The following is a 144,179-nucleotide window of genomic DNA, read 5'->3' on the forward strand; positions in this document are numbered from 1 at the left end:
CACACATGATATGGTCTCTAAATTCTACCAGGCTAAGCAAACAGCATTTTCTTTTCACCAAGGTCTGTCCTCTTGTCCCAGTCACAAGAGCCCTTTGTATCATTACTCTCTCCCCTTGGATTCCAGTTCTGACTAGGAGTCCTGGAAAAGCACAAAGTAACCTTGCAATTACATCATGATCTAGAAATGAAAATTTAAAAAAAGACTCTGCTATCTAAAAATAATAAAAGGCTCCATTTAAATTAATGCTTATTTTTCATCAAGGGTTCATTTTATTTTGTAATAATGTAGTCCAAACAGAGTTCTTCACACCTTAAAAAAAAAGATCTCCAGAGATTATATAGAGAGTAGTAATTTCATTCTTGTATTTTTACTTCTGGCAATGGTGCTTAGGGCTCGGTGTGACAGGAGATTTTTAGTGCTGTTGCTGACATCTTATGGAAACTTTTATTTGGAAATTCTGATTCGATTTTTCAAACTGTTCAGCTCTTGTTTGCAAGATGGGTATTACAAAAATGGATTTTTTTTGTTCCTTTAGGATATTCATTCCCTTGTTATTTATTTCACTTGATTTCATAATCCTGTTTGGGTCAGTATGATTAGTTGCTATGGAAATTACCTCCTATGGAAATGATCCTAAGGTATTATTATAAGAATATAACTTTTAATGAATTATATCTATAGCAGACATCAACCTTCACTAGAAAAAGATAATTAAACATTTAAAGGGATTAAATGTGAAAATGATTACCATAACCAATTTTTCTGATATTTCTGAATCTTCCATCTGTTTTTTTAAGCAAGTAGTAAATACATTTTAAAGCGTTAATCAGCTATATTCACTTCCTCAAATTCCAAAGGCACAATGGAAATTAACACCACACAGAAAAGTGCATGTAAAGATCTCATCTACCATTTCTCTAAACTAATGTTATGCTTCACTTAAGTGAGTTAATGTCAACAGGATTTCAGGGCTCATCAAAGAAACTAGTGAGAATAGTGTTTTACAAATTCTCTTTAAAGACAAAGAATCTAATATTCCAAAATTTATCCCAGGAATTTAAAAGGTCAAGCCTATAAATGAGAGTTAAACAATAGATGTGAGCCAGTGAAGCATTAGATGAGAATTCCAGAATGCTAACAAGAACATTTTCTTGGGTGGATTCTATAATTTGTGGTTTGAATAAAACCTTTGAAACATTCCATTAGTATTAAAATTCTCACAATGAGAATATGGCTCATATTTAACACATTTTAAATTACTAGACAGTCTCTCCCCCAAAGAAATGTTAATGCTTTCTTCTGCCTAGTGCTCATTCACTGCCTGGTACTAATTTTGGCATAAATTAACCCTTCCAACAATTAGGATATTGTCTAGAAACCGCCTCTTAAGCTCTATGGGGAAAATCACTTATATTCTGAAAACCAGAAGTAAAAGCAAAATGTATTCCTTCATTATAAGATAGTTTTCTATATCTAGTAGTTTATTAATTATTTATGTAGATTGATATCATATTTACCTATACAATTATGTAACTTTACTACATTTATAATGCTCCTGAATTAAGCCTTCCAGTTATAGATTTTTGTTAAATGTTTTATACAGTAAAGTTTTCTATACTTGTGCCTGCAACCATGATCGAGGGTCCAAAATGTCTTTGATGGATTTCTGCCTTGGAGCTGGCACTGGCTTAGTTTCAAAATTGTTTTTAGTGTCTGTGTGCTCACCATCAGTTAAACTACTTTTCCTGGCAGGAGGAAGTTTTCGAGGAGAAGCGACTGGTTTCTGTAAGTGGTGCATTAGGTTTGAAAGTCTGGTGTCCAAAGGCGAGGCTCGAGATACACTTGTTTTTCCCCAGTTGTCCTTCACAGATTGATCTGTGTTGCTCTGTGTTTTGAAGCTGAACGGAGGTTTATCAGATGGAGGAAGAGGAGCTCGTCTCTTTTTCCTTTTACCATCTTGTGCTGGCTCACTTTCAGGGGACAACACCTTTTTGTGGATGACCATTTCATGATTGCCATCAAAGATTGTAGCCCATGGAGGTGGCGAGGGTTCTTTACCTTGATCAATAAGGAACTGTCCATTTGTCTCTTCAATTTTCTTTTGTATTATGTCAGTTAAATTTTCAAGTTTCACAGGTGAATCAATACCTGTAATAATTTTAAGAAAAAATGCATAGAAAAAAAATCCAGCCAGGTATATGCACTTTACTTTCAGTAAGTTTGTTCTGCAAATAACTACGCTATCTACAACAACCATCAAAAAGTTAGTAGTGGGATAAACAATAAAATGTTTAATTATAAAAATAATCATATCAATAAAACAAAAATTAAGGATCTTATAAACTGCACTACACAAATTATATAGCATATACACAATACATACGTAAAATACATAATATGTCCATCTATAATAAACAACATAAAAAAGTTCCTGAAATGGAGATATATGAGTATGTTTTCATTCTTGGAATTTTTTTTATCTTATTTTGAAAACTAAGGAAGTTTAGTATAGAAACTGGGATGAGTATGACTGGATTAATACTTTGCTTTCCTACAGACCAGTAGTATCTGTTGAAAGGAAAAAAAAATCCTCAAACCCCAAACCCAGGGAAGGAATGTGAAGCCCTCATACCATTTGGTGATAAGGTACTGGGTGAAAGGTTCTTTGGGAAAAACAAAAATCAGAGATACCCAACAAATGGAAGCATTACTGGTATTTTTAAGTGTGTAAATACAAACATATAATTTTAATCTACAATTTCTAGTATGTGGAAGTTCAGGTATATTAGTGGCAGATTAGACTAAAGTTTATTGTTGACCTGTGCTTCAATCAATGTTTCACTATGGCAATCCCCTAAAGGCAGCATAAATAAATACCTTCCAAAGCATATGGAAATGAAATACAAATAAGTTAGGAAAATTTAAATTTTCTAGAGTATTAGACTTAACTGATTATTGTTGGCTAGAGATGAAAGCTTCTAATCCTTAATATTCACCCATCAACACTTAAAAACAAACAACAAAATACAGGAAAAGAATCACTGAATATAATTTCATTTTAAAATCTGCAAGTTTACATTTTCTGAAATGTTCATCAGCAGCTCAGCTAATATTTATTCTCTGTGCACTTTTATTCATTTTAAGTCTTAAAATCTGTTTGATCTTGAGCAAACTATGAAAAATGTGTATTCATTAATTTTGTATTAATTCATCTATTAAACATGAGTTCCTTAGTCTATAATCATATTCTTTTTTCATTCATTTTGATTGTGCCCTGAAAATTTCAGCATTTTAATTTCAATAGAATAAGCTGCTTGAGTAGGGACAATGTTGTTTTTGTTACCCTGCAGCTTAGAAAAGACAAACCCCACTTACTCATATCATGGTAGACTGAGGTCGCCTCTTTTGTCAAGAACAAAGGTGGTTTCCGTGGTGACATAATCTCAATTTTCATAAGTTCCTCACAACAATGCTTCCATTGGCCTAAGAAAGAAAGAAAGACAGAAAAATAGCAGGCTAGTTTAAGATATAAATGTGAAGACATAGAATTCATTTTGAACAGATATCAACATATATCTTTGCCTGGAAAGTAAACACTGAATTTATAAATACAACATTGCCTTAAGGAAACTTGTGCAAAAGCTAGTCCTACACATAATTTCAAAATCTAATTTTGTGCATAAAACTAGTTTATTTAAAAAGTAAAGTTATATGCAGAGATAGTAGGACCTCTAGGCTATATTATTTCACAAAATAACCAACAATTACTTCTAAATTTCTATTCATAGTAGAAGCTCATCAGGCTGTTATTTTAAATATCAAAACATGAAGTACTCACAAAGACAGGTAAAGTAACTATAAACTCAAATGCAGTTGTCTTGAAGGAACTAGAAAAAAGGAATTAGGCAGCCCTCAAAAATTTTATATAAGAAAATAAAATTTATGTAACCATTATCTCTTTAAGATTACCATGCTTTACCAAGATTACCATGATTACTAAAATCATATCGCTCTAAAAAATGTGTTTTCATTTAAATAAAAGCCTAACTATGTAGAAATATTTATCAACAAAATTCTGAGACTACACTATTATAGAGAAATGGGCATTGAAAAAAAGATAAAATAATAAACTTGAACAACTATTTCATCTATCAAGGTAAAATTTAAGTGTGGATATTATTATTTTCAGATTTCTCTTGAGTAAATGTCATAAAGTTTAATTTTCTAAATTTAATGTACATCTGCATGCTCATTAGAAACTATCCTAGATATTGCGTGTCTATTAATATTATTTTAAAAAGTTACAGAGGCTCTCTATTCTTATACCTATACCGATAGAAAAATAATATAATACACTTATGCCTTTTTTTTTTTTTTTTGGCCAGTCCTGGGGCTTGGACTCAGGGCCTGAGCACTGTCCCTGGCTTCTTTTTTCTCAAGGCTAGCACTCTGCCACTTGAGCCACAGTGCCACTTCTGGCCATTTTCTGTATATGTGGTGCTGGGGAATTGAACCCAGGGCCTCATGTATACAAGGCAAGCACTCTTGCCACTAGGCCATATCCCCAGCCCCACACCTATGCCTTTTTAAAGACTGGTTTATGCTCCACATTTCTTCTCTTATATTCTCAATATACACATTCAATATCCAACTTGGATGTTTTCCATGGCTAAAAAAGGCATTTCATGCTTAAATTATGTATTCATTTTGTTGTTTCTAGTAGATATACTGTCATGACAAAATGGTGTTATATGCATAAATTTTAAATACACTACCTTAACTAGTTAAGAAGTATATAAAAGCCTTTTGGTATGTTTTTTAATCACAAAGCTAAGTAGAGAATATTGTAAAGTTTAGAAAACACTTTCACTAAAACTTAAAGAAGAAATAAATTCCCAAACACAAGGCTTTAAAGCTTGCTCTCTAAATGTAAATCCAGTAGAATAGAGATTTGACATTTTTCTCTCAATTTCCTTTTTTAGACAAATATATAAAAGCCATTTTTTCTTCTTTGTAGTAGGAAAAAAATTCTTTATCTAATGGAAAATAATGATTCACTTAAAACTGGCAAATATTTTCCTGTCATATTCTTGGACAAATTCTTTTGAATTCTTTGAAATTCTTGGTATTTTTTTTGTGCACTCATAGATAAAAGCAGTCATTGTTAAACTAGAGGCAGAATACTAATCATGTTGCAAATTAGAATTTCATATTATTCTACATGTTACTGATATGTCAGAAGTAGAAATATGATCTGTTCTTTGGTCAAAATTTTATAACTGAAATGCTGTCTTTTCCAGTGTATAACTTTGTATGCGTAGATATACATGATAGCTAGTATGAAACCAAAGGCCCAATATAAAATAAATATTAAATGTTTTGTCTGAATAACAATCTCTATATTTAAAAGTGATTTTCCGAATACTGTTATAATGCCCCCAGTCAAAACTGCTGGACTCAATATTTATATTATGAAATATTTGAAAAATATTTCTATTATTAAATATCTGAAAAATATTTAATGTGAAGACTGTCTTAACTTTCTATCTTTGACCCACCATTCCTAGCTGTAACCTACTGACAATCCAGAACAAGGATTATTTCTCTTTTACATGGCTATTAGGTTTCAAATATTAAACATAGTGATTATATCTTCCTTGCTTCTAACCTTCATACCTTAGCTATTCTAGAGGCTCAACAGACCCACTTCCATCACTGTTTCCTTGTATATTCTACCTGGAAGTTGGGACAAAGAATTGACATTTATTCCAAATATTGAAATATTCTCATATAACTCTCTTTTTCTATCACTCTTTTTTCTGTGCTACACATCATTCCTTCAACCAAGATCACAAGAAACTATGCTTGTCAATAAAAATGGAAAACTTTCAAGTATAATTTAAAATTTAGGATATTATAAATATTTTCATACATAGCAATTTCAAAGTAAATGTAAGAGAACTTTAAAATTAGTCTGGTAAATTTTTATCAAAAAAAAATAAAAGAGAAATTAAGTACCAAAGAAGCCAGAGTTGAGTACCACATTATTATCATTCATTATTTCCTTGTTCCTGGTACACATTCTCAAATTTTCATCCCTCTAGCTTCCCACTTCAAGATGAAAAAGTATTTTAGCTAATCTAGAAAACAAGACTATCCACTGGTATTAGTTTACACCCAGACTACTACTTCTACTATTTGACACTATTTCTTCCACATAGCCATCTTTTTGGTTTTAGGCCCATTAAAGAATAATTAGAATAATTTCTAAATACAGTATGGAATTTTACAAAACAGACTCTAAGAGCATTTAGGAAAGCAGTTAAAATTTCAGCTAAGATTAGCAAAAGAAGGGAAGTTGTTGGCATGATACGGTTGTACATGCCTGTAATCTCAGCACTGAGAAGTCAAAGGCACGCGCTGATAAAGATAGAACAAATAAATACTTCAACATTAATTAAGAACCTAGGGATGCTATTTAAGGAAGACATATTGTAAGGAATTTAATAATGACAAATGCAGTCTTAATATTCTATACATATATGAAAATGGAACTTGGAAAATTGAGAAGATGCATGGGGTTAGGAGAAATAAGGAATTATTAGGAAAGGGGTGACTTTGAACAAGATGCATTGTACTCACAAACTGACATGATGAATTGAAAAATCCACGTAGAAATACTTAAGGATAATTTTTCTTTTTTTCTTTTTTGCCAGTCCTGGGCCTTAGACTTGGAGCTTGAGCACTGTCCCTGGCTTCTTTTTGCTCAAGGCTAGCACTCTGCCACTTGAACCACAGTGCCACTTCTAGCCATTTTCTATATATGTGGTGCTGGGGTATCGAACCCAGGGCTTCATGTATACGAGGCAAGCACCCTTGCTACTGCTACTAGGCCACATTCCCAGCCCCAAGGATAATTTTTCTTAACAGTCATACAAGGAATTCTCTATCTCACTACCATGAACTAGAGCCTTTTAAGATCTAAGTTTTCTCATTTTTACAGTGGAGTGAAATATCTTCTACATCACAGGAATGTTATTGGAAATACAGACATTTGGAACATAGGAGGTAGTCAATAAATTAAATTATTTTCTTTCTTTCTTCCCAAACCTTACTCTAAAACCCAATGAAGGCATGAATCAGAGGAGACCTAAAAAATTAACCAGACAACTGTAGGTATTAGCTCCTTATAATGTTCCAGAAGACATAATTCCTAAAATTTCTTGAGGATTGTTTCTGTAAGTCGCAAAAATAGCTTTAAATTGTGTGAAAGTGATAACCTTGTAGCTTTGTAAGAGAAGATTGTATACAATAAATGCTAATTGAATCTAGTAAGTTAATTTAATCAGAAATAGCCATCATGAATACTCTCTGTTTTCAACATAAAATTCTAGATAACAAATAGGCTGTTAAATAAATTGCTGCAAAAGACAAAAAATGCTACAATTTCATTATTTTCCTGTTAGTAAGTCTTCTTTAAACTGACAATCAAAGATTAGAATCTCAAATATTTTTCACACTAGAACCAGACTGAAACACTATCACATTATTTTCTTTATAATCCTTGGCACTAGACTGTTACTGAAAAACCACATAAGATTAAAAAAATTCTCTGAGTGATATCCAAGATGATACAGTAACAAATGTACAGTTAACAGAAGCTTACATAAAACTAAGGCTCTGTCTGAACATTTCAATATTTTAGGATGATTACTACCCTGAAAAAGCATTTTGCTCTTCAAATGGCTTCTTATCTCTTGGATCAAATATATTGCCTTAAGTAGATAAAGTCTTAATATTTTAAGAAAATGTTGCTTTAGGGATCAAAGGAAGCAGAAAAAGGAGTGCTAGGAACTAAGACAAACTTCTATAACCATAGTTGGTGAGACACTGGAAAGAGATGGAGAGAGAGAAAAAAGCATCAGTGTAATGACAATATATTAACATTTTATTCAAGAGCATACAACATCCTTGCTATATAAGCTCTAGGAGGAAAATTTTTAATATTTAGATTTCTATGTGCAAACATTCAGGCAATGCGAATATATTGCTAGAAAATCCCAATATCTACTTACTAAGATCAAAGAAATGCTGCCAGAAGGCTTCCATCCACTTCTGAAGATCTTCTTTGCTATCAACTGAAAAAATATGAGTTATAGATTGCCCAGCAACAGGGTTGATGACAGAGAAACTATGGATTCTTTTCTTGGTATCTTTATCCATTGCCCGAATTCTGGTGTCCTAAAAATTAGGATAAAATTGGTATTTTACAAGAGAACATTAATGTAATGCTCAAACAAATGTTTTATTACTTAGTTACCATACTTATATAACTATAATTATAATCTTATTGGGGTTCATTTGAAATTTAAAATAGATTGAGAATTTCCAACATTCAAGCTCAAATCTAAGAGATCTTTAAAAAGAATATTTTATATTAAAAACCAAGTAATGTTTCAAGTATGCTACACATATAGCACTTATAGGAAATTACATGAGATTAAAACATAAACTGTTTTGATCTATCTCAGTCTGAGTGGGAGTGTGCTGTCTTTTACATACATCTTAAAATATTCAGTAAAACAAGTACAGTATGTCATAACTTTAATGTGGATTGTAAGTCAACTATATTTTCAGCAGTAATAAAATTAAATCAGTAAAGTATGTTTCTTATTCTAATATTTATACATATACATTTATACATATTACAGTAAGTAGTAGTATAATCATAACTTAGTGCTTAATGTAGCGAAAACAGTTGGGTACTGCTCATTAACACTTATTTTATCTGTAACATTCATTTACAAACCTCATAGTTAAAGATCCAAAAGGTAATATAACCCTTATCAAGTTACTTCTATAATGAATGCTGAATACAACACCCTACCACAAAGGCAATGATTTCATTCATGATGACAGTCTAAACCTTATTCTTACTGTGTCTCCCATAGAAGAGAAAGGTCTACCCAAGTTGCACAGAAGGGCTGGTAAGCCACATGGCAAGCTAGCCATAGCAACCCCATATAGTTCAGACCACGGGACTGGGGAGGAATTAATGCCTGAAACAAAACTGTCTATTATACAATGACAGAGATTTGAATGCCTATATAATAATTAGCTTCACATTTTTCTAGGACACTCCTATCTAGTAGAAATACAATGTGAACCACATATGTAATTTAAAATTTTCCAAAAAACCAACATATTTAAAAGAAAAAGAAATGGGTGAAATAAATTTTAACAGTATAGTTTGTGCAAGACAACATAGCCAAATATTATCATTTTAACATGTGGTTGGTATAAAAAGTTACTCTGATAGCTAAAAGTTTCTCTTTTTTTACACTAATAATTCACATCTCCATTCAGATCAACCATATTTGAAATAGCCAACAGCTACTGGAAGTAGTGGCCCCTGGGTTCTACACAGCAGGTCTAGAGGAACATGACTAAGCCTCCTAGAATGTATGCAGAATATGTAAGGTAGCAGTTACAAAAGCAGATTTTGTGTGGGAAGCAATTCTTGACTCCATTGAGTAGAAAGGTGAAGAGACTGTGTCGCAACAATCAAAACTTACATAAACATTCCAGGATGCTTATGTGAGTATGTGAGAAGTAGCAAAGAATCAGGAAGAAAACCTAATCACTCCAAGGAAGAACACAGGAAGTTAAAACCACATATTTTACAAATGGAGTTCTTTTCTGGAGGAATTGGTATTCAAAAATCACATGGGGAAATATATGTTGTATAAAGTAGCAACATTACTTGGAACCTGTAGATCACATGATAAAAGGATTGGTAAACATTGGAAAGTTGGCCTATTCTGTCATTATAACGAGACTTAGGATCAGAATAATAATTTTATCACGATAAAGTCTTTGTTTCTATCTTGACAATAAACTTTGTGAATTATTTCTATTAAGTATTTGTTTATATAGAATAAAAATACTAGAGCCATGAGCTAGTTGCTCACATAATCCTCTTTACTCAGGAGGCTGAGATCTGAGCATTACGGTTCAAAGCCACCCCAGGCTGGAAAGTCTGAGAGACTCTTATCTCCAATTAACCACCAAAAAGTCAGAAGTGGAGCTGTGGCTCAATTAGTAGATCCCTAGCCTTGAACAAAAAAGCTCAAGGATAATACCTAGGCCCTGAGTTAAAAAATACCACAAATATTGTACTAAATAGAAACTTGCAAGCTGAAAGATTAATCAGTTTAACAACAACAACAAAAAAAAGGTTTTATTTTAATCTGCCAGGTGCCTATGGCTCACCCTGTAATCCTAGATACTCAGGAGTCTCAGATCCAAGGAGGAAGTTTGGGTTTGTGAAATTATTATCTCCCATTAACTACCACCACCAACAAAAAGCCAGTGGAAAGCTGTGGCTCAAGTGGTAGAGCATTAGCTTTGAGCAAAAATGCTCAAGACAGTGTCCAGGCTCTGAGTTCAAGCCCTAGAACCAACACATATAAAAAAAAATGTTTATTATCATTATCAGAGAATGACTTAAGCTCTAGGAAGAATCTGTAATGATACTCTATCTAACTAAATAAAGTCTGAATCATTGTGGAGAATCTTCCACTACTGTCTCTAATAGCACCATCATCACCACCAACTAAACTGTGATAACAGTTCTGTTGATAACAGACTGTGCTTTCTTGCACTCAATTTCATTTTAATACATTTCTGACTACTTTTTGCTATATGATTAAAATAGATTCAACTTTTAAATAAAGAAAATCTGATTTTTATAGCTGAATATTTAGAATTTTTTGAACAAGGTATCATTTAAAAAGAAACTGATACATAGAAAATATGATGAAGTAGATAACTTACAGCCTGCTAGGAAAATATAACAAAAAAGATAAATATGAACACTCCATTAATTCTGGTAACCATAAATAACACTACATTTTTTTAATGTGAGAGGCTTTTCAAGGTGCAAATAAAATTCAGAATCTAAATTAACTTCATGCAAAATAATTTAAGTAATGGAAAACATTTTCCCCAAGTTACACATGAAAGAAAAGGTGATTAGAACAAGTAGTTCCTCAGAAACTACCAATGTCCATGCAAGTCTTTTTAGTGTCAACAATTGTGCTCAGGTCTCCACTTCTCAGAAAAGGACAGCTTGTGGTTAAAAAACACCAAGGTAAATTTTAGTTAGGACTGTTATCATTGTTGACTCATGTAAATGATGAACAAGGAAAGCATCTTCTTAACAGAGAGGGTATAAAAACAAACAACTTGGGAATTCTCTCCACTCTATTTCTACACTCTAATGTATTGCCTACCACCAAGTTAGTGGCTGTCAAAATATTCAAAATTAAGACAGGAATGAAACAAATAATGTAACAATAAAGTTTTGAATTAACAGACATGGATCCTGTGAAATTTCTAATCTAACTCAATTAATGAATGAGGAAATGTCTTCTCAGAGAGAAACACTCTACATGAGACCAACTCTGTTCTTGTTTTCTTTTGCTAGTCCTAACCCTTTCAGTTAATTTGAGAGGCTTTGTAACTCATTTTTTTTATTGATTTATGGATGGAGATTCACTATTGTTGGTAGCTGGTTTTTTTTTTTCAGTCAGCATACACTAAACTTCTGCAGCATAACATGGAGGAGTACCCAGAGAAGGCCACATGAACTTTATAGAACATAATATGAGAAGTTAATTGTGCAATGAAAATATAAGCTCTCAGTGAATGGAAAGCTTCCTGTAGATTTTTCACTATTTTGAATAAGACTTTTCTTTCTGTATAAATGGAAAATTACTAGATCACAGATAAATTTATAAATTGTTTCTTATTTTACTTTTGACTACCTGATCTTAAAAAAAAAAAAAAGTCTGTTACTACCACTAGATTATGGTCCGTAAATACTTTTGCCTATAAAAAGGACTGAGTGCTCTTTAGAGAAATGGCTGATCATCAGCCTTGTCCACAAATATAGAAAATGATTCTGGAAGAACCTGTTCTATCAGATTCGGAGATTACTAAGGTGTGTCAAAAAGCCTCAAGGCAGATTTGAGGATGCTTCCAGTCAAACCTGGGACAATTATACAGCACCAATAAAAATAACAGTAGTAAAGGACTAATACATGATCTGCTTTTGAATCCACAAATTCATAATGATATTTAAAGGTTAAGTCCCTTCAATGACGCTAGGTAAACACTTAATAGTTTTTAAATCTTTATCTTGTTTATCTTGGAAGAACTGTACCTCAGGGTAACTAAAGAATTGATGTCACAAAGGTATTTCCCTTAAGTGGAGAGAGAATGCTAAAAACTGCATTTGCAATCCCTAATAAAGGGTCTAAGTAATGTTGATTAATGTGTGCTTATCGTGAGTGGAAAACTCAGATTATTTTATACTTCTTAGCAGAAGTATAAAACACTTTCTAAAGCATATTTTACTAGCTAACCAACAAACCTTGAATTTGACTTAAGAGAAAAAAGACAACAAAAAGATACAATAAATAAAATTGATTACAGAAAACTTTAGGATAAATGACCTAATTTATTTAACAAGGTGTGTGTATGTGTGTGTGTGCAAGATTATTATGTGCAATGGCAGGGGGGTGAGGGAAGAGAAACAATGGAAGGAGAAGGAAGAAAGAGGGTAAGAAGAAGGAAGAGAGAAAAGAAGAGCCAATAAACTAGGAGCCTTAAAAATCCTAATTAGTCAACTGAAACGTATGGTTCTTTTTTTTTTTCAAATTTTTATTATCAAACTGATGTACAGAGAGGTTACAGTTTCATACGTTAGGTATTGGATACATTACTTGTACTGTTTGTTACCTCGTACCTCATTCCCTCCTCCCTCCTCCCCCTATCCCTTTCCCCCCATGAGGTGTTCAGTTCATTTACACCAAACAGTTTTGCAAATATTGCTTTTGTAGTTGTTTGTCCTTTTTTACCCTGTGTCTCTCGATTTTGGTATTCCCTTTCAATTTCCTAGTTCTAATACCAGTATAGACGGTTTCCAATATACTCAGATAAGATTACAGAGATAGTGTAGATACAACCACAGGAAGGTGATACAAGAACATCATCAATAGTAGAAGCTACAGATACACATGGGATGTTGAAAGTAGTTACAACTGTGATATAACAATCGTTTCCCTAACATGTATGGTTCTTATTTGGACCCTGATTCAAAAACCTATGATAAGAATTATACGACTGGGATATTTTGAGCACTGCCTGGATTTTTAATGATTTAATGATAATGATTTTTAATATTTGACTATACGTGTGACTACATATATATATGTTTACATATATATTCTTGTCACACAACAAGAATATTTACAAGTAAAATGCTATCGTTTCTAGGCTATGCTTCAAAGTAATTCTGGTTGCACACATGGGTTCATTCGCTACATAAAAGACCTTGAACTCATTTCCACAAAATTATTTTAAATAAAATATAAATAAAAGCAGGTCTGTTAGTCTCCACTTTCTTATCTGTAATGCAAATATTTCATCCCTTTCTCACAAACATGTTGTAAAGACAAACGAGTTCCCTTTGAAAAATGCTTGCTCTAACGTCTTACAGATAGGCAATGGAAATAAATTAATAAAAAATAAATAAATGTAGCTGCTTTAAACAAGCCTTAAAGTTTATCTACACTCTAGTGATGAAGAAAGCACACATTTACACAATAAAAATGCTATAGTGTGCAAATCACAGCTATAAATAGTATCAAGCACTAAGTATTGTCAGTACCAATTTAATTACTTCCATTTCATGACAGTGAAATCGAAATGTAAACTCCTTTGAACAAAAGGCTCTTAAAAAACTTTTTCTATATTTAATAAAAGGCAATCTGCATACTTGGCATGGTTCAAATATTAAGAAGATTAATATAAATGGAAAATAATCCCAGGTGTTTCATAATAACTTTGCTTTCTAGGATCCATGATAAATACAACAATTAAAAGTAACTTCAATACAATTTAATAAAGGTCTACACCACATCAATTCATGTTATTGATTTGTTCAGTACAGTTATATTACTGAAATGAATAGTGCTTAATATAGTATTTAAATCAAGCATAGACTATGGATCTCAAAGACTCATACTTATTTTACATCTCACTCCACCCTACTGGCAATGGACAAAGCTTTGGTTAATAAAAATGCTTTTTACAATGTATAGGAGATTCAGTTAAGTACTCCTTATTGAAAGTGTCTTGCTCAACAACAATCATAGTGAAGTTTTTTGAAGTTGAAGCAATCACTTTGAAGTAAATCACCCTTTCAAATTTGGATTGAAAAGGGGAGGGGAATAGCTTTTAGGCTTTTCTTCCCTTAATGTGACTATTTCCACAGCTGGCTCCCTATGAAAATTAATGAAGAGACTTAGCTTTTACAGGAAATGCCATTTAGAAGAACAAGAATTATAGCTGTGATCAAAATAACAAAACCATTATTTATATACCTTAGTAACCGCAAAGTTTGTTTTCACATAATTTTTAAACTAAAACAAAAGTATTGTTTGTTAAATCACAAAAGAAAAAGAAGAAACTGAAAGACTTCTGATTTGTATTCAGCACTTAACATTATTAGGTTTAAAAAGATTTTAGGGACTTGACTTAAGGAAATATATTAAAAACTAAGACAAAAATCACTATTCCTGTAAATTTCATTTGGTCCTTCCTAAGCCAGAAAATATCAAACTGGCATGTATGAAAAGTCTTTATTTAAGAATATAGTAAATCATGTTTCCTTAGAAATTTCCAAAGAAAGCAAAATAATTAAACCGTCTATCCTGAATTTAAAACCATTCAAATATTGACTGAATTGGAAATCTATGTGTTTATTATTACAGGAGAATATGTGTGGAAATGAGACAGAGTATACTCATTTGTTACTCATAGAAGGGACAAATACCAAGCCCAACATGTATCACTAATATCATACAACCAGTATATGACATCAATTCTTTAAAATTTCATAAAGTATTACATGTCCTGTCTTTTCAGGAAAAGCTGTTAATTCAACCCCAGTTGATAAGAAAAAGGTTCTTTACAGAAGATTGTCAGCTAAACTATGGAGAAAGGCCAATATCACAAGGAATCTCCAATGTAATGACCTCAATTGTTAGACTGCACAGTGCCAGGGTTATTGTCCTCATCGATTACTTGCTAACTGTAAACAGGAAGATTACTTTTAGGCTAGAATGATAATATTACCTCTGGTGAGACCACCTGACATCCTGTGCCTAAGAAGATCAAGTTTCCAGATCTCAATCATAAATTAGAATGACTGTAGAAGATGCATAGTCCTTGAACAGTCCCAAATTGAACACATAAGCTAAAATAGTACTTTTGGGGATAGTGGGGACATTTGAATGTGGACTAGATACTGGATGAAATAAATAAATAAATATTAATTTTCTGCTTTATTCTACTACTGTAATTATTTATAACATAAAATGTGATTCCTGTTTTTAAATTTTGCAGGCTAAAGTATTCAGTATATAGAATGTATGTTATATGAGGCATCACAATGTGGAGGCCATGTTTAAACGACTTGGCAGAAAGTATGAATGTAAAGAGGTCAAGCAAACATGGCTGTTCAGTTCAATCTAGGTACTGGGTACACTGTGTGATCACATAGTATTTCAGCTGTTTGGTACATTTGAGTATTATTTAGGATGAAAAAAATCAGTGTAATTGAAGAAACAATTACATGATTTTCATGTTTTCAAAAAAAGTAACAAATATAATTTTTGTCTGGACAATGTTGGACTATCTGAATACTGAGATCCCTGATGTTTTCCGTAAGTGGGAAGTTTGCAAGTGATTGACTACAAGTTTTCTAAAGGAAGCTGGAAATACAAGTAGGAAGTGCAAGGAAATTTTGTACAGGGAAAGGGCAAGGATCAGTGAGAATAAAAACTAAAGTAGCAATATTAAAAGATTAGAAAATGGAAGATTGTTATCAGTTTCAAATTTGAGATGAAAATGATAATAATTAAACTGAGATAATTAAATTTTACTGATCTTTCTAACTGTAGTTTCTATTGCTACTTCAGGTTTAATTTTTAAAAATCATCTTTATACTTCAGACACAAGTCATGTACAGAAAAAAGGAAAGAGATATTTAAGTCATTAGTGTTCAGAGTTAACTATGGCCCAGATTGCCCTCAAATTTAAGGCCAAATCTATACAGTATTAGATCAATAATTTTCCTATGTACATGTAATGACCAAGTGTGGACTAAACACAGGAATTTCTAAGTATGACAATTTCAGGTATCTTGGCAATGAGTGATTGACTACTGAATCCGGTCAGTTACCTGGCCATCACCCTTTATTACCACCAGGAAAAAAAATAAAAACCCAACCAAGCAAAAAAATCCCACATCAATTCAGTCAGGACATGTAAACATGGCTACTACTCTTCTAAAATTACATATTCATCATTAGGCAGGAAATACAGCTGTATCACAAGAGTTTAAACATAAACGTTTTTATAAAATTAAATGGGAAAGATTTAACATATCTTTTTGGAAAATTAAATGGGAAAGATTTAAGCCGTTCATTGTAGGTTGACTGTCACTTCAAACTCAGTCTCATTTAGGGGTATTTTTACTTTCATGAAGAAAGATAAAAGACTAATTTTGTCTTCAAAATCCAACCTGTCAGTATGTCTATAAGGAAACAAAAAAAAACCAGTGTACAATTTTACAAGGGACAAGGTAACAAAGGGTCCTAAATCAAAGAAGCAAAAATAAGAAAAAAAAAGTCCAGGGACAACTGGAACATTTTTCTCTGTATATTAGATAATATTGTATCAATAATAAATATTATGAGTATAATAATATTACAATTGTTAGAAAATGTCCTTTGTTATAGATTAAGCATGGAAATATTCAGAGAAGAGACATTAGGACGTTTGCAACAGAAGACTCCTTTTCAGATGAGTCAGAAAAAAATTAGAGAGAAACCATATGATAAAAAATGGCAATAGCAACCAGACTCTGATGGCTCATGCCTATAATCCTACTCAGGAGGCTGATCTGAGGATGTTGGTTCAAAGACAACTGGGGTAGTGAAGTCCAGAAGATTCTTATCTCCAACAAAACACCAAAAAGCCAGAATTAGAGCTGTGGCTCAAACAGTTGAACATTAGCCCTGAGTAAAAAGATCAGAGACAGTGCCTACATCCTGAGTTCAAACCCCTGACATTTTCTCTCTCTCTCTGTGTCTCTCTCTCACAACCCCACCCCACACCCAAATTAATGGTTACAGAATTCAAATGAAGAGCACACAGATGTTAATTATTTTGTTTCAATTTTTTGTACATTTGAAAGGGAACACAATAGGAACAAAATAAAACAAACTTGGAAAGTAATGAAAAATTTCTACCACTTGTTCATTAATATATATATCCCACAATCTAATTTTCTAAAATAAATTCATTGTTATTATATGGAGGCATTAATTTCTATTATTAAAGAACAATACTAGTTTTTCCAGTAAATAAGACAGTTAAACTAGGTGGACTTAGCTATATGATAAAAGATCTCGCTAAAATATTTCTTTTGGTTAAAAAGCAGCATAATTTGTAAAAGTAGGATAGGATCAATATGTATTATCAGAAACAATCACAGAATTAAACTCAAGTCTATACACATCATAAGACTAGCTGTAACCACATGTTTTCTGCCATACAAGTATTAAAGAACCTATGACTTTACATTATCCTTTAAAATTTTTTTGGTTAGCAATGTGGCTTACACCTATAATCTCCATTACTAAGAGATGGAGATCCATCTCAACAAATAAAGGTGAATGTGGTGCCATACACCTGTCATCCCAGCTACTCAAAAGATGTAAATAGGAGGATCAAAGTTCAAGGCAGCACAGAGAAAAACTCAAGTCCCTATTAGAGAAATAGCTACAGCAAAGAGAGCTGGATCCCTGGGTCAAGACATAGAGTGATTGCCTAGCAAAGACTCTAGGTTCAACTCCTACCTAAAGAATATTTCAAACAAAGTAGAAGATATTCAGTTAATAGATGTTATAACCTGTATTTTATAATAAAATCACTTCAGTTAAGTTACATCAAAGGCAAGTAATGTAAAACAAGTAAAAACAATAAGCACAATTTATTTGGTAGAAAATACAGCATATTTTGTATAAAAATACCATTAAAAGTAACAATAAATTATGACTAGCAAACCTCCTCTATAGCAAACCAGCATATATATATTTATATGCTTTGTATATGTTTTATGTAGGTGTGTATATGTTATTATGTATGTATATATACACACACAACATAAAACACATATAGACAAACATATACAAAAATATCTATGAATAACAGATTCTGTAGGTGGCAAGTACAACTTTGTGTGTATGTGCTGATCCTGAGGCCTGAACTCAGGACCTGGGCACTGTCCAAGAGCTTCTTTTGCTCAAGACTAGTGCTTTACCACTGGAGTCCCACAGACTTTCCTACCTAGGCTAGTTTCAAACTGAGATCCTCAGATCTCAGCCTCCTGAGTAGTTAGGATAACAGGTGTGAGCCATTGGTGCCAAGCCAAGTACAACTTTTTGGGTTCAGTATACAAGCCTATCTGTCTCAACAGAAGTTTGGACAATTACCCATGAATCCCATAAGAATTCAGAAAGTATATTCAGTAATGTCCTTCCTTCCTTCCTGTTTTTTTTATTTTTTGGCCAATCTTTGGGCTTGAATTCAGGGCCTCTTTGTTCTCAAGGCTAACACTCTACCACTTAAGCCACAGCACTGCTTCTGGCTTTTTCTAATTAGTTTACTGGAGATAAGAGTCTCACAGACTTTTCTGCCCGGGCAGGAAATTTTTTATGCACTTTTTTGAATATTAATTAGAAAAAGTACTAATGTATCATAAACTAACAATTTATGTTTATAAAATCTCAATAAATTAATGAAACATGTAAATTCCTTGTCGATGTTACATTCTCACTTTGCAAGCTATTTACTAGTATTAGTAAAAAAGTTCAAATATTACTATGTGTTCTGAGGAAATATATAGCATTTCCTTTAATAGACAGTTCTATAATGCAACAGAAGGATACATAATATCTTTATGAACGAATGTTTTTATCAGTCCTCTCCTTTTCTTTTTACAAGATGCCATTACTATGAAGTACATAGAGATGAACAAGCTTCATAAAACATTGTGTCTTTATTTTCAAAATAAAAACTTAATTTACCTTATGAATGGGAACTACCAAAGTTGGCTCCACTTTGGCTTCAATTTCTTCTGGACCATAATAACAAAAGAGTTTACCCCCTCTCAAAACACAATACAGCCTCCTCCAAGCAGTCAGATCATCTACTATTTGCTGGAAAAAAAATCAAGAAATTATTAACTCTAAATCTGTACCTCCTTAGCTTTAAATTCAATATAATACTTAAGTTATCAAAGTTAAATTAGCTTTTTATGACTTTAAAATGTGAAACAATAACCCATTAATTTGCTATACAGTAAGCCTAATTGCCCCAAATTCAAGAATAAGTTAATATCAGAGAAGAAATGTTTGGAATTCTCAAAAGCATTAAGCAAAATGAAGGTAATGATTACCACATAAGTTTTACACACAAAACCATAAATCAATGCAGTTTTAGAAAAGTGAACCTATTAAAAATCACTGCTTAGAATTCCATAGCAATTCATCAAATGACTCAGGAAAATTATAAAAATAACTGTCAATGTTGAAAATATAATTTCCCCTTACCGTTTTTAGAACATTACAAAATGTTGACTACCTGGTAAGAATGCAAATTTCTCTTCCTGCTAATGGAATCTTTTAGGAAAAGCTATTGATTCATTGAAGCTCACAATTAATTATTTACTGCATATAAATAACTGTGGTTATAAATAAATCAGGAGTAGGTGGCACAGAGGCAGCTTTGGAAGCTCAGCGCCCTATACCATGCCAAAGGCTGTCTGCCAGGAGGCCCTCTATGTGAAAGGTGTCGGGCAGGCCAGTCAGTTTCCACAAGGGAACTCTGCTGCCAAATATCCCTGGACTGCAGGACAGTAAAGAAGTGTGGCTCTACAACACTGTACCAGACCCTTCCCTCTGCACTCCTTCGTAGCCCATACCTCCCACTGCTTATGTCCAATCATATTTTAAAAATGACATTGCAAAAGTCTTCCCAATATTAAGTCAAACCACTGCTTGAGTATTAGGCTTTCAGTTGAATGCTTGTAGGATATTTAAAGTCCTCTGACCTGTTGGTTAAGATATCCTGCAAATGCGTCCTTAGTCATACAAGCTGGCTGGGCAACCAATCGGCAGCACATGTTGCCATATAAGGGAAGCCAATAGGAAGACTCCTCTATTTAAAAGAAAGAAAACAAATCAGGTTACAAATACATGTTTAATTAGGGTGGCTTCCCTTTTTGGTACTTTTCTTTACATGTATGTATTTTATTTCTTCATACGAAAGCATTAAAAATATTTTCATTTAAAGGTTTACTTAGTCAAATAGCATTATCGTATTTAGTGACAAAATCAAATGTGAGAAATTAAGAATGATATGAAACGTGTAATTTACTGTATGCTATCATTTAGAATAATCACAGACCTTTTAGTATCTTGATCTAACTTAGTTTTAAAACTAATTATTTAATGAGGATTGTTCAGAGAATGTGATCTCATTTAATATAAAAATATTCTAATAAAGTGATTTGTTAAATTTTACTTTTTGCTCTCATTCTCATTATAATAATTAGCAAGAAGACCTTCTGAATGAAACATTATTTCAGTCTACAGCTTAATATAATCTAATCAACTCCTCTGGCCTTTCCTCTTCCCCTTGCTTTCCTAAGCAAACATGTCTTAAGCCATCAGATGTAGTCAAAGCAGAGCATGTGCAAGGGTTGAAAGGGAGCTGTAAAGTACTTTACTAAGTGCTAAAGCCAGGCCAGCTGAGAAGGGAGAGAACATTCATACCAAAGTACAATCTGGATTGGGGACTCTGTCTGAAGCAAGTTAAGACTGAGGGGAGGGCATCCATAAGTGGTCATTGAGGCCATTAGGAGATGTCCTCATGTGAGACTCTGGGCCCCAGTGGAGTAAGGAGTTCTTGGAGAGCCTCAGTATAGAGGGTTACTCTGAGGGGTAGTGCCAGATTCTTGGAGAACATAAAACAACTCTGTTTGGTGGGCAACTCAAGCATGAGAGTCAGCCACTGAGAAACTAAGGAAGCCATCCACACAGGATGATCAACTCAGTGTCATAAAAGTCAAGTGAGAAGGGCAAGCAAAGTCCTTGTCAGAAATGGCTGATTCCAGTGAGAAAGCAGAGAAAGTTAATGATGAGATAAACTCTTGAGAGTGACTTATGATTAAAAACAAAACAACAAAAACAATACAAAGAACCCATCTTGAATGTTTCCACTGGCAAAATCTTGGACAGTTTGAATTTTAAAATAAACTATGACATCAACAAATTATGATGCACTGCATAAAACAGGAAAATTGAGTCCATAAATATTCTGAGTCTTAAGAAAAAAAATCAAACCCAAAATCAAACAAAATAACTGACTATAATATTTAAAAATATTAAGGTCATAAAAGTCAGATTAAAGGAAACTAGAGTAGCATATGTAAAGGCAATAGGTAGATTCCTTTACCACAAAGAATATTACTGTAGTCTAGATTAAACAGATGGTGGTAATGTATACTGTTCATTTCATGAGCTGATGTAGTAGGATGACTTGATTCTACTTAAGATGTACCAACATTTTGAAAGGAGTTCTTGAGTGTCATGAATGCAACTTGGGTATCATGTAATTTTTTAGAAAAAGACATTGACATTCAACTTGTAAGTTTTTTTAAGTTCATTTTAAAAATCAATAAAGTGTGACAGTAGGTATTTACTTCTCCTATTTCCCTCCTAGGTAGGGAAAAAACTGAATTATTTATCCCGTGCATCATGGTACAATAAAAATCCAACACATGGCCTGAAAATCACACTGCTTCAGACACAAATGAGTCTAAATGATTTTTAAAAATTTGTGGTACTGCAGTTTGAACTCAGGGCTTTGCTTATTTGCACAGCTTATTGCCCATTGTACAGCTTATTTGCCCATGATGGGCACTCTACCACTTGAGCCATACTGCAGCCCAGAAATTATTCTTGGAAGTTTTTAAAGCTTAACCTGTTGGCAGTATCTATATAAAGTAGGCAGTCATTAGCTATAATTATGGTTTACCTGAAAGTCTAATTCTGGAAAAAACTGTTTTCATAAATAGACACTTACTCAACATATAGGTATAAGGTAATCAAAGTTAAGTCTATTAAAGAGAAAAATGAACTTAAATAAAAAGTACAAAGTAAAACAAACAAGTATTTTTAGCTACTCACCAACAGAACCTTATACCATATAAAAACATATAATCTTTTTTCTGAGACTAATCAATCTTTTTTTAAAAGAACTTGTTAAAGGTAACCTTGGAAAAGTAAGTGCATAAATACAATACATGCAGTGATTCCAAAACGCAGACATAAATAAACAGGTCATTTTTTTCTAAAATCAGCAGGAAATGAAATAAAAATTCTATAAAGTCATGCATCTGAGTAACACATCAGCAATTTTCTTTATAAGGGAATTTTCAGATTTATTAATGGCTTATATTCTAAATATCTATACATTTTTGTTTTAACTTAGAAGTTAGAATGTATCTCCTAAAGAAATAGAATAAAAATGAATAAATTCTCAGATTAGTGTATAAAGTTTATGCAATCAATAATGTATCTGGAACTTAAATAACACATGTAAAAATGTGTTTTCTTTGGTAAAACACATTCACATTTCATGGCATGAAAACTTAAGGATAATAATTCCTTCTTGACTGCAGTCCATGAAAAGGGATAAGACTTAGAATTCCTTGCTCCATAGCCCATTTGCCACTTATCTTGCAATAGCTTAGGTTTCTTTATAACTTAGAAATGAAACAGGGTCACCTTATCTCTATGCTTCTGACAAAAAATGTGGCACCTAAATTAGCCATTTTGCATATCAGAGTATCAATTTCTCACAATTCTAAAAGTATTACTGATCTTAAATAGTTGTGTTGTTATAAAAATCCAATACATGTATGCACATCAATCATATGTCTGGCACATAAGAACTACTTCTCTTGATTTCATATCTAGGACAGTCTTACTCCCCAAACCACACACTTTCCATTTCTCAGTGCTCTCTCTCAATCCCTGTGTTATACACTATTAAAAAAGATAACTCTCTTTTCTAACAGAGGGACACGTGTGGAAAAGACAAAATAAAATAACATTTTGACATAACATTACTTAAAATTTTATATAATTCATTCTTAATTTCAAATGGGAAATAAAAAGGAGTTTAAAAATGGTGAGTAATGATAACCAACACCTAGGCTGTAGAATGCCAGCTAAAGAATATCTCAGCCATAGGTAAGGAAAATCTTCATAATATAATTTCATCAGCTTATAAATGTATCAACTTTTCCTGATGACAAATATAAACCTTCAGACACCATTGGGCTATTTCCTTAAATAATAAAACTAAGTTATAATTTTCAAAAATTGTATGTCTTCTCTTAGTTTTATAGTATTTGATAGATATTATCATTACTTTAAGAAAACTCAAAATATTAACGGAGATTTGTATTAATGAATATAAAATCTATAGAATCTATAATCTCCAAAGTCAACAGATTTGAATTTTATTGTCTTTCACAGTTTTTAATATGTAGGTATTTTTATTTCCTGAAGAGAGGACTATACCACATATTTTCCATACTTATTTGCCCTTCAATATTTTGTAGAAGTAGAATCCAGAAATATCTTACAGAACACTGAAGACAACCAAGGTTATCACTGCTGTGCTGATTTTTTGTGAATTTTAATCCTTTCATCACTTGTGAATTTTAATCCTTTCAGCTAACTTGTTTGAAAGAGTGGGGCCTTCCATTTATTCCATTACCTTCATACATTACAATTTTCTGGTCTTGGGTAGTACTATAATAGCAACGATGCCTGACAGCAAAGTTCACCAGAGGAAGCACAACCTATCCTCGACTGTTGTAGTCTTTGACTCAACCATGTACTAATTATGTTTCTCAGTTACTAAGTTGTATTTTGCCACCTGTAAAATGTAAATGACAATCAAATGAGGACCTTTGGAAAGTCTCAGAGCTATCCTGTGGTAGAACTAGAATATAAACTTCCTGTTCTAGAGACCCCATTACTAATAGCTAAATTAGAATGAATCCATACAATGGCATCTTACCGAGTTTAAGAATAAAACGTGCTTTTAAAGTGTTTAGGATGGTTTCTTGGGTCCTCAGTTTTAGAAGACTGACATAAGTGGGACAAATATCAGCTTTTCAGATCAATCCCCACACTGAAAATGATGAAAACAGTTGAATAAATGTAATCTTTTTCTAAAACAATAGAGATAACAAGATAAGGTCTCCTGTTAACTTTGCCTAGGCTGGTCTCAAACAGAAATCTTTTTTCTACTCCCTGAGTAGCTGGAATTACAGGAGTGTCACCAGACCTGGCTATTCTTGATTAAAAAAAAAAAAAAGTATTAACAATGGACTCTGAGTAAGGAAAGTGACACAGCAGATGTGAAACTCCAGTAGAAATATTAGAGCTGAGAAACACAATAACTGAAATGAAGAAGCTTATGTAAGGATTTAATAGCAGATCAGACAGAATTGGAGCCACAAAAGGGTAATAATCAGAGGATAAAATGAGGAAAATGACCAAGTATTTAAAAGGCATAAAGGAAAAGAAAAGCAAGAAAAATAAATAGCAGTTGTCTGAAGTGAGATTTTTATCCAACTATAAATCATCAATCAACAATTAAAAGATACCTTTCAAAAGTAAAGTGAAACTTTTGATATGGAAAGAACCTACTGACAGATGCCATAGTTAGGCAAAACTAGACTCAGAAAGACAAATGTCATATGTGGAATCTACACTTAAAGTGGGAGCAGCACTATTCGTGAAGACAAAAGAGGCTGTGGGTGAAGGGAGAAAGGGTAACTGGGGAGTGAATATGATCAAAGAATATTACATAAATGTACAAAAATGTTATAATAATCCATTAAAATGTAAAAAAAAAGTTCTAAGGATTATATGTTAAAAAGGAAAACCATCTCAGGTCCAAGATATAAATATTAAAAATAAACTTTATTTTTTGAAATTAAAAACAAAAAGAATATAATATATAAGAGCACATAAATTAAATAAATTGAGTACCACTGTTCTAAAGTTCTTCCTTACTTGGTCTGAGATGAAGGAATAACTATCTTTTAGACTTCAATAGGTAGGATGACTACATTTTTTATGGATAATTTCTAAAAGATGACAGAAGGATTGTATAAAAGCGAAATATTCAACAAAAAACATAATTGATTTTAAAAATACAAAAAAGAGAAAAAATATCTCATTACTAAAAGATAAATAACCATAGGGAAAAAAAGACAAATAGAAAACTGAAGTTATCATGGTAGATTTAACCCTGAATATAGGGCTGTATGTTGCGGCATAGTAAAGGACTAAAGGCTCCAGTTAAAAAAAAAAGATTTAATTGATTTAAAACCCTATCTGAATACCAAGCCTATTATGTAAGAACAAATTTACACAACTCACTTGATAACAAACTGAAAAATTTTAAAGAAAAAATAGATATGAGAAGTAGAAAAGTCCATAATCATAGAATATTTTATTACACTTTATAGTAATGTAGACTATGTACAGTATAACCATTATTCCTAAAAATACTAGTATACTTACAACATAGTACTAAATAATAAACTAATCAAGCCTATTTCCAGGAGAACCAAAAAGGAAAAGGAGAACAGCTGAAGAACCTAGAACTTTTAAAAAAGATAATTTTCCAGGTACCAATGGATCATGGCTATAATCATAGTACCCAGGAAACTGAGACCTAGAAGATGGTTGTTAAAAGCCAATCCATGCAGAAAAGTTGTAAGACTAACTCTTTAATTAAAATGCCCAATCAGAGGCATTGATCCAGCAGTAGAACAGAACATCATCTGTGAACAAGGAAGCCAAGCTAGAAAGAGAGAGGACCTAAATTCAAGCCTCAGTATCCACATCAAAACCAAAAAGATAATTAAACCAACATAGAATGTTATAATCATAGAGTGAAATACTATAAGCAATTTAATTCATGATGACCAAAAAGTAAATCATATAATCTCTCAAGATGGTATAATATGATTACATCTATAAAGTTCAAACCACACAAAACTAAATTAGACACACATGTGACTGAACCAAAAAGAAAAGCAAGGAAGCAAACATCATAGACATCTATCTATACTGCTATAAACAGGGAAAGTGTTATCTGAAACATCACATTTTTGGAGGGATACACTTCATAATTATTTATTATAAACTGTATATTTGCATTCCACAAACTATTCTACTATTTTTAATTTTTTATTTATATTTTTTATTGCCAGTCCAGGAGCTTGAACGCAGGGCCTGAGCACTGTCCCAGGCTTTTTTTTGCTCAAGGCTAGCACTCTGCCACTTGAGCCACAGCGCCACTTCTGGCCTTTTATATATATGTGGTGCTGAGGAATCGAACTCAGGGCAAGCACTCTTGCCACTAGGCCATATTCCCAGCCCAATTCTACTATTTTTAATGTAATATTTCCAAACGAACTTAAATAGTGTGACATCATCAATCCCATTACTATGGAGCATCAACCTTTCCAGCAATAAGTATATTTATCACATAATCCTATATATTTTCTCCAGAAAATGAACAAGTACACCATTCAAATCAGATTTACAAGCTACTTTTCCAATATTGCTCTATATTTTTCATGACAGGTAAAATAATCTGTTAGAGTGTTCATACCAAGTTTTTAAGTCCTCCTAATTTCCTATCTTCCTTTGGTACTTTAGTATATATTTCTTTAGATAAACTACAATGACCACTTTTACAAAAAGAAAGCTATAGGATTATTTTAGCTCCTTTTAAAAAATATCTTTTGTTTCCCCAAGAGATGAGTTGGCATGCTTGATTTCAAAATGTACAGCGAAAAGAATGGTGAGTCATCAAATTCAAGCCAAAGATAAGGCCTCCTAACAGCCCACACCTTACTATTCTCACTTAGGAAGCTTAAAAGTTTTCAGTTTTTTTTCCCTTTACGGAAAAGAGACAGACATCCTTAAAAGAACCCAGAGACCAATGCTTAACGTATAAAACTGTAACCTCTCTGTACATCAGTTTTATAATAAAAACTTAAAAAAAAAAAGAACCCAGAGAATCACTTACGTCTTCATTACTTAGGCCAACTATCCACTCCAAAAAATACCAAAAAATTAAAAGTTTATCACTGTCTTTACACTCACACACATACACACACACGTTCACACATAAATAACACATGTAAAACATATACTGCACTTACCATTTCCATTAATAGACAGATTATGGGTCTTGAAGCTATCCTCAGCACTTTCCAAAGTTAGGGTAGTATGAGCTAGCAAATTATACTTTGCACCACTGACAGAAAGAAAACATGTTTTAAATATTTACATATGTTTTGTATGTATTAGATAAAACATTTAAAAGTTTAAACCAAATAGTAAACAACCTGACTTTAAGAATGAGCAAAGGGCTTTAACAGATATTTCTTTAAAGATACACAAAATGCTAATAAAAACATGCTGAACATCACTACACTTGCAAAATAGTATAAATGCTATGGAGAACAGTATCATAATTCCACCAAAAATTTAAAATTCAATATAATCTACCAATTTTATTTTTCAATACACATTCAAAAGAACTGAAAGCAAGGACATGAACAGTCTGCTTTTATTTATAGTAGCATTATTCACAAGAGTCCAAAGGTAGAAATAATTCAATGTCTATCCAACAATAAATGAATAAAAAAAAGGTGGATGTGTGTGTGTGTATGTGTGTGTGCGCGTGCTATAAACTATTATTCAGTCTTAAAAAAGAAGAGAATTTGGATACAGGCAACAATATGGATGAACCTTGAAAATATTATGCTAAATCACAAAAAGTCACATACTATAAGTGTGATTTCACTTATAACCGGTACCTACAATAATCAAACTCATAGAAATGCAAAATTAAATGGTGATTATGAGATGAAGGAATGAAGAATCAAGTGTCTAATAGTACAAAATCCAATGGAGGCAGATAAAGTTCACAAGATGGTCAGTGATTATAGCTGTAAAAACAATGAGAGTGTACTTACAATGTCTCTGCACTGTATACTAAAAACTGTATACACTTAAAAAATTTAAAAAAATGTAAGTATTATCCACAAGTATAGTATATGCCTCTCAATTCCTAGCACTCCAGAGGAAGGAGCAGAAGGGTTATGAATTTAAACAGGCCTGGGCTACAAAAAAAGAACCTGTCTTAGTAAACAAAAAGAGATAAAAGATACTATAGATCACACATTTATATTCCAGATAAGTTGTTAATCAATTTAGCACATTTTTGTCTTTATATTTTGTAATTAACTTGAAAATTATTTAAATATTTTTGTGAAGGGTCTCCATTCACTCAATAGATAGTCACTAAATAAGAGATGCTAAGTCTTTTTATCCTTTGTCTCTCGATTTTGATATTCCCTTTCACCTCCCTAGTCCTAATACCAGTATATACAGTGTCCAGGATACTCAGATGAGATACAGTGATAGCGCGAGTACCACAGGAAGGGATACAAGAGGATCATCAACAAAAGAAGCTACGGTTTCACATGGCATGTTGGAAGTAATTACAACAGTGATATAACACTTGTTTCCATAACATGGAGTTCATTTAACTTAGCATCATCTTATGTGTTCATAGGGGCATTGCTAGCTATTAGGCTCTTATGATCCTCTGCTGTGACTAGCCTAAACCTGTGCTAATTATTCCCTATGAGGGAAACCATAGATAAAAAGACAAACGACTCCAAAAGCAATACTTGCAAAACCATTTGGTGTAAACCAACTGAACAACTCATGAGGGAGAGAGAGAAAGAGGGAGGGGGAAGGGGGAATGAGGGAGGAGGTAACAAACAGTACAAGAAATGTACCCAAGGCCTAACATATGAAACAGTAACCTCTCTGTATATCAATTTGACAATAAAAAAAAAGATATGCTAAGTCCTAAGCTAAGCTATGGACATTTAGTTGTAAACAACTCCCTGCATTATATTCTGGTATAGGCATAGTACTATACAAAATATCAGTAATTCCAAGTTGTAATGCAACTTCTTCCATGAAAAAAATAGAGTGAGAAAACCAAGGACCTCAGTTCAGTAGATAAATTAGGGAACGTATTCTGAGGTGGTGACAGTAATGTGGTTAAAAAAGATCTAGACAAGCAAACAAAACTTCTAGGCAGAGAAGATGCATGTGCAAAGGAGGTACTGAAAAAAAAATCAAGGTTGGAACACAATGAGTGAGTCAGAGGCACAGTGCAACACACGTTGGAAATACAAGTAGAATTAGATCACTGATAGCTCTGTGAGCCTTGGAAGAAGGGTGGTTTAAATCAGTGTAATGGGAAATGAGGATAGGTTGATGAGGTAAGAGACAGGATATGACTTGTAACATCTCAGGTTAAGATCTGAAGAAGATTATCTCCTTACCTCAACTCTAGCCCTGCTTCACTGAGCTCTCTTCTCAAATAGGCCTCCATGAAGACTTATCAACATGGGAGCAAAACACTAACATGGTTTCAAACATTTCAAGATTGCATCCTTAGGAAGACCCTAATCCCTCTTGAGAAAACTCAGGGCTGCCAAAAGTATTTGGTGTGTGTTCCTGTCAACACCTGGAGACAGTACCACTGTTCCCCAGTCTTTATGAGAAGGCAACAGCCTGACCCAGAGCTCTAAGCACGTTAGCAAACCTAGACTAGATGCACCACCTCCCCTAGTGGCTGTTTGAAATTCTTTGTTTTCCAGTCTCTGGACCAGCTCATCCCCTCCTCATATTCTCATTCTCCCTTTCAGATCTTAATGGAGTTTTCTATTACAATAATACACTACTAGTTAAAATCTTCCTTACCATTTTAACTAGTGTCCATCTTTATCTTTGAAAAAGTGAATCTCTTTCTGGTTATGTATGTCAAAGATTTAGAGTTTCTATCTATAGTGTGAGAACATAGAGGACTTCATTACTAATGTCATTTTTCTTTTCTTTTCAGTAGAGTCCCCTTTATGCTACTTATGTTAAAATAGTATGCTTGTCAAAATACCTGGATATTCTGGTGATAAGTTTCACATCCTTGCACTGATAAAAAGCGAAGCAAATTTTTGTTCAATGACAAGTGCATTTTCTGTGTTAAGAAATCTCATTTTGTGTCTTTTCCTGGTTTTGTTATTTTCCAGGACAGTAAAACCTCAAAATATCAGAGTAAGTATATTAACACACAAATACTGTTTCTCTCTTCCTTTCTCTTTCACTCTCCCTTTCACCTTCCCCCCATATATAACATATACACACATCCACACATTCTGATATTATGGGGCAGAGAAGGGAGGTGGGAGAAGAAATGATAGAAGGAGAGAAAGAAGGAGAAAGAGATAAACTTTGGACACAAGATTGATGTCTGGTGAAACTTTTATTAATTGTATAAGGTGACATGTTTCAAAATCATGAAACTACATTTCTTTCTAAATCTTTAAAACAGCAATATATGTGCATTTAATAAGCTCATAATATTTGCATTTGCTTCTTTAACAAATAAAAGCATACTTTTCCTGTAGAATATTATTCCCTTGGAGAATGACATTTGGTTTTTAACGCACAGCCCTTACAGACCACAGATGCCATTTAATATGTAGTGTTTTTAGCCAATGTTTTTATAGAAAAAATTATGTTTCTAAATCTTAACATGACATTTAAACAAAACAATGCATGAGTTCTGAACAACCGGTTAGAATGTCAGACTAAAGTTCACTAAGAACCAACAAATCTCCACTGATTTTAGAACTAAGCTCATACTAACCTTATAGTTACTATGGGATAGTCTCTATTATTATTAACTTAACCTGTACATGTTTCTAGAGAGCCCTTCATAATTAGGTCTGATTTTTCTCTAGTACCTAGACAATGAGTCCCCCAAAAGTGGAAAAATTATTAAAGATGGAAAATCAAAGTAATTAAGAATAGCAATTATAGTGTAAGAGCTGATAATATTATGCACAAAACTACCAATTACTAGTTACATTAGCTATGATTTTCAAGGTAAAATAGTTTAAGCATTGTCCCAAAATGTTTATTTATCACTACGGCATATTTTATGGAGGAACGGCATTTAAAAAACTAGATGAACATTTTGCATTGACAAAGTATTATAATTTCCCACATGAAATAATGGTAAATAGATTTCCTATTAGCATAATGCACAATATGTTATCTTTAGGAAAAGATTGACAATGAATAGAACTGCTTACATTTGCCAGGTTCTACAGTTTTGAGGGCTAACACTCTCTTAGGAAGAAGAAAAAAAAACAGAAAAAGGATGTTATAAGGTCTAAGACACTAACTATGGTAAAGAGATTAAGATGATAAGACTTATCAAATGGGCAAGGAAAGTGACATTTGTGCAGAGATCTGAACAAAGAAATAAGCCATGACAACAACAGAGGGAAAACCATTTCAGGAAAAGGACAGTAAGTATAAAAGCCAACAGGAACATATGCTAGGTATGCTTGCTAAACAATAAGGAATCCAATGTAGCTGGAGTACAGTAAGAGAGAAAATGATGGGAGATATCCAAAAGGCAAACAGAGAAATGGGACAAACACCATACACAGCAGTCTCTGTAGGGCATAAGAAAACACTAGACTGTATTCAAAGTAAGATGTAAAGCAAATGGTGTGTTTTGTGCAGAGGATGTTGTATGATCTGATGTGAATGATAATCAAATAATCCCCTGACTATTCTGTAAAGCACAGATCACAGGGATGAAACATAAAAATGGAGTCATCAACTAGGGGGTTGCTGCATTAGATCAGACAAGAGATGATACAGACCTGGAACAGAGTGTTAAAAAGTGTCAGGGTTTTAATATATGCTCAACATTGACCCAGTGAAAACTGGATGTGAAAAAAAGAATCAAGAACATATCCAAGGCATTTGGTCGTGACAACTAGAAAATGGAATTTTTATTAATTAAAATGAGGCAGACTGAAGGAGGAATAGACAGGAAAGAATCTGATTTGAGGAAAGAAAGTTTGATTGTTCTAGACATCCAGAAGTGTCATTGGTCAGTCTGATTGTTTGAGACATCTAAATGTGGTACATGTAGGTACATGACTCTGGAGACAAGAGGAATACATATTGTGGATACAAATTTGGGAGTTACCAGTGTATAAATAGAACTGAATATAAGTTACAAAGTTAAGTGATGTCAAATAACCAATTACTCCATTATTTCAGACTAATGTGAAAAGAAATGAACAACAGTAAAGAATAACACTGAGGTAAAAGGAAAATCCAAGCGAAGCCCTAGAAGCCAATGTTTAAAAAGCCAACTCACAAAGTGATCAGTTGTGTTATCTGAATGGTATAGGAAGAATAATACCAAAAACTAACCACTGGATGTGCCAACCAACATACAAGCCAGTGTTGACCTTGTTGAGAGGAATTTCTATAGGATGGGATGGATGAAACATAGTTAAACCCAATGGAAATGGCCTGAGAAAACAGAAGAGAAAGTAAAGATAGGAATAAAAAGAAAACCTATTTCTAAAAAGGGCAGTTATGAAAAGGAAGGTACTTCAGCATTTTTGTAAACTGGTGGGAAGGAAACCTGAGGATATGCAAGAACCTATCTCTGAATAACTGCAAGGATGGGATCTAGTTCACAAGAAGATGGGCCCTATGTGCAAAGTCAGTTCAAAGAGAAGGAAATGGTCACATAGGTGCAAATAAACTGGTGGACTTGGTGAATGGCGGATATTCAAATTCCCCACTAATTATTTAAAAAATATTAATAATATGTGAAACAAAGCCACCAGCTAATTTAAAATGTATTTTAATATATATACTTTCAAATGTATTTTAATTGAATATGCTTTCATTAACTACAAAAAGATCACACTAAACTTTATCAGTTTTCATGGTTAAAATTAAAAAAAATTTAAGTATTTTTACAATGAAGAATAATGTACTTAATGTACTAAATAGTTATCAAAGAAGATTAAGTTGTTGATTTAATGATTAGAAGTACTGAGAATTTAATTAAAGAAATTTCAGCAAGTTAAATTCCACAAATAAAATGAATAAATGAGTCACATTAGGGAACATACTAAAAATTGCCAAAAATGTTCACTGTCTTCTTTCAGTTCCAACAATACTTTATGATGATATTCCAAGTTACTTCATTTTTAAACCATGACTAATTATAATTTTATTGTTTCCAAAACCAACAATGACTTCACTTTTAAAACATTCTTGTCAGGATAACATTTTCTTTCTAAAACATTACACTCATTTCTTTAGCCAACCCTCATATTCAGTCCCCAAAAGTTAAATCAGCTACATTTTCTGTATCAAATAGGCCAACTGTTATAACACTGAAGTGAGGAAAATGATATGAAAAAATAAATGACTACTTAAGTGGCAATGTGAAAGAATTCACTCTTGTCAAGAAAAATAGCTGTATTTGGTCACAGGCCATATTAGTAGGGAACATAAATATTACTTTATATTTATGCATTTTGGTTAAAGACTATTATCTGTAGTTCAAATCTTACTCTTATAAAATCTCCTATAAGTCTTACCATTGAATTAGATCACTATTAAAGAAACAAAAGTAATCAATTTATGTACTGACTTCTAAGGCTATATCCTCAAACTTTCACCATGGGAGTATTAGTTAAAAGTATTTGGGGGCTATGAGTAAAACCAGATATATTCTGGATTTAAACCAGAGGCTGAAAAGAGAACTGGTATTACAAGAACATGATTTGCTGAAATGTTATAAAAGGGTAATTGGCTAAATTAAGAATAGAGGAAATTATAAAAAGGCCTGATTTCCTCACAAATTAATGGCAAGAAAAAAGTAGATACAAATATAATAGACTAAAACAAACCACACGTGCTTAAATGTAACACTATAGACATTGTTTAGATTGATTTAAATAAATCACAACAGATTTTCAAACTTGTAACAATCTGAATATATTTCAGACATTAGATATACTAAGAGCTTCCTTTTCATTTTGTTAGTATGATAATGAAGGTTTTCAAAAATTTATTAAAAAAATTTAAATCTATGAGAATGAGCATGGCATACATATAGAAACTCAGCAAACATTAGTCACTACTGTAGCGAAAACTTTGTCATCCGCATAGATCTTTTTCAAGAAAAACATTTCTTTTTCTGGTAGATACTAGAATTCTAAAAATACTCTATTACCTGGCTTCCTACCTTCAAAGGGAGATATTAAAGATACCTCAACTGTGTACGTTTTTTTTCCTGCAGATATTTTCCCATCTGAAGTGTAAACATCTACCAGTCATATAAAACTTTGAAGTATCACCTACGTTTTATTAAATTACCATAGATACTGTATTAGAAAACTTACGAAACAGTAGAACTGAGGAACAAACTTGTTTCATGGTTCTCATCTTGAAACACGGAATGTATTTTTTTTCCTGTTGCTTTGCTTATGGATGTTTTAAGTTTCTTGGCTAGCTTTTTTGGTGTATTGGTTATGGAAGATTCATCTGCACAGCAACTATATACTTCTACTTTTATCTGAAAGTCTGGTCCTGTTTCGTTACTAAAGATAAACATTTTTAAAAGGATATGAACAGCATTAGAAATTTAACCCAGTAGAAAATAAAATGACAACATTGTTTGATGTTTTCAGAACATAAAAAATGGCATTTAAAATATCCATCATGAAGCAGAAGTTCCTTGTGTTTATTTAGTATATAAGAGGCCTAAAGAATTACTACAGATTTTACCCTAGATTCTACACTAAGGCAACCTTAACTCAAACCAATACACAGGCATATTAATTAAAGAGAAAGAATAAAATGCCCTAGTAATTTTGTTGCCAGTGTTAAATTTTCAGCCCTTTACTGACACTATACCTAAGGTATTTACATTACATGTATAATTTCCTGAAATGCTATTCTTCCAAAGTCAAATCTGCTGAATGTTTAGTTTTCTTCATACCCACTTACAGCCCACTTACCACTGTGCATGTCCACTGCATTTTTGTACTTAATAACTATAAACATTTCAGTATTTGGTCTTATAGAAAGCATGAACTACTTGAGGACAGGCACTGTCTTAATGCTTTTTTGTATCAGTATAGCACTGAACTAGGGGATGTTTGATACACATTTGTTAAATTTATATACAGAAATTATATAATTTTAGTCAATGCTAAAACTGACATCTGTTTTGAGACATAATGAACTACCTTTACCATAAAGACTGGTGGGGTTACTAATGATAAAAATACACTACAGACTGTATCTGTCTATAGCAGATGTTGCCTGCAGATGCCTGCAGATGGAAGACCCATCAGCCTAAGAGACTTGAAATTCTGCATAGACTTTACAATTTAAGTAATTTAAATGATCTATCTATAGTTCAGATAAATCCAAAGAATAACTTCAGATATTTTTATGGTTTATTATTTGGTAACTTAAGAAAATACAGTATTCCTGGTAATGACTAACAAATGTCAATATTTAGAGGAAAAAAGAGATTCGTACACATTGAATACTTATTAAAAACAATCATCATAACAAAAAACACATTTTTAACATTTAGAACATTTGTCAGCAGTTATTTTTAGGACAATTTAAAATATTTACAGAATTTTTACAAAACGATAAATCATGTGTTGTCTTCCCAAATGATTTGTATTGTTTGTTCCCTGAGGCGGGTAGGGGGGTTGGGGAGTCTGAATTTTGTCTCTGCAGTTAAAAAAAAAACACACAATAGCAAAGTGAGTGAAGAAAATAGTCCATTAACAGGATAATTTTGGCAGAAAAAATAATTAGCAATGGTTGACAATGGAAATAAATCTACTCAGATAATTTAATTTTTTTAGCTTGAATTATATAAGCATTTGGGGATTATTATTTTTTTCCTTTGGTGGAGGGGAGAACCTTAAATAAGTGTCTATAGTTTAACAGGGGTTGAAATAAGGCCTGTTACTGCTAATAATCCTGAATAATACATTTTTTTTCAGCACAACACAATTATTTTGGGATGCTGAACTAGAAGCCACAAAATATGATTTTCTAGAATATTTTCATGGTTATGTGAATAGCAAAACTAGTCTTATGAAATCACAATTACAACTCCATTGCTGAAAACAGAAAAAAAAACACACAACACCCCATGTATATTGATTTTATCTTACAGTTCAGCAGATATTAACATTTAGATATGAAGATAGTATCTTTGAAAGTCTAAAATAAACACAAATCCCATGCTGGCTTAAGCCAATAGAAGCTTTGAAAAAGACCAGGAGAAACTTATGTTAGTTAAAAATGATTTCAATGGCTACCTGAGGAGTTCTTTCTAGTTCTTTATTACGACCACAATAAAATGAGCCTGTAAAAGAGTAGGGGCAATAAAAACAGCCCTAAGGAGTATCTTTATCTTTTTTTTTTTTTTACTGCTATAGAGAACATGAACTAAGTGCACCATAAGAAAAACCATACTCTACAAATTTATCAAAGTATTTTTCCTATGATACATACTTCAGGACTATCATACAAATAAAACCGTTTTATTATATCTATAACTGAATCTCCTATATGATGTAGAAGAATCTATTTTATATCCAAATTCACTCTATATCAAAAATATTAAAATAAAATTATACTTTATCCATAGTTTACTTTGTAACAGAACCATATTCATTAAAAAATTTTCATTATATCAAATAGGTAAAATAATTTCTAACACTAATTATAAGATTTCTCTTTTAATCAAAAAATGCAAATGAATAAATGGGCTTCTTTTGAAAAGAGAAAATTTCAAAATCACTTCAAATATATAGAGTTTTTAATAAAGATTTTTCACAAAGAAGCCAAGGATCCAATATTTAGGCCATAAGAATCCAAAGACATAATAAATAGGCTTTAAAAATGTAGAACTTTAGGTTATTTACACTTTCTGAAGGTTAAAGATACTTACAATATGGTTATGTTTTCAAAACATATATCTGTGATTGTCTTATCCACAATAATCATGTCAGTATCAAAAACTTTAGCTCCCATTTTGAATAAACAAAAAATGGCATAACGTGGTGATCCTAGGGAATAAACATAACATTTTAGGCAATAACATGTACATATCTTAAAATCACCCTAAAAGGGACAAATAATATCTTAAATGTTTGTTAGTAGACTGCTGTTTTCGTACGCTGAATATTGATCATTTTCAGTAGCTTTTCTGGAAGTGATAATTGTCCTACCTAGAACCTAACTATAACCAGGAAGTATCAAAACAAAGCTCAACACACTGCATTCTTAGGAGACCAAGGGAATCACTGAAGTCATAGGTTTTATTATTGAAAATCTCTTAAGGCCTTAAGTGTCAAGTTATTACATATATTATATAAATATAATGTACAATACATTCTCAAGTCTATTTAAGAAAAAGATGGTTTTTATTAGAATAGTTTAAGAGTAGGCAGATTAACAAGAGTAAAATATTTTCCACCACACTAAAAGCAAGAAGGAAACCACACACAAACACACACACATACCTCAATAAAAAATAGACACAGAAACACACAGACAAAAAACATAGCTGCTAGGCCTTTTAATTTGGTGACATTTTAAGAATATTAGGAGATGTTTTAAGAAGTATGAAGTGATTAAAAAGCTACATTTTCTCATTATTAGAAAAACATACTCTCTATAGCAATCAGAAAGATTTACTTAATTTCCACATGCATTCCTTTGAAAAGTAAATTACATTTCCTAATTGAATAACAAACACTAACCTAATTTTAAATTCTTCATATAAAACTAATTATGCTCAATATGGTTCAGTTTTAAAGTAAGAGGAACAAAGCTATCACAATAGACAAGAAAGATAAAGGATTATCATACTTTTCTAGTTTGCCTCTAACAGTAGAAATCATTTGAGGTTAATTTCCATGACCTAAGCAATACATAGATTTGTAAAGACTAATAAAACCATAAAATGGTGAAGGGAAAAATAATCAGATCAAGCTCAAAATCATTCTTCATTACATTCTGTTAAATAATCTGAAGTCGCAAAATAAGGCAGAAAAGACCTCCCAGATTCTGGCAAGCAGAAAAAAATGCTGCCTTTGCTCCTTAAGCATTTTCTTTTGTTCCATTATTTCCTCCCATCTCCCTACTCTAAGCCCATTACTTGGTGTCCTTGCTCAGGTTCCTATCAACAACAGGAAAGTACACTTGGAAAGCATTATCTTAATCAGTATCAAGGATTCCAACATATTTATACACAAACTCAAAAAAACAACAGGTCCATGTGATTCTGCTTATTCTGCCAAATGCATCAACTGATTTCAGTGTGGAATTTCTTTTCTTTAACAACAAAAAAAATTGCTATACACTACAGAAAGCATTGCAGTTACAAATCAAAATCGCAATACCTTCTTTGTAGCTGAAGTGATCAGAGTCTTTCCACATTAGTGGTATTCGAATATCTGCAAAGGGGAAAAATAGCAAGTAATTATTTTGGTAAGCTTGATTTCAAACATTACATGAGCTTTAAATTATTTAATACATTTTTGACTATCAAAGCCAAAATGAAACATTATTTAGCAGCACATTTTCTAGTTTCTATTTATTATTTGTATTTTTAAAAGTTATTTAATATGTAAAATTTGGGGATACATGAGGTAAAGTATAAACATTCTGTTTGCAGAAATAATTTCTCAATTCCACATGTATACCTTCACTTTTTAGCCAATTTATAATATAATCTTAATCATATATGCTAGAGTAAATGGTCCTTGACTATGAATCCTATGCATTCAAGTAATTTATCAATTACTGTATATCTGAACACCAACACTATACTTTGCCTTAAGCTTGATAGCCAGGCACTCTACTGCTAAACTATGCCTCCAGTACTTTTCTGCGCTCTGTGTGTGTGTGTGTGTGTGTGTGAGAGAGAGAGAGAGAGAGAGAGAGAGAGAGAGAGAGAGAGAGAGAGAGAGAGAGAGAGAGAGAGAGAGAGAGAGAGAGAGAGAGAACGTGTGTGTATGAGAGAGGGAGGGGAGCCTGGGATTTGAACTAAGGACCTGGGCATTTCTGAGCATTTCTGCTCAAGGCTTGTGATTACTACTTGGGCCACAGCTCCACTTCTGGCTTTCTGATGGTTAATTGAAGACAAGAGTCTCAGGAACTTTCCTGACCCAGACTGGCTTTGAACCATGTTCCTCAGATTTCAGCTTCCTGATTAAGTAGGATTACATGAGTGAGCCACCAGTGCCCAGCTTGTACTGGTTATTACTGAGATAGGCTCTCACTTTTGCCCAGGTGCATGCCTGGAGTGTAATCAGCCTATTTTAGGCCTTCCTGTCATAGAGGAGATGACAAGCATGCACCACAATACCTAGCTGCTTTGTCTGCCATTGGGTTGGAGTCTCATTAACTTTTTTTTTTTTTTTTTTTTTGGCCAGTCCTGGGGCTTGGACTCAGGGCCTAAGCACTGTCCCTGGCTTCTTTTTGCTCAAGGTTAGCACTCTGCCACTTGAGCCACAGCACCACTTCTGGCCATTTTCTGTATATGTGGTGCTGGGGAATCGAACCTAGGGCCTCATGTATATGAGGCAGGCACTCTTGCCACTAGGCCATATCCCCAGCCCTCATTAACTTTTCTGCCTGGTGTAGCCTAGAACCACAATCCTTTCAATCTTGCCTTCCCATATTGCTGGAGTGACAGGTACGTATCACTGTATCCTAGTATCTGTTGAATAAGGATCCTGCATGTCTGCCCAGCCAGCCTTGAACCTCATTCCTCCCAGTCTCAGCCTTTTAAGTAGCTAAAATTACCAACATGAACCACTAGCACCTGGCTTGCAAAGTAATATTTAATATTTTCTTTACATAGAGTAGCACATGTGTTAACTTTTACTTTTTTATTTTTTTAAGAAAAACTTTTTTTTTTCAGCACTGAAAATCATGGATCCATGCTAGGCCAGAGGATTCAGCTAATATAAAGTTAACCTATGGTGTTTAATGCTTTGTTTAAATCACAAAAAAAAATTTCCTCATTGTATTTGCTAGTTATTCATTTTGAAATATTACCATTTTTATACATTTATCTTAAATATAGCCATTTTTTACTCAATTCTTTATTAAGTCAAATAGTGTTTCAGTAAATTCCCTTAGGCTTTACAATCTGCAATCCAATTATCCTCAAATAGGATTCAATTTGTCTATTCATTTTCAATAGTTTCATCTATTATTTTTGCCAGGATTTCCAAAAGTGTTAAATTATATTGACATAATAGACATTGTTTTTTGTTCTTGATTTTAATGGGAATGCATTTATTGTTTTGTAATTATTACTCGGCTGATGTCCTGTCAGAGTTCACTTCTTCTTGCTTGACCACAGTTGCTGACTCATTCCATTTCACAACTGTTTTTGTTCACAGTTGTTCTTGCTCTGCTGGGATGGCATTAACTATTTACTCCATCCTGGAAGGAACATGGACCCTGACTTCCTTTGCTGTATACCCAGAGTCTATGGGTCAATCTTACCTTTGTCCAAGTCTAGTGATGTCATCTCCCCAAGAGGAAAAGGTAGATATTTCTTATCTACTCTCCAGAGGGTCACAGACTGTTTAGCTAGCACAGGATATGTAACCCAAGTCAGCTTCAAATGGTTGACTCAGTGTTTACAGTTGTCTTACCTTTCTTTGTGTTTTTTTTTCATTAACATTTAATGGTAAACTAAGTGAGCTGTTTCAGGACAGATATCTTGATGCTATTGGGTCCTTAAAGACTAGCTATCACTCTCAAAAGTGAAAACATATGAGTTATATGGTTAAATGATCAGTTTAGCCATTTCATTAGCAATTAGTAAAAAAGCCAGGACCATTTCCATGGGTAAATTTTGTACTTATAAAAATCTGGTCAGTGAGTAGGGAAGCTGGAAATGGAAAGCGCATGTCTCTCCTATCAGTGGAATCTTTCAAACATTATATAACTTTGCTACAAATATTCTAAGTCACATTTCATCCCAATGTCAAAAGAAAATACATTCATAAAGATGAATTCATTTCTTAATTTTCTTTGTTTTTATAAATATGCAGACAAGATATAAATAAGTCTAGGCAAAGATGCAAAGAAACTGTACATGGATCCTATCTTCTGAGTGTCAGTTCCTTAATTTAAAATGATCTTTTGGAAAGAAGGAATGCATGCATAAACAAGTCTAGCTGTTATATGTATTTCAAGTCATTAGGTTTTCTTTTACTTTTTTTGTTTTGTTTTGTTTCTGCCAGTCCTGGGGCTAGGACTCAGGGTCTGAGCACTGTCCCTGGCTTCTTTTTGCCCAAGGCTAGCACTCTGCCACTTGAGCCACAGCGCCACTTCTGGCCTTATCTATATATGTGGTGCTGAGGAATCAGGGCTTCATGTTTATGAGGCAAGCACTCATGCCACTAGGCCATATTCCCAGCCCCTTACTTTAAGTATTTTTACATAAGTCCTCTTCTCAATGTACAGTTCATTCTAATGCCAATTGTAGCAATAAATAGCTACTGTGAATGACAACAGATGTTGACTATCTTAGAATTTGGGTCTTCCCTAGCAAGTTCACCCATTTTAGCTATACATTCAGTGGTGCTATTTTAGAAACAAGAAGAGAATCTTGTTTAAGTATTAGTACAAAATCTCCTTTAAAGAGCTACATTGATGTAAAAATGTACTTAAATATAGTGAACAAGTAAATTACTCTGTTTGACAACAAAGAGATACAAGGGGACAGGAAATATATTCTATGTCAATCTTCGATTACAAAGATGAACACACAAATATAAACACCTATAAAACCGGTAATAGATTTTATATTTCTGTAAATTTTCTGAAATATTTTTTGCTTAGCTGAAGGCTAAACAAAGATCTAAATAAAGATCTATCCCTTCTGTATGGGAATTTTTGTTTAGTCATAAAGTAGTGGTGAACTGGAAATGGAAAACAGTGCTTGAGTGGCCAGGCCTAAAAATAGCAATAGACTCACTCTGTAATACAAGGCTTTTGGGCAATAGAATAAAGTAGCTGTAACTTAAAGACAGATGGAGATATATAAACTGTTGTTTCCAAAACGTATTGATATAGTATCTGTAAAAGTGCATTATTATAATCGTATACACACAAGACAACTGTGTATTGACTTCAATCCAAGCCATTGTCTTCAGCTTCCTTAACACTTTGGAGAAACTGAGACAACACAGCATAAGTGCCATCTAGTGGTAAAGGGTCTTCTTAACTGTGCTAGTAATTCAGAAAAAGGAGAGATTTATACTGGGAATGGGAATGGTACGGTTTATCAATAAACAAATAGATTTGGAGAAAATATATTTCCATCACAAGCTAATTGGAATCTGAAACATAGGGTATATTTACAGGAAAAGGAGAAAAATGTGTGCCCCAAATAAATGGCTTCAGTAGAGGAGTAATGAAACATAGGCCTAGAAAAGGAATTGGTTCAGAATGCAAAATTAAGGAGAAGTCTGGTCTTTAACCTATAGGCAATGAAAAACAGTGAACATCTAGTAATACTCACTAGCAATTACTAGGTGCCAAATTTGGGGTATAAAGTAATAGAAAAAAATGGGTCCAAACTCTCAAAGAGTTTAGTTTAGATAATCCTTTCATTTTTTTCTACAAAAGGAGTGGAATGAGAGTTGGATAACCTGGGTTTATAGCCCAGCTCTGGCACGTAAGGCAAGTCTTTTAACCACCAAGTTAGTAGAAAGTGAGAAAAAATTATATATTTCACAAGGCCACATTGAGAAGAAATATGAGTAATGCTTTTCTCAAACTATAAAGCTCTATACAAATGTAGAGCATAATGATAAAAATACTTACGGTGAATGTTCTGATAAAAGGCATAAGAGATGAAGAGAGCAGAAGCAGAAAAATAAGGCAACATTCATCAACACTAGTCACTTTATGTATTTACTTAAAATAAAAAAGGATTCATTTGTTCATACCTGATATAGCAACTTTTCCTTTGCATGGTGTTCTTTCTTTATTTTCAAAATTCACATTACTGTAAAAAGAACAGAAAACAAAACCACTTAGAAACAAAAAAGGGGTTGGTGTGTGTACGTGTGTGTGTGTGTGTGTGTGTGTGTGTGTGTGTGTGTGTGTGCATGCACGCTAGTACTGGGGCTTGAACTCAAGACCCAAGTCATTGTCCCTTAGCTTCTTCCCTCAAGACTGATGCTTAACCACTTGAGCCACAACTCCACTTCTGGGTTTTTGGTGGTTAACTGGAGGTAAGAGTCTCACAGACTTTCCTGCCTGGGCATGCTTCAAACCATGATCCTTAGATCTCAGCCTCTTGAGTAGCTAGGATTACAGGCATGAGCCATTGCACTTGGTAAGATCTTTTCTAGTAAGCAACTGTTTCAAGTCTTTCACAAATGTCTGAATATTTATATCTGTATGATTAATAAAACACTTAATATAAAGTATTTGGCTCTAAGGTATTTAGTAAACAGCTAGGTAGAGCAATTCTCTGTCATTTTTCATAAAACTTGGTATTCCCTGATGATGTGTACTAGTTACTCTATAATACTAGTTTTCATTAAATTTATAAGTGAGGTATACCATATATGTCCAGGTTCCTGACAGTGTTATACCTTGGGTCGTTACTACAGACATTTCTAGATTATTAGATACAACTGTCTGAGAAAGTTCATGTATGTCCCAAACAATATAATGTGCTCTACAAGGGCAACTTATCCTTGCAGAACCTGAAATATATAAACAATTACTCTGACGAATATTTATGTATAGTTAATATCATATTACATTTCTCCTAAATTCTGAAAAATTTACTAGACACCAATGTAACAAACAAAGTAATGTGAGAAAGGAAAGCATAAAACAAAGAAAGGAAAGCATTACTATGACAATGGAAAAGTTTCTAAGTAAACTCTGGAGATAAATGACAGTTCCAAATCTGATTTTAGAACATATGATCATAAACATACTGCCATAAAAATACTTCCAAAATAGATCAGAACAATTTCCCATTCTTGAATATTTCCCCAATCTCCTGTTTCTTAATAATTTGCATTTTAGAGATTAATATTACATTTCTAAAGCAATAGTTCTAAGAAACTCTTTGTATTTTTATCAACTCTTTGTATTTTTATCCTTATTCAAATTAGTTAATCAACTGCTAGCTAATTTAATTAGGAAATTCAAATACAAGGTAAGATGTAAATTTTCCATTTGAGTACTGTCTGATTCTAACATTTTTGGAGAAAGACTTCCTAGAGAAAGACTGCATGAGAGTTTTAAGTGGGAAGTTAAGTAAATTTTCAGAAAAGGATGTCACAATTTCATTGTTCACTATAGCCTTGTTAAAAAGGCCTATCTATATATTTATTATCAGGCATCCAATTTTGAAAACAAAATACACCATCTGTATTATCTTCTGGCTGTACTAAACACCAAGTATCATGGGTGAAATATGTTCCAAATGAGCTAAAAATAATTGACTGAGATCCCTGACAAACTTACATGGGACATTATATGGTTATTTAAAGAATCACATTCTAGCTATGAATTAATAATTTAATAGATTTAAAGTCATATATTTTCAGACCCTAATGACTGTATGTTCATGTCTAGTACTTGGAAAATTCACTTAGTGACAAATGCAATAATTCATTAATTACTTCATACGTTTCATTCAAACATAAATTCGGGGGAAAAGTTCAACCTTGCCAAAGTTTAATTTTTCAAATTGGTATAAGAGATACTGTATAAATGTAGTTGGAATTTGTAATTAATAGCTTAAAATATCATCTATATCAGCAAGTAACAGTATAAACTATTAGGGTATTATTTTATGTCATTTTAGATTTTTAAGGAAGCTTTAAGATGGTGGATAACTTCATTGGTCTAGATTATGTTAAAGTTGAAATTCACTGGGCATTACTAAATTGGATTAGATGTCAGGCTTTGGCAGGCAAGTTAAATTCTGAAATAACCAAACCACCAGAACCAAATTTGTCAAATACTTATTGAAAAGAAAAATTCCCACTCCAAACTTCTCCACTACCCAGAAGAATACCATTTTCTGCAATCAAATTATTTGCAGAGTCATTTACAGGGCAATACAAATATTATCCAACTATAATATAAATTCAGTTGACCATATAACCTTACAGAATTAATCTGTTTCAAAAAAATTAAAAACTCAACCTCATTTTTTTCATGCATGAGTTATTTTCAATTGAAATAACTCCTCAAACTGTTATTTAGGATCCAAACTGTGATATTTTTCTAATTAATCCAAATTGACAATAAAATGGTTAAACATTATCTGCTTAGTAATGTGCTACTGTAGCTAATAGTTTGCTACAGTTAAATAAATACTTGTTTCAAAATCTGCAATGTTCATGTCAATTCTGAATGCTACAATTAAAGCCAACCCAAGGAAAAAGCAAATAACCACAAAATTACTGAAGCAGCACACAGCTAAATAACAGTGTACCTTATTCATCTGAGTCTAGTATAGAACATTATTTCCGGGAGGCCCATAAATGCCAATTTAAGAAATTAACATACAGAAGACAAACATAATTTTGTTACTCACATTTCTGCCTGTAGGTAAACAAAATGACCAACAGAGGGTGCCAACTTGCCACTTTGTTCCTCAAAATCTGCATTAAAATCTTCTGAGTATATCTATCAGTCCCTATTTGATATTGTTCTATGTGTAGGAATTTAAAATACAATTTCTTTACCAAAATTAGCAAGCTATAATGAGAAATAGCATGTCAAAAGTATTTCACATTTTCTTAATGAAATACTAATCAGAGTCTAAGTAATATTCCATTATTTGATAATAGATTATAAAATCCTTCACTTTTCATGCAAATAAGTGAAAACTAAATATTCAGAAATATAGGCACTGGTGGCTCACCCCTGTAATCCTTGCTACTTAGGAGTGCTGAGATTTGAGAATTGCAGACAAAGACAGGCAGGCAAAAAAGTCCATGAGACTCTTATCTCCATTAACAATCAGAAAATTGGAAGTGGCATTGTGGCTCAAAGTGGTAGAATGCTAGCCTTGAGCAAAAAAGATCTCTGAGACAAGCCCGGGCCCTAAGTTTAAGCCCTATGGCAAGAAAGAAGAAAGGGGGGGGGTAGAAAAGAAAAGAGGGAGAAAGGGAGAGAGGGAGAGAGGGAGAGAGGGAGAGAGGGAGAGAGGGAGAGAGGGAGAGAGGGAGGGAGGGAGGGAGGGAAAGAGGGAAGGAAGGAAGGAAGGAAAGAAGGAAGGAAGGAAGGAAGGAAGGAAGGAAGGAAGGAAGGAAGGAAGGAAGGAAGGAAGGAAGGAAAATGCTTAGTATGAAATTCTAAGCCATCCTAAAACTATGTGGTATAAAATTAATAGCTGCATAAATACCTTAAATTCTAGTCTAAATATGGCATAATAAGCTCTTTTCAACAGACATCCAGCTATTTAAAAATTTCAGATATAAAATTAGCAATGACTTTATAAGCATGTTTCATTATAGAACTACTAAAAATACAAAAAAATTAACTTCCAATCTACACTTCTTTTTCTTTTAATTTGTAAAGTAATAAACTAGGAAACTGCAATATGAAACTAGCCTCATAATCACATAAAACTTGCAAAGTTATTTTGGCACTATTAAAAAAATCACAACTTTGTTGAATGATACATAATTAAGTTCTATAAATGACTGTAATTAACATTATTTTTACAAATCCAAATAAAGCATTTCAGAATTTAAGTCAACAAGAGACAGATTGGGTGGAGAGAAAGATGAATGGATGGTACTTCTAAAATGTGAGGCCTGGGAGTACAGAGCATTTTTGGTGGAGGAAGGGGTTATTTACATTCGTTGCTAAATAACAAGTGCCTGTATATTTCAAAGCACTCAGTGTGCATTTAGGGGCTGTTGGGTGTGAAATGAAATAAGGATATGGTCATTTTGATGGAGCTACAGTAGATACGGACTCTTGAGCCTTATTCATGTTTCAGTTTTACTCATCAATAACTATGTTAATAGATTACTGTTAACCTGTTAAAATCAACAGTCTTAGCTGAAAAGTGGACAAAATATCTCAGAGCTACTGAATGATTAATACTTGAATATATTCTGTGTCATTCGTTAAGATATTTTAGGTTAAATAGAAGATACACTAAACTATTTGCTAAGGCGCTCAAAGTATGACTTGCTTATTCTTGTAAAATTCTGGTAGTTATCTAAACCAAATTATCTTTACACCTACTACAAAAAGCCATCAGATCAATAAGGAAAATAAAATCCAGATTAAGCCAAGAACATAAGTAGAAATACACAGGACTAGTATTTATATGTAAATGGAGAAACTAGCATCTGAAGCCATAAAAGCCAGTTCCTCAAGTAAAGGGTAACCATCAGTTGATATTCCATTCCCTCAAAGAGGAGAAAATGGCTATGAAACCTGGTAGATGCCACACATCAGCTCCTAGGGATATGAAAATAACTATGGTTCATGAATTCATGTTGTTAATGAGGTGAGGGAGTGTCCTTTGGAAGTTTGCTCTGAAAACAATAAATAAAATTAAAGAAGAAATAGCTGAAGTGAAAAAACTCAATAAATAAATTGATTTCAAGGATCAGAGAACCAATCAACAAGCATCCCCAAACAGCAGTTTAAGATACAGTTCACAGGCTGGGAATATAGCTTAGTGGTAGAGTGCTTGCCTAGCGTGCAAGAAGCCCTGGGCTCGATTCTTTCTTTTTTGTTTGTTTGGTTTTGTTTTTTTGCCAGTCCTGGGGCTGGAATTCAGGGCCTGAGCACTGTCCCTGGCTTCTCTTTGCTCAAGGCTAGCACTCTGCCACTTAAGCCACAGTGCCACCTCCACTTTTTCTATATATGTGGTGCTTAGGAATCAAACCCAGGGCTTCATGTATACGAGGCAAGCCATATTCCCAGCCCTTTAAAAAAAATTAAATTTTATTGACAAGGTGATATACAGCGGGGGTACAGTTACATATCAAGGCAGTGAGTACATTCCTTATCACATTTGTTATACCCTCCCTCATTTTTCTTTCCCTTCCCTAGTTAAGGTAAGCACATATACAATATCCAGTGTACCAAAATCATATACAGTAACCACATGGGGTACGCACCAAAGGAAATTCACCTAGTACAATAAATGTAACGACAACAATAAAGTCCTCCTGTGTCCTTCTCTTGGAGTTCATCCTGCTCAACCCCATCTTATACAATCATTTTCACATAGCTGTTGAGCTACTGTGATCCTCTGTTAGGTCTATCCTAGACCTTTTTATGTTTGTTTGGCAATTGTTTGGTTTTAGATACACAATGCAAATTCACTGGCCCAAACATGTGGAAATAGCATCCGAAAAGAAGTTTGCTGGGCTCAATTCTTAGTGCCACCTAAACAGAAAAAGCTGGAAGTGGCGCTGCGGCATACACATGGCCCAAGTGTTAAGGCATGTGTCTAGCAAGAGTGAGGCCCTGAGTTCAAATACTACACCCATACCCACACCCACACCTTACACACATAACAGAAATAGAGAAAAAGGCACCCAATGATGAATAGAAAAAAGTGAAATATACTAATGGATGTTGTAGATAAGCCTGAAAATCGTAAAAACTATAACAACAGAATCAAGTGTAGAAAAAGATCAGAATGTGATCATCACTGGGCAGGAAAAGAAGTTCCAACTTATGTATAATTGGGAGTTTTTAAATGAGAAAAACAAAACAATGAGAAAAAATTAGTACTTCATTTTATAATCCATGAGGATCTTTTGAAAAATAAAAGAAAAATATACATATTCAATAGTCTCTAAATGAGCCAAATAGTCAACTTTATACATTCCTAGTTGAATGATCAGATATTAAGATTGAAAAAAACAAACACATAAAGCTACTTTCAGTCGCTAAGCATTTATAAAAGCAAGAAAACTGAACATTGGCTTTTTTGTTTGTTCTTTGTGTTTTGTTTTGTTTTTGTGCCAGGGAAGGGCTTGAACTCAGGGCCTGGACACTGTCCCTGAGATTTTATTTGTTGGAGGCTAGCACTCTACCACTTGATCCACCAATCCATTTCTGGCTTTTTTTTTTTTTTGGTAGTTAACTGAAGATAAGAGTCTTAATGACTGTACTGACTAGGCTGGCTTTGAACCAGGAACCTCAAATTGCAGCCTCCCTAGTAGTAAGGATTATAGGCATGAGCAACTAGGCGCCCAGCATGAACATTAGATTTTTAAACTAATGACAATATGCAGCAAGGTTTTTAAGGAACTCAGGAAAGAAATTGTTTTATAATTGGTATATAACAATAACAATATAATTCTTATATAATTTGTATAATTCTATAGAATAACATCATACAATTATTATAATATAATTCAATTTTATAATAATATAATTCTTTCACAGTTATTATAACAATTGTTATGTAAAAACTGTGTTATAAAGGACAACTAGACAAGTTGCCCTTTCAATAGCAATACTGAAGTAAAACACTTTAAGCATACAAGAATATGAAGAAAACTATACTCATGTTAAGGAATCTACTAGCAACTGACTTTCCCCCAAAGAAGAAACTTAGTTTACGAAATGTATAACATAAACAGAGAAAAACATTTCAAATCTATTTTTTCTTCTTTTTTGAAACAGAAGATCTTCCTATGTAGCCCAGAGTAGCTTTGAACTTCCATGCTTCCTACTCAGTGTCCCAATTGTGGCATTACAGACATGTAACATCAAAGAATTTCTGAACATAGTTCTTTGGTCTATATCCACAGAGGTAGACGGGTGTGTGTGTGTGTGTGTGTGTGTGTGTGTGTGTGAACACACAAAAATACAAAAATGTTCTTATTTGCATCATTAAAAAGATAAATCAATGGGACAGGTGATAGAAGACTGAAGTAAATAAAACACAAGAATAATTGTAGACTCTAGATGGTAAGTACATAGATATTTGCCATATAATTTTTTCTACTACTTTGTGGGAAAGGTTTCACAATAATTTCTGTATGTTGGAAAAGAAGTTTAAAAATTCTTGAGTGTATCTAGATATATTTATCAATAATGTTGGTTATATAATATGAAACAATTTTATAGTCATAATATAAAATAAGGAAATATATTATTACCAAAAATTAAGATTTTCAGTGTAAGAGAAAAGAGGCATAAACACAAATAAAATAATTCCAGAAAACAAAGGCCTATACGTATCAATATAAACTCATTATTTAAGTCATTTTCCTAACTGTGTCCATTGAAAAGGCCTAGAACAAGTAGTACCTCAGGACCTTGATTTCAAAATACATTCACCACTGGAGTGAACTAGAACTCAGAAAAATGTCTGAACCAAAGCATAGAACAGGGAAAAATAAAAAGACAAACCTGAGCAGCTTTTTTGGTGTGTCAGAAAGCAAATGAATTCTTAAAGATTAATGCAGGCATGTCAAAAGAACAAACAAGCTATTTTAAAGGAACTCCCACTGAACAAATTTGGGACAATTCTATTATTGAAAAAATTAATTCTAAAATACTCTGGATAAATAAAAATGGTATTCATGGATTTTTCTATGATTCTCTTCTTTACAGAGGAGGATCAGCCAATGAAGTGTAAAAACAGTAACAGAAGAATTGCTGTTTTACAAACCCCACTAACAATGACTTAGGAAAGAATCATGAATGGATAGGATAATAAAGCCACGAAGTTAATGCAATATTCACCCAGTCCCAAAACAACAAGATTTACTCACGAAATGGAAACAGAAAATGATTCTTTCACAAAAAAAAGGAAGCTGGCAACTACCATTTAAACCAGGGGACCAGGGGAACAGAGGCTTAGAGATGTAGGTCAGTGGAAGAGTACTTACCTAACATGTACAAGGCTCTGAGTTCCATCCACAGCACTAAAATTAAATAAGATAAACCAAAGGATCATCATCCTTATCATATCATAATGCATCAATTAGAAGTATACATAGTACTCAAACATACCTAGAAAATTTCTTGCAAAAAATATTTAACAGAGGCTGATCAAGTCTTCAGAGTTAACTACTATACTAGTTAACAGCAAGCACAGAAAAAGTTCAATGTTACCTTAAAGAAACAATTAGACAAATGCAGACTGCTGAGTATTTTTAAAGGACATTTTTTAGACTGCACACTTCGGAGGTTACTAAGGGCTGTTAGAAAAATGTATAATAATTAAAGCAAGCCAAAGGGAAATAACCAAATGGGTTGCACAAATCTTGATAGAGTTCTAGTTTGAGGGAAAAAAGAAACTCCAGAAATGATTTTCTGGATAAAAGCTGATATACACTGAGTAGTAAATGGTTCTGATGAAATTATGGCTAATATTTCACATATAACCATATTTTGATTGTAGAGAAGCATGTCATTTTTGAAACATATATGCCAATGATTAAGGCATACATTCCTATGTAGCCTGTCTCTTGTTTTCAAATGAAGAAAAATTAGTGTGTGAGTAGAAAAAATGGGAAAGAATGGATGAACGCACATTGCAAACTATTAACTGACCAAGGTAGGTAAATTTACATTTTTTTAATATATAACACATTTCAAAAGAAAAAAAGTGGAAAAAAAAGTGAACAATTGAGGGGTAAATGACAGACTGGAACCTACTGAGCAAAGAAGTTTGGACCAACAAAAGACAGTGAAGAATCTAAGAACATGGATGGGCATGACAATAAAAGAATTACTAGTATGCAGTTAAGTGTTAGTAAATTAGTTCTAAGCCCTATGGCTCATTGTAAAAATGAAAGTGAAATAGTAGCATTGACATAAATACACATATGGCAACGCCAGGTATTCCTGTGTATCCAAATAAAAAGGAAGAGAACCAGCATCAATTGAGTTGCCTTAGCTCTAAGTTGCATCTAAGCTCAGGCCTTCATCCTCACAGTAAAGCTTATGAACGGAGAAATGATACCTCTACCTTACCGATAAGAACCAGATTGTTCCATTTTCCCAAAAATTCATAATCTAATTGAAAAGATGTGCATAATTGTGCTCGGAGAATATAGTAAGGTATAGTAAATGATTCACATATAAGATGCTACCAGAACTCAGCAGAAGAAAGTCATTTTTTATGTCCTTCCTACACCTCACCAAAGTCACCACTCTCCTTGAAAGAATTATGAAGAAAATGGATGCTACAATTGTCTTAGAACACAAGAGTTTTGTCAAGTGGAAATGGAAGACAGGGCACTCAATTAAGTAAAAGGCCCTAGAGACAAGAAAATTCAAGAAGTATTCTGGGAATACAAATCAAGCACTTTTTTGTTTGCAATAAATTGGCTAAGCAGAAATTGAGCAGTAAGACTATGAAAGTAGTTTCAAATTAGACCACAAAGATCTTAGAATGCTTACCTTATCTACAGAATGGAATTTCAGTAAATAGTGACTATTATATGTCTTTTGAGAAGTGGACTGACAGAATAGTCTTTTAAGAGAGTTATGAAGGGAAATAGTCCAGTTTGTGTGTGTGTGTGTGTGTGTGTGTGTGTTTGTTTTTTTTTAGGTAAAAGCCTAGAAAATTAATTCAATCCATGAACTGGTCCCTAATATCTAACACATTCTAGAAAATTTTCTATATTCACTTTTTGGCATTACTCTATAAATAGGATAGGATATATTCCCATATACAATTCATACAGCTAATCCCAAAGGGCAACCTGGAGTGATAGAGAATGCAGAACTTCTTAGCAAACCCTCTCTCCTTAGCTTCTGTCATTAGCTAGTTACATGTCCTTAACTGATTTTGCTGATTTAGAATTGATGATTACCATAAGAGTAGATGTGCTGGCAGACTTTAAAGTTTCTTTCTATTCATAAGGTTTTATATCTTTATAATCTGATGTTCATTCATTTTAACTTCTATACTCAAGTCTTATTACTCTTAGCTAGTACCTTTTCATCAACACATCACAAAGCAATAACCTTTTAAATTTTATTTTGATATCCTTAACCATCAGTCTTTCTTCTTGAAATACTCATCTCTTGAATTCCTTGCTTCTCAACTACTTTTCCTGTATAGTCATATGTTGAACACAAGCGATTGCTCTATGAAAGTTGCTATTTTATGCTCAGTTTGTCTTTTAGTCTACTTTCAAAATGGTTATGATGTGCACAGCTGCTTGAGAGTGACTGTTTTTTAAAAAAGTTTGTGATATGGTATTTGTATTTACACTTATATCATACTGTGTTTTCAACTCAAATACTTAGGTACCTTAGAAGTCACAGGTAAATTATGTTACTAACCATCTTCCTGTTTGATTTGCAATCTTCTCTTCTAATTTTCGCAGCTCCGAAGTATAAGCCATTATTCGAGAATTGCATACCATAAGGTTCTTAACTGCAAGTAACACTTGGTCCTTTTGTGTACTCAGAGAAAGAAGTTTCCATATTCCTTCTCGTATTCGAATTTCTAAGTCTATTTTTTCTTGAATGCTGCAGTCCTAAAACAAAGAGAAGAGAATTTTAAATAGGTAGCAAAACCCCCAAATTACAACCTATCATTTTTACTAATAGATGGAAAATGTACTAGGTATCATTCACCTATGCCATATTGTGAAAGAAATGAAGTTTTTAATAAGGGATACTATAAAATATAGCTATTTTTAAAATCTCTTTGTAAAACTTTTTTACTACTATGGAGTCTGTATAAACAGAATAAAAACAGAGGTAAGAAATATTTTATGTTCTTACCATAACATACTAGTTAAATAGTAGCCCCCAATTCATGTCCATAGAAATCCTCAGAATAAAACCTCACTTGGATATAGGTTTTAATGATGTTATTAATTAGGATGAAATCATACTGGATTAAAAGTGGATCCTAAATCCAATGACAGTGTCCTTATAAGATGATCCAATGAAGACAAATACACATAGAGAATGTTATGAGAAGGCAGAGCTTGGAGTAATCAATCTAAAAGCCAAAGAACACTAAGGATTGTTGACAACAACCAGAGGTGGAAAAGGCAAGGAAGGATTCTTCCAAAGACATGAGAGGGAGCATGGCTCTGTCAATATCTTGATTTCAGACTTACAGCCTCTAGAATTATGATAGAACAAAATTCCCTTTTTAAGCCACCTAGTGTTGGTCACTTGTGATAGCAGCCTTCAGAAACATACATGAGCAATAGTACACATTAGGCAAGTTATATTGTGGGGGTAATAAGATACAGCTAATAAAACTGAATTAATCAAAGAAAACCTTTCTGAAAGAACAGATGTTGAATAAATGAACCAAAGTTTAGCAACATGTTCAGCAGTGTAAATAAAATACAAGCATTTATTACAGAGTAAAAGTTGTGCTTTTTAAACCTAGAAATTATGTGACTAGAACATGCCACAGGCCTCAGTTCCAGGAATAGGGTCTCAGAATAGAGACTCTGAATATATTTATTTTAGTTGTAAAAGAAATCCAGAAACAACTAAGTAGTTTAGTTCTGAAAGTCTTTTCCATTTAATAATCTGGTAGTGATTGATTCCATATACAAGTTTTATTTGTAACATCAAAGTTCTACACACAGAATGTACAGTTCTCATTCACAATAACCTTTAAAAAGTTATAATTAATAAATGTAATTCTTTACTAGACAAGGATTTAACAATGCTTCCAGTATGCCTATTTCTAAAAGTTAAGTGACCAACCTGCCTTCTGTGATTAAAAAATGAACACCATTACATCCTTATTGTATCAAAATAAAAATTTTTTAAATGTGAATGGAATTGAACAGAAATGTTCCACATATTAAAAAGGAAATGTTTTTAAAGTAGATGAAAGATGAGCTGACAGCTTACCCTCCAAAAAAGGAAACAGCAGATGATTTAACTTGACTATCCAACTACATATTCACATGCAGAAAACAGATCTGTTTAATTACCTTCCGTAATTACATCATATAATCACCACATAAAAAAACTGTCTCTTATATTGCTGAAACTCAAAACTGGTGTACTATATAAGTGTAGTCACTTGCTAGTTTTCCTTCTTTACACGTGATTGAATTTCAACAACCCCATTTCATTATTTTATGACTTTCCAGTCCAAGTAAATTCTTCTTTAAAGTAATTAGCAATTAATTATAAGAATTATCTATGTGACCCATATGCCTGCATACGTAAATTCTGGCAGACTGGCTGGTATTGGACAGTATGCACAAGAATCAACTTGAAGCTGGTATGAATAGCTTTGCCCCACAACTCCAATATAAATAAATACCATCTGGTACCACTAAATTCAACTTCGCTTTCTAAAATATAGCAATGAGACAATCAGTTGAGTGACTGCACAGTGTTTCTCAAAGCCTGCACTGCTTTAGTATCTTCTGAGGCAGAGGAATGATTCTTAAAAGTATCTAGGACTGGTAACCTAACCCAAACTAACGATGATCTCTGGAGATATCGAGTTAGGGCCTGAGGTGTTTTGTCTGTTTTCCAAGTTCCTCTAATTAGTTTAAACTCTGACATTAGAGAACCACTGCTGGATGGTGAAATTCTACAGAAATTATGAAAGTTGCAACAACCTTAAGGAGCCAGCAGGTGGCTACGGCCACTTTGAGGATTCAGTCTTCTGGGGTTTCCAAACTCAATCAAGATTGTTCTCTCCCTATCACTTATTGAAAAAGACTCTATACAATTACAGAGGCTCAGAGAAATAGTAGAAAAAAATAAAATTTAAGGTCAGGGCTCAAAAAAATAAAATGTATGTGTTAATAATAGTCATTAGGAAAATGAGATACAGTTAGCAGACATTTCTATTACAATTTTATCCTTTAGAGCACCAGCTAGCAAACTAGAGCCTGGATGGCATCTGATTCTGTAAATATAGCTGTCTTGGAACATGGCCACATCCACTATTATCATCTATGGCTACTTTCAAGCTACAATGGTGGAGTTTAGTAACATCAACAGACAGCACCCAACAGATAGTACCCTGCAAAGCTGATTTTTTTTTTTTCCTGTATGGCTCTTTACTCACTCTAATTAAGATAAAAAGTAATCTTGGATCCTGCCACTTGCTTGCTGAGGCAGGTTTCAGGCTTACTAAGTTAAATGATCTGGGAAGTCTGCCAGCCTTGTCAGGATCAACTGTAAAGTATATTTTTAATGCATTCAGTTAATAATAATAATTAATAATAATACACCCATTACAACTAGTTTCTTGATTTTTTTTATTTTACAAAACGATAGGTTTCATTATGATATTTTAACCATGTATATGCTACAGTTCAATCATATCTACTCCCTTGGCCTTCTTTCATTCCTGTCTCATCTCCAGTTTTTCATGTAATTTCTTTCAGTACACATCTGCTTTTACAAACAGAAGAAAGCCTCTCTTCCTAGCTATAGCCAAGAGAGTTTAAGGAGCTGAAGGACTTCTTAGTTAACAAGGACATATAGTGCTGCTGAGGAGGAACTGGTGTTTAGTGACATCCACACAATGAGGAATAATGTAATTAAGGCATCCACTGGGCAAAAAATGGTAACCTCAATAGCAGAGAGCTAAAATCATCACTGTTGTTGCCTTAACCATAAAACATAGCCAGGTGGAGTCAAGGCCCAATGATAAAAGTATGGTTTCCTATATGCATTCTTCTTAGAAGTGCATGCATGAAAGTTTCCAGGAAGAACAGATAATTCAATAGACATCCTCTTCTTATTTCTGATTCAATGCTCTGGACAAGGGCTTCTAAATAATCAAGTCAAATATAAGTTTAGGTTATGATCTTGAAAGTTGGCAGATAAAAATAAATGGGCCGAGTGAGGCTGTGAATACAATAGGATGACATTTTAAAAGTAGACATCTACAGCTGGGTGTATAATTCAGCAATAGAACGTTAGCCTGGTATGTGGAGAACCCTGGGTGAGATTCCTTGAACTGTAAAATATATAAATAAAAAGAAGGGTGGGTGGGAATATGGCCTACTGGTAGAGTGCTTGCCTGATATACATGAAGCCCTGGGTTCGATTCCTCAACACCACATATACAGAAAAAGCCAGAAGTGGCACTGTGGCTCAGGTGGCAGAGTGCTAGCCTTGAGCAAAAAGAAGCCAGGGACAGTGCTCAGTCCCTGAGTTCAAGCCCCAGGACTGTTTAAAAAATAAGAAAAAGAAGGGACGAGGGACTTGGGAAGAAAAATGAGGGAGGAGGTAACAAGTTGGATAAGAAATGTACTCACTGTTACGTAAGAAACTGTAACCCCTCTGTACATCACTTTGAAAATAAATAAATAAATAATATCACAAATGATATATCCCCCCCAAAAAATGTAGATTTCCTTTTGAAAGAGAGCTCTCCTGGGTTTTGAGTGCTAGAAAAGCACAGGAAAGAACAAAGAAAATAGTCCATTGTTGATATATAAACTGAAGTTAATTGTTGGTAAGACAAAATAGGAAAAAAATACCTCAGACGCAATCCTGATAAAAATTATCATTCACCCACAATTTTAGTTAAGCCATGTTAACTAAGAGACCAATGTAAAGATGAAAAGTTGTAGAAATGCACAGTATGAGTTTTCTAAAAGAAATTTTGTGTATTTTAAGAATTGCTTATTACAGAAAAAAGTCTGGAATATATACTAGATATTCTAGGAAAGAAAATTTGAGAGAGAATTCTTAAGAGCATGTTTCTTTATACATAGATTTTACTGCAATGAAATAGTAGTTATTTGTTGTATGGGTAGTGTGGCTTGAATTCTGAACCCCTCCGTCACTCAAGATTGGCACTCTTACCACCTGAGACATACTTCCACTTCCAAGTATTTTTTTAAGCTTTTTGTTGGGAGCTTAAATGTTTGTAAAATAAGGTCGATGCCTGCTCTAAATGCTTGGATGAATGGAGAAAGGGTAATAATAAGAATATCTACCTCTCAGGCTGATGTTATGTAAGTGCTTCAGAAAGATCCTCAAATTCCAGCAACTTTCTAGTATAGTCATTACAGCCCTTCTAACAACTGTGTAAACCAGACTTGGAAATCCAACAGAGATGAATCTGACTCCAAAGCAAATATTCTGTGCTGTGAAAAATCAAAGAGAGCTCAAAGGCCTGAGCAGAGGTATCTGATTAGGGTGTGACCACTTTAAAATCTTTGATCTTATGGCAATTTCATTTATAAGAGAAAAAATACACTAAACAAAACTTCATGTTAGGCAAGTATCAAATTTTCTTACTCACAATATGACCATTAAGTTGAAGCTTATTATTATTTTATAAATTCTGTCTCCAAAACCCAGACAAAATAAACAATACCACATTACAATTATTTTTATTTTGGAATGCTTTGAAATCACAAAGCATTGTACCTTCTCACGTGTATCTAACCCAGACTTTATGTATATTTTATATTTAAACATTTATTTTCATTGGTTACAGCTAAACTTCTTTCATGACCTTACTAGCTTCTCACCTTTCTGTTTAGTACCATTTGCAAGTATCACTTCAAGAGACGGTTAACAAACTTAGCCATACTAACATCTACAGGACACCTGTAAGAACCTCAACAGATTGCCACCACACCAGAAACTAAGATTGTGTTAACAATCAAAAGTGGTGATTTCATATTATGGGAGCTACTGTACTTTACTAGTGGGTACAAGAGAGTAAAGATAAAAATGGAACAGAATAAATACACACCTAAAGGACAGAATTTTCCATTGAGACCCTAAAATTAAGGCTAAGAACAGGAAATGTAACATTTAAACAAAATATTACCAAGAAATAATGATGACCCACATTAAGGAATTTTACACTTTACAACTAGAAAAATTGAAGGGATTGGTGGGGTTGGGAGAGATGGGGGGAAAGATGAAAGGGTGACATTGATCAAGATACATCACATTCATAAAATGACATGTTGAATTGAATCCCTATAGTAAAGCTATTAAAAATAATAGGGGCTGGGGATATGGCCTAGTGGCAAGAGTGCCTGCCTCATATACATGAGGCCCTGGGTTCGATTCCCCAGCACCACATATACAGAAAATGGCCAGAAGTGGTGCTGTGGCTCAAGAGGCAGAGTGCTAGCCTTGAGCAAAAAGAAGCCAGGGACAGTGCTCAGGCCCTGATTCCAAGGCCCAGGACTGGCAAAAAAAAAAATAAATAAATAATAATAATAAAATATAAAATTATTTTTGCATATGGTCTATATCATTTTTAAAAAAATAAAACATCAAATTTCTATCCAATTCAGTGTCCTCCGATTTTCCCTTCTAACTATTTATGAAAAACAAAACAACATTAGCAAACTCCACTTTCCTTAAGGCTCAGGGGTTGCAGTTTGCTTCTCCATCCGGCTGCCTGCCCCCCAACAGTTTACATAAAAGGCAGACAAGAGCTAGGGGCATCAGTTCCCTGTGCATCATCTACACAAGCAAAAACACCGTGAGCAAAACGAGAGGACGAAGAAAAATTGAGGGGATGGACGGGAGAGATGGGGGAGAATGAAAAAAGAAAAACATGAAGAATGACACTGATCAGGATGCACTCAACTCACAGACTGACAAGTTGAGTTGAAACCCCTTCGCACCACTAAATATAATTAAATGTAAATACATTATTAAAAAAAAAAAAAAGAAGAAGAAGAAGAAAAGGAACGTTCGGACAGGTGGGCGGGGAAATAGCAGGCCGGGGCTTCACCTTAGCTTCCCCTCGCTCGGGCCTCAGTATCCTTCGAAAGAAAACAAAGGTGCACGAGCGGTCAAACCCTTCCGCACCCGGACAGTGCGGGTCTGGGGCACCAAGCTTCGTTCCCGGCCGGCGGACGACGGCGGGGCCCGCGGGGGACGGCGGGGGCGGCGCGACCGCTTTCCAGACGCCCACACCACGCGAGGGCCGAGGGGAGGAGAGGCAAGCCGGGCCCGCGCCGCAGTGCCCGGCCGCCCGGGGCACTCACCTGCTGCGCCGCGAGCCCCGCCAGGCCTAACGCGGGTTCCCCAAGCGTCGGCCCCTCCATGCCCCGCGCCACGTCCTGGCGGTCGCCACTTCTCCAGAAGGGAAGATTTGAAAAGCCCGCCCCGGGCTGCAGACGCAGAGAACGCCAACCGCCCGGCGGTACCAAGTGCTCTCCGCCGGGGGATGCCGCGCGCACGCGCAGTGGGCGCGTCCCGAGGCCCCGCCGGGAGTCTGCGAAGACCAGTGTTCACAGTGTCGACCCCGCTGGAGGCTAGCGGTGGCTCCCAGACTTAAAGGCTCGTGGGCCGGGCCTGTTTGTGGGCGGGGCCTTTACCTGGTGGGTGGGGCCAAGAGATGGGGTTAACCTGTGTGGGATTTAAGGCTTCTGGTTGTTGAGGAAAGCATTTAAGATCCTTGTGCCTGTATCCTATATAAGATCACCCAAAAGTCTTGGGGTTCTGGCATGACAGAGGCTGCATTCCCTGGGCCCCGCAGATCACTCTGGGATTGAAGCTGGTGCCATGAGACGCCTTGGGGTCTCAGGTAACATTGTTCTGAAACAGTGCTCCTTCCTTTATGATCACCCAGATCATGGCCTTACTAATTAGTTTTGTGAGACAGCTTGTCAAGTATTTCTCAAGATTTCCTCTGTTGCCCCCAGGCTTTCTTCCACTTGCTTCCCACCTCAGTGTTTCCAAGTCCTTCACCTCTCCCTTCCTCCCTCCTTCCTGCTTTCTCTCCCTCCCTTTCTTCTCTTTCTCTCCATCCTATCCTCTCTGCCTCTCTCTCTCTCCCTCCTCCAAAATGACAGCAAAATAGGGTGCTATGTTCCAAAGCCCATTTCTTGCTGTCCTAACAATTGTCTTAAAATTTCCTTTTAATTCAAGAGTTTTCAGATCGTTCTTAAAATTCATTGCTTTTTGCTTATTCTGACATCTCCGCTTGAAAACGGACAGGAAACTTCTTTGGGCCTCAGAAGGTTTTTTACAGGAGGGAAGAGTATACTAATCAGCTTGCCTTATCCTCATAGAAGGCATTGGACACTTTTTTCCCTCACATAAATAGGTTGACCATAATTTTTATTCACTTGGGACAACCTCTGTTTGGGCCTCTTGTCCCAGGATCACACCAGTCATTCACTTGTCCTAGACAAAGTGGATTTAAAGTGACATGGCCATAGTATCCACAAAGCCCTTTCTAAGCATTTAGTTTGATAATGTACTTCTTAGAAATATGAATGCTCTTCCATTCAAATACATAATTTTTCTCTTTGAGATACTCTGGACCAGGTGATACCAAAAGATGCCTAGTTAGAAGACTCTTCTCTTATATTAGGAGTTTATATGTCATTCCTAATGACCCACAGCCTTGCACACAACTGTAATGGATGTAGAACTCAAAATGACCAAGACAGAGCTTGTAGTCCTCTGCAAACATGGATCTGAATTCCATTGTCATTAGGTTCTCCTTACCCAGCGCCTGCTTCTTATGCTCCTGCTGTTGTGGTGTAATTATCCTCTGTTAATGTGAGCTGCATGAGTCTATTATGATACCTTACTCATTAGAGAAATACATACAGAGAGCTCATTATCAGACACACCATAGTTATAACACACAGCTCCCAGACTTAGCTCAAAATCCATGCAGAAGGCAGCATTTCATGACAACAGAGGGCAGGCTACCAATCTTATAGAAAAGTATTTGATGAGTCAAAACTAAGCAACAACTGTAGATGCATTTATAATACTCCCAAGAAAAGTGATCTAGGAAATACCATATATAGTAATTATTTGTAGATTATAGGTGGTTACTTGTTAACATCTTTTCTCTTTGGAGAAACTTGAATGTGAGTCTCTAATTCATTGAGTTCTGTGTCTTGGAAGTACTTAAGTGACTAACTACCATGTAGTGATTAAAACACCTCAGAGTAAGACTTCTATTTTCCATATGTACCCTCAGGTCCTTTCTTGTTACTGCTAATTCCATTAAGCATAATTCTTTGGTGCTTGTAATGTATATCAAAATAGAATGAAGCCAGATGCCAGTGGCTTACACCTGTAATCATAGCTACTCAGGAGGCTGAGATTTGCCAAGCCAGCTTGGACAGAAAAGTCTATGAGACTATTATCTCCAATTAGCCAATAAAAATCCATAAGTGAAGCTGTGGTAGTGGTAGAGCATTAAATAAAAGCTCGGGGACAGAGCCCAGACCTGAATTCAAGCACTAGGACCAGAATACATACACACAGAGAATCAACCACGGAAACACCGAAAGGTTAAAGCTCCCTCTTACATATCATTTTTTAAAAATGTGATCAAAACTGTAACCTCTCTGTAATTCAGTTTGATAATAAAAACTTAAAATAAAAAATAAAACACACAAAAAAATAAAAGCTAAGGAGGCCCCCTTGAAAAAAATAAAATAAAATAAATGTGATCATAAAATAGGAAACTCTTGTGATAGCTAATATCCACATAGTCTACAAAGATAGCCTAGTAAGATATGCTTTTGTAGCTGTCTTCACATATCTATTCATGCTTCAGATAATATAATGAACTTTAATTTGAGCTATATTTTGAACAGTATACAAGGGACAGACAGGCTAGGGATGGTGGCACAAGCCTACAATCTCAGCTATTAAAGAAGTAGATATTGGAAGGATCAAAATTTAAGACTAGCCCCATCCTCACCCCCCCCCCTAGTTAGTGAGGCCCTATCTCAACAAACAAGTCAGGCATGCTGGTGTGTATCTGTAATTCTAGCTATAAAGGAAGCATAGGTAAGAGGATCACTGTCCAAAGTGAAAACACGGGTCCTATTTGAAAAATAACTAAAAAGAAAAAGAGGACTAGAGGTATAGTACAAGGACAGAGTGACTGCCACCAAGTACAAGATCTTGAGTTCAAGCTCCAGTGCCTCCAAAATAAAACAGAAAAACAGACAAAACAACACCACGAAAGACAGACACATAGGAGAAAAGAAGCAGGGAGAGAGAGACAGAGACAGAGACAGAGACAGAGAGGTATGGTAAAATGCTAAGCAGAGGTACATATTTTCTTAAATGAATAAGACATAATCTAAGAGCAGCTGAAGCATCATATAATCATAAGGAAGACATGGAATGCAAAGTTTGAGGACTTACAACCTTGGGCAAGCCACTCAGTTTCCTTATCTATAAAACAAAAATAATAATATACATCCTGTCTTTTAAAAGTCGTTGAGAGACTCAATAAGATTTGCAAGAATGCTTTGTAAACTTTATCCTGCAGAGACATAGCCACTGCTAGCGTAAGAAGAATGTATCAGCAAGTAGACTTGCTGAAAAGCAAGTCTTGCTTTTCAGCAAGTCTACTGTCACTGCAGAACTCTGAGACATAAATTGGGGTCTATTCAAGACATAGCGCCTGCCACTGACAAATGATATCTACAGTGTATGTGTGATGTTATGCTCCTGTAATCCCAGCTACTTGAGAGGCTGACATGGGACAAAAGCACGTTTGAGATTAGCCTGGGCTACTTGGGAGACTCTGCTTCTAAATAAATTAAAAGGGGATGGCAGATTAGCACTTGCCTATCATTCATGAGGGAGGGGTTCCATCCCAGAATCAAGCAACAACAATCTTACAAATCCATAAAAATCCAACTGGAAAATAGTCAAGTGATCTAGTGGATGTTTTACAGGACAAGAAATCCAAATGGCAGTGCCCTTTTCTTATGTTTCTGACTTGTTTTGGACCTAGAGCCTAAAAACAATGGAGTCAGATGATTTGAATTAAAGCCTCTGAAACATGAGCCATAGTAATCTTTCCTTCTTTAAATTGTTTTCCTCTAGTATTTTGTCACAGTGACAGAAAGCTGACTAATACCGTATTTAAAATACAATTTAATCTAGTGACCATCTCTAGGAGGAAGGCAAGAGGCCAAGACACAGATGGAGCCCGCAGATATAAAGCCACTTAATAGTCACCTTTTAATTAATATGAGTAATGTATTCACAGGTCTTGTTTAATGTTTACTTGGTAATTTTACATACATTATTTTGTGTGCATCAAACGCATCATAGTAAGAAATTATTTTAAATGTGCATAACACCCTTGCAAAAGTTTTACAATAGTGATATTCTAGGGCACATACTTGGAAAAAGGATAGTATAGTTTTTGACTCCCAATAATTTGTCTTGACATTGAACCCATTCCAGCACACTTTTATTATTTGAAAGCCTGGAAAATTCAAACACATTGCATTGGCGCTGGTGCCCAAAGTAGTGCTTGGGATTTGTAAGTGAAAGAAGAGACTAGAGGTATTTACCAAAGGATGACAAGTCAGCAAGTGGAGACAAAATTATGTGCTATTTAAGTTATTATTGGCAGTGTGATTTGTATGTTACACACAAGCCAGAGGAAATTCAAGTGACATTATAATCAGAATTTTCCTTACAACCAGGCAAAGCTGTCAGAGGAATTAGTTGTGTCATGTGAATCAGTGCTCTTCAAATTAAGACAATTGCTTTCCAAGACTTGCGCAAATGTAATGACCTGAACAGTTGTGAGGAACTCGTTGTCAAGATCTTTTTTTTTTTTTTTAATGTTTCCTGTCCTGAAATTGATCTAACAAGTTGCCTGCTTGCTAAACTTCTCAGAATTCCCTCTTCCCACAAATAGAAAAGACATCACATCCAGTGCATTGCTCCAGGTTATAAAAACCATGTGGAGGCTGAAAGGGCAATTAAAATTATTAGTGTTGATGTAGCTATAAGCAATGAACCAGAGGCTTAATGCTTCCATTTATAGAAATAAAAACCAGATGAGGAATTGAGGTTGAACCCTGTCTTATTCTAGCATATTATCCCCTAAGAAAATGGAGAAAATGGGGTTTATCCATCCCATAAAATATAAAAATGCATACAATTTCAATTTATACAAACCTGTTTGTTGCAGAGACATACAATAAGGCAAGCAATAATGACCTGTCATGTACAGAATACACTTGCACCAGATTCTGTGGGGAAGTAAGGGAAAAACACACAAGTTTAGGTAAAAAAAAATGAACCATGTATAATTTCCAGCTTAGAGGAAAATTTATTCATATAATTTTTAAATGCACGATGGAGGGTACTTATTGTGTTTTACATCTTTTATTGCAATTACTTTCCACACACCAGCAATCGACATCTTTTATAACTAAACAAATATCAAGATAAGGAGGGTTGCTTGAAAATATGTAAAGGTAAAACATGAAAAAATATTTTAAGAGTATTTGCACAGTGATATTATGAAGCTTCTGATTTATCTAACACCCCACAGCAGTTTAGATGCATCCATGGATAGCCGAAGGCACCGTTGGCTGACAACATCGTGAAATAGACCATATCCTTTACTTTATTGATTCTGCTACCTCTGTGTCCCAAGACCCTCAAGTATGATCACTCCATAGCAGTCTCAGCACCTTCTTGAAGTTGTTTTTCTCCAATGTGCTTTAATACTATCAATTAGACAAAGGACATGTTTCTCTCTTTATGTTTTGGTTCTGGAAATCTCTTTTTGTTCTATTTTGTGGTGCCAGAACTGGGGCTTGAACTCAGGTCCTCATACTCTCACTTGACATTTTTGTACAACGGTGGCACTCTATCATTTGAGCCACAGTGCCACTTCTGGCTTTATGCTGGCTAACTGAGGGTAAGAATCTTTTGGCTTTGTCTTTCTGGGTGGCTTTGAACTGTGATCACCTCAGATCTCCTCCTCCTGAGTAGTTAGGATTAAAAGTATGAGCCACTTGCACCCGGCTTTAGAAATATCCTCTTCATACATAAACCGTTTTATCCTCCTTAGGAGTACTGTATATTGGTTGTTGTTGATTCTTGGATCTTTTATATAACAAGTTATTTGGTGTCTTTAAATGTGAGTTTCTGAATCTGTAATGTAGGCTTAATAATTCCTCGGTTGGATGCATAGTTTTCCATATCCACGGAAAGTGAACACTTTAAAAATGTAAAGCATGTTGAATATATGCCAGAAGTATCACTAACAATTGTACAATGCCACCTCAAGAAGAAAACATTAGCAAAGGTATGAAAACTCAAGATTTTACTCAGATAACAGTGGAATGAAAGACATGATAAGTTCAACATGGAGTGAAGTTATTGCCATGTAAAATATCTCAATAACTATACACACCCTCATTAGAAACTTCTTGAAAGATCCTTAAATACTTTTGAAAGTCTACCTTCAGAGTACAACTCATGAATATAAAATCAAAGGCAATTCTACAATAAAGAAATGTTTATTTTGCCCATAGAAAATACTATATTTTTATGTTGCATGATTTCAAGCAGTTGGTTTGCTTACCTCAGATTCTACACAGTCTAGTTTATTAAGCTACTTTGTTTCCCAACCCTAGCTGATTTTCCCTCCTCCCTAATTTACAAACATCTGGGGGTTGATCCTTATCTTCCAGTGAGATCACAAATCAAGCGTCTTACAGGATGCTTGTCCTGATATTTTCTGCAAGTTTAAAGGCAGGAAGGCATCCTGTGATTACTTCCCAAAGTTTTGGAGCCTGTCACAATGGTTGTATACAGTCAAGGAAGATTATAAACTGATCACTGCCAATGACAAGGAATTCTGGGTCTTGTGAGGTTGTTGTTTTGTCTTGCCCATTTGCTGTGTTATAAATTTCTGAGCAAGTAGGGCAAGGTTCCATCATAATTCTATAAAGTACTATGTTGACTGATACTATCACAATAGTGATAAAAATGTACAACAAATAATTATACCTGAAGTTCTGAGTTCTTACTCTTATTAGACACTTGGAATGGGTTACTCATCTCATTCTCAGTTTTTCATTGGGAAATCTAAAGGATTCAAGTTTCATTTTTAAACTGTATGAACTTTACGTGTAAATTATGTTCATCTTAGCTGTTAAGTAATTTTTAATGCTAAACAACTGCTTCACTTTTTGCTAATTACTATTCTAATTCCTTTCTATTAACCTTGTCATAAATATAGTTTTATATCTTCATAATATTCCTCTGTTATGGAAAAGGGATCATTCATTTCTAACCAAGCACTATTTTTAATTGAAGTAAGTAATTAAATATAAGATAGCACATAATACCAATAAGAAATTTTTTGTCATTGTAACCCAAGTAATGTGACCCTGATTTTCTTTTTTTGCCAGTCCTGGGGCTTGAACTAAGGGCCTGAGCACTGAGCACTGTCCCTGGCTACTACTCTACTACTTGAGCCACAGCACCACGTCCACCTTTTTATGTTTATGTGGTTCTGAGGAATCGAACTCAGGGCTCCATGAATGGTAGGGTAGGCAAGCACTATACCTCTAAGCCATATTCCCAGCTGTGACTCTGATTTTTTAAAAGAACATTTCTGAATGCTAGAGAATATAGTCACTAGAAACACACCTTTAATTCTGTGTCCCAACAAAACCTTAAACTTTTAGAGTAATTTTTTGTGGAAATTGCTATAGCAATAACATTCTTTGTCCTCACTAAGTATAAATATAGGTAAGAAAAGATTTTACCAAAAGCTTTATTGTATGTGGTTTTTTTTTTCAAATTTTTATTATCAAACAGATGTACAGAGAGGTTACAGTTTCATACGTTAGGCATTGGATATATTTCTTGTACTGTTTGTTACCTTGTCCCTCATTCCCCCTCCCTCCACCCCCTTTCCCTTTCCCCCATGAGGTGTTCAGTTCATTTACACCAATTTTGCAAGTATTGCTTTTGTAGTTGTTTGTCTTTTTACCCTGTGTCTCTCGATTTTGTTATTCCCTTTCACTTTCCTAGTTCTAATACCAGTATAGACAGTTTCCAATATACTCAGATAAGATTACAGAGATAGTGTAGATACAACCACAGGAAGGTGGTACAAGAACATCATCAATAGTAGAAGCTACAGATACACATGGGACATTGAAAGTAATTACAACTGTGATATAACAATTATTTACATAACATGGAGTTTATTTCACTTAGCATCATCTTTTTTTTTTGGCCAGTCCTGGGCCTTGGACTCAGGGCCTGAGCACTGTCCCTGGCTTCCTTTTGCTCAAGGCTAGCACTCTGCCACTTGAGCCACAGCGCCACTTCTGGCCGTTTTCTGTATATGTGGTGCTGAGGAATCGAACCAGGGCCTCATGTATACGAGGCAAGCTCTCTTGCCACTAGGCCCTGTGATGATCAGGGTATAGCTACTAGGCTCTTGTAATCCTCTGCTGTGACTTGCCTAAACCTGTGCTAATTATTCCCAATAAGGGAGACGATAGAGTCCATGTTTCTTTGGATCTGGCTCACTTCACTTAATATAATTTTTTCCAAGGCCTTCCATTTCCTTACAAATGGGGCTATGTCATTCTTTCTGATAGAGGCATAAAATTCCATTGTGTATATGTACCACATTTTCCTGATCCATTCGTCTTCTGAGGGGCATCTGGGTTGGTTCCAGATTCTAGCTATGACAAATTGCGCTGTGATGAACATTGTTGTGCTGGTGGCTTTACTGTGATTTTGTTTGTGTTTTTTTGGATAGATACCCAAAAGTGGGGTTGCTGGGTCATAGGGGAGTTCTATATTTAGCCTTCTGAGGAATCTCCATACTGCTTGCCAGAGTGGCTGAACCAGTTTACATTCCCACCAACAATGAAGTAGGGTTTCCTTTTGGCCACATCCCCTCCAGCAATTGTTATTGTTAGTTTTCTTGATATATGACATTCTTACTGGGGTGAGATGGAGTCTCAATGTTGTTTCGATTTGCCTTTCTTTTATGGCCAGTGATGTAGAGCACTTTTCGTATGTCTCTTGGCCATTCTCATTTCCTCATCAGAGAAGTCTCTTGTAAGTCTTTAGCCCATTGATGAGGGGGCTACTGGTTCTTTGCGGTTTTGTTTTGGAGGAAGGTAAGTTTTTTAGTTCTGCATATATTTTAGATATGAGGCCTTTCTCCGTTGAATGGCCAGTAAAGATCTTCTCCCAGTCTGTGGGCTTTCTGTTTATCTTGCGAGCTATGTCCTTTGCCATGCAGAAGCTCTGCAGTTTGATGCAGTCCCATTTGTCCAACCTTTCTTTGATTTGTAGCCTTTCTGGGTCTTTGTTAAGGAAGTTTCGCCCTACACCAAGGAGCCCAACCTACTCCTTCCTTTAGTGTTTTCAGGGTGTTTGTTTTTATTTCGAGGTCTTTAATCCATTTGGAATTGATTTTGGTGCAGGGTGATATATAAGGATCTAGTTTTAGTTTGTTGCATGTGTTGAACCAATTTTGCCAGCACCATTTGTTAAAGAAGCTATCTTTCTTCCAAACTATTGTTTTAGCTGTTTTATCAAAGATTAAGTAGGTATAGTTCTGTGGGTTCATTTCTGGGTCTTCAATTTTGTTCCATTGGTCTTCAGGCCTGTTCAAGTGCCAATACCAAGCTTTGTTTTTTTTTATTACTATAGCTTTATAATACAGCTTGAAGTTGGGTATTGTAATTCCTCCAGCACTGTTCTTTCTGCTTAGGATTGTTTTTGCTATTCTAGGTCTTTTATTGTTCCATATGAATTTCTGGATTGCTTCCTCTATTTCATTAAAAAATGGTGTTGGGATATTAATGGGTATTGCATTGAATTTGTAGATAGCCTTTGGCAATATTGCCATTTTGATTATATTAATCCTCCCAATCCAGGAGCATGGGAGGTTTTTCCATTTCCTTAGTTCTGACTTAATTTCGTTTTTCAAGCTTTTAAAGTTCTCATCAAAGAGGTCTTTCACTTCTTTGGTTAAAGTTATTCCTAGGTATTTTATGTTTTGGGGGGCTATTGCAAAAGGAGTTGCTTTCCTGATTTCAGCCTCGGTCTTCGGGTCGTTAGCATAGAGAAAGTCCGTTGAATTTGAGGGTTTATTTTATATCCTGCAACTTTGCCAAAGTTTTGGATCAGCTCTAGTAGCGTGGGGGTAGAGTCTATGGGATTCTTTAGGTATAGGATCATGTCATCTGCGAAGAGAGAAAGTTTAACTTCATCTTTTCCTATTTGGATCCCCTTTATATTTTCTTCTTGCCTAATTGTTCTGGCTAGGAATTCTAGTACTATGTTGAAGAGCAGGGGAGAGAGTAGACATCCCTGCCTTGTTCCTGATTTTAAAGGGAATGGCTTTAGTTTTTCACCATTTAGAGTTATGCTTGCTGTTGGTTTGTCATAAACTGCCTTGATTATATTCAGGAATGTTTCCTGGAATCCCAGTTTTTCCAGGGCTTTTAACGCTTTTTCCACATCCAGAGATAAAACCATGTGGTTCTTTACCTTGGTCCGGTTGATGTGGTGGATTACATTAATTGACTTGCATATATTAAACCAACTTTGCATCCCTGGGATGAATCCATTTTGATCGTGGTGTATGATTTTTTTGATGACATGTTGAAGTCGATTGGCCAGAATTTTATTGAGAATTTTTGTGTCTATGTTCATCAGGGAAATCAGTCTATAGTCCTCTTTCCGTGATGAGTCCCTGCCTGGTTTTGGGATGAGGGTTATACTGGCTTCATAGAATGTGTCTGGTAGTGAACGTTCTCTTTCAATTTCATTGAAGAGTTTGAGAAATATTGGTGTGAGTTCTGTTTTGAAGGCCTTGTAGATTCTGCAGTGAATCCATCTGTACCTGGGCTTTTCTTGGATGGGAGATCATTTATTGCCGTTTCTATTTCAATACTGGATATGGGTCTGTTTAGAAGGTTTAAATCTTCATGGTTGAGTTTGGGAATATGAATTTTTTCTAGGAAATCATCCATTTCTTCCAAGTTCTCAAATTTGTTGGCACAAAGGTTTGCAAAATAGTCCCTTATTATTTTCTGAATTTCGGTTATTTCTGTGGTGATGTTACCTGTTTCATCTCTTATCTTGTTTATTTGAGTGTGCTGCCTTCGTTTCTTGGTCAGGTTTGCCAGGGGTCTGTCTATCTTGGAAAGGGGTCACTGGTTGGCCACAAGGGCTGTCCCTCAAGTGATGTCACAGGACTTCCTCTAGACACTTGTTCGCCCCCAGGGGTGGGCGCTTCTCTTCCTGTTAAAGGCGGAAGGAGAGGGCACGGGCTAAAGCCATCTGTGCCCTCTTAAAGGCACAGCTGTCCCCAACAGGTCTGCAGTCTATTTTCCTAATTGGCTGGTTTGACTTGCTTTCAGTTTGCATGGGGTGGATCTGTTCTGACCCTTCTCCCCTGTTGGTGCAATCCTGGGCCTCTGTGGTTCGCACAGCTTGCAGGTAGACCTTGGGCGTCCTCTGTAGATGGGGACGTGAGCAGTCTCGGGAACCATGGCTCCTTTGTCTGCTGTGGGGCTGCGGCCTTTAACACCTGGCTTTGAATAGGCTGTGGACTCAGCAGGGCGGGGCACCTCTGGCCTGGCTTACCTGGCTAAGAGTTGCTTGCCTGGGGGAGGTCCTCCCTCCTGGGCGGGGCAGCTGCCTGGCGGAGCTGGCTATGGAATTCAACTTTGTTTCGGGCTGGGAATTGGGCTTCCTCTGTGACGGGACCATTTATCTGTCTCAGGAACTGTTTGTTCCCCTGTCTGGTGTTTCCGTGCCACTGGTAGCTGCTCGCCGCTTTTGCTTTAAATTTAGAAATTCCGGCAGGCAGGGCAGGGCACCTCTGGCTAAGTCGCGGCCCAGGACAAGCCTCCCGCCTGGGCAGGGGGCGTTCTCCTGGGTGGAGCTGGCTCTCACTGGTCGGTTCCTCTTGCCCTTTTCAAAGATGGCTCCTTTGTCCTCACTTTCCCCAAGCCCCCTTTAGTTCCAGTCTGGTCTGACCCTATGCCAGTGCCAAAGATGGCGCTTTGCTTTGGTGGTGGGGGAAGGGCTGCCTTCCAGAAGCTGCTCTGTGGGCGCCAGTGAGAATATTTTTCGTGGGGTACTCACGCTTTCTCTGCGATTTCAGCCCGTCCATGCTCAGCCACAGTCTGGAGGATTTCTCCCTGGTCTATGCTGTGTGCTTTAGCCGCAAGTAGTGCAGGTCGCTGTGCTGGGCGCTGTGCCGGCGCCGGCACTGGCGCGGCGACGGAACACTGCCTGGAGCTCAAATCTGTGTTTTCAGACGAGCAAAGTTGATTTTTCCTTCCTGGTCAGAATCCCTGTACTGTTAGAACTTACTCTTGCTGTCTTTCTAGGAGTAAAAGTTTCTATGGGGTGAGAAAACTGCGATGTTGCAGGGAGCTCACCTAGGGCTCTGCTGCTACTCATCTTCCTGGAAGTTTTATTGTGTGTTTCTTAATGTGTAGTTCTAAGTACTTTTGAAAAAATCTGTATACTAATCGTGTTCTCAATTCATATTTTAAAAGTATTGAACAAAAACAAGCTTTTAAATTATTTCTGTGCCCAGAAGTAACTGTTGGATAAATATTAAATATAATATAGCATGTTTTATTCAGCCACTAAGAAGAATGAAATTATGTCATTTGCTAGAAAATGGATGGTGTTGTGCCAAGTCGCGAAACCACCACCAAGAAGACCACCGAGACTCAGACATTCCGAAATGCAAAAGCAAGGCAAGGCTTTATTTAAGCGAGCTGCAACTCGGGCCTCGTCCTACCCACCGACACAGCGGAGGTTAGGAGGGAGCCTCGAGCTGTGATTACACAGGGCTTATAAAGGCAAAAACAAAGTTACAACAATCAGGTGTTCAAGCAAGCAAGATTAGGACACAGGTACAAATCTGATTGGCTCAGGGCTTGAGGCACTCTGGGGGCAGTCAGAGTTAAGCATTCCCAGCGGTTAGAGTTCTTGACCAGCTGGGCCCTAACGGGCTTGTCCTGGGTTTGCTCACAGGGCCTGCTTATCTCAGGTTCGCGTGGTAAAGTGGGTTTCACGTGGTAAAGTGGGGCCTGACTTCAAAGTCTGGCACTTCAGATGGAACTGGAGATCTTCATGTTAAATGAAATAAGCCAGCTCCACAACACTGAGCATCACATGATTTCTCTTATCTGGGTTGGTTCCCTATCTTCGCTATGGTAAATAATGCTTCAATGAACATGGCTGCGCTGGTAACCTTAGTATTGCCTTGTTTAAGGACATTTAGGTAAATGCTCAGAAGTAGAATTGCTGGATCATAGTGGAACTCTATGTTTAGTCTTTTGAGAAACCTTCATAGTGCTTTCCAGACTGGTTGTACAACAGCTTAGTAGCATTTTCCTTTGGCCACAGCCCTGCCAGCATCACTTGCTATTAGATTTCTTGATAGTGGCCATTCTAATTGTTTTGTGAAATGGAATCCCAATGTTGTTTTGACTTGAATTTCTTTTATGTCCAGGGATGTCTCTCTTGGCTATTCATACCTCCTCTTCAGAGAAATTTCTCTTTAAGTCTTTAGCCCACTCGTTAATGGGGTGTTTGTTTTCTTTAGGTTTGTCTTTGGGGTATTTAATTTCTTGAGCTATAAGAATATTTTAAATATAAGGCCTTTGTCTACTGTATGGCTAGTGAAGATCTTCTCCAAGTCTATGGGCTTTCTATGTATTTTTCTAGCTATGTCCTTTTCTGTGCAGAAACTCTGTAGTTTAATGCAATCCCATTTGTCCAACCTTTCTTCAATTTGGTGTGTTTCTGGGTCTTTATTAAGAAAATTTGACCTGTGCCAAGGAGTCCTAGTGTCTCACCTATTCCTTCCTGTAATATTTTCAGGGTATATGCTTTTATTTTGAGGTTTTTGATCCATTTAGAATTGATTCTGGTGCAGGGTAATATATAAGGATCTAACTTTAGTTTTCTAAATGCATTTACCCAATTCTGCCAGCACTATTTATTGAAGAGGCTATCTTTCTTCCATCCTATTTTCTTTACTCACTTGTCAAAGATTAGGTGGTCATATGTCTGCGGGTTCATTTCTGGGTCTTTAGTTCTATACGATAGGTCCTCTGGCCTGTTCTTTTTCCAGTATCAATCTGCTTAAAAAAATTATTAGTACTGTGGCTTTGTAATGGAGTTTTGAAGTTTGGTACTGATATTCCTCCAGCACTGTTCTTCTTGCTAAGGATTATTTTTGCTTTTAGGGGTCTATTGTTCCATGTGAATCTTTGGATTGCTTCTTCTATTTCATTAAAGAACAATGTTGGTATCTTGATGGGTATTGCATTGAATTTGTATATATTCTTTGGCAATATTCCTATTTTCACAATGTTGTTACCTCCCGATCCAGGATTATGGCAGGATTTTACACCTCCTTAGATCTGCTTTAATTTCCTTTTTCAGATTTTTGAAATTTTTATTATAGAGGTCCTTCACTTCTTTTGTTAAGTTGATTCATAGCTATTTAATTTTTTTGAAACTATTGCAAAATAGTTTCTTTCCTAATTTTAGCTTCTCCCTTCTCATTGTTAGCATATAAAAAAGCAACTTATTCTTATAGATTAATTTTGTACCTTGCTACTTTGCCAAATTTTGCATCAGTTCAAGTAACTTGGGAGTAGAGTCTATGGGATTCTCTAAACATAGGATCATGTCATCTGCAAAGAAGGAGAGTTTTACTTCGTTCCCTATTTGGATTCCCTTTATGTTTGTCTCTAGCCTTATTGCTCTATCTAGGAATTCTAGCACTACATTGAAGAGGAGTCGAGAGTGCAGACATCCTTGTCTCATTCCTGATTTTAGAGGGAATAGCTTTAACTTTTCATCATTAAGTACAATACTGGCTGTAGGCTTGTCATATACAGCCTTAATTATATTGCAAAAGTTCCATGGATTCCTAGTCTCTCCAGAGCTTTCATCATAAAGGGTGTTGGATCTTGTTAAGTGCTTTTTCTATATCAATGGAGATGATCGTGTGGTTCTTGTCCTTGCTCCTATTGATGTGTTGGATTGCTTTGATTTGCAAATATTGAACCAGCTTTGCATCACTAGGATGAATCCTGTTTGATCATAGTATATAATTTTTTTGATGAGTTGTTGAAGTCAGTTGGCCAGAATTTTATTGAGAAGTTTTGCATCAATGTTCATCAAAGAAATGGTCTTTAGTTCTCTTTCTTTGATGACTATCTGTGTGGTTTTGGGATGAGGGTTATGGTGGCTTCATAGAAAGAGTTTGGTAGTGAGCTTTCATTTCTGATTTCATTGAAGAGTTTCAGGAGTATTGGTTAAGGGCCTTACAGAATTTAGCTGGGAATCCATCTGGACCTGGGCTTTTCTTGAGTGGGACATCTCGTATTACCATTTCTATTTTGTTGCTTGATATGGGTCTATTTAGTTGATTTACATCTTCTTGGTTTAGTGTGGGTATATCAATTTTTGCAAGATATTTTTCCATACCTCATATTTGTTAATTTTTTCAAAGAACCAACTATTTTATTGATTTTTTCCTATGGATTTTTTTAGACTCTAATTCATTTAACTCTGATTTAATTTTAATTATTTGTTTCTGTGTATTCGATTGTGGTTTTGCTTGTTGCTCTTTTTCAAGGAGCTTAAAGTACATCACTAAATTGTTGGTTTGAAGTTTCTCCAATTTGTTGATATAAGCACTCAGAGCTACAAATTTTCCTCTGAGTACTGCCTTTGCTGTGTCCCAGAAGACCTGTATTTTTTTTGCTCCTTTTTGTTGAATCCATGAATATTTGAGTTTCTGATCTGAATTCTTCAATGACCCACTGGGGATTCAATAATGTGTTGTTCAGTCTCTATGCGTTACAGGATTTTCTGTTGTGGCTTTTGAGCTCTAATTTTATTCCATTGTTGTCTGTGAGAATGCATGGAATAATTTCAATATTTCTGGATATGCATAGATTTGCTTTGTGTCCTAAAATGTGACCTATTTTAAAGAGTGATCCATGTGCTGCCGAGAAGAATGTACATTCCGGTATTGATGGGTGGAATATTCTGTAGCTGACTGTTAAGTCTAGTTGGTCTATGCAATTGTTTAATTCTGAAGTTTCTCTGTTAAGTTTTTGCCATATTAATCTATCCAGAGACAATGGTGGTGTGGTAAAGTCACCAAGAATCAAAGTGGTTTGCTTGATGAAGGTGGGTGCTCGGGCATTTGGTATATAAATGTTTAGGATTGTTATATCCTCTTGTGGGATTGATTCCTCTATTAGTCTTTGTCTCTTCTCACCTGTTTTAATTTGAAGTCTATTTTTTCTGATATTAGAATTGCAACCCTGCCTGCTTATAGAGGGTGTTTGCTTAACATATTTTACTCCATCCAGCCTTTCACTTTCACAATGTGTTTGTTTTTATGGGGAATATACGTCTCTTGAATCTTTAATTACCTTAAGTCTTATGGCCACATAATTTACAAATTATCTCCTCTACCTGAATCCTTTTCTCTTAGAAGTTGGCAAAAGGCATCATTATCAATCACACATACCCAATAGTTTAACAAAAATGTTTCTGGATAGCTGCATAAAGAAAGTACTGAATTGTATCTTAGTCTGTCTTAGTAAAGAATTCAAAAATGAAGTTGGTATTGTATTTATCACAGTCACTTTAAAAAACATCTGAACTTACAGACCAGCTATAAAATGTGAGAATTGTTAAATACTCTTTTTTTATGTGCCATTTATACATAAGCCACACTAAAATGCCTTTCAATAAGCAGAAGAAAGATTTCAGAGACAGGGAATTCTAATTAAATTGGCATAGTCAAGACCAAAAATATAAACATTGCTTGCTTATTTTCAGCCATTACCTTTAACAAGTTAATGATCACAAATTCAAATAGGTTAATTTTGCTTGATCCTAAGGCAGTGAAGGGTTTCCCAGTATTTGAAAGATGTTCTCATAATTATGAATACATATCTGAATATAAAACCCATCTGACAGATTTGGAGATGGTATTATTTCGTCACTTGTTAAAAACTTGGACATGAGTAAATCCAATCGTATCACAGAAAGAGGAAAAAATTAGTGTTTTTTTTAAATAAATCATATTGACTTAGTCACAAGCCAGTTTTACTTAAATCAGGAGCATCCAAAAATATTCTGCCAGCCATTCATGATCTGAAATCTGATATTAGAGCTCAATTGAATTATGGTACATATTAAAAAGCCATGAGACATTTGTTTTGCAATAAACAAATAAGGCAGTAGCTATCACTCATTGGTAGCTTTTGTGAGATAAGCTATCAAATCTGCCCTTTCTCCCTTCTTTTAAAAAAATTGATTGATTGATTGATTGTCAAAGTGATGTACAATCTTCTTAATGCCAGTGAAGATCATTTTTGTTCCAAGGATGTACTTTTTGGGATTTTCCACATACTCCATCAGTGTCTTCTCTCCCCAGGTGATGCCTTTGTTTTTGCTGTCATCTGTGTAAGTGAATCTAGATGCTTGACCTGTCTTCCGACCAAACAGACCGTGGAGATTAGGCCCAGTCTTGTGCTTGCCTCTCTTTTCAACAGTGTGGCACTGGGTACACTCTTGAACAAAAATCTTTCTTTTCTCAGTATCACCCCTTTTAAACTCATTCCTCTGTCACTATCACAAAAAGGATAAGAGCTCCAAAGGCAGAAATCCTATCTTATTTTCTTGTGTGGTTTTCTTTAACCAATTTCTATTTTGTATATCATAATTTCAAGGTAATTTTAGAAACTACATACAAATAATGATGATGCAAGGTGATGCATGTCTAGAGTAAAATTAGTTTCCCCCTTTGGACATTTATTATTTACTGAAACTAACGGGTGTCTGGAATTTCAAATTTATAACAACACTAAGATAGAAAGAAATCATGACCCCCATAATTACTTTTTAATATAATATAGCTTAACACAAATGAGTTTTGTATGTTAAAATTTCTGTAGAAACAAATGTAAACTTTCTTAATATCCTTAGTTCATATTGTTGATCTTTTTTGCCATTTTCAAATTCATCTGTAGAGAAAAGAAGAGGAGAAGTTGCATATTTTCTTATGCTAATAAAATATTTACCTCTAAGACTATTAGTGAAATTGATAATTTAGTTTATCTTAGAAATTCATTTAAAGATGTATAATAACTGGTCAAATTTGTTGAATAAACGTAAGATTTGCAATGTATATTTTGAACATGAGTAGGTTTAGTAATTATTATAACCTATGCAAAGTAGGCATAATGTTCTATTTTCCTACAGACTAGAGAAAAATACACGGCATACCAATTTTAGCAAAAGAGATCTAAAAGTTTCATTTCTTCATCAATTTAATCAGGTCAGAGTTTTTAGGATTCTTTTTTTTTTTTTTTTTTCCGCCAGTCCTGGGCCATGGACTCAGGGCCTGAGCACTGTCCCTGGCTTCTTTTTGCTCAAGGCTAGCACTCTGCCACTTGAGCCACAGCGCCACTTCTGGCCGTTTTCTGTATATGTGGTGCTGGGGAATCGAACCCAGGGCCTCATGTATACGAGGCAAGCTCTCTTGCCACTAGGCCATATCCCCAGCCCCGAGTTTTTAGGATTCTTGACAAAACTTACCACAGGATGTTCACAGCAAGAAGATTCAATTATATTATTTTAGAAATTATAACAAGCCTTAGAGAACAGCCATCTAACTCCAATATACAATTTACACTATACAATGTACAATGTCTAGAAAATTATAAAGACATTACAATAAAACATAAAAATAAAAAGTAGTTTATACTTATTATTTTTAATATTCTACTGGTATGTTTTAGCAATCTCTTCCTAAGGAACTTTCTTTAGTAATATGATAAATTTCTTTCTCTTATATATCTGTGTAAATGTTAATATATGTTATGTGATGTCATGAGGCATAAATTCTGTACTTAATAAAATACCCTTTCACAAAAGCTGACCTCTTTTTGATGATACCATTTATTAAAAGACATGAATTGGTTGTAAATGGTGGTGGATCACAATATCTTGACATCATTTAAAAATGACTACTTACATTACTAGCAAAGGCTTCATTTGGGCACATTATTTTTCCCATGGCTATCTTCTTATGTTCATCTCTCAGATATACATATGAAATATAATTATATATTATGGAAATAGAATATATAAAAGGATCTTGTTGTGGCTTGTCTTTCCACCAGTGAACCTAAAAAGTCATTGTTGTTGGACACTAGACAGTTATAAGTGAAAGTAAGAATAGGGAAGAAAAACTTCCCAGTTCTAATGGTTCTATCAGGCCACTTGTTTTTCTGCCTTCCATATCTTATCATCACAGTTTATATGAGATCCACTAAAGAGGCAGGAGCTCAATGATCATTAAAGCTGCAATGTCTTTTTAATAGAGTCCATCCTTAGTGATGCTGTGACCATACTATGGTATAGCTGCACCCATCAGAGGACAAATACATTCATTCAACCACTGAGAAAGTGCTACATACAGTGGCACAAATGCCTTCATTCAGCTATTGAGAAAGTGATGTTTTTCTTTCTGTATAGTAGCAACCAATTTTCTCTTCAAAAATAAAGCAAATGATTACTTTTAAGATGGAGCTCTTGAACAGTAGTCACATCTATTTCTCAAAAGCCAAGAGTCAGCCCAAAGATTCCTGAATTCATCTTCAGCCTAGAATTTTCAGACCTTAATTTTTCAGATAAAGAAGTACAACAAAAAACTTGATTCTGTCTAAAGCTCATTGTTGAAGTTCATGAAATTCTACATGTTGACAAGTAATTTTCAGACACTATAGTTTATTTCTTTTTCTTCATTGCAAACCTCAAATTAACAAGATTTATACTAAAAAGTTATACAATAATAGGTAAACATTTGATGCCATAATAAATAATATTTTAAAGTAAGACCATAAATCTGAACTTGTTACTATGATCATTACATTTATGATTGTGTGAATAAAGTTATTCATTCAAAATTCATTAACATTCAATCATTAACATTCAAAATGTTAATAAGATATCATTCATGTATCATTAAAATAACTTATGTTGCACACTTGGCTAAATTATTGAAGTACTTTAATATTAATAATTTAATACAAATGTCTAGCAAGAATAACCAGTCAAAATTAATTAATGATGAATTAGGATGGATTATTTCTCTTGGCTCCCATTTGCTTTTTTAATAATCAACTTGTTTTTTTTCTAACATGGGTCAATATAAAATGAGACCAAGTCATTTCACACTTCTGTTTTTTAATAAACTGAAACTGTTTAAAGAAATTAGTTATTCTCTTGGAAGTTATTAATCCTTATGAATATTATAAATCAAGTCTTCATCCCTTAAATTTTATATGCTCATTTTGTCTTTAATTACTGTATACTAATATGATAGTCTTGCAATAATTTTATTAGTTCTGCTTCTAATACATTTTATGAAAATGGATTTATTTAAAGTTAATCACACTTGACTACATAATACAGACATCCCTTTCATCATTACACCATTGGTTAAGGGGAAACTCATTTTCTAGATGTTTAACTAAAAGCATAAAATGAAGTTATTAATGTTTTTAATTATTTTGGTTCCTGGTTTGGATTTTTTGTGACTCTTTGTTTAGCATATAAATCTGCTGTTAATTTAAGCTGGAATCCAAGAGATTCAGAAACAAACTCTTCAACACTTCCTTAGCAAAGGATACAGTAAAGTCGTATTATTAACAAGCTATAGTAAAGAATATGTTAAAATATTGAATGTGAATTAACCTTTGAATTTTAGGCATATTGAAGAGATGCTGGGTTTATAACAAAGGATTAAGCTTCTTTCCAGGTTGTTATGTGTATGAAAGGTCATTGCCTTTATGTGTTTGTAGCACTTACCACTTCATTTAGCAATTTCTAAGTGACAAATGAGAGTCATATTGGAAAAAAGGAAAGAATAACTGCAGAACAAAGATAAGCAGAGTTATTGTCCTGAAAACACAATTCTTTTATGAAAATTTTCCAACCAATTATTCTTAATGCAAAGTTTATAAATTAACTCAATTGGGATTAATTCCTTTTTCACTATGGTACTGCAAAGTAATATTTTTGCCCCAATGATGTTAGCTTTATGCCTTAAACATGTACTCTTAAATTATTTCTATGTGCCTTAGTACAGATAAGCTAAAAGGATATGATGTATGTTCGCTATACCTCTTAAGGATTTTCATTCAAAATGGAAGTAAAATCTCTTTGTTTAGGCAGTAATTTAATATTTACAATGGGTCTATGATATAATGTATGAATTAGAGACTTGGCATATAATAAGAGAAGCAGCAGAAGCAGCTTACATTTAGTGGTATTTCTGTTCTGCAGTCATGTTATGCTCTGTGTGTTCTATCTCATCTACTCTTCACAATTCTGATGCAGGTTAATATGAAATAGGAACTCAGAAGTTTAAAAACTGTTCCCATCCTGGCTGGGACTTTAGCAGATTTATTTGCTTCTAGATCTTTCTGTACAACCTTTTCAAATCAAGTAGAATAGAACTGATCTCTTGTCAACTATCCTATGGCATGGCTGATGAATTCTGTTTGCCATGAAGTGCTAAGATGCAAATACAATTTGGTCAAAGTCTTTGCCACTTATAACAGCAATAGACTTTCCTTAACTTTTCCAATAATACATTCCTCATTTTTACCTAAGGCCTAATTAACATGGTCTTTACCTCCTGTATTTCTACCTCCATTCTAACCATAGTAACTTAGGTAATCACTAAGAATATTGGGGCTTTCTCTATAGCTGACCTCTCCTGAATTATCACCAGAATAGCCCTTTATGGTCATTCCTGGCAATACAGGCTTTTTTCAGCATATACCTCCAAATTCTTCCAACCTCCACACACTACCCCTTCCAAAGATATTTCCACTGTTTTCAGGTATTTGTTACAGAAAACTGCCACCTGATACCAATTTCAGTCTTTGTCTGTTCATAGCAAAATACCTTAGACAAGTAATATATTAATAACACAAATAAGTCTCTCATTGTCGAGGTTAGGAAGTCCATGGTCAAGATGTCAGGAGATGTATTATCTAGTGAGTATCTGTTTGTCATATACTACACCTTCTATGTGTCTTCCTATGGAGACTAGCCCTTATTCAATTTCTTTCACATGAGTGATAATACCATTCAGGCAGTGGAGCCAAATGATTTAGTCATCTCCCTAAAAGCTTCATGTCTTAATACTATCATTTTGGCCATTAGATCCCAATACATGAATTTGGTATGGAGGACCAACATTTAGGTCAGAGAGATAACATTAGTTAATGATAATCACAAAATAAACATTTGAATGCTATGTCTATAAATTGCAGTCAGAAAGCATTTTAAATATTTATATTTTTGAAGAGGTATAAGGTCGAAAAGTATAGACTCATACAAGCTAGTAATAGAATTATATTGTTTTCAATCAATCACTTTGTTGTCCTAGGTTGTTCTTTATTCAATTAAGCAGTGATTGCGAAGTAGCTCACTTTTTTTTAGTGCTAGGACACATGAGTTACCATATATATATATATATGTATATATGTATATATGTATGTATATATATGTATATATGTATGTATATATGTATGTATGTATATATGTATATATATATGTATATATGTATATATATATATACAAATATATGTATATATTTAGTATAATAGTTTTCCAAGTTGGTTTTGTTCCCTTGTTTGCTTGCTTATTTGTTTTGAGGTCTTGGCCTCAAACTTGTAGTCCTTTTACCTTGTTCTCCAGAGTACTGAGATGATAGTGATGTACCACAATACCTAGGTCTGAAGTTGAGTTCTTTAAATGATAACTTAAAGAAATAATCAAGAAGTACATAAAAGGGGAAATTTAAATCAATTATTTGTGGAAGCCCAGGGTTAATTTGTTTGTCAGTAGTATCCACTGGTGAAAAACCTATTATATTTGGCATTGTACCAAATTTTGTTCTGTCTGCCTAATAGCAAATAGTGATTTAATAATATTTTTGGAGTGATAGATGCAGCCAACTTATTTTTTTTTTGTTCTGAAATCCACATGTATTTTTTTTTTTTTGGCATTGTCAACTTAGATGAAAGCAAATCCATTGTCTGTTTCTCTGGGCAATTAATTTAGAAATTAATAACTAACTTTCTAACAAAGGGATAGCATATCAGCCTACAGCTATTAAAGTGATATACTTTAAAACTATTTATTATGAATAAACATTAAGCACAGTCCAAAGCAAAGAGAACATTCCAATGAATTCTCATAAATATATTTTCAGTTTTCAGCACTGTCAACTCACATCCATTCTTGTTTTATTCAAGTTGATTCACTCCTCCCAAGCCTAGTCATGGATCAATGTGAAGCAAATCCCAAATTACACATAATTTCTTCTGAAGCATTTCAATAGACGTTCTAAAAGATAATTTTTCACAAGAGTTTTACTGCAATGCCATGATTCCAGTAATTCATTACTCATCAACTATCCAGTTAGTGAGTTCTTAGAACTCTTACTTTCTATGTGTCAGGTAAAAATATATTCCACACATGTCAATGGTCTTGGTAGAAACAAACAAACAGATCATTGGGTGGGCAGAATGTCTCACAGTCTACATTTTGTTGATTATATCACTCCTTTTCCTGTCCTCTGAATTTTTCAGATTGGTGTTTTAATTGTGAGAAATGGACATTGTAGTTAGGGACAGTTTTGTCCCAAAGGGACATTTGTCAATGCTTGAAGACATTTTTGGTTGTCACAGTGGAAGGAGATGCTATTAGTCTCATGAGAAGAGGCCAAGTGCAAAGAATTACTCAGCTCAAATTGTCAACAGTACTGAAGTTGAAAATCTCTGGGGAATGTTTAAAATTTAGATTTAAAATTTTTCTACCTTTTCTAAACAACTTGATTCTCTTCATTAAAGCACTAGATATGTACTAAGTCAATTTCATATTTTAGCAAATGATTGTACCATATCAGATGTCAAGAAAACACTTCAATAAATCAGGAGAGCTCAAAAGTGCAATAGGATGAACATTCCACCTTAGTTCTTTAATCAGATTAATATTATTATTTGCCAATCCTGGGGCTTGAACTCAGGGCCTGAGCACTGTCCCTGTCTTCTTTTTGTTGAAGGCAAGCACTCTAGCTCTAGAGCCACAGTGCCACTTCTGGCCTTTTCTATATGTGTGGTGCTGAGGAATAGAACCCAGGGCTTCATGTATACAAGGCAAGCACACTACCACTAGGCCATATTCTCAGCCCACAGATTATTATTTTTCATAATTACATAGTTATAGGTATTATAGCTACCAAGTTATATATATATATATATATAGCTTAATAGCTATAATTATATTCAGAAATTTTAATATTATTCATAAAATTGTAATTCGATTAGAAAGCTCACCTTGTATATCATCAATTCTAGATCAGTCTAGATGCCCTGTTGATAACTAGTTTCTGAACCAATTATGGAAGTTGAGAATAATTAGAATTTATGAAATGATCTGTGAAACATTTGAAAATATTCACACCAATGGTATTAAGTGTGCTTCTTGCATGCACAGCTATAATTAAATAAAAAGCATAAAATGCCATCTGTCTTGGCTTTTGGAAAAATGTAAAGCAGCAACATCTACAAAAAATGGAAAGATTATCTAATTTACAAATAGTTGAAATATTCAAAAGTCACTAAAAATTCAATAGAGAAATATATTTTTTGCTAGAATTAGCCTACTTTTTAAAGAAGAAAGTCCCAATTCTGCCTGTTAAGTGAGAACAGCTTTTATATTCTGTGCCTTCACTTTAAATTTATCTTTAGTGAAAAAAAGGAAGTGAGCACTGGAATGACATGCACGTAGAGAATGTGAAGTTAGTTAGAGAGAATATTGCTCTTGAACTCTAAAATATGTTAATTCAAAGACTGAAAACAAGATAAAGATGAAGCACCCTACAAATATTGTTTTTGAAATTGTACCAAAGCCCCATCTGTACAATTTAAGAGGTCAATTAGTCTCTCAGTAATTACTAAACATTAATGTTTGGTTGAGTTGAGATAAAAGTAGGGAAATCAAACCCAGATTCTAAAATAGGAGAACACTATAACTTGTAGTAAATATTTAAATAAAAGCAATGAACTAGTATACATAATTAGCTATAAAGACCAGAAACTTGACTCAGAGTGGCTTAAATAAGTGAACTATTTTTTTTTCATGTACTGGAAGATGCTGAGTAGTATGGAAGACCCTGATGATAGTCTGACTTTCATTATTATTACATTTTTTCCTTGTGGAAGAGTGTACCTCTTTCTCACTGTACAAATGGAAAATATGATCAATTCACTCTTACCCCACCTCCTTTATAACCTCTTGCACAAAATACAATCTTGGCCAAAAAGACAGAAGAAGTGAAAGGGCTTAGGTTTTAAATTCCTTCCTAGGTATTTTACAGATTGATAATCTGATTGTTCTATGATTATTTCTTGGTACAAACAGCTCCATTTGATCTAATAAGGACCTAACAACAGGAAGAGTTTAATTTTGAGCACTCTTGAAATTCATTCATAATGTACCCTGTTTTCCAACTATTACCAGAAAAAAAATTTCAGTTGAGCCACTGAATAACAGCTTGTCCAAGTCATCACATTTGGGAAAATGATCCCCTATTAAGAACTTCTTTTCTAGTTATAACATTGTAGTATTTTCTTCTCAATGAGCTCTCCAAGGAGCTCTGTTATCCACATCAAAAGTTGAATTAGTACTTTCTGAGATGGTTTGTTCTGCTAAATCATGAAAGTAGCTAAAACTAAAATTTCCTTGGCTTTCTTTTGGATCCTGGGGATATGGGCTCCCAGCCCTTGTCCACACTCAATCAATCATGTGCTACAACATTTTACTGTAATTATTGTAAAATCTGAATCATTGAGTCTCACTTGAACATACTTAAAAGTTCAGAAAGAAAAGGGAAGGGAAATTACCAATGGAAGTTAAAATTGAGAGAACATTGCTCCTGGGAGACCCCATATGAGAGGTCCCATAAAGAACAGAAACATCAGAGTTTATGCTCAACCAGAGTGCTGACATCTATTTTTTTCAGATAGAGTCCATGCTAGCTTTCCCAGTCTGGACTCAAACTACCATCTTCATACCTCTACTCCCTAAGTAGCTGAGATACAGGTATTTATTGTCACACTAAGGATCGATCTGTTCTTAAAAAAGCAAAAATTAAACAAAAAAGTGTACCCCTTTCCATTCTAATGTCTCTTATTGAAGAAATATGGATTTATTTATTCGTTTTTTTGTTTGTTTTTTGGCCAGTCCTGGGGCTTGGACTCTGGGCCTGAGCACTGTCCTTGGCTTCTTCCCGCTCAAGGCTAGCACTCTGCCACCTGAGCCACAGCGCCACTTCTGGCCATTTTCTGTATATGTGGTGCTGGGGAATCGAACCCAGGGCCTCATGAATATGAGGCAGGCACTCTTGCCACTAGGCCATATCCCCAGCCCTATTTATTCGTTTTTGAGTTTGGCCATGTTATCCAAGTATTTTTACAAAATAATCTCTTTTAAAATGTACCTTACTCTAAAGTCTGTCTTAATTTTCATGTTAACTTGGAATAGATGGCATCTTTGATTTCCTTGTAGAAAAATATCTTCTTCCATATAAAAGAAGATTCAAATTTTCACCCTGCCTTGTTCACTTCTTTAACTAATTTAATGTAACATTAAAATATATGGGAAATTTTCATGTCTATTAAACTCAACATTTGAACATGAGAGAGAAATTAATATTTGTTACATAAAGATTGAATGATTTCAGTTTTTTGGCTTTACATTTTTAGTGTTCTGTATTTCTTATTAGATTTGAGAAATTGCACTCAGAAAAGTAGACATTTATTATGTATTTGTTGTTCCTTCAGAAATTATAATGGAAGGAATAAAATGAGCTTTAAATATATTTGAAACTATATAGATCCATTCTGCTATATGAGCCTATTTATTTCAAAGTTTGACAGGAAATTTATAAGGAAACAGCAGTGTCGTACATATTAACTGTGTCATACATTAATTTGAAAGTATTTATTATGACAAGTAATGAGAGGAACGGAATGCTCTATTTGTTTAAGTGATCAGAAAACTCATTTGGAGGAATAATAGATTTTCTCTGAAGATCTGACACAGAAATCTATGAGAGTGAATACACAGCTTATTTACAGTGTGTCTTTGTATTTGCTTTTATTGGAAAGTTTCAGTCCTTTGTAGATGAACCTGAACAATTATTTTGGAAGATGGGCTGTTGTAGGTTGAGTAACTTGCTGAAGGTTAAGAAGCTTGTTGTAGGTTGAAGTCAGCTTGCTGACTTCAGTTAAAAAGAAAACTCAGAACAGGAAAGAGAAAAAAAAATCACAATGTAATGTATAGTGGCATAAAAGAAATCACCTTCACCTCCTTCTTGGAATAGAATTTTTGCCCCTTGCTTCAATCTGCTTGTCATGGACTGTAGGCTATGATCATTTGCTGCTGTTGCTATGCTTAGACTGCATTTAGAATGTAAACCTTTTGGGGGTAATTAATTGTTGCACAAGCTCCCTTCACCCACCCCCTATGACATGGACATGGATGGCATGACCATCTTTTGAGGCCCACTGTTTTTTGGACTGAGAATTGAGAGTGCAAGATACTGAAGGAAGAACTGGCTTCATTAGCCTGTGGTTGTAAAATGTAAGACTCAATATAACTTGTAAAATTATTAATTCACTTTTCCAAACCTATAACATATGCATGTGACTTAAACTTCAAGAGGCACCAAAAATTATACAGTGAAATAAATATTCCTCCCACTCTTTCTCCAGTCAGTTCCATTCCTCAGAGAAAACCAATTTATTCTTCCACAGATATTCTATGTGTTAACAACATTATATGTAAATTTCTTTCTTTCACCTTGTTTCTTCATTATCTCCTCTTCTTAGTCATCTTTACTTTTAATGAGTCCATACTACTTTAATTTGTGGCACCACTCATAATTTATTTGTGGACATTAAAGAAGATAAAGTATAATTTTTGACAAAGAAGTGAAAGAAACTCATTGGTATAAGGACAGTTTCATCGATAAAAGCAGATGGAACACTTGGACATCCATAGGAAAATCAAACCAAACCAAACTAAAACAGAAAATCCACACACCAATAAATCTACACTAAACTCCCTATTAAAAACTAAGTCAAAGAAGATCACTTAATCCATTTCACTTAAATTAGAAGCACAGTACTCTAAAACTTTTTGAAGAAAACAGAGGTGAGCGTTTTCATGACCTTGGATTAGGCAACAGTTTGCAGACAATGCTAAAAATCCAATCCACAAAGAAAACAATAATAAATTATACTTCATCAATAATTTAGTCTGTGAAAAAGAGTGAATAACATATCTTTAAATTACAGATTCTACAAGAAAACACTTGTATTCAGTGCACAGAATATTTTTACCAAGGGACCGTGAGTGTGGCTTAGTAGTAGAGTGCTTGTCTAGCATGCATGAAGCCCTGGGTTCGATTCCTCAGCACCACATAGACAGAAAAAGCCAGAAGTGGCATTGTGGCTAAAGAGGTAGAATGTTCACCTTGAGAAAACACACACACACACACACACAAATATAACATAAATGTTGTTTGAAAATGACAGAGGAAGAAGGGAACAATGGGAACATGTGTGTATATATGTATTTATCTCAATGAACACCACCCCCCCTTGCAGGCCAAATGTATGCTAACTTAAAAACAAAATAATAAAAATGTGGGGAAAAGAAATAGTACACCAATTTTCAGTATGAAAAGTGGGAAAGTGGGAAAAGTGGGAAAATTAACTCAGGTAATAAGTTTAAGTTTGCTTTTACTTCATGTTACTTCTATTATCTTCGACGAGTAAATATCATCTTTAGTTCTTATTCTGTTGCCTGTAAAGTAACCACCATTGCTGTACATTAACTGATTTCATGTAGTACTTCTAATGTCAATATAGTATGAATAAATTCAAGCAACAATAATAATAAAAACTCAACAGTGGGCCAATGACTTCACACACACACAAAAAAAGGGTCAAAAGATTTGAGCAAATGCTTTGCCAAAGAGAAAATACAGAAAGCAAATAGGGAGATCAACATCTTAACATTGGTCAAATAGAGAATGCCAATTAAAATGATAATGAATGATTTTATGACTACTAGAGTGGCTGTTAAAAACAAATTATGAAATGATCTGCTGCTAGAACTCTCTATCATTTCTGTTGGAAACACACACCACAGAACATGCAGGGGTATTCTGGAAAGCAGTGACAGTGTCTTAAAGTGCAGAATGTCCATGTGTGATTCAGAAATTCTATTCCTAGGTATTTAGACACATGAAATCAAAACCTTTGTAAAAATATGTATATATAAATACATTCTCTTCCATATAGCTAAAAGTCAGTAAAATCCCCAAACATATGTAAACAGAACTTAATATACTATCCAACAGAGTACTACTCAGTGAAAATGAAAAAAAAGGATCCTAAAATCACTCAGATCAAATACGTTGTATTGATGAAAGAAGCTAGTTTGAAAATGCTACATATTAGGATTCCATTTATATGGCTCGGTTGAAAAGAAAAACAACCAACAAACAAAAAACCTATAGCAATGAGGAACAGAATAAGGTTTGCCAGATGTTGGGGGTGGAGAATAAGATGTCTGCAAAGAAATAGCATGAGACAGTAACATTTAAGATTGACCTAAGCAAAGGTTTGCTCTAAGTGGTACCAGTTTATACCTTTCTGCCTCTGAGAATTATCAAAAAATGCCCCCTTTTTAACCCTTAGAAATATCTTGGTTTGCATAATAAATTAGATCAGAACAGAAATTTCTATCTTCATTTTATAGATAAGAACATAAAAGCAAAGAGGAAATCAATAATTTGACTAAGAGTAAAGCTAATAATTGTATTTTGGGATCAGCACCTGGGAATTTCCCCTCTTCCCACATCACAAGGCTTTCATGCTTTTACATATTTTGGAGGTTTTATTCAAGTCAGTAGAAAAAACTAAAGGAAGGAAAACACAAGATAAAAATTTTTAGTAAGGTTTCCGAATTTTTTATCTTAAGACAAAGGAAGTTTTGCATCTGGTTTGTGAGATGTACCGGAATTTTCTTACTGAGTTAACTGAGAAAAAAAAATGGAGGTCATGTCTACTAATTATAAAAATTTTCTTCCATTTATTGTGGCTTTCTTCTGAAAACTGACATTTAAAAGATTCATATTCACATCACCCTTTGAAAGTACTTATCTTGAGAACATATACATACAGGAATAAGTGAATAAAACATTTTGGAAATGTTATAGAAAATTTAAAAGATATTTTTCTCTGGAATTAAGACTAGATCTAAGGAAGAATTTTTTGTGTATTATTTGAATTTTGTAACAAATATGCTTTTTCCTTTCAAGATTAAAAATGCTAAGACAGTGACATAACACTAGGGCTTTATTTTTCATAAGTTGGTGATGTCATCTGCAGAGAAAGATGTCAGATTTTATTGGAAACAATATCTGAATGAGAGAAACAGCTAATAGTTGAGAATAATTTTCAGTTCTTTGGCTCTGAGAGTGACCAATATGTGAAGATAAGATTCTGGGTACTGGCTACTAGGTAGCATTTGCTCAATACCACCTCCTTCTGAGGGCAAACATACTTTGTAATATTTTCATAGCTTAGGAATGAAAGACAGAATTGGAAACATTTCTGCAATGTTTAGTAATCAGCTAATGTTTATTCAATACCCACTTTAAGGCAGTCACTAGACTTGACTCTGGGTAACAAACAAGATGGAGCCTTTGCCATCTTTATCAGGAATGCAGAGTTGTTTTTTCAATGCATCCATTGTTCTTTTGGCAATTACAATGGAAGGGATTATATTTGAAACTATATAGATTCATTTGGCTACTATAGGCCTGTTTCCTTAAAAGTATAACAGTGAATTAATAAGTAAGTAGTGATGTCCTGTAGACTGCCCTGTGAACATTTGGTCTAGTTGGAATGACAAACAACAAGCAAATACATGCATATATATAAACATGAGTTTACAAACCTTCGTAAGTATTGTGAAGCAAATTAAAAAAATTGTAATAAGTACATGAATAAGCTCTTACAGTTACAGAACATATTTACTTTGCCAGGAAAGTAACAACAAAACACTGACAGCTTTTGTTTAGTTTTTTTGTGTGTGTGTGAGATGAGGTACAGCCTAGTAATGGAAAGGATATGGGATTTGGTAAGAAGAGTTGAGAGCTAATCTCACCATATACTAATAGTAGGCCTATAAAAATTATCATTTTCAATTAACCTTGCTCCTTTAGAAGTTATGATGACCACAACAGGAGATGGAAGTGAAATGTTATAAGATGTTCTTAGTTATATATTGTTATTTCTTTGTTATTTGTTCCCTATGAATCTATTTGTTATCTATTCTCTATGAATATTACCATTGGGTTGACCTCCAGCATGAGAAAATTCACAGGTAAATTTTCAGAAGAGAATGCCCTCACCTGCAGTCACAGTCTTCATCTCTCATCTAGAAACATAAGTATAGGTAAGAATATGTAAGTTAATTTTTGAAAGAATGCTTTTTAAGATAAATGGAAATGAAAAATTTATATTAAAACATTGGTTTTAAAAATTTCTACAGTTTCTCCCATGTATTAATAGAGACCCAGTCAAATATATGTCCTCATTTACATCTATTATTATAGGTAGTGAGAATAAATTTTTGTAACAGTGATGCTCCTGTGCCATTTGAAACACTAAAGATGAAATCATCATCAAAATATATTTGTGTGAGATATTCCTGTTTGTGTTTTATCGATGTGAAAAGCAGTAACTCATATGCTGTAAACTTGATCACTCTCTAGAATTTTGATTTTCCTTAACACTATCTGATAAGAATAAAACCAAATAAATAAGTTATCTCTACTAAAAAAGAAAAGTTTTAAATTATGGATCATAAGAAGTAAGGAGTTTGTGGGTGAATTAAAGATTAATTTAATAAAATTAAAGTCTCTTCAAGAGAATGGATTGAAAAGATTGCTCCAATAGAATTTTACAAAAAAATGAAAAATAGCATTTATCTGTTTAAATAAAAATGAAAACATCGAGTTAGAAATATCTTAACTTGTACCTTTAAAAATATAGACTCCACTGTGTTAACTCAGTAATTAAGAGTGATTTGGAAGTGGGGCACCAGTGGCTCATGCCTATAATCCTAGCTACTCAGGATGCTGAGAGCTGAGGATCGTGTTTTCAAGCCAGCCAGGGCAGTAAAGTCCATGAGACATTTATCTCCAGCCTTGAGCTGAAGAGCTCAGGGACATCGCCCAGGCCCAGAGATCAAGACCCATGACTGACAAAATAGAGAGTTCAAGCCCCACAATCAACAAAAAAAAATGTTATTTGGTTTACAAGTGTTACAATTGATTTGCCTGAAAGGATTGAATTTTTATGTTATCTCTGTACAAACAGATGCTTAGAGCTTACCAGCATCCACATAGCCTTACTAATGGCCTATTTCTTGTTGAATTTCTTGTTTGTGCTTAATTTGATATTTTATAGCATGTTATATAAAATACTACCTGACAGTGTGGTACTTGAAAAAAATTCCTGGCAACTTTCTCAAACTAATTTGAACTAATAATACAAAGGGATGAACTTCCTTCAAATACATTTTGGTAATAACTTGAAGCAGTCTAAAAACACTGTATTGCCTATGCTTTTATGTGCATGACCCTTGGTTTTTTTTGTTTGTTTGTTTGTTTGTTTGTGCCAGTCCTGGGCCTTGGACTCAGAGCTTGAGCACTGTCCCTGGCTTCTTTTTGCTCAAGGCGAGCACTCTGCCACTAGAGCCACAGCGCCACTTCTGGCCATTTTCTATATATGTGGTGCTGGGGAATCGAACCCAGGGCTTCATGTATACAAGGCAAGCGCTCTTGACACTAGGCCATATTCCCGACCCCGACTCTGTTCTTCTTAACAGACATCTAATTACTCATGTTTCTGCATTATTCTGTATCTTCTTTTTTATTATGACTACAACTTGATTAATCTTCAGCAAGAGACTAATTGGCTATTGATAGTTCTTGATAGGAATGAGATGGGGATGAGAACTGACAGTATTTGTAGCAAGAGAATTCATGGCTGATACTTCTTTTCTGTTAAGGTATAACACCAAAAAAAAAGTATAACACCAATAAAAGCAATGACCACATCCACCCATTCAAATATATCTGCAGAACTTGATATGGTTACAGGCACCCAAGAGGCACTCAGTGAAAGTGATTGGGGTAAATTATTCCACCTCAGTGTTGGGTGTTGCCAATTTGCTCAGCATAAGCTAATTATCTGTAAACAGGGCAAAATCACTAGAATAAGTAAAACATGGAAGTTGATTGGCCAAAAGGTAGTTGTACCATTGAGTAAAGCATGGCTCTTTGACTTTAAAATGAGGATCTTGGATTAGATCAGTTCTCTGAAAATTTTTTTGTTCTTTAATCTTTGTTTTAGTAATGGAACATTTTAAAAACGTTTCTTAAATAGAATACATTTATTAAATGAATAGTAAAAGCAGAAAAGAAATTGGTTTGTGATAGGATCAACCCTCACCCTATCCTACCTGAAACTATTTGGGAACTTGTAGGCTTTTGAGAAAACAGTTTGAAAGTTAATGGACTCATTTGCTTTTCAGATCTAAATTGGACAATTTCATAAGCAATCTGAAATGATATAAACCCACAAATTTTTAAGCCAGTCAGGGAAGAAATAAGTTATCAAGATGTCATTTTCAACTAATCAGATTGGAATACTAGAGCATTAGTCTTAATAAGTTGAGTGAGAACTATAGACCCTGAGTTCAAGAAAAACCACTGCCTGAACTGGGCACTGGTGGCTAATGCCTGTAATCCTAGCTACTCAGTAGGCTGAGATCTGAGAATGGAGGTTCAAAGCCAGCCCAGGCAAAAAAGTCCCAGTGAGATTCATATTTTCAATTAACCACTCAAAAAAACCAGAAGTGATGCCATGGCTCAAAGTGGTAGAGTGCTAGCCTTGAGCGAAAAGAGGCTCGGGGACAGTGCCCCGGCTCTGAGTTCAGGCCTGATCCTCGCCCCACCCCCCCCAAAAAAAGATTAAAGGAACAGAGACTCCACCTCTCAATGGAAGGTGCATAGAAGAATTGTGGTGTGCTTTAAAATTGCCATACTTCTTCTACTCTGATTTGGTATCTGTCTTGTTATTGTGTATGTCAAGACAATTGGTGGATATTTCCACTGACATTGTAAGACACAATTGCAAGACATTCCACACTTTCTTAGAAATTTGGTATTGGTATTAAATGTGCCAAGCTGAGTGAAATGACTATTGGGTCTTTAATTCTGTGCTTCAGGCAAGGCTTCTATCTGTTCTACAGAACGTTTGGGCAGAATTTTTTGTCATTTGTCTTAATATAAAACAGACTCTTGTAGTAAGTATTACTAAAGTACTTGTTGGATGATGGTAACTGGATTTGTTCCTTTGGAGGGCTGATTTTGGTAGCCAGACTCTTAACAGTTCCTACACTTAGCTTTTGTTGTGTAATTAGAACTCTTTTGTTTTTTATTTTTTGGGTTTTTTTTGCCTCTCAGTTATACCAGAAACAAATAAGCTAAACTTTCCAGTGTTTTCTGTCTAGGGAAATATACTGAGTGCACTTTTTGGACATAGCAGACTCTTTCTAAAGCATGTGATTATGTGGAAAGAGATTTGAAGGTGTTTAGGAGGTTAATTAACATTTTGTCCTCGGTAATGATAAATGGACCTGACCTGGCTTTTTCTCTACTGAAAGGTAACAGAAAGTCATTTTTCCCCTTCTAGGAATGGTTTTCTTTTTTATTTCTGTTCATCCACACATTGCCTGGAGAATTCTTCTTCTAGTGTAAAACACAGAACTCTGAATTTTTAAATATACATACGGGAAAACAATGTCAGAAATCAAATTAGTTTAGGTGGAGAATGCCACAGAATGTTTTCACAGAACTAATTATGATTGATTTTTCTAGTGTCTCGCATGATACCACCTCAGACCAATTGAGATCACAGTTAATGAGGACACAAGCAGCAAAATAGCTCTTTTAATCATCACAACAGTATCTTCAACTGCCAGTACAGGTTAAGCCCTTTGTTTAAATTAAGATAATGGATCAACTAGAGTTCTAGCTACTCCTCAAAGTGGGAATTATTAATTACGATGAACAAATGCTGTAGAGGTCTGTAATATTTCTAGGTAATTTGCCATTAAAGAGGGGGAAGAGTGTTCTGAGAATGTGGCATATGGAAGATATCTGTGGTTCATGTTCAAACCAGTGTTAAGATAACAGACCAGAGAGAGGCTAGACAGATGAGACAGACAGGGACCATTGAAGGGGGGAAGGCAAATCAACTCTGGCTTCCTAAGCTTTTATCTATTAAAGCATACTTTCAACAGCTTTGTCATAAAACACCAGTTGAGGCCACAAGGCTAGAGGTTGGTAGTGTAGAAGCCTTTTACAACTCAATGAAGCTACACCTAATGGGATTCAAGATGGCCACACAAATATCAAAGATAAGCAGGAATTTTTCTTGAAAAAAAAGACAATTAATTGGTTATGAGTCCCCTGGATTCTTCCACATGGGCAGGCTTTGAACTGTGTTCTTAGGTATCAATCTCCTGAGTAGCAAGAATTACAAGTGTGAGCTCCCAATGTCTGGCTCTCTATTCATAAGTTTGGCTCCCCTACACTTTTAGTTGGTCATTTCAAGCTTCTACTCTACTTTGTGACTTCTTGTTGTCGGTGTTGTTGCTGTTTTTTGAGGGATGAATTCAGGGCCTCTTTATCACCAAAGCCATATCCATAGCCCTTTCTTTTTAAATTTTGTTTTTGAGGTATTATCTTTCTATCTTTGCCCAAGTTGGCCTCTAACTAGCAATCCCACCACCCCCACCCGCCTCTGGAGTAGGTGGGGTTACAAACCTGCTCCACCAAACTCCAGCTCCTTGGAACTTTTTGACTGAGGTTTATTTTACCCTCTCTGAGTTCTTAGTACAAATTTGAGAACTACTTTGTTGATTTTTCCCCCAAATTCATGTATAAACTAGTTGCTTATAAGTCTACTGATTGGTTGCCCTTGGGTCTGTTATGCATCTCTGAGCCAATCATTGATAATGGATAGAGAAGCCAAGTAGCCAAACAACTCTCCTCTTCCTGAGCAATGGGCATGGCAGTTTCTTTGGCAACAGAGTACCGTCAGAGCAGAAATTAATATTGCTAGTATGTAGAATCATGATAAAAATGTATCTTCTACTAGTTCCTGTTAAAGGAGAAAAGAAGGAAATAGTGATGGAGAAAGGTGCAGATTTCATCAAAATCCAAACAATCTGCCTATATAGAAAGAAAAGATACTGGGGTAGTGGCTCAAGTAGCTCAAGTGATAAGAGAGCTAGCTTTGAGATGAAGAGCTTAGGGACAGCACCCAGGCCCAGAGTTCAAGCCCCACGACCAAAAAAAAAAAAAAAAAAAAAAAAGATACTGGGGGTATTCACTGATATTCCTGTATTCCTGTTCTCCTGGGTATCCCTGACATTCTTCTGGCTTACAGGAGGCCTCTGGGGAGAATTGATTCAAGAGAAGGGAAGAACAGGCCAACATTTTCCACACTTGCATCTTAAGATAGGCCTTCTTAAAATAGGCCATCTTAAGATAGTTTCCCAAGAACTGTCTTGTGAAAAAAAGATAATTTGAGTTGCAAGATCCTAGATTGTGACAGCTTCCGAAATGAATAATAGTTTAAGGGGAGATGTTCTTGGCTTAAGACAGTTTTTCTTCCCACTCTTCTTCAGAAAGAAACTATAGACTAATTTTTAGTCACTGGAATTTTCCAGAGTAAGACTCAATGCCAACTTGATCCCACTTCTGGCATTGGTCCTACAGGAATCTTTGGGGATCCAACATCTGTGAACTCACTTCCGAACTGTGTCTCACTTCTGGCACCAAGTCAGGAGGGCTGGCAAACATCATGGGTCCTCTCTTGACTGTGATGGAGAACAGAACAGAAATGGTGATGGATGTGGGCCTTGCAGTACACTAAAGCCTTCAGATTGGGTACAACCATGAATAGGGCAAGGTGCCCTTAATGTTGGATGTTAGGTTAATGGAATGAACATTAGTTATTGCCTGTTGATTTTTTTAAATTAGGAACTTGTGGCATGAGGTTATTACCTTCCACACATATTGAAGAGTGCAAATATTTTAGCTCCCATATGTACTTAGAGCTCATCAAACCCATGAAAAAATGTGACAAAAATAAACACTCCTCTGTTCTTTTAAGTGTTTTCACATTTCACTAATAGTAGAACTAGCATCTACATCCTGAAATACTTTGACAAACACCTCAGAGTGGAGGCATTGTTCACATCTTATTCACTTTTGAGAGGAGTGATATCTCAAATTTGGCATGTGGTAGCAGTAGAACTTTCTTTTCAAAAAATATGAAGAACCCCAACACAAAGATCCAGGGGAGGAGTGCCTCTGTAGAAGGCTAGTCTCCTCTTCCTTCTCTCTTCCCTACCTCACTGTTACCAACCTTATATATGCTTGTCGACTACCATCTGTTCAGGTTCCAAGATGGACTAGCTCCTTGGTACCATTCAAATCTTTGGATCTTTGGACCTCTAGTTAGATCTATGTACCCCACACATAGTCAGATTATGGAGCAGGGTGCCAGCAAATCTGCATTTTAAAAAGACTACTAAAGCCTCCACTCTGTTTGTCTAATCTACAGCCAGAAGAGAACCCCCAGGAGGAAAAATGATATATTGTTTTTTGCCAGTCCTGGGACTTGAACTCAGGGCCTGCGCACTGTCCCTGGCTTCTTTTTGCTCAAGGCTAGCACTCTGCCACTTGAGCCACAGTGCCACTTCTGGCCCTTTTCTATATATGTGGTGCTGGGGAACCGAACCCAGGGCTTCATGTATACAAGGCAAGCACTCTTGCTACTAGGCCATATTCCCACCTGGAAAATGATCTTTGAAAAACATTACCAATTATAAAATTCTGTGAAAAGTGACATGGGAGAAGAGACATTGTCTCATATAATAACTAGATTGTTAAGTGGGCTGAATAATTTGCTGGTTTACATTTTATTGAGGATCCACACTGAACAAATTTGAGAGGTAGAATAGGCTTTTGAGGATTCCTAGTCACCAAAAAGAATGCATTTTCAATTTCAGTTGTTATTAAATTAGACAGTGAAGCAGAACAAATTCTGCTGTAGTAAGAAAGACTTTTGTCCACCTAAAAAAGTCCTTGAAATAGTTATTGGACCTGACTCTAAAAAATCATGACATTTTCCCAGGTGAGTATAGAAAAAAATGACTTATTTAATTCATGGAAATATAAATATTTCCTTCAGGAGGTAAGGATGTTAAAAAATAGTGTTCATTGAAACTGTAACCCCTCTGTATATCACTTTGACGATAAATAAATGAATTAATCAAAAATCATGTTCAAAAATTTTGGAGCCCAGTTACCATACAATTAAATTAAATTTCTGCTACCACTTTGAATAATAATAGATTTTATTCTATTTTTGTTAAATATTTAAAAATTAACCTATAAGGAAATGAAAACCATCATTTTAATCTTGTCTCATATTTGTTTAATCATATCAAGTGATTAATTTTGTCATTAAGGAAATAGAATTGATTTTTTGAGTTATCATGTAGTACTCATAGTTGAAGTATTCAATATTTTATTATGACATTTATCCCAGATTAATAAAAACTCTTCTGTAGTTCCTTGAAACAGCTTTCCCAAAATATGCCTTCTTGCTGTTGAGAAAGGTTAATAGAGGTCACAAACCATTTCTTTAGTGAAAGGATGATTAGGGAACACCGAGTAAATATGTGCAAGTTTGGGCCTGAATTTCAAACACTACCCCAATTAAAGTTCTTAGAAATTCCTTTCATAACAATTCCTTTAACTCAAGACTACTCAGAGTTTTAGAACAAAAAGTAGAGACAAATTTAAGTTCTTATTCCAAGCCCTATCACTATTTTCTCAGAGACTACAACAAATAGGGATACTTCTAACTTTTAGGCCTGCATATAGGAGTGTCCATAGAATATATTGAAATTCTGAGACTTAAGTAAGTCAAGATCTAAGTAGTAAGTTTCTTCTTGTGTTCTGAGGGATATGCATACAGAAAAAGTACATTTCAGGGTAACTTGGAGATTCAGGGTAAAAATCTGATGTATGATGTAACTTTTTATCCAATACAATAATCCCTGGATATATGTTCATTCAGACTTATATGTAAATTAAAATTTTACAAGCAAATTCAAAATTAAATGTGCAGTTTCACATACACTCATTTTTATCATTTCTCAGAGTCCTTCCCAAAGGCACAGGTTTAGCTGGTCCCCGCCTTTGAACTCTCACTCAGGCTGTATTACACTAGGGCTGGGACTGACTGTAGCTTAGTTGTAGAAGCTTGCCTGCTACATGGAACGTTCCATCCTGAAGACTAAAAAAAAAAGAGAGTTCATACTTTCCCATTGATAAGGGCTTTTCCTCATCCACCTACATAAGACACTTTGTCTTGACAATTGGTTTTTATTTTGTGTTTCACATAGTGCTGTCGTGTGTCTAGATACTGTTGATTTTTCTTATTTCTGCAAGATGACTAGGTTAAATTGTTGTTCCTTCTTCTTCAGATGGCATTGACTAAGAGCCCTCACATAGCCATAAACTTACGGGAGTTTGACTTTCCTACAACAGTGTATGAGAGCTTCAACTTCTCTATATTTTTATAGAGAATTTCTCTATATTCTTTTTTTCACTGAGTCCTTTCTTTTAAAAGAATTTATAGCCATCCTAGTGGACATGAAGTGGTATCTCATTATTTCATTACTTAATATATTTCTATGTGCTTGTTTGAAATTTATGCTTTCTATTTGGAAAAAAATGTCTGTTAACGTTCTTTGTCCATCTTTAAGTTGAATTATTCATTCTTTATTTTTGCATTCTAGGAGCTCTTTTTCTGTTCTTGATGTGATATTCTTATCACATATATAGTCTTCAAAAGTTTTCCAATCTATGAATTGGATTTTTATCATCTTGATAGTAGTCTATCAAGTACAAAGTAATACAAGTTGTCTGTCTGTACCAAGATTATAGTTTTGATGCAGTCTAGTTCATCTACTCTCCCCCTATTATTGTGACTTGTGTCAACTCTAAGAATCTAACTTTATGAAGAGTTCCTCCTGTATTAATTTTCTAGGTTTCTATTAAAAAGTACTAAAATCTAGGTGGATTAAAACAGCAGATACTTATTGTTGTGTTGTTTGGGAAACTAGAACTTCAAGGTAGAGCTGGGATTTCTCTTCCAAATTTAGAGGAAAATCTTCCACGCCTTTGCCAGGTTTTTGTGTTTGCTAGCAGTTCGTAACTTGCAGGTGTGTCGCTCCAGTAACAACTATCTTCTTTCTGTTTGTGTACACAACTTCCTCCCTTGCACACTGCCTGCATGTTTATCTTTTTGTCAACATTTAGCTTTTCCACAAAGAGAGCAGACTTTGTCTGAAAATACAGTTCCATTCCATGGTGCTGAGTATTAAGGCTTCAACATATGAATTTTGAGAGAGGAAACAATTCAATTCGTAACAGCTGTAATTAACCTTACAAAATAAACATTATTTTAACAGAATACTATGAACAATTGTATACAGTTCACGTAAAAGTGGATAATGGATATTTAAACCACTGTCTGTGGCATTTTGTTATGGTAGAGCATGCAAGTTACACAGTAGTGTGCATTTTCATGTCTTATTTTTACTATTTTATGCCTTTTTTTTCTTTTTTTCTTAATCAACATAGACCCAAAAATGGTCAGTTTTGTTGCTCTTTACAGAAACCAAGTTTTGGTTTTCTCTCTCTCCCTCCTTCCCTCCACCCTTCCCTTCTGCTATCCCCCATCTTTCTTCTTCCTTCTTTTCTTTTCAGTTGGTGGCTAGTCTTTCTTATTCTTCAATGTAGTCATGTACAGCAACAAATTTCCATCTGAGTACTACTTTCTCTTTATTTACAAAGGATTTGTTTTGTTTTTTGTCATGTGGCTTGAACTCGGGGCCTGTGCACTGTCACTGAGCTCTTCAGCTCAAGGCTAGTGCTCTACCACTTGAGTCACAGTGCCACTTCTGGTTTTCTGATGGTTAATTGGAGATAAGAGTCTCATGGACTTTCCTTCCCGTGCTGGCTTTGAACTGTGATCCTCAGATCCCAGCCTCCAGAGTATCTAGGATTACAGTAGCTAGGATTACAGCCACTGGCCCTTGGCACAAAGGATTTTAAGTTATTTATTTTAATTAGTCTCAAAGTACTCTGTAACTTTCCTTTGCTATTTCTTTTTTAGCTCATTGGTGGTTAAATAGTGTATTGTTTAATTCAACATATTTGTGACATAAATTTTATGACTTTCAATAGTAGATAGAACAACTAGATAGACAAAAGAAATAAATAGTTTTAATAGGACTATAAACCAATTAGCTCTAAGGTGTACAAAGAGACATTCAACTGTGAATATTCTACAGCTACAAAGGACTTTCTACATCTCTTCAATAGAATATACCTTCCTCAAATGTATATACAACATTCTGCAGGACTGTTAGGCATCAAAATACATCTCAATCAAATTGAAAAGGTAAGAATTATGTTAAATATGTTTCTGTCTACAATGGAGTAAAACAATAATGATAGGAGAAATTTTGTATTTCCTTCTTTAGTTTATCTTAAGGTCTTTAGGATGTCATTTTTGAGGTCAGAAAGATTATGTGTCAAAGAAATTAAGAGAAACATCCTCTCAGTTTTCATATCTAGATTCAGCAAAGAGGTCTAGATCATAGGGGTAGTACTATTAATAATTGGTAACACTTACAAACTGGATAAACAAACTCTTGATAATACCTGAGTATTTCAAACAAATATTTATTTTTGATCTCTTGTAAATATTAGACTTGGGGAATTCTGCTTCATTTGCTTATTTTATCATTGACCTTAACATGTGTTAGTCACTTCCTGTGTGTCCAATCTACTATGGGATAAGTTGGGACTTCCAACAACCAGGAAGTATATGATTTATCTCTATGATATTCACCATGCATGGGTGATTTGAATAATTAGTATTTGCAAGTAGGAAGAGAAACAAAACAGAAGTGGTAGCTGATTTTCATTAGCTGATAGTAGTGAACATATCACAATGTTATTAAAAAGGATAATATTCCACTGTCCTTTCATCTTGACAAGCTAATAAAAATGAACCTTTGCGGGGCTGGGGATATAGCCTAGTGGCAAGAGTGCCTGCCTCGGATACACGAGGCCCTAGGTTCGATTCCCCAGCACCACATATACAGAAAACGGCCAGAAGCGGCACTGTGGCTCAAGTGGCAGAGTGCTAGCCTTGAGCGGGAAGAAGCCAGGGACAGTGCTCAGGCCCTGAGTCCAAGGCCCAGGACTGGCCAAAAAAAAAAAAAAAAATGAACCTTTGCTTCATCCATAGGGAGAGATTTTGAACAAGTAAGTAAAACTAATAAAATAGAGACTTCAAAAGGAATAAAAATGTAAACCCTTCTACTCTGGTCCTAATATTTTCCCCAATATTCAGACTCATATATAATGAATTGCTCAACAGATTCAGGTGTATATTCATGACTAAATCTACCCCTAAACTAAACAGGTACATCATAACCTCTCCCTCTTTCCCCTCCCAAGTCTATTTTTCTCTGTATTTTATATCATATTCAACACAAACAATCACACTGTCAACTCAGAAATCAGAGAACCCCTCCAAGTGGTCCCCTTGCAATCAACCAGCAATATTGTTCCACCTCCAAAAGTCTGACATACATGACTTTCTTCATCCTGTCCCATAGTACTTGGATATGGCACTTTTTTAGTACAAGTAATAAATATCTAGGCTTTTGAAGAGTAATGGTTTGATAGTTGCTCCTATAAAGATCCATATTATTATAAAGCCTGGAGCTTGTACATACTACCTTATTTTACAAAAGCATTCTTACGGATATAATTAGGGATCCTGAGATAAGGATTCATCCTAAATTATATGGGTGGAACCTACATGCACTAACAAGTGCTCTTATAAAAGACACACAAAAGTCAGAGGAGGAGGAAGCAATGGAAGGTAGAGATTGGAGTGATACCTCCTTTAATTAAGGAAGCATTAGCTACCAGAGGATGGGTGAAGTTTAAGCAAATAGATTCTTCCCTAGAGACCCCAAGGAAATATGGCCCTATGGGCACCCTGTTTTTGAATTTTGGCTTCCAGAACTGTGAGAGGATCCATTTCTGCTACTTTAGCCACCAAGTTAGTGATAATGTGTTACAGAGGCCAAAGGAGACCACATGGGGAGCAGGAAGTCTCAGCTGCCACTATCCAATTCTGCCACAGCACAAGTAATAGACAGCCTGTAAACAAATAGGCTTAACTGTGTTCCTGGAAAACTACTTATGAAAGTAGAGAATTGAGACGAGGATTGTGGCATGCACCTATATTCCCAGTCACATTGGAGTCAGAGTTTAGGAAGGGTAAGTTCCAGGTGAGTCTGGGCAAAAAGTTAGCAAGACTCCATCTCCCAAAGACCACAAACAAGAACACACTAAAGCCACCAGCACAACAATGTTCATCACAGCACAATTTGTCATAGCTAAAATATGGAACCAACCCAGATGCCCCTCAGTAAACAAATGGATCAGGAAAATGTGGTACATATACACAATGGAATTCTATGCCTCTATCAGAAAGAATGGCATTGCCCCATTCGCAAGGATATGGAAGGACTTGGGAAAAATTATACTAAGTGAAGTGAGCCAGACCCAAAGAAATATGGACTCTATGATCTCCCTCATAGGGAATAATTAGCACTGGTTTAGGCTAGTCACAGCAGAGGATAACAAGAGCCTAATAGCTATGCCCTTATGAACGCATAAGATGATGCTAAGTGAAATGAACTCCATGTTATGGAAATGACTGTTATATCACTGTTGTAATTACTTTCAACATGCCATGTGAAACCATAGCTTCTATTGTTGATGATCCTGTAGTATCCCCTTCCTGTGTTTGAACCCATGCTATCACTGTATCTCATCTGAGTACACTGGATACTGTATATACTGGTATTAGAACCAGGGAAGTGAAAGGGAATAACAAAATCGAGAGACAAAGGATAAAAAGACAAACGACTCCCAGAGCAATACTTGCAAAAACCATTTTGTGTAAACCAACTGAACAACTCATTGGGGGAGAGGGAAAGGGGGAGGAGAGAGGGGGGAATGAGGGAGGAGGTAACAAACAGTACAAGAAATGTACCCAAGGCCTAACATATGAAACTGTAACCTCTCTGTACATCACTTTGACAATAAATAAGAAAAAAAATTTTTAAAAAAGACTCCATCTCAAGGAATACACCAGGAATGGTGATGTGTGTCTGCAATCTCAATTCTGTGGGGGCCACAGATACAAAAATTGTCTAAAGCTAGGGATGCCCTATGTGAAAAGTAATTAAGGTAAAAAGGACTGATGTGTGGCTCAAGAAGTAGAGCACCTGTTCTGTGTGGCCTTGAGTTTAAACACTAGTCGTTTACAGAAGAAAAACAAGCAGGGAGTCAAGGGAGACCAATTTGACTTTCAGGCAATAGTTTCATAGTTCACAGTTTAGTGTTGTTATCAGGCCTACTCATTACTTTTTGTTCTCCTTTTCCTGAGCAGCTACTAGACAGGGGCTGATACTCCACCTAGGAAAAAAGGAAAGCAGAAGTGGAGAGCAGACTCCTTCCATTCCCAGAAGCAACCAGGAAGTTGTCCAGATAAGTTGTCCAGATAATACCCATATTCCAATGGGAATAAAATACCTACGCTTAGCTGCAAAGAGTATTGAGAGTATCGTCTTTATTGTGGGCATAGCTGATGACTGACATTTCTTCTCATTTAAATGAAGGGTAGAGTATATACTGAAGAGCAGACAATGAGAATATAACAAAACCAATAAAATAATGATCATAACTGGGCATCAGAAACCTATGTGTGTCTCTCTATTAAAGCCTAACAAGCTAGGCATAGTGGAACTTTTGCTATGAAGACATAAAGGACAGAAGAACTTCACCCAATTTGAGGAAACGTACCCATCAACACATGCATGAAGTTTGACACACTCCAAGTAAGCTACATTTAAAGAATTCTACACCTAGATACATCAATGCCAATCTGTCAGAAGACAAAGTCAAGGAGGAAATCTTAAAAGCAGAAAAAGAAAAGTGACTCATTTCACAAAAAAAATGAACCTGAAAAGGACATCCAAGGCTGATGGGGGAAGCTCCATGAAAGATGAATTTGTGGAGAACTTGTATCATAGAGGCTGAGCTTTCAGATCGATCCTAAACTGGAAGTCCCCAGGGGTTGCTTGCTGTTATGTGAAGAAAGGCAGAATTCCATTAAGATGTCACCCGTGTTCATCTGACAGGCTGCCTAGCCCAACTAAGAAAAAACAAAATGTAGCAAACTGGAACACAAAGAGAATTCTGCCTTACATGCAATCTGCTTCTAGCACCTGGGACTGATGAAGCTTAATATTATGTTGACTGCATTGGAAAAAATGCATATGAAGAAAGTCAAGCCAATTACAGTGTGTATAGAAAGGTGAACTTGGTTTTTGAGAGGAAATAATGTCATTGCATGCAATGGTGATCTGACTTCATGTTACTTCTCCATAGACTTAATTGTGTATGATCTGAATCAGGGCTCACTCTGAAAAAAAAGAACACTTAGATCCATGTACTGAAAGCATTTGTCCAATTTGGAAAATGTTCCAGTATTGCTACACTTATTTACATTATGTCCTCTCTTGCAGCAATGCCAAGATTTCTTCTTACTGTGATGTCTACTCGTATAATGAGTGCATTTGGTGAGTTTACATTTCATATGTTAACTTCTCAGGTGGAAGAGTTCAATTGGGTTCATTTTATAGCTTGTTTCCATCCTCACCACAACTGTTTTAAGTCCTGTTTCCAAGATGTTTCAACACTTACTATATTAGCCACACCATCTCTTTTATTTCCAGATCATTTTTTCCTGCTTCATATTCTCTTGACAATACAAAATGTTCTGTTTCTTCACATGTCTAGTGAGTGTTAAATGAATGCAGAATACTGTGATGTTCACTTGTCAAGTGGCTGGATTCCTTGTATGCTGAAATTTGCTTTGGCAGTTGTTTAAATTACTTGATAGTCAGCCTGGTCATTTTGATATCTATTTTTAAATTTTGCCTGTGTTTTCCAACAGTAGGCTTTATCCGTGGACTGGCTTAGCCTTACTATGAATACAACATAGTGGAATCTCTACTGATATCTCTGGATATTCAATTGGATTTTCTCACTCTGGAAGATTGGAGTGAAAAATATCTCCCATCCTTGTCTAAGTGCTGAGGGTTATTCAAGTTGTAGCAACCAGCTCCATTGATTTTTGTGGAGTCTCACCATACACATATTTGAGTTAATATGCAGGAAAGATTGCAGATTTGTGAACTTCTTTAAGTGCTTTGTCATCTCTTCTCTGGAGTTCTGTTGTGTAAATTCCAATAGCCTCATCCTCCCCCAAGTCTTATTTCTTGTCTCTAGAACTCAGTGATAATAGTATATCATAATACTTGGGTGTCTCTCCCTGTTCACAGTCTGGGAAGTGCTTCTAGGCAGAAAACTGCTAAATGTTAAGGATGAGACTAATTTCTCTCCAGGAGTCACAGCCCTATACAGCCTGTTTACAATATCTGAAAACAATGGTTTCATACATTTTTGACTAGTATTTTTTTTTGTCATGGCCAGAACAGAAGTTCCCTTTCATGATCTCTATAGCTAGGGAGATGAGTACTTGCTGTATACATTCATAACCCGGAAGTGGATTCAAACCAGAAGGATTGATCTTACCAAAACTCCAACCCTGAAGCAATTGAACTCGGCACCTGCCATCTGTACGTCTTAGAATTAAAAAAAAAAAAAAAGTTAAAAATTTTAAGCTCAGCACATCTTGGATTGTTTTGTCCTTTCACCTTATACAACACAAGTGCAGGTAAAACTCATTGGTTGTAGTTCCTCTGGTGTCATTTGTAGACTACTTTCTCCTCATCTGAATTAGGAGATAGGTCTGTATTCTTCAAATACCAAAACTGTAACAGAGAATCTGGCAGAAGATGGCCACTGTAGACTCTATTACTAAAAGTAGGGAAAGAAAAGACAGATAAGAAACATTGGAAATCTTATAGAAATGTTTAGATCTACAGAGGCATGTGTTGCCAGTTCATTTATTAAGACTCAGTCTTTCAATTTCCCAGAAACAGGTCTCCATGGCACGCTATCACTGTCTAAACTCTTGTTCCTGCCTCTGTCTCCATCTTACTTCTACAAATGCTAGCTGACACTTGCTGCTGAGTACTCCAGTCTCCATCTGCATTCTAAATCTACACATTTGGAAATTTAAAGACCTTTTTGTCACTCTGTGCTGTTTGGGTTTCTCTAAGCCCATATGTTCTTGTCATTAGTAGAATTCTTTCAAAATCATTGTGAGTCTCTTCTGCATTTTGTTGGAGTATACTCCATTATCTAAAGCCACATTCACAAATGTCTTCACAATCTTAAGCTTCTTCTGAGGCTGTTGAGGTACAGTATCTCCAAGATTCTGAGAATGAGCATCATTTAACAATGATCAATGAAGCACATCCTTCACATTCCTATAGGACATTTTCATCTCACTGAACAACTCCCCCAGGCATTGCTTCAGAATTTTCTAAATTCTTAGCAAAGAATTCTACAGTCATACAATCTGCTTCATCTTTAGATCATGTTTTTTTTTTTTAACTGACTGTCCTAGATTGATATATGACTGAAAGCTATTTCTTAATTTTAGCATTGTTTGCCATCTGTAAAGTCTTGGAATAAGAAATCATTTGAATTTCAAAGATAGATCATCCTGGAGGTGTTTTATCCTTTTCAGTCCTTCCTGTAGCTTATCTCTGTGCTCTGATATTTCACTTTGAACAGCAAGTAGAAGCCAAGCAACACATTTAACACTCTGGCTTAAAATCTTCTTAGCAATTTCCCTTTACTAGGCATATTTTAAATTTTCCATGCTACCTTAGGCAACAATATTGATAAGCTTCCAAGAACTCTATAATAGGTGCCCTCTTTTTTCCAGCTTCCAGTCACATTTTCTTCACTTCAAAAAAATATTATTCACTTTCTATCCTCAGTGAGAACCATGTAGGTTCCATTAACTGTCTCACATAGCACTTATATTCCACTAATAGTCTTCTCAATTTTCCTTCAGGCATGTCCACACATTTGTCCCAAAGTGACCAGCATATTTTAAGTTTTCATATGATGTTCAGTTATCAAAATCTATCTATCTGCCTACCTACCTACCTGTCTACCTACCTACCTATCTCTATTGCTATGTAAAAAGAAGAAAAAGAAAAATTATCCAAACCCCACTGTATTAAGACTATTAAAACCCAACTTATTAATTTTTATGACTTAGGAATTTATTTTCAGCTCAGCTGGAACATATTGTGTCAGGGTCTCTGGTGAACTAAAGTTAGCTGTTGGCAGGGCTGTCATTATCTGAAGGCTTGCCTGGGGATGGGGATCCATTTCCAAAGGCTCCCTTACAAAGCTGGCACGTTGATGCTGGCAGTTTTGCCATCTCCACACTGGCCTTTGTGAGGCTGTATGAGTGTCCTCACTTTTTCATTGCTTGCTTTTCCTGTTGTGGGAGATCCAAGAGAAAAAGATAAATCTGTTTCACATTCTATGAGTCAGAAGTAATACACGCCTACTCCTGCAGAAATCCACTGTTGCCCCTGCTCCACTTTGATTCATTTTGGGGGGAATCACAGGCATGAATACTTAGTGAGGACATGTGTTGGGGCTGGAAAATATGGTAGGAGGTTTGCACACAGAAAAGGTATTTGGACTTGCCAGCAGAAACAACATTAGACTTTTGAAAAAAGGGAGACTCAAGCATCGGGCAGAGGGACAAACTGAAGTGTGTGCAGTTTCAAGAGGCACCACAGCCAAACCCCCCGGGGGAACATTCTAGACTAGGAAAGTCCTTACAGATGTGTCCTGCTGAGTTGAGGACCCACTTCATACATCGGCATCAAGTAGCAGTTAGATGTGGATTGTTCCTGAAGAAATGTCAAAACCTCGAGCCAACTACTCCTTCCTCTAATGTTGATTCTTATGAAAATAGTGCACTCAGCATGTGACAGCCCTGGCAGGAGGAGGAGTCAGTGCTTTGTTCCTGGAGGAGAAAGTCCTGGCATCACAGCAGCCCCTATACAAATTTTAAATGAAAAAAATAACTGAATTTAAATAAATAATAGATAAATCCATACTGGTAATGGAAAATGTCAACATCATCCATTTCATAGTTCATAAAATGAGTTAGCAAAAATTTGTAAAGCTATAACATAGCCTTAAGTTGCCAGGGGCTACATAGAGCACTAAATCAAACGGTGATGGGATTTATCTTTTTACTAAAATCAAGGAAAGTCTCACCAAATTTGAAAAGATTAGACTCATTCACAGCCCGTTGTCTATCAGAGGTAGGAATCAATAACCAAACTGTAAGCAGAGTAATCTTATTTGTTTGTGATTTAACAGTCAACTTTCAAATAAAAGGTGCAAAGCTGGAAGACTCATTCTATATGAGATCAAAAGCTGTCATAAAGCTACTGCAGTGAAGAAGTCATAGTATCAGCACAAAGGTAAAGAAACTAACCTGTGAACTGGATTAGAGATCCCACATATGAATGGTCACTTGATTCATACAAAGGCAAAACAAGGCAGTAGTTAATGAAGTGAAAAATGGTGTTTTCAGTAAGTGATTCTGGGTTAATTACCTATATGAAAAAACTGAACCTGAACTCTTTTGGATATCATTGTTTGAGAATTTCAGATGGGTTGCAGATTTAAAATAATAAAGAATATAGGAAGACAAACTTCATAACCTGGACTAAGTAGAAATGTCTGTAATATGACATAAAAACATGAATTATAAAAGAAAAGTCTCCATGTGTATATATACATGTATATATATGACAAAGGATTCAAATATAGAATATGTGCAGACTTACTAGTCAATTGGAATAAGAGGTAATTCAAGAGAAAAATTCACAAAGGATTTTATTTGTTGAATAAATATTTTATAAGAGGATATCTAAGTATTCACAATACACATGTAAAGGCTCATCAAACTCATTGGCAATCAGAGACATGTAAATTAAACCATAGTGAGATACCTCCCCTAATTACTGGAATACTAAGTGAAAGTCAGACATTTCTAAAAGTTGGAAAGATTGCAGGATTTGGAATTCTCATATAAAGTTAACATACTAATATAATTCTTTTGAGTACAATTAAGCAGTAGCTACCAAAACTAAATATATACCTATCCTGTGACTCAGTAATTTTACTCCTAGGTAGATATACAATAGAAATGTGTACATACACTCACCAAGAGATATATTAATATGAAAATAAATAAAGATCCCACAATTGAGAATAAGCAAAGGATGCTTACTCAAAGCTAGCTATAAAAATATGAGCTACTATTTTAGCAGAGACTCAAAGGCAGACAGAGGAGTGGGAAAGCTTCATAGGAGAAAGGAATGCTCCCAGTGGGCCCAGACTTGAGTTTGCTGGTGAGGGTGGGGTGAGGAGCTAGAGTTGGGCTAAGTAAAAGGAGATATCCTTGTACTTGATTAGAATACATTTGGATTTTTTTCTCACTGGTCTTAAATTAAAAGTAGGATCCCAAATTAGGAAAACTGGCATTTCATGACTAAGTTCTGGTCATTTGGGGGCCAATAGCTTCAAAGATGTGTTTTAGCTTTCTGGACTGGTTGCTAATAGTATTTTAGCTAAGAGATCAGTTTCTAAATATGAGCTGGCTATAACATTCTGCAAATATATTCAGTGTCTCACCAGAATGTTTGTATCAACTTTTCACAATAACTCTCAAATGGAAGCTACCTAAATGTTCCTCTTTGGAAGACTATACAATTATATGGCAATTAACAAACTGCATCTATACACAATAATACAGACAAATCTCACAAACATACTATTGAACAAGAATGTATACAGCCAGGAACCAGTGGCTCATGCCTGTAATCCTAGCTATTCAGGAGAGCTGAGGATCATAATTCAAAGCAAGCCTGGGCAGGAAAGTCCATGAGACTCTTATCTCCAATGAACCACCAGAAAACCAAAAGTGTCACTGTGGCTCAAAGTGGTAGAACACTAGCCTTGAGCAAAAAAGCCCAGGGATAGTGCCCAGGCCCTGAGTTCAAGCCACCCCACCCTCCCGCCCCACAAGAGTTTATACAATAGGATTCTGTTTATTTGAGGCACACAGAGCCAGGTTTAATCCATGCTGGTAGAACTCAGAACTGTTGTACTTTTACAGGAGAATGGGAAAGCACTTGTTAAAAATAGAGAGATATGTTCTGGAAAATAGAGAATTTCTCTATTGACCTGGTTCCTGGTTACAGGAGTAACCATATGAATGAGTTTTCTGAAAACACATTGGCATTTATAATCACAATATGAAATATTAGTTTATAATAAAACATTAAAAGTCTAATAATTTAGTTTCAGAGCAGAATTAGCCTAGAAATTTGAGGCTCAAGTACACTATTTTCACCTTGAAATAATAATATTTGGAGGAATTATCTTTTCAATTCATAATCTTCACTTCATAATCTTAGCCTTGAGCTTCCTGTTAAAGTGAATCTCTTAGAATAGATTAGGGAACCAAGCCTGACTGCATAGAGATAGGGAACAATATTTTCCTGTCTTCCTAGTAAGAAGAAGTATTTCTATAGCTAATAAAGGGTAAAAAGGTTCCATTTATACATTCAGTTGTTTGCAATGAAGTATGTTAAAAATTCCTCATACATGACATATACCTTGTATGAAATATATTAGTATATTGGTAAATATTAATATGTAATAGATAATACATAATGTTTAATACACAATATGCCAATTACATAAGACATATATAATATATAATATATAATGTTTGTATATTAACCAGGTAGTGGTTGTTTTACTTATTTTATTTTCAAGTTCAAGTTTCTCTTGCTTATAGCTAATGCTCTTTTCTCTTTTTTGCTTCTAAGCCAATGTAATTTTCCCTGAAAATAGCAGAATAAAATTGCTGATGTAATTTAGCTCTTAGAAAATAGGCTTATTTTTGATGGAGCATCAGTTCCATGATTCATACTTCACTTAATTGCATAATTCAGTTTCATTATTTAACAATCCATATTTTGATGCTATCTTTTTTTCTGTATATTTTATTCTATAGCAACATGCTTCCATTCTAGCCGCCATCAATCACTGTGCTTAGGGAAGATGTCTCAAAGATTTGTATTTTCATTAAGCAAACAAGGAAGGAAGGAAAGCAGGGGCTGAAAGACTAGTACTAATAAGCACTGAGAATTTTCCAACACAGAAGTCACTTATTACACGTCCAATAATTAGTTTTCATGACATTAGGTAAGGATTTTGGCACTAGAGATGTAACACAATAATTTTCAAGTGTATATAGATTCTTAATGTAAGTAGCTCAAATTCAACTCTTATCTACACTATTTTCTTTCTTTGTAAAAATGAGCTTCTTAAGTTTTCAATTTACCCATTTAAGAACTAAAGATATCAGTAATAACTTTCTCCTACCTTCGCTAGTAAAGCAAAATGGCAGATCATGAAAAAAAATCACTTAAAACCATCCTTGGTACATGGTAAGCACTCAATGTCAGCTATTTCAGGAAGAAATGACATCTAATGACATCTAATGACTTTCCAAATTGTCCATTTACCGACTCTCTATTGCATTACCAACATGACTGTCTCTATTATCTCTCCTAGCCAACCCATCATGCTATCAAAGAAATGACATGAAACAAGACCCCTTTCTACAACTCTTAGCTAAAAAATTTTAAACAAAGCCAGGCACTGGTGGCTTACACTTATAATTCTAGCTATTCGGGAGGTTGAGATCTGAGGATCGCAGTTTGAAGCCAGCCAGGGCGGAAAAGTCCCAGTGAGACTCTTATCTACAATACACTACTCAAAAAAGCCAGAAGAGGTGATGTAGCTCAAGTGGTAGCGTGCTAGCCTTGAGCACAAAGAGGCTCAGGGACAGTGCCCAGACCGGGAGTTCAAGCCCTAGGACTGGCAAAAAATATTGATTAATTAAAATAAGAAATGACTCATACATTGGCTGAACTGGCAACTAGAATATGGCATGAAACCCAGAGTTATTGCTTAGCTCAAACAAAAACTCACATGGCTAGTTAGGAATGAAGTGGGTATTCAACTTTGGGCTCTACATACTTTGTCCAAGCAACGAACAGAAGAAGCCTCTGAAATGGAATCCACCTTCTTCTTATTTGACGTATGTTTGATCTCCCCATAGAGAAAAGGAAGTACCACTGCTCTTTCATGGAAGGATCAAGACCTTGCTAGAAGATGTTTACTTTTAGACTTTATGGATGGCCCACTCCCTGCCAATTCATTTGGACCAGCAGATGACTATGGGATTTAAGGCATTTTCCATGTGTTGCTTTGTGGTTGTCATGCCAACGAAATGTAATGGAAATTGTCCTTTAGTAGATTATTTTGGTGGAACCTTGAAAGCAGATTACAGCTACACCTCTTAAGTCTGAAGCTTAAATGTTACAATTGATTTGTCCTGGCAGGTAGATGGCATACTAAAAGATAGACTGAATACATGTATGTAATTATTTGCATTGGACCTTTGGATCATAGTAGCACCAGAGGAATGATCTGCTACTTCAAAAGTTAACACTTAAGGTCACTTAATCATACCCTCCTTCGAAAGTGATATGGCCCTGGATTTGCATGATTGCCTGCACTCTGTGTGAAATGATGTCTGAATACAAAGGTCTATTGCTGTTTAGTCTGCTGTTAGTTCTGCAACCCTGGGGGTTCTGACTACACACAGATGTTGGCTGCAGACATGACAAAAGTGGCAGGAATTGGACCTAGTTCTCTTCACAGGCCTTTCAGTGAGGGCTCTTATTCACATTGCAGAGGGAAATGTATTATACCTCTGTAAGGTTGCTTTTTGATAAATGTAATCAGCATATTTCATAAATGGACTTGTTAAAAAAAAAAAAGAAGAACCTTTCTGGTTGGATAAACTTGTGTTTGAAAGGCAGCATCCAGACATCTGTGAGTGAGCAGTACTGAATCAATAGAGGAAAGAGAGACCATAAACATCCATTCTGTTTCTTCCATCAGGGAACTGACAACCTCAGCTTGCAGGCTCTTCCTTTCCTCAACGAAGTCTCACTTCCATTTCAAGAATGTGGCTTTCCTTCTCCTCTTCTTCCCTCATTTTCTGCCTGTTTCCCATTTTACCTATATTCATTTCCTCTCCTCCACTCCTCTTGGCTTTGAGAATCAGAATTGGCCACAGAGCCTTCCTATCTCTGATGTTTAAGAGTAGAGAGACCTACAGCACATTCATTACATCTTGAGCAACACTTTTTGTTTTGCACAAGGGTTAATCAAGTGTGTGGCTAGAAGTTACTGTAGCAACCACCATGACCACTTTGATGGTCATAGAGTCATTTGGAGAGATAAGTACTGAGAAAAGATAGACTTTCAAGATTTAGGCCCAATCTATCAGATTAAGCTCTCAGGCATCTGACTATAACAAGCTCCCTGAGTTCCACAGTAACACTTTGAGAAACACTGGCTATGTGTGTAAATGCTTAGAAGAGTGAGAGACATTGTACATACTCTACAGGCCAGAGCTGTGATCACTATTCATTCAGCAAACCTTTATTGAAGATTTACTGTGTACTATGTATGATGTCAACCCTTTAGAAACTTCCCACTTATTTTGGAATTAACTTAATTTTCTGTATATTGATGTCTTATAAATCTTTACTACGTTATTAGAAGATGTGGGGGAGAAGAAAGATGGCGCCGACACAGTAGGGAGGCACCCCGACTTGCTCCAACTGAATAGCGAGCTGGGAACTCCAACACCCAACACCCCATCAAGAACTCAGCAAAACCAGCAGCCAGAAGCAGTGGAGAAACGCAGGAAAACACAAAGGAGTAAAAAAGAAGAACCGAAAACCTACACGGAGCCGGAGAATCTCCGGGGCACCCTCCCCCCACCAGCTGACCCTGGCCCGAACAGGGCCAAGCTAGGAAAGGGGAACCCGGTGATCGGCAGACAGGCTGCCCGGAGCGCAGAATTCAGACAGCAGGAGACCCCACGGTCACTAGGGAGGGTGTGGACCAAGACATACGACGGCTGCGATGAGAAGTTTGGGTCCACACTGGGTTCGGATGGACGGTGGCTGGGGAACCCAGCGGGACAGAAGGAGGGAACTGGGGACGCCAACACAACACTTCGCCACCCCCTGAAGGACCAACGGCTGTGTGGGACACACACACAATCCAGGATCAGTGAGTCCCCCATTACCCCCTCACCCAACGGGAGACCAGCTATCAGAGACCCAAGCCCTACAAAGAAGCTAGATCTCCTTCCCTCCCCCTCCCCACCCCAAGGGAAAAAGAACCCCAAATCAGGCGGGAAGCTCTCATCAGGTGCTGGGAAGTCAGTTTAGCAGGGGAAGGGCGGAGCAGCCCCAAGGCCACACAGGTTCCTGAACTGGCTGAATCGGCCCTGCCCCCTTCCCAACAGGGGCCGGGGGGTGGTGGGGACGGCCGGCAGTGCAAGCCCCACCCGAGGCGCCTGGACCTCACGGACTCTTACAACTAAAATCACAGGCGCTGGTGGGCAATACCAGCAGAGCAGGGACACCTGGGCCTGATCACGCCCCCCCCTCGCAGCGGAGGCGAGGTCTGAGGGCGCTATCCCACGCCCGGACAGTTGATCCCACTGGGCCCCACACATACCACCCCCCACAATGGACTCCCGGGAAGGTGGAAACACAACCCAACAACCCGGGGCTCGCTCTGGGAGGCGTACCCCGCTAAAGTGGACAGGGCCACAGCGCCAGCGCCTGTTGTAGTGGGCGCACAGTGCACAGGTGGGCGGGGCCCCCGGCGACAGCGCCCGCTCTGGTAGGCATACCCCGCACAGGTGGGCGGGGCCACAGCAGCAGCACCTGCTCTGGTAGACCTGCCTACACAGGAGGGAGGGCGGAGCTACAAACCAAACCTGAGAAGCCATCCACAGATCTCCAGATGCACAAATCACAAAGAAACATAACACAGTTCATCAAAGGGCAAGCCAACTTGCCAGCTCCAAAAAGCAGCATGACTGAAGAGGAGATGGAGAATAAAAAAGCAAATGAGGCCATGTTAACAGAAATGATGGAAAGCATCAGAAATGAAATCAGAAAACAATTCCAGGAGTTTAGAGCAGAAATCTTGAAGGACACCCAGGAAGCCAAGAAAGAAATGGAAGCAAAAATGGATACAATGCAAGCCTTCTTTAAAGAAAATCTTAACATCCTGAGAATTGAAATGCATGAAAAAATAGATTTAAAATACAACTCTTTAAAGGAAGAAATTTCCATGATCAGAGCTGATCTGACAACCATAAATAGCTCTCTGACATCCATAAACTCCGCAAATGAAACCATAACACAAAGAGTTGACCATATGGAATCCAGAATCTCTCACCTGGATGGTGAAGCAACCGACAACAACCAGAAAATGACCACACTCCAAGAAACGGTGAAGCTTCAGTGCAGACTAATCCAGGAACTAATGGACAAAGACAAGAGATATAATCTGCGCATAATTGGAATAGAAGAAGGAGCCGAATACCAGAGCAGAGGGCTTAAACTTGTTCTCAATAAAGTTATTGCAGAAAACTTCCCCAATCTCACAGGTGACCCCATCCAGGTAACCGAAGCCTATAGGACACCTGGCAGGCCAGACCCCAGAAAAGCCACCCCAAGGCACATAATATTCAAGACTTCAGACCTCAAGATTAAACAGCAAATTCTGAATTCAGCCAAAGCGAAGAAAGAAATTTTCTACAATGGGAAGAGGATTCGAATAACAGCTGACCTCTCCACACAAACCTACCAAGCATGAAATAATTGGAAGAACACCATCCAAGTACTTCAGGCTAAAAATATGCAACCTCGGATCAAATATCCAGTGAAATTGGGGTTCACATTCGGAGGGAAAACCAGATCTTTCCACACCAAAGAGGAGCTAAAGGAGTATGTGAATAAAAAACCAGCCCTACAGCAAATTCTAAGAGGGGAGCCCCACCCAACAGAGATCGTACAAGACACACAGACAGAAACAGAAACTACAATAGCCAAAGTCCAACAGAAAGAACAGCTCACTAAAGACAAGAAAAAAAAAAAAAGAGGAAAAAACAGCCCAAGAAGAAAATGGAAGGAGAAAAAACACCCTTATCCTTGATCTCTTTAAGTATAAATGGTTTAAACTCTCTGATAAAGAGGAGCAGACTGGCAGGATGGATCCGCAAACAAAAAGTTGACATCTGCTGCCTACAAGAGACCCACCTTACAGCAAGAGATAAAAACAGGCTCCGAATGAAAGGATGGAGCAAGATCTACCAAGCAAACGCACCTACCAAAACGGCAGGTGTAGCCATCCTGATCTCAGACAAGCTGGACTTTTCATTAAAATCAACTCAAAAAGACAAAGAAGGACACTACATATTAATACAAGGAAAAATCCAGAATCAAGACATCATGGTGATAAATGTATACTCACCGAAAAAAAGAGGCCCTACATATGTCAAGCAAATTCTCACAGAATTACAGAACAAGGTAGACGCAAACACAATCATAATGGGTGACCTTAATACTCCACTTTCTCCAAGAGACAGATCCAACACCCAGAGGATTAGCAAAGGAGCTGAGGACCTAAGTAACACCATATCCCAAATGGATCTGACAGACTTATACAGAATCTTCCACCCTACATTGACCCAATACACCTTCTTTTCAGCAGCCCATGGATCATATTCCAAAATAGACCACGTCATAGCCCACACAAAGAACCTCAGCAAATACAAAAGTATTGACGTCATCCCATGTATTATATCTGATCACAGTGGATTAAAGGTAACCCTCAACAACAAAGGATACCACAGAGGCTATACATACTCTTGCAGGCTAAATCCCACACTGCTATCCAACCCATGGGCCACAGACCAAATTAAAGATGAAATCAACGAATTCATAAGCCACAATGACAATGAAAACACATCACAAAGAAAGCTATGGGACACAGCTAAGGCAATACTGAGGGGCAAGATCATTGCCCTCAGCACTCACATTAAAAGAATGGAAGCAGAGCAGGTGAATAACCTCACAATGTAACTAAAACAACTGGAGAAACAAGAAATGACAGAATCTAAAACGACTAGGAGGGGAGAGATCACAAAGATTAAAGAAGAGATAAATCTGACTGAAAATAGAAAGACCATTCAACAAATAAATAAGACTAAAAGCTGGTTCTTTGAGAAAATAAATAAAATTGACAGACCCCTCGCAAGACTTACCAAAAAAAGAAGAGAAGAGACTCATATACATAAAATCAAGGACTCCACCAGAAAAATTACAACAAGTACACACGATATTCAAACAATCATAAGGAGCTATTTCCAAAACCTCTACTCAGCAAAAAACAATAATTTTACAGAAATGGATCAATTCTTAGAGAAGTGCAAACTGCCCAAACTGAACCAAGAAGAAATAAATCAACTAAATAAACCAATAACGTACAGTGAGATACAGGAGGTAATCAAGAACCTCCCAACAAAGAAAAGCCCAGGCCCAGATGGATTCACCAACGAATTCTACAAAAACTTTAGTGATGAGCTAATACCAATACTCCTCAAACTCTTCTGCAAAATAAAAATAGAGGGAGAAATCCCAAACTCATTCTACGAAGCTAATATCATACTCATTCCCAAACCAGGCAAAGACCCACCAAAAAAAGAGAACTACAGGCCAATATCACTAATGAACACAGACGCAAAGCTCCTCAATAAAATATTAGCTAACAGGATCCAGAATCTGATCAAGAAAATCATACATCATGACCAAGTAGGCTTCATCCCACAGTCACAAGGATGGTTCAACATCCATAAATCAATCAACGTAATTCACCACATAAACAGATCTAAAATCAAGAATTACATTGTTATCTCAGTCGATGCCCAAAAAGCCTTTGACAAAATACAACATCCATACCTATTAAAAGCTTTAGAGAGAACAGGAATAGATGGAACATTCCTCAAAACAATAAAAGCCATATACAACAGACCAACTGCTAATATCATATTAAATGGAGAGAAACTTAAATCATTCCCCCTAAACTCAGGAACAAGACAAGGATGCCCACTCTCCCCACTTCTTTTCAACATAGTGCTGGAATCCCTAGCCATAGCAATAAGGCAAGAGGAGGACATCAAAGGGATCCACATTGGCAAGGAAGAAATCAAGTTATCCCTATTTGCAGATGACATGATCTTATATCTGAAGGACCCAAAAAAACTCAGTCCCCAAACTCCTACACCTAATAAACCAATTTGGCAAAGTAGCAGGATACAAAATCAATCCACAAAAGTCAGCAGCTTTTCTGTACACCAGCAATATACAAACAGAAAAGGAAAATGTGGAAACAATTCCATTTACAGTAGCCAAAAAAAGAATAAAGTACCTAGGGATCAACTGAACCAAGGACCTGACGGACCTATTTAATGAAAACTATAAAAATATAATAAGGGAAATCAAAGAAGACACAAGGAGATGGAAAGACCTCCCATGCCCATGGGTAGGCAGAATCAATATAGTGAAAATAGCCATATTGCCCAAATTGTTATACAAATTCAATGCAATCCCCATCAAGATCCCAGCTACATTCTTCACTGAAATAGAGAAAGCAACCCATAAATTCATATGGAACAGCAAAAAACCTAGAATAGCCAAAGCATTTCTAGGCAAAAAAAGCAGTGCAGGAGGTATCACAATACCAGACTTTAAGCTCTACTACAAGGCCATCATAACAAAAACAGCATGGTATTGGTATAAAAACAGATCGGAAGACCAATGGATTAGAATTGAAGATCCAGAAATAAAACCGCACTCTTACAGTCAGCTGATATTCGACAAAGAAGCTAAAGACATTCAATGGAATAAACATAGCCTCTTCAACTACTGGTGCTGGGAGAACTGGGCAGCCATATGCAGAAAACTCAAAGTAGACCCAAGCCTATCACCATGCACCAAGATCAACTCAAAATGGATCAAGGACCTCAATATCAGACCTGAATCCTTGAAACTACTGAAGGACAGAGTAGGAAAGATGCTAGAACTTATAGGCACAGGAAGGAACTTCCTGAATATAGTCCCAGGGGCACAACAAATAGGGGAAAGACTTGACAAATGGGACTACTACAAATTAAAAAGTTTCTGCACAGCTAAGGACATAGCCACCAAAATAGAAAGACAGCCAACGATATGGGAAAGGATATTTACCAGCACAGCAACAGACAAAGGCCTGATATCTGTCATCTACAGAGAACTCAAAAAACTAAGCCCCTCCAAGCCCAATAAACCTATTAGGAAATGGGCAAAGGAACTAAAGAGAGACTTCACAAGAGAAGATATAAAAATGGCAAAGAAACACATGAGGAAATGCTCAACATCCCTGCTAGTAAAGGAAATGCAAATAAAAACAACCCTGAGATACCACCTCACCCCAGTTAGAATGGCCTATACTCTGAACTCAGGAAACAACAAATGCTGGAGGGGGTGCGGGGAAAGAGGAACCCTTCTCCATTGTTGGTGGGAGTGCAAATTAGTACAACTGCTTTGGAGAACAGTATGGAGGTTTCTCAAAAAGCTCAATATAGACCTACCCTATGACCCAGCCATACCACTCCTAGGCATCTATCCTAAACAGCAAACCCCAAGATATCAAAAAGACATTTGTACCTCCATGTTTATTGCGGCACAATTCACAATAGCCAAAATATGGAAACAACCCAGATGCCCCTCCACAGATGAATGGATCCAAAAAATATGGTACTTATACACAATGGAATACTACATAGCATTTAGGAATGGTGAAATATTGTTATTCTCAGGGAAATGGTCAGAACTCGAACAAATAATGTTGAGCGAGACAAGCCTAGAACACAGAAAACAAAGGGGCATGATCTCCCTGATATATGACTGTTAACAAAGGGAGATGGAGAGACAGTAGAGACCAAGTCTGTGAAACCAAAAACTGCTTGTCAAATAGTATTCCCCACAGGATTGGGGCAGCGACCCAACAGTATGTAAATAAAACCAAACAATTACTCAACATATGAAGGTCAAAAATTGACCTCTCAGGGGAATACAATAGCTCAAAAGCTATGTATGTACGTTCATATAAGACTACTGTCGACATATGGTCTAATATCGACATTACATTTAAAGCCCTAGGCGAACTTTCTTGGGCGTGGCCACGTGGATACTGTATATGTTCTTGATACATTGTATATTGTATATATGTCTACCTGACCTAGAGAAGGGAAAGAAAAACAGGGCGGAAGATATCACAAGAAATGTACATATTGCCCTACTATGTAACTGTACCCTTTTTGCACAACACCTTGTCAAAAAATTTGTGTTCAATTAATAAATAAATTTAAAAAAATAAATAAAAGACACTAAATTTAAAAAAAAGATGTGGATTCTAATTCTGATTGTATCTACAAACTATATGAGTTTAAATTTTATTTTCTTTGTCAAAAACTGAAAAAGTGGGCTGGGATTGTAGCTCCATAATAGCATGCTTGCTTGTAAGAGTAGGCTCAGGTCCAGAACTGCAAAAAAAAAAAAAAAAAAAAAAAAAAAAGGAAAAGCAGTGGAATGACAACGAGTATTATGGTTAAATGCTTAGAGTTTGGAGTCCTGGTTCTAATGCTTTCTTGGTGTCATTTTAGGAAAATTACTTAACTTCTTTGAGCCTCATTTTCTCCAAGGTATTCTTCTGATCTCCTTATATATGACTAGCACTATGTTGAGAATACATTCTAAGACAAACAGGAGTCTCAGGCCGCATGCTGTTTAAAAATTAATGGGTATATGTATTAAATCGATAAGGATATAAACAACAAATTCTACTGTAATGAATTCTGTTGTGATAAAGTTTACAAGTGAGATCTAATTTCAGAGATGGGGAGTGCTTACACTGAACCCTGAAGAATGGAGAAACTTTACTAGGTAAAGAAGCTCCTGAGCTGAGAAGAATCTAGGCTTGTAGGTAAGGGGATGCCAGAGTGGCTGAAGCAGGAAATACAAGGTACCCCTGCTCTCCACCTCACAGATGTTGAAAGACCTAATAAGATAATAAAATACTCAATGTAGTGTTCAGTGCTGAGAAACATATGTTCATGGAAATATACCTGACTTGTTTGTATGACACAGTATAAGAAAAAGTACTGTATAAAGCAGTAAAGCTGTATTTCTTAAACTGTAGCATCCATCAGAATCCACCCCCGACCCACCTACCCCACCCCCACCCACTCACATACAAAGCTCCTTGGGTTCTTAAGCTACAGATGGCTGGGTACTTAACTTCAGAGTTTCTGAGCCAGTGGGTGGGCAAGAGGCTAAAAAGACACATTTGTAACTGGTTGCAAGGTGATGCTCATAGGGCTGGCATGGGAGTAGGAGGTGGATGACACTGTAGGAGCCACTTGTATAAGATCCACTAGTGCCTGTGGATCAAAAAGGAATGTCCCATAATGCTTAGCTGCCGTGCCACACAGACCTTATCTACAAGGACTGGATAATACTTAAGGTACTTTAATGCTCACTCTGAGTGAAAAAAAAGACTCCATCCTTGAATTTAACCAGGGATCAAAGAAAGTGAAGATGACTAAGAACTGGGAGGGTGAAGTATGAACCCAAGAGCTTTTCTTCTCTAGTTACCATAACTGGTAAATAGTGTGAACTGTTCTCTCCCCTCAACATAACCTGGTCCACCGTAGCATGCACTTTTAAGTTTAATTAATAACTGTTTTTACCAAATGAATTGTAGGAATAAAGAAAAGTAACTTCAATGAAATATAATATTTTCAAAGAATATACTCAACACAATAGCCAGCATCAATTTTGGGAGGTTGGGTGATGGCATATTCATTCTTTCTGAATGTGTGTGCATTCTTCTTTTTTTGTTAATTTAACCCCAACAACAATGAATTAAATAAAACTAATAGATGACTTACCTGTGTAGGTATGAACCACCAGGGAATCCCACTTTATATGAATTCCCCCCCTAAGTTAAGACTGTTTCCTGACGGTCTTGTGTAGTTGATGAGGAATCTCAAATACAGGAAAGGTCTGGACTCAGCAGGTCTTAGAAGCAGGATTGAAATCCCAGAGCCACAATTGAGTCAAATCTGATTCCAGAGCTTGAAGGGGCAGTTATTTGTCAACAAAAAATCCTTCCTCAACGCAAAAAAGAAAAAAAAAAAAACTGACTACCAAACTGTAATTAAAAAATCAGCTATATCAGCCTCTGAGAACAGACTCCTGAAGAGTTAAGATGATTTAAAAAAGAAAGAAAAGTAACTTGTATCTTGGTTTCCTGTTTTAGGAGTTAAGCCTAGGAGTATCCTAAAGCAGGTTAAAACAAAAAAAAAACCCAACCTCCTCCTTCCCCAAACATAAAAATAAAATCCAGCAAATTGAGATATCAAGATTCCCTTTAAAGGAAAGGCATTTCCCTTGATTATAAATCTTTTCTTGAGGGACAAAAGGTGGTCTTCGGAGATGTGGGGTGTGGGTGCGAGGTCTGGAGCTTTGACAGATGGGGAACAACCCCCTGGAATTCACTAGCTCTATCCTGGCTGGTTAACTTAGCCCCAGCCCAGCCGCCCCCCCCCCCCCCCCCCCCAGCCCCGGGCTTTCTCCTAGTCATCTTTCCTGGGCCCTCAGGCATGGCAAAGTGCAGGCAACCTGGCCAGGGCCTGCCTGAAGGGCAGCCCGGGATGAGCGCCCGCCCGCGGATTGGCACGTGGCCCCGCATCTCCTCCCACCAAGGAGCGATCCCCGCATCACCCCCACGCGTGATGTCAGCGCAATCCTGAGCTGCAGGAGGGGCAGGGAAGGGAGGGGGGGAATCGGGTCTCCCTCCAGCTGGGCAGCTGGGAGGGTGGGTGACACCCTGGGAGGCGGCAGTGGGAAGAGGGGAGCTTGGGCGCTCCCGCCGCCCGTCTCTGGGCGCCGCCCCCGCCGACCGGCCCGCGCCATGCTCCGCCCCGGACGCCGCGGGTCCCCGCGCGGGGGTGCGGCGGGGGGTGGGGTGCGGGGGTGGGGTGCGGGGGTGGGGGAGAACGGGCCCTGCTCAGCCTGATTTACGGCTCTGCTGAAAACCGCTCGGCTCCCGAAGCGTCAGCACCGGTGGCGGCGGCTGCAGGGGTGGCGGTGGCAGCAGCAACAAGTCGGGTAAGTGGCCGCCTTTGGGTATCCGCGCCCTGGGCCGGGCCCGAGGGGGTGCGGCACAAGGGTCCAGCCTGGGGCTGGGGAGAGGGTCCCGGCCCTGAAGCCCCGCGGGGAGTTGGGAGAGCTAGCTTCGCGGCCCCCACATGCAGGAACATGTGTGCGCACCCCGGGGCTGGTGCGCCGCGCAGCTGCTGAGTTGGGGGGGGACCTGGGACCCCCACACCCCGTCCCCACCTCCAGGCAGGGTCATTGCCTGCCTGCACTTCTCAGGCAGAAGAAATGGAAGCTTTCCTGCCAACCCTGTGGACTGGGGTTTCCGCTGGGCCCGTGGAAGCCTGTGCACTAGGGATGGCGTGGTTACCCGTTTTCCCCACCGGGACATGCAACCCCTTTCCTATTCTAGAATGCTGACTGATTTTTTTACATCTAAAGCCGGGATTTGCGTCTCACACCCACAAAACCAGCGGTTTAAACATCCCAAAGGAGTCTATAAAGAGGTTCTTCGGGGCCCGAGGCTTACTGACCTAGAAGCTTTGCCCACCTTGCTGTCTGGGGACCATTTTCCACCTCTGCCTTTGAAGCCATTTAAAACCCAATAAAGTCACTGTTCACCCTCAGGCCCCATCTGGGCGCTCTCACCATAGGCCCGGTGCTAGTTACACTTAACTGAAAACCATTCCAGGAGGGAATCGATTCACATGGCTAGCAAAATTGGGTTTTAGCAGTAATCTGTTGCTAGGTAATAAATTCATGCCAGGAAACAAGAACTTCCTGTCAAGAGTTTATACTGATGTCTACCTGACCCAAACACTGAACAACTATCCGTACACATTGTTATGTTAACACAGGTTCAGAGACAGCACAGATGCATCCATAACATTCTATTATTATCTTGAAGATGGCTCTGATTACATCAAATGGTATCTGACACTTTGGATCCCAAATGTCTGTAAAATTCCAGTCTGGAACTATCGTTATGCACACTTTGATGTGTTTCAACATAGCAATAGTTACAGGGAAAGAAATGAAAGGCCAAAAAATAATAATAATCTCAGCTTGTAAATCCTTTAGCTTGGTAGTGTGTCTAATGCCACTGCATTTCCTTTGAGTAATCTTTTCTCCTACTTGGGAAAAGATAGCTGAGCTTGCTCTCTTAGGACTTATTTTTGACGATTGCTGTGAGTTTTCCTCACTTGTGTTCAAGTAGGACACAGCATTGCAGAATTCAGAAGGGCAAGAAATTTGACTTCTGGATCTGCCATTTTCCACTTGATCTTGGATTCATTACTTTACTACCTTGCTCTAATTTGTTCATCTACAAAGAAGAGAGTCTACCTCCCTCTCTCCCCGCCACTCCTTAAATTGTAGGCAAAGGTTGGCAGACTTTTTCTGGAAAGGCCAAGTAATAAGTATTTGGGGCTCGAAGGCCATATCATCTTTGCTTAGACTATGGTCCCAATTCCTGTGTTGTACCAAAGCCATAGTAGGTGATCAAGAAGTGAAACAATGTGGCTAGATTTGTCTTATGATCTCTAAGTTTTGATTTAACACAATCTATGCAAAAGACCACAGCCCTCATGGAGATAAGTAGCCATTGTTTCAGTAGCATTTAAAAAAATACAGACATGTAAGCTACCCATTTTCCCCTCTGTTCCCAGGACTTTTAGAGTAATGCAACAGAAGGCTTTTGAGGAAAACAGATATCCCTGGCAGGAGTCCTTCGAGAATGTTGCTGTGTGCCTGCCATTCCGCTGCCCGAGGTGTGGAGACCATACTAGATTTAGAAGCTTGTCATCTCTGAGGGCCCATCTGGAATTCAGTCACAGCTATGAAGAAAGAACCCTCTTGACAAAATGCAGCATCTTTCCATCTCTCAAAGACACAGACCTAGTCACTCCTTCAGAACTCCTGAGACAGGGCAAAGCGCAGAGCCGAGGCACCAGGGCGAAGCCAAAGCCAAGCTATGTTAACTTGTATAGCATCTCACATGAACACTCCAAGGACAGGAAGCCATTTGAGGTGGTGGCAGAGAGGCCTGTGTCCTATGTGCAGACCTACACTGCAATGGACATCCGGGCGGACTCACTGCATGGGCCCCGGTCAAGTCCTGGACTTCCTACTTCAGATACCAAAGCTGCTTTTGAGGCACATGTCAGAGAAAAATTCAACCGGATGGTGGAGGCTGTGGATAGGACCATTGAGAAAAGAATTGATAAACTCACCAAAGAGTTGGCCCAGAAAACTGCTGAATTGTTGGAAGTTCGGGCAGCTTTTGTGCAACTGACTCAGAAGAAACAGGAAGTGCAGAGGCGAGAGCGGGCCCTGAACAGACAGGTAGATGTGGCTGTGGAAATGATTGCTGGGCTGAAGCAGCGCCTGACAGAATCTGAGGAGGAGCTGCTTAGGAAAGAAGAGTAAGTGGTACTGACACTGGATGGGAATCCCATTGCTTTAGTGGCCCCAAGTTATAAGCAAATGTTAAATAAGCTTGGTGTGTGTTATTTGAAAGTATCTTTGGTGCATTTCTCATTGATGTACTTGAGCAAGGAGGCATGAGATTCTGATGTGATTTGCACTCTCTGTGTATTGGCTCTCTAGGAATATTCATGTCAAAATATCTAACTCTGTCACCTTGGAAGCTGTAAACCACAGATAATATTTTTAAAGACAGTAGTGATACAGATTGCCCATGGTAGGATCCATTCTAGTGTCTAAGCTTGAGATGAATGGGAAGACCAAAGGTATGCCAGGAGAACCCTTCCTTCCTATTGTCTCTATTTTATGGTCAAGAACATGGGATGCTATCTTATTCAAATATAATAGTATGTTCCAAGTACAAATAATGTTGGTGTGATGAAACATCAATAGTTGAGGGAAGATCTATTTAATTATAATTTGTATTTGGGAGTAGGAGACACTAAGAAACTCAGAAGAAAGTTTTTTCTGATACAGATACCTATATTGCTGATTTTTGTGTGTACTTGGACTAGAACTCAGGGCCTTCTGCTCTTGCTTGGCATTCTTCTTCAAGGCTGGTGCTCTGTCACTACATATTACCTACAGTTGTCACTTTTTGTTTTATAATTGGGGTAAGAGTCTCATGGATTTTTCTGCCCACACTAGCTTTGAACCGTGATCCTCAGATCTCAGCTTCTTGAGTAGTTAGAATTACAAGTGTTGACCACTAGTGTCCAGCTTGGATTTCTACATAAAAGTTTGAGAATTTTACTTTTGTAAAATGATGCATGATACTAAAATAAGTCTTGACTGTTTGTAAAGAGTTAGCACTGGTTTCACAAGGTCATCATAGAAACCTTTATTTGAAAAAGCTTCATAATTAGAGAAGCACTTCCTTATCAGTAAGGCTGGATTTAACCTAAACTAGAAAAACATACTTTGAAATTCAGTATATTTGCAAATTTAGAATGTCAGATTTTAAAAGTTTAGAATTCATAGGATGAAAGGACCAATTTGAGTGCTATTATAGGGATTGATTTAATTTCATCTTTTCTTTGCCTTCTGGCGCTTTTTTATCTTGTATTGTGTTTAATATATAGAAATTAAAATCACACAGTAAAGATGAACTTGAACCTGCGACTAATTTTCTTTGCTCCTAGGGGGATGAGCTTTAATGAAAAATGTAGTTTTCTTTTTGTTGTTGTTTGTTTCATCTTCTGGTGACCTACATAGCACTTCCAGGAAAATGGCAAATGAGGTGGTTTTATGTGTAAGAACAAGCCTACAATTAAATTTGCTTGAAGTGATGAGCTCAAGAACGTCTTATTATTAAAAAAAAACTGACTAAATAAAAGTGGCTCGCGAGTAGGTCAATTATAATATTGTGTTTGGCTAATGCAAGGCATCAAATGAAAGTTGCACAATTGCACAACAAAATATTAACAAGATAGAATGCATGTTGAAAATACCTTCCCCAAAGCCAGGCACTGGTGGCTCACGCTTATAATCCTAGCTGCTCAGGAGGCTGAAACCTGAGGATTGTGATTCAAAGCCAACCAGGGCAGGAAAGTCTATGAGATTCTTATCTCTATTAACCCCCAGAAAACTGGAAGTGGCACTGTGGTTCAAAGTGGTAAAGTGCTCAGAGACTGTGCCCAGGCCACGAGTTCAAGTCCCATGACTGACAAAAAAGAAAAGATAAGAAAAGAAAATATCCTCTCTTCACCAGGTATATCCTTCCCCATTCTCAGAGACAACACTTAAATTTAGCTTGCAGGCATATGCAATTTATACACACAGTTACTTTTTTTCTCCAAAGTAAACACTACATACACTATTTTGCTACTTCTCATTGGAGTTATTTTGTTTTAGCATATTCTGTCTCAGGCATCAGTTATGCACTAAAGACAGAATTATGCCATTCCTTTTGACTGGTACATGATATCCCATGGTATAAGTGCATCAAGATCCATTTAACCAGCATTCTATCAATCAAGACAGTTTTTGCTCTATTTTCCTATTATTAAACATATAATCTTAAGTTAATATCCACGTGCATCTTTGTTCTCAATTTTTTTCAGGTTGATATTTATTTATTTATTTATTTAATTCATGGTGCTGGGAATTAAACCCAGGGCCTCACACATGCTAAGCAGGCACATTACCAATGAGCTACACTACCCAGCATGAGTTGATTTTTAATATGTGATTTTTAGGCTAACAGAAAAAAGCAGTGGTATATTATTTTTATAAAATAAAGCAAAATTGTCTCAAACTTTTAAGTATAAACAGAGCCTTTTTCTTTAAGCTTTCATTTGGGCCCAGCCTGTCAATCTGTGCATTCAAACTCCAATAATTGCTCCTTCTGTATATGAAAGAGGACTGAAAGAGCCTTGTCCCCAAGAGAGACACTGGGGCTCTTGGTCTGCAAGAGTTGACTGCACAGCACCCTCAGTGTCTGCAGAGACTGTCTTTGCCCCTCCCCCTGCCAGCCAAATAGGGGTGCAGAGCCAGCTGCTCATTTGCCACACCACTGATTGGATGTGCCTGGCTGAGCCCCTTCATGCCTCAATGTTCCTTCAGGGGGTGGCATCTCATGGCCTTTCAGATAAGGAAGGCCTGTTTAGCCAAGGAACATTCCTGCATCTGTGCTCCCTACCAAATGCCCTGACATGAGCTTCTAAGGGTATATTGTTACTGTCCTGTTTGAAATAGATTTCAACCTTGTACCCTTTGAGGCACAGATGGCAAATTTGGTTTAAAAAAGTGCAAACACGTGAGTTTAACTCATTTCCTGCATGGCAAACAGGACATGATTTCTCTTTACCATTTCTCCTTATTTTAGCCTGTCATACTAAAATAAATTCTTGCTAAAACTTAAAAATAAGTGTATGCAGTATTTAGCATTCACAATAAGTCTTTCATGCCTATAGATATTCCCCTGAACTTTAAAAATCCTTCAGACTGAGTAAAAGATTCCAAGGCAAAAAAACCAAAACATATTCCAAGGCTGTATCTGTCCTGAGATTATCTTTAGATTCAGTCAACATGGTTTATGGAAGATATGTGTGTGTGTGTGTGTGTGTGTGTGTGTGTGTGTTATATAATAATAAAGGATGCTGTTAGATTGTTTACGGCGGTGATATTTTGTACCTGTATGCTAATGAGCCCTATTTCACCTTCATAGAGAAGTCTACACGTGCCTGGCATGAAAGTCCTAGAAAAAAGCTGTCCTTTTTCTTTACCAAGTCAGTGAAACTTAAAAAGTCCTGCTGAACCATGATTTTACTTATTGATGAGCACTCAGAGCTGTTGGTAGCAGTGCCTGTAATCAGGTAAATCAATCCTGGACACCTTGCAGTAAGGTATCCATTCACAAGCAAGGATGGATTTAAATGGGAGCTGAGTTGGTCGGTTGGGGTTTGAATGTGATAACAGCAGCCCCAAATTTTCTGGCACATATGTAGGCCATACGTTTAAAAAGTGCTGGTGGTGCACCTGAGAAGTACCAGCATTGTGCAAGTATGTCTAGAGAACGTGAAAGCTGTGGTATTTTACCCTAAGGAGCTTGTCCTTTCTATAGGAAGAATGAAGCATCCTCATGAGCAGGCCCATATCTAAATCCAGGGTAGGTTTTTGCTGATGTTTTCGTTTCTTTTCAAGACAGGGTCTTGCTATTAAGTGCAGGCTAGCCTCAAACACACCATGCAGCTCAGACTGCTCTCAAATTCAAGAGCTTAACTCCCCCTTCTCCCCCTCCCCCCACCCTCCCACCCCCACCCCCCACCCCTGCCTCAATGCTGGGATTACAGGTATGTGCTACCATACTGAGCTGCAAGCTAGCTTTAGAAAGTGATTAAATGTCAGCTACAGTTTCAAATTGATGAAATATTAGAGAATCGACCTTTCTACCTAGAGAGAAGACCTTTCTACCTACCAGAAGAAATGAGAAGGAAGGGTGGAATTTGCAAAGGTGGCTAGCTGAAGGACAGTGGCATTGGCAGGGTAGCGGGGGGTGGGGGGTATTGGGGGTTGGGGGGGGGCTCTCAAAGATAGCTCCTGGGTGAGCCATGTGTGATTTTTTAAAATTTTAGAACTGGAAGCAACCCTTTGTCTCTTTCTGAATGTTACACTTATTTCACAGAGAGAGCATTTCAGAGAAAATAAGGACCAGAGCTGTGGACTGACTTGCCCAAGAACAAAGATATAGAAGCAAACTGAAACGGAAGGCAGTTTCCCTGCCGAGTGCTTTTCCATTAGCTCACTGTGTCCTTACCAGACTTCTGAAAATGTGATATTTGCCTAAAGCATCAAGGCTTATGTAATTCTGAGCATGGCCCATTTTGGAATAGGCATGTCCTTTGCTATTTTGAGAGGGCTGCCACAATGACATCATTTATTTTTCTGATGTGATTAAAGAAAATGTCAGCTGTCATCAAAGGTGTTGGAAGCAGGAAAACAGTGACATCATTTGTATCACTATGGTACTAAGCTTCCAGAACACCCAGCCCAGGGCTTTTAACCTCCAAACAAGGGCTTTTAACTTGGCCATCCGGATATCCTTAGTCAGGGACCTCTGTGAATCTATCTCTATAATTTCCAACCTACTGCTTTGTGAGGTACGGTAGATAGACTCCTGTTCCTTTTTCCTTCATCATTGCCCTATTCCCAGCCTGGATCCCTGTAGGAGAAATATTTACCGAGAGCCTGCTGTGCCAGGTTCTGCCGTCTTCTGGTTGTGCAGTGTGGTACACCACATGACCTGGCCGCCTTCAGGGAGCTTATAGGTTGAAAGGAAGATGGCATCAAGCAAACCATTACACCTCAGTGACACAGATAGAGTCAGCAAGAGCTGGCAATGTCCATTTAGGTTTCTTTCCAGAGCTGGCTGTGGAGTGTCAGCCTTTTAAAAGCAAGATTAACTTGGTAACTTGCTTTGTACAACTCAGCCATCTTGTCATTTACTTAAGTCATTACCAATTTTTTGGTCAACTAAAGCAGCAAGTAGACAATCTGTCCATCCTGATCTGCAGCTAGGAAGCAGGCCAGGAAACATGTTAGATACAGAGATTCAATGGGACAGAAGGGTCTGTTGGCACTACAGTGTTTGTTCATCTTTATAAACGAAGGCCTCTCTTTCCAAGCTGCATCCCATGCAGAGTACAAAGTAGCCTAGCACAAACCAGATGTCAAACATATTTTCTCAGGGATACCCTGTTGGTAAAATTTGAAAACCCAGGAAAAATTTCTGTCTCTTCATCTCTCTCCTTTTCTTTCTATCCCACCTGAGCAATTTACAATATATTGACCTACTTAGAACCAATCAGAACAATTTGATTTTCTCATTAGAGTGCTTTAAAAATTAAAAAAAAATGGAACCATAGTGGTTTATTCAAAAAGGTCAAAAAAGAAAGGTGAAGCCATGGCTCTAGATATGGACCTGGGGTATGTGTAGATTCCAGCTTGAGTGGCTGTGGGAAGTGCATGTGCGCATTCTGCCCTTTGAATTTGCCGTGGGGCTCATGGTGCTAGGTAGGAGATGCTGAGTCTAGCTTCAAATTTGCCTTGGGGCTGACACCTTATTTTGTCTGAGGTTCTCTGTGATCAATAGGTAGACTATTTTTAGCTGAAGGTATTTTTATCATTTCATATACCTCTGAAGAGTTCATAAATCAGTAATGTAAAATGAAATTTAAATAACTTGATAGAGAGCTTTGCCTTTGGGAGAGGAGGCTACTGTTGGCATATTTTTTAAGAACGGAAGAGAGACATCTATTTTAGATCCCAACCCCCACTCCTGTAGGAGGCACCTGTGTAGTACTTATAGGTGTTACATCCCAGGAAATATCTGGAAAAAGATAAAAGAAAAAAAAGAAAGAAACCCAGAGAACTCTTCAATAGTTAACAGTTTTCAACTGTAGTTGCACATTTCAGATAGTCCCTAGGAATTTATTGCCACTGTGGTGTTCTGAGATCATATTAGCTGCTGGCATGTCCTAATGAAGGAGCAGATAGGATCCCAGAACCTCACTTATTTTCTGATTAAATGAAGTAAATGGCACAATGAGGTTATATGGGAGACACAGGCAACATCTCAACTACCCTTGGGGATATGTCTGGGAATAGTTCCAAGCAAGAACTCCTGAGATGAGAGGGATTGTTAGGAGTGGAGACTAGGGCAAACATAAGAGATCCTGGCAGAGGAACAGCATGTCCAAATGTAAGTCTGACTAGGTCAGGAAAGGAAGTTCATGAAGTCATAAAACATAGTTCGGGGATAGGGTATGTATGTAGTCCTTCATTAATAATGCAGAGTTTAATGTCTGTCCAATTCACACCATTTCGGACACTTTTGTGTATGTGCACAGTACTGGGGCTTGAATCCAGGGCTTGAATGCTGTCCCTTAGCTGTTTCACTTCAAGCTGGCACTATAGCACTTGAGCCATGACTCCACTTCCAGCTTTTTAGTGGTTAATTATAGATAAAAAATTTCACAGACTTTTCCTACCTAGGTTGGATTTGAACCATGATCCTCAGATTTCAGCCTCCTGATCCCTTATGTTTGCCCTAGTCTCCACTCCTAACAATCCCTCTCATTTTCCTTATTCAACACCAGTGTGATGAACTTTGACCTTTGTCATTGAGTTTTAAAACAAAAACACAATGATATGAAAGCAGTGTACTTGCCTTTACAGCTTTTTTTGTTTTTATTTTTCTAGTTGATATGATACATTCACAAACTGAAATGGGGTTGGCATCAGTGCTAGGTTAGTTGAAAAATACAAGATTATTAACCTTGTATTAATAACCTCTACCATGAATCCTGGGATACTGTCAGATTCCCAGGTCTGTAGATCATTCAACATAATAATGACCTTCAAGGTCACTTTCTTACACTACTGCTGGAGAGTCCAATAATAGTTTAAATAAGCATATTTCCATATCCTTAGATTTAACAATGTTAAATCTCTTTTTCTTGAAATAAGAAGTCAAAGATGGGTCTAGACCTGACCCAAGACCAGGTAACTTCCCTAAAGCTGAGTTGTACTTGAATCCTGATTGAATTTCACTCAAGTTTGTCCTTATCTTCTCATCTAGCTTCCAGCTTCTCTCTGTGTCATAAGTCACAGGGTAAGAACTTCAAATAAAGCCCTCTGTCTGATAGTATCATATTATTATTTTTCTTAGTCATATTCAGCTCAGTCTTGTTACTGTACATTTCAGTATTTGTTTCTTTTCATGTCTACCTCTCCCCTTACATATAACCACTATCTATTTACATACAAAAACTGTTTTTCAAAAAAAAAAAGGTAGGGGTCTTGTTCTAACCATTTTGTGATTATTTTTAATGTCTGGCTTCATAGGAGGCAGCTGAACTTTCAGCGGTTCTGCATCTAGTCTTTGTTGTTTTGGTAAATAAATACAGAAGGCATAGTCCACAAAAATACATAGTAATAGAGAAATGGAGGGGGTATTTTGATATTGTTTGCAGGTAATGGTATGTGTTCTGTGTTGATACTATTGCCCCAAAGCAGCAGTTGGTAATTTCATAAAGATAAGGAGTAATGTGTGATCGGAAATCATGATAGTGAGCATTTTGTTCTGTTAAATTATGATCCATTGGTCTCTTTTGCACTTTGAATGGATGCTTTCTGTTTGGAATACAAAAATTATAGAGGTTGTAGATAGAATCGCATTCACACCCCCCTTCAGAAAATTCTTCAGATTCCCTGCAGCAAGGAAGGGGAAATTAAGAGATGGTTCTGGAGATCATTCATTATAGATGAACAGGATGTGGGAAGATGATCTGAGATATACACATCTACTATCCTACAATTAGTCACTCACTTTGGCTGTAGTTTTCATCTAATAAAGATACTTTGCACAATCACAGCACTATGAACTCCTCCAACTCTTGTCCTGTATGTTTAACTTCACTTCGAAGACAACATCATACTGAACCATCAGGTTTACTTCAGTGAGCTTTATTTGTTTTCTCTAAGTTGATGTTATACACAGACTGAAATTAGGTTAGCATCAGTACCTGTGGTGTTGGTTGAAAAATACAAAGATTATTAACTTCTCAGCTTCAGGGCACAAGATAATTGGATGAAAGAGGCTAGAAAAAGATCCTTCTCATCTACAACATGACATAGCACTCCATGATCAGCTAGCAGCATTAACATTAATTTTTAAGATTTTCTATAGGTCTAGTAGCAAAACATTACATGATCTAAACATACAGTTATAATTATAAGCAGTGTTGCATTCAGATTTGTTCCTTTGGCTTTAATCCCATGAGATTTAGCTGTCAAATGTTGCGGTCTTTTCTTATGTTAGACTATACACTCTCAGAGCTCAAGAACAGTTAATATGTGAAGGGGAAAAAAATGACTAGAGAAAAAAACATACCAAGGACATTAACAATAATTACTTCTGATTGGCAGAATTTTTTCCCTTGTCTTACATAAATATTAACTACAAAAATATTTATTTGAATATGTGTAGTTGATACATATTCAGTTGAATGTAGGGTTTAGAACAGATAACAGAGCCTTGTGCAGTTGGATTCTCCAATAGATTTTGTGAAATAAGATAAAAACAGCAAATATTGTAAAACAATGAACTGGGAAAAATGACAAACTTTTGTTTTCTTTCCTGTAAGTACAATTTCATGATTCAGTTATTCTAAATATCACCTGAAAAGTCTCTTCTATGGGCTTATGTCCAAAGGAAATGAACTGAAGCCTTAATGTCTGAAAGAAGTTACATCAGCCATATTTTCTTCTGGGCCATGTTTCCACTTGCTTTTCATCTTTGATATTGTTCTATTCTTTACTAGGATCCACAAAATGTCCCTGTAGTACCTTGTGGGGCAAGCCTTGCATCATTAAGAGGCAATTAGCTGGCCCTGCCTGTTTTCCCAGCCCTGGGGCGCTGGCTGTTTCGCCTGGAACCGGAAGGGGTGGTTAGCCCCGCCTGCCTTCCAGGTTCAGCAGAACCAGAGAGGTGGTTCTAGCTGGCCCCGCCTTCCAGCCTTGGGACCAGTGTAGCCAAGATGGCCGCTGGTGGTGAACCCAGAGGCGGTCCTGTGGGCTGTGACATAGAATTAGGCCACTCCTTAGGATTGGTCCCTTGGCCCTCCACCCTTGATGAATGGCTCAGCCCGCCCCCTCATAGCCCTAGCTAGGTGCACTACACCCCTCCCCTTCCTGCCGATCTTAGACCTGATTGGCTCCTGTGCTTATATTAGTGGCACATACTTCCTCAATAAACGAGATCTTGATTTGACTTGACTCCTAGGTGGTCTGATTGTCCTCTGGGCAGCCTGCTGACCTTTTCCTTTCTTGGCTTGTCTGGCTGGGGACTCCCTGTCTCTCTTGAGGGTCCGGGGAGTGTGGGGGGCCCACAGTACCTGACTGGGCTTTCTACCCTTGCTGTTAGTTAAGGCCTGCTACTCACATGAAGGAAAATCAAAGCAAATGGCAGGATTGGTAATGTAGGTTAATAATGGAACACTTGGCTAGAATATTCAGTGCCCCTAAGTTTGAATATTAGCAAAGCAAAAATAAAAAAGCAACACACACACACACACACACACACACACACACACACACACACACACATCAGCTTCAAAGCCATGTAGTAAATTGGTTTGTCCCTAGGCAGAACAGGTATGACCTTGGAAAGTGATGGTCTTCTCTCTTTTTTTTTTTTTTTTGCCAGTCCTGGGGCTTGGACTCATGGCCTGAGCACTGTCCCTGGCTTCTTTTTGCTCAAGGCTAGCATTCTACCTCTTGAGTCACAGTGCCACTTCCGGCTTTTTCTGTTTATGTGGTGCTGTGGAATCGAACCCAGGGCTTCGTGCATGCTAGGCAAGCACTCTACCACTAAACCATATTCCCAGCCCTGATGGTCTTCTCTTGAGGGTTCACAAGCAAACACATGGAAACAAACTTGGCACTTACTGGTGAAAGCTCTTTTCCAAAATAGCTCTTTCTCTTATGTGGGGATATGTTAGGTAATAGTAGAGTTATTATGTTTTAGGATTTGTGTTTCATCCTGGACAAGAAGCTGGGAAAAGGTGGGAAGGGTCATATGCATTTTCATTGGTGAATCATTGTTAGACTTAGTCTGTTCTGTTTTTATGAATATATAACTCCCAAGATTTTTCAAAGAGGTATGACTCTATAGAAACTGTTAGTAAAGTTTCTGTGTGGCCAAATGTGACATAATACATTTGCAAGAGAAAAAGCATGACTAATTGTAAAATACCACACTGCCTAGTTATACAGAATAAAGGAGCTGCTAGCTACTTCCTGTCATGTTGCAAAGATCTTTTGTAAATCTGTGATTTCCGGAGTCAGATTTCCCCTAAATTCTACTCTCAAGAAATGATTGTGCATAGTGAGAAATAAAGATTGGTTGGAGTTGAGGAGGACAAGAGGTGATAAATGGATTATCTATAACTGGATGGTGTTAGATACATAAATACTAGAGTTCAATAATCTGTACTGAAACAGACTGATGGAATCATGATTAAAGTCTTTAGTCTTGACTGCATAACTTGAGTGTAGTCTAGACAACAACCACTCCTTGAAGGCTAAGAAAGTTTGAAAACATGTAAAGGGAATCAAGTAGTAAAAAGGAAAATAACGCAACTTACGAACCCCAGTAGAGATGGCAGACCATACAAAAGAGTGGCAAGAAAGGAAGTCATGATTTCTCAGTACATGAAGAGAGCTGTGATCCTGTACATCATCACCAACATCATCATTAATGATATTATCTTTAGATAGGTATACATAGGGTTTCAATTCACCAGGTTAATTTATGGGTTCTTTTACCCTTGTGTACATCTTTTGGTAGTGTTGAATAGTTGGTCTCTAGCCTCCATACCTGCTTTCTCTGTAGAATTATCTACCCCAGCATCCAGGTTTTTAAAATCTTAAGTTAAAGCTTATCTCAAAAAGCATCTACAATATCTAGAGTGATCAGTAAGGCCTTACTTAATTCCTTCCCCCATACACATCTCCTAGCTGTTCTTAGACTCATTTTCATGTCCCTTGTTCACCTGGTTTACTTTTTTCCTAGATGTCGATATAGCATGTTCCTCCATTCAGGTATTTCTCACCCAAAACCTCATTCCTTAATTTTCTTCCTCCCTGTTTCTTTTCTCTAACACTTTGTCTCCTCGTACCCAATTTCAATTTTATTAGCTCTTTTTTCCCTCAAACATATGCATTTGTTTTTGTTTATTGTGACTATCTACCTCAACCAAAATTCAATCTTTACATGTCACAAAGACATGGTCCTGTCTTTTGTCACTGCCACAATTGCCTTGCCTACGATGACAATTAACACAAAATAGACAACCCTCAATATGTGTTGAATGAATTCATTCCTCTCTCTCTCTCTCTCTCTCTCTCTCTCTCTCTCGCTCGCTCTTTTTCATTTTGTGTCCTGATATTTTTACTTGCAGAGAAGTTGTAACATTCAACCATTTTCTGGAGGCAGCGGCTGAGAAGGAGGTTCAAGGGAAAGCTCGGCTCCATGACTTTATTGAGAATCTATTACAACGGGTAGAGCTGGCAGAAAAGCAGTTAGAATACTATCAAAGCCAGCAGGCCTTGAGCTTCAGTCGAAACATCAGCGAGCACGTGGTAAGTCGCACTTGTCCAACTGTGAATGAGAATTCTTTGTGCACTGTAGGAATGGGCCAAGAATGGAGGGGTGAGGAGAGGGATAGGTGACTGGGAAAAACTTCAGGTGTCATTTAGAAGCACTGCTTGTCTGTGTGTATGTGGGGAAGTGATAGAAAGGCACCTTGCGGAGGAAGCTAAATCCTGACTGCATACTTTGCCACTCCTTTTTCTCTTCTTCCCCCACACCATGCTAAATTGGGAGGCATTTTTTTCATATTCGTAAAATATGAACTATGTAATTATGTAATCCTAATGACTCAGAAGACTGAGACCCAAAGGATCAAGGTTCAAAGTCAGCCTGGGTAGAAATGTCTAAGAGACTCTGTCTTTCCAATTAACCAGCAAAACTCTAGAACTGGAGACAAGGCTAAAGTGGTAGAGTACTAGTTATGAGTGTAAGAGTGGAGGGAGAGGCCCAGAGTTCAAGCTGCTATAAAGCGGGTTTAATCACATTCCAGGTGAGGCAGGTAAGGTCACATCTTCCCTATATACAGTTTCCAAAGAAAGGATTTTTGTATACTGAGAAGTGGTTTATTTGCAATATTTTATTATGTATTAAACTTTACTTTTATTTACCTCCTTCCTAGAAAATTTAGAACAATTCTTTTACTTTCCCCCAAATGGACTATATTATGAGGGAAAGAATAGGAAATATCTCAGCAAAAGAAGAATAAGATCAATTGATTAATAAAGTTTAGTGTGAGCTTCTGGAAGTTGGGAGTAAAAGGAGAATAATGATATAATAAAAACTAATTATCTAGAAGGAACAATGAAATGAAAGGCAATTGAATAAGAGAAAGAAGGCAGGAGAGAGGCAATAAGTAGGCAAAGGAGACAGGAAGGAACAAAGAAAGAAGGAAATGAAACCTTGTATCAGTTTATTATAAAAATGTACACTCTGCCTTAGGAAAATATAGTATGAATATGTAAGCAACAGAACGTTCCACAATCAGAGCAGACCCGAAAGGCATAAGCTGATTACATCTGAGCTTTCATCACAGTATTCATCTCTAACTATATATGTTCGAATGATTATTTCTCAGGTGTGTATCTGTGGTCTTTGATGTGTAATGCTCCTGGGGGTGGGGGGGGCGGGAATCGTCACTCCAACAAGTTGATCTCGTTCCTGCTACTAAGTTCTGTCCACATCTAGTCATCACTAGCTATGCAGTGTACAGTCTTGCCTAGATATAGCTGGAGAAAGACCAGAATAAGCTTATTCTTTCTAGATGGATTGGACAAATTTCTCTTCTTTCCATATATTGCCCCCTAAACCATCCTTCAGACTGTCATGCCCTACTTTATGATTTAGTCTACAGACTCTGTAGACTAAATTTATTTCATAACCTAATTTATTCTGTTGTGATAATATACGTCCACCTATGAAATGAGGATCTGTAAATTTGATATAACCAGAGTGCTTAGTGTGGCCTCCCCTCTTGGGATTGCTATGGCTGCTGATATACATAACTTGGATGCTTTTATCAGGGAAAGCTTTGAGTTGTCTATTTGTTAACCCATCTGACCCAGCTTAGTGAAGATAAAGAGCACTCCAAATCCCAAGGTTCTGGAGCCACCCAGAATAGCTCCAAGCTCACCAGGATGGATAGATATTCTGCCTGACTGCCTGTGTCATGCTCCCCCCACCCACCCCCTGCCAAACCTCCTGCTCACAACACCTGAGCCATCCTCTTCTAAAGCAGGCAGAAAGAAACCCATTCCTGCTTCACTTTCATGCTCTCCAAACCCAGTGTGGATCTTCTTCTGTTTCCCTCATATCATCTCCTACTTCCCTTTCCCTCTCCTCTTCCCTTTTCCTCATTTCCACTCCTGAGAGTGGTGAGTACCATTCCTACATTGGTAAGTGAGTTGATTCTTTCTAAAGGTAACTTTTTTTTTTTCTGGCCAGTCCTGGGGCTTGGACTCAGGGTCTGAGCACTGCCCCTGGCTTCTTTTTGCTCAAGGTTAGCACTCTACCACTTGAGCCACAGCGCCACTTCTGGCTTTTTCTATATATGTAGTGTAAAGGAATTGAACCCAGTGTGAGGCAAGCATGCTACCCATTAGGCCAGATTCCCAGCCCCTCTAAAGGTAACTTCTAGCCTTACATTCTTCTGTGCTATGGAAAATTCCCATCCCCTCACCTTTACTTCCTTACCCAAAATAATGCTTTGGCATCTGTTTCTTTCCCTTAATCCCCTTGAGCATTTATGTTCCTTTTCACCTGACTGGTTTCTAAAAATACAGTGTGCTTACTCAGATATTTTATCTTTATGCTCTGAAAAATGCTGTCAAATTAGACACAAAGTGACCTAATATACCATCTGCCAAAATCACTCACAGAATTGCTCAAATGGGAAGGTCAGAGAACAGCTTGGATAATCTTGTTTTAAGCATTGCATTTATTGCCTGCAGGTTGCTAATTTAGCGGTACTTTATTTAACACATATTTACTTAAGGTGTTGCATTTACTAGATGCTGAGGAAACTGCTGTGAGCAAGACAGACAAGGTCCTTGCTCTCAGTGAGGAGGGAGCACAGTGGATGAGCAAGTAAACAAAGTCATTCTCACATAATGGGAGCCACTGTCTAGATGGAAAGTAGGATGTTTGAGGTGCTCAAGGTGGCCCAGGTAGCAGCTTTTGTGCTATGATTTGCATAACAGACAGAATGCAGCTCTGTAGAAAGTTGAGGTGGAATTGTTCTAGGCAAGGAAAAGGTGCCTTGAGCGGGAGCTAGCTTGGTATGGTTGAGTAGGAAAAGGTGAAATCAGAGAGGAAGGATTTGTTCTGCCAGACCTTAGAGTCACATAACAAGCTTGGATCTACTTGCCAGTACACAGGGAAGCCACAGGGTGGCTTGTCAGACTGGAGGGGAGCCAGAAGAATAGCAGCTGGGTGACAGCATTAGAAGTAGAGGGAAGAGATGGGCGTAGGATGTGTTCTCAGGTAGGCTATATAAGAATATTAGCCTTGCTGCAGGATTAGATTTAGTTGGTAAAGGATAAAAAGGAATAAAGATGGATCCACGGTTTTTTCTCTGAATAAGTGGGCAGGTGGTACTACCATTTATAGAAAGGTTCCGTGGGAGGAGAGCCAAGTTGGCCAGTTACCCCAAACCTGTAGCAACCTGAAACACTATTTATAATTTAGAAATATAGTTGACTTTCTCTACCTGTGGGTTCTGTGTGCACGGACTCAACAACTGCAGATTGAAAGTAGGGAAAGTCTCATTCTACAAATAGTAGAGTATAACAACTTTGTACAGTTACACTGTATTATGTATTGTAAGTAACATAAAAGTGATTTAATGTATATAGGGAGATGTTTATAGGCTATTTGCAAATTCCATGTCATTTTATATAAGGGACTTGAACATCCATAGATGTTCAAGATCCTCAGAGGATCTTGGAATCAAGCCCCTACATACAGAGTGTATCTGGGATGGACTAATTTTCCACATTTTCTCCATTGTTCCCTCTGTCAGTCTACTGGATGATGAGACATGACATTGTCTAGTTTAAGAGCACTGTGGGGAGGGGGAAAGTTGGGCACTACAGGCTGGGAATTCATTTGATTTGTCTATAAATGGCTGGGTGACATCTGGATCACAATGGTAATTATCAATTTATTCTGCAAATGAAGACATTCTGAGCCCATACACCAAACTGTGTGCAGATATTTTATTCCATAGACTATTAGGAGAGGAAATAATCTCAGTGATAGATAACCTCAGGGACATTCATGGGGTCGGTCTTCATATGCCCTCATTTAGAAATGATGTGCTATAGACAATGAAAATTTTATACCAATTTCCTCTTAGTTGACACTTTGCAACCAGCCACTGCTGCAGTAAATTAGCTCACATACAGTCAGATCATTCAAGAAGTGATGGCCCGTCATTCCTAACATGGATCTAGTAGGAAGCCTTTCAGTTTTTTGGAAAAGTTTAAGGTCTGCTGATGCTAACTTCTAGGAAGACTGCGAACAGGTGCTCATGGAGCTCCTACAGGAAACAGTCTTCTGATGTGATAGATGGCAATGCTATGGCAATGCTAGTAAGTTACTGATCTCCTTAACAAAAAAAATGCAATTTCTTAAAAGCACAATATTTTATAAACCGTATCCAGCCTTCAAGAGAAGTAATGTTTTTCTGTTTTCCTCTAGCTTACAGATATCTCCTCAAATAAGAAACCCAGATGCCTGTATGTATATCTTTTTATTCTTGGGCCATTGAATAATGGTTGTGTTACATGTTTCACTGTTGCATTTTATATGCTATTTATAAGTGGATCTGAGAAGGTTAGGCAGAAGTTAATTTGCATGTGTGAACTGTTGGTGAGACTCCAAGACATTAGACTAGTGTTTTTCTAGTATTATCTGGAGCAGTTTTCTCTTATTGGGATATAGTATAGTCATAATAACTCTATTATGCTATTAATATGCTGTGGATACTCCATTGCATATCTATACAAGAGAATTTTTTTTATTCTTTTGTAGTACTTAGTCAAGAGATATAGGATCTGATCCCATCTTCTCAGTCATTTTGGGTAGCCACTTAAAGGTGCCTCAGTTTTATCTCCGGTAGTGGAACTGGTGTTATTTCCTTGGGAGTTTAATATCATGGAGGATGACACAGGAACTTTTAGGAAGAGAAAATACCAATTTCTGCATGCTCAACATGGTAGGATGTAGAAATGATTGTGCAATAATCAGTTATAATTGTTTTAATGTTTAAAAAGTCTGTCTGCTCACCTCTTACTTCCACCCAACCTTTGTAGAAGCCGAGGGTACGCACATTCTGTGTGTAACCACCCCGATCTCAAGGCCCATTTCCATCCAAAGGGAAGAAACTTCTTGAAGAAAGCCAAGGATGACAGAGGCGGCCTGCAGCCTGCCAAGTCCATTTATGAGCAAGCTGAGTCTGCAAGAGAACTCTGCCGATCAACCAAGAAAGGAGAGTTGCTGGGGCTTAGCCGGAAAGGCAACCTCAGGCCCAAAATGGCTAAAAAGAAGCCAACCGCCATTGTGAACATCATCTAAAAGGGTGGGAGGCTCAGGAGCATCACCATCGGGCTCTGAGGAACATTTCTCTAAGGACCAATGGTATTGTTCTTTGGATACATCCTGTAGTGAGACATATGGAAAAAGCAAAGGGCATCACATATACAATCACCTCAATTAACCAGAATTGAACAAAGGGGAATCCTAGTGAACCAGAATTTTAAGACCACCTCTTTCTAGATGCAGGGGGCAATTTACATAAAGAATAAACAAGCAAAAAAGAACTAAAGCAATCGTATCCCATAATTTTAGTA

At 36.4% G+C, this 144,179-nt stretch overlaps 3 protein-coding genes across 3 annotated transcripts in view; 1 reads left to right on the forward strand and 2 right to left on the reverse strand.

Annotated features, from left to right (window-relative positions):
• Window positions 1-1,615: 1,615 nt before the first annotated feature.
• On the reverse strand, window positions 1,616-60,321 carry Rtkn2 (rhotekin 2). The gene is made up of 12 exons (XM_048335529.1): window positions 60,215-60,321; window positions 53,574-53,770; window positions 43,250-43,308; window positions 38,672-38,725; window positions 37,216-37,333; window positions 34,631-34,828; window positions 27,470-27,564; window positions 20,252-20,358; window positions 19,227-19,358; window positions 8,079-8,244; window positions 3,379-3,486; window positions 1,616-2,151 (listed from the first exon to the last, which is right to left on the reverse strand). The coding sequence occupies exons 1-12, from the start codon at window positions 60,272-60,274 to the stop codon at window positions 1,616-1,618; spliced, it is 1,830 nt and encodes a 609-aa protein (XP_048191486.1). The 5' UTR covers window positions 60,275-60,321.
• A 16,952-nt stretch (window positions 60,322-77,273) lies between these two features.
• LOC125343937 (cytochrome c, somatic-like) lies at window positions 77,274-79,107 on the reverse strand. Its single transcript, XM_048336539.1, has 3 exons — window positions 79,066-79,107; window positions 77,373-77,651; window positions 77,274-77,324 (listed from the first exon to the last, which is right to left on the reverse strand). Exons 1-3 carry the CDS (start codon window positions 79,105-79,107, stop codon window positions 77,274-77,276), a joined length of 372 nt encoding a protein of 123 aa, XP_048192496.1.
• A 45,541-nt stretch (window positions 79,108-124,648) lies between these two features.
• Window positions 124,649-144,179, forward strand: part of Znf365 (zinc finger protein 365) — a 20,177-nt gene continuing 646 nt past the window's right edge. The window contains exons 1-5 of the mRNA XM_048338852.1: window positions 124,649-124,703; window positions 126,359-127,114; window positions 138,641-138,821; window positions 143,029-143,066; window positions 143,643-144,179. The exon at window positions 143,643-144,179 is cut by the window's right edge and continues 646 nt beyond it. Coding sequence (XP_048194809.1) covers window positions 126,372-127,114; window positions 138,641-138,821; window positions 143,029-143,066; window positions 143,643-143,904 — 1,224 coding nt within the window. The 5' untranslated portion in view covers window positions 124,649-124,703; window positions 126,359-126,371 and the 3' untranslated portion in view covers window positions 143,905-144,179. The remainder of the gene's footprint in view (window positions 124,704-126,358; window positions 127,115-138,640; window positions 138,822-143,028; window positions 143,067-143,642) is intronic.

This window comes from Perognathus longimembris, chromosome 2, assembly GCF_023159225.1.
Source record: "Perognathus longimembris pacificus isolate PPM17 chromosome 2, ASM2315922v1, whole genome shotgun sequence".
NCBI classification, from domain to species: domain Eukaryota; kingdom Metazoa; phylum Chordata; class Mammalia; order Rodentia; family Heteromyidae; genus Perognathus; species Perognathus longimembris.

Bases quoted from the DNA above. Each gene is read 5' to 3' on its own strand.
- Rtkn2 (XM_048335529.1), bottom strand. From the start codon at position 60,274: ATGGAGGGGCCGACGCTTGGGGAACCCGCGTTAGGCCTGGCGGGGCTC. The intron at 37,334-38,671 runs GTATTGCGATTT...TTTATTCCCTAG, and splicing joins TCACTTCAGCTACAAAGAAG to GATCACCACGTTATGCCATT. The intron at 20,359-27,469 runs GTAAGTGCAGTA...TCTTTTAAATAG, and splicing joins TCTGTCTATTAATGGAAATG to AGGAGTCTTCCTATTGGCTT.
- LOC125343937 (XM_048336539.1), bottom strand. From the start codon at position 79,107: ATGGGAAAAATAATGTGCCCAAATGAAGCCTTTGCTAGTAAT. The intron at 77,652-79,065 runs GTAAGTAGTCAT...TGATAGTGACAG, and splicing joins ATGAAGCCTTTGCTAGTAAT to AGGAATGAGTTTAAAAGGGG. The intron at 77,325-77,372 runs GTACATCACTTT...TTTTAAAAGAAG, and splicing joins TCACTGGCATTAAGAAGATT to GGAGAAAGGGCAGATTTGAT.